Below are 143,473 nucleotides of genomic sequence, written 5' to 3' on the forward strand. Positions count from 1 at the left end.
GTGACAGAGAAGGCCTCTCAGATTTTGGCTATATCCCACACCACTCTCATTTTTCTCTCCCGGAACTTACACTGATCCTCAAGTTTTTAATCATTCATTTTGTGTTCTCTCCTCACACTTCCATTTTCAATGAAGGATTCAAGAATCAAGAGAGCTTATGCAAGAGCTAGGCACATTTCTGCTGATCTGAACCACAGCTCTGGCACGGACAGCTGCAGACATTACAGCATTACGGAGTTCCACGGGGTCCATCAGCTTTTTAGACAGGCTTCAGTGGCAGCTGATTAGGTGTTTTGAAAATGTAAATTTCATGTTTAAGCAGTTTCTAAAAAAAAAAAAAAAAAAAAAAGGCAATTAGACCCTTAAACCAGATCTATCATAGATTAACTAAAAAGCTAGAATTATTAGAAGGCAATGGGAATGTGCAAAACCATGATGCTGCTCTTGCATAGCGAAATATGAAGTTACATGCTTACCAGAAGAGACATAGAGGCTCATACATTTGTATGCTGGAGAGGTTCAAGGCTTAACAGTCCATGCAAGCAACAACAGAAAGAAGAAAAAAAAAAATTCCTCTATTTGATAAACTCATTTCCATTTAGCTAATGTCTTACGTAAACCCGTATTTTTAGTACAGGGATTCTCAAATGTTCATTTCAGACATGTTAAAATTTTCCAGTGGAAGGACACAACCACAGGTAGCAAATATAAACCTACTGATAGTAGATCTACTTTTTAAATTACTTTTTGTGGATTCCTCAGAAGGTACCCATCAACCTCAGGTTGAAAGCCATTAATTTACTGCTTCTGACCTTGCAAAGACCTCTATTCACCTCAAAATTTTATTCCACAAGCTTTATATGGGTCTTCAGAAACCTACTTTATTTTTAAAAACCACAATATATACAGTAAGCTGAAAAATATCTCTGCACATTTACTGGTAAGCAGGTTTTACTTAATTTTCAGCAATGCTAGCAGTTCACTGGATTGTATTACAGTGACTCTTCAAGGACTACATAGCAATTTGCAGGAAAAGCATCAGTCTGACATTTCAACCAAAGCCTCTAATAGAAACCCCAACATTATACTAAGAAAAAGAAATCAGCAGAAGTCCCACCTGCACAAATAACCCAAATCCAGAGAACTACTGAATGGATAAAAGGCCTGTATTCATTTGCCAAGTGATGAAATATAATAAAAATGTGAAATTAAGCACTTAAAACTACTAAATAGTCAGAACTGTTGTAGACTGAGCCTATTTTTCAGTCTAAAAACCATATGGGTGGATGTGTTTTTCTTTCATTTACTGGAAACAAAAGTCATGCTATGTCAGCGTAAAGACTGCTAAATAAATCAAGGTTAGTTAAATAGATGTTAAAAAGTTAGAGAGAAAAAGGACATTCCTTAACATATTTAGTCTTCCTGAAAAGTTGCTGTAAAAAAAAAAAAAAAGGAAACTAGTTTACAAAAAAAAATTTAAAGGAAATGAGAAGATCCGATGAATTTATGAAGTCAAATAGTCAAATTGTAAAAAGACAATATGAAAAATAAAAGCAAACATTGAAATAAGAGGGAGAATTCAGAAAAAGAATGAAGAGAAAAATATGGTAACGATCCATGTAATCCTCCCTCAGTAAAGCATACAAGGACGAATAGAAAGATTATGATGCAAAGAAAAATACCGAAAATATTAATTGGGCAGCTATCTCACCCAATGGTGATTTTTAAGTTAAACATAGATGCCACATTGTCTTATCAAGAACTCAAGAAGTCTTCTATAAGAAACATGTTACTTCTGAAAAATAAGTTTGGGCTACATTGTAAAACTCGAAAACTGCAAACTTGGCAAATGTAAAAGAAAGATAACTCAAAGCAGAACTTACTGGCATTAAAGCTGAGGTTAGGCTGCCCACTTCAACCATGACTTTGAAGGATTCATGTCCTTTCTCGAACAAATGCTTCAGTATTTGTAAACCGTCATGAAAAATGGAACTACAGAAGTATGTGATCTATCAATAATTAACATTCATTCAAGTGTAATGGCATCAAACATGAACCCAATCCTGAGTGAATGCTCATCACAGCCCATTCTTAGTATGGATCCTCCTATCCCATGAGGAATACACACAGCAGATGTGCAGGGTGTCAAACTGCTTCTGAAAGAGTTCAAACTGCCATACTTAGGCCACAAGATTCCCTCCCTCCTTTCCTCCCGCAGCGCAAAATAGAAGAGATAAACAAGATACTACCTCTGCTTACTTCCCCTGTAGATCTTAGAATGGTATTATGGCGGTAATAATTTTTAAAGAACACACACATGAGAAAAGCAAAGCTCAAGTCATTCTCAAAAAAAAAAAAATCAGAATTCAGATCTCTGGCACCTCCTGAGCTGTGTCCTTCATTAAAGGTGAAAGACTTTCCCAAAGCCTGGGCTTTAGAACATTTTTTTTCCACAGACCATGCTCATTCAACTAGCTTGTGAAACACGGTACTTCATTTTAAACTTGATTCTGTACCTTCTTACCTGGCTACAACTCATGAGTGAGAAATAAACAGCAGCTCAGAGACAGAGGATTAACTTCCTTGGAGCAATATTAGATGAAGTGGCAGCATATAATCAGACTCCAGAGGGTAAGTCAAGAACTTCAATACATCCAGTAATAGAGAAATGCCTAAAGCTCACAAAATATGTGCACATTTCACAAACAAATCTGGACAAGCTTGGCTGGCATTGCTCTGTAGCTGTAGTGACTGTGCAGTATACTGAATAACCTGCATATCAGATGGCTCCCTTGTAGCCATACCCTTCTCCTTCTCCCTAGAAAGCCAATTTATGCAAACAGAAAACCAGAAAATTAGAATTGTAGCACTCAGACACTGCATTGGTACAACCGATCTTGCATCACAAAGCCTGTGGGGACATGATGTGTCTCGATGCAAAAAAAGAAAAAAAAAAAAAAAAAATTGAATGTATGATTCCTGCAGAACTCTGACCTTGTTTTCAAGCAGATCAAATTCTACAATGTTTCAGGAAAGCATTACTCATTCAGCTATGTAGCAACTTTTTTGCTAAGATCTGGCAGGGCAAGGAAGGAATAAAACAAGCGACTCCCAAAAGGCAAGTGATTCTACTACAAGACAAAGATAAACTATAGGATTTTCTGTGTATCTGAATTACTTTGGTATCGAACACCATGTGTAGTGTTACGGTTTCCTTCTTTTTGCTTCAGTCCTACGCTATAATTAGATTAAGCCAGTTCTTTAAGGCTTGCCTGGTTTTCAGAAGAAACAAATTTGTACTCTGAAATAGCAGATCAACGAAATCTTAATACATTACCCCAGCAATTGGAAGTGTATCAACATAATAATCCATACAGTGATAACTGAAGTCACAGTTAAGTATTTAATCTTGTAAACTATGAAATGAACATAGCAAGCGATAGAAAAATTGAGGACAACAAGACAAGAAAATGCTTTCCCAGTCCCCCTGCGTAAAATAGAGCAATTTGCTTTCCATTTCACACTTCAGCCATGGAAACAGGAAATACAGCACCTTTCCTTCATAAGTCATATGGAACTACAAACCTTCAGACCACGGTCTGTCTCAGTGTAGGCACCCAAAAGGAAATGGCCAGAGCAAGAAACAGCCCTCTGCTTTACTTTAAAAGCATTCATAGATCTCTCCTTGCCTTCAGGGCAGCAGTTAGTGCTCCTAAAGCTCAGGCCATCACACCATTAATTCTACCTCTCCCTCCCCAACAAGTATTTCTGGAGCCATAGGTGGTAACTAAGAGGTACACACCCCAAAGCCTTCACCACAGGGGGAATTGAGAAATTCAGTTTTACCTTTTAACAGGTAAACGGTAATGGAATAGACAAATACATAGTCAAACACAGCAGAAAAAGTAAATATCTGCTTCATTGCCTGCAAACTAACTTTAGCAGAAGTAGGAAGTAGAAACTTGGGTGAAAATCCTGTGCTGCAGATGAGTCATAATTCACTTAATCAAGTTTTTTTGCTTCCTCTTCTTTATAATCATTCAGGGAAGGACTCTGCTTAATTAGCCAATTTCCCTTTTGTACGGTCTTCTTCCAATAGAAATCACTTCAGATTTCCTTTGTCTGAGGTTCCAGTTTTATGGCCTTGGGTTACTGAAGTGACTTCAGCCATTTCAGATAAGCAACTGTAGCCCTGTCCTGTCACTGAGCTGTAATTATAATTTAAATCATGGTGGAAAGAGCTGTGTACTTTTACAAGGGGCACTGTGTTACGCTGCGGTGAATGGCTGTACAAGACTGCTTACCAGCAACCGGGGTTCTGCAGCACATAGAGTCTCCATGTCTATGCTCTGCCTTGCCACACGAGGCTGAAGTCACCTCTTCTTTGCAGACTCCAGAGCAGTTATGTTTGCCCCTTTCTTCTCCTGCTTTGTCTACATTATCAGGACAAAACCATTCTACTGCACCGTTTCAATTCCTCAGTGTAGAGCTGTAATTTAAGTTCTCCTTCCACCTCCCCTCGCACCAAAACCAAATAGCCTGCATACAGGTGTAAGCATAGACTACACATGCCAGATAACATCTAACTTCTCTTCACGTCAGATACTGTGCTCCAGCAAACACGCTTTCCCAATGCCTAACCCCACGTCACAGGCTTTGTATTTACCTGAAATTGCAGGGTATCAGCACTTCTCTTGGCCTGAGCTAGTTTTAGTTGTGGTAACGACTGCCTAGAGGTCAAGTGACAATTCCCTAGCTTGTTTTACCTGTGTTTTGTGGGTATCATATATGCAAAGTCTGACAAACTTACATAGGTCACCACTTAACAGTCTGTATGTTAACTGGGGCCAGGGGAGGCTAACTGTGAACTTTGACTAATTGTTAATGGATGAAAACAGTAAAACTTTGCCTGGGAACAAAAAGAAAGACCAAGTATGTAGACTGTTACAAAATAGAAGAGTGCTGTAACCATGCCAGAAAAGGAAAATGTCAGGGCAGTGACACCCCACTGCAAACCAGTATCAGCAAAAAGACAGGGAGAACTATCCTCACTTCCAGGGAAAAGCCATGTGGCGATGCCATGTGTTTGAGATCTCAGATGGCATAGAAAAGTAAGACAAGCCCAACTGAAAACCTCCCTTCCCATCACACTATAAATTTGTGGTGGGTTGACCTTGGCTGGACGCCAGGTGCCCACCCAGCCACTCTATCACTCCCCTCCTCAGCTGGGCAGGGGAAGAGAAAGCATAACAAGGCCACTGTGGGTCAAGATAAGGACAGGGAGAGGTCATGCAGAAATTACTGTCACGGGCAAACAGACTTGACTTGGGGAAAAATTAATTTATTACCAATCTAATCAGAGTAGGGTAATAAGAACTAAAACCAAATCTGAAAACACCTTCCCCCCACCTCTCTCTTCTTCCCAGGCTCAACTTCACTCCTGATTTCTCTCCCTCCTTCCCCCAAGCGGCACAGGGGGACGGGGAATGGGGGTTGTGGTCAGTTCATCACACGCTGTCTCTGCTGCTCCTTCCTCCTCAGGGGGAGGCTCCTCACACTCTGCCCTGCTCCAGCCTGGGGTCCCTCCCACGGGAGACAGTCCTCCATGAACTTCTCCAGCGTGGGTCCTTCCCGCGGGCTGCAGTTCTTCACGAGCTGCTCCAGCCTGGGTGCCCCCATGGGTGCCGTCCTTCAGGAACAGACGGCTCCAGCCTGGGTCCCCGCGGGGTCACAGGCCCTGCCAGGAGCCGGCTCCAGCGCGGGCTGCCCACGGGGTCACGGCCTCCTTCGGGCATCCCCCTGCTGCGGCGTGGGGCCCTCCCCGGGTACGGGTGGGGATCTGCTCCCCCATGGAGCTCCATGGCTGCGGGGTACAGCCGGCCTCACCAGGCTCTTCCCCAGGGGCTGCCGGGGAACCTCTGCTCCAGCGCCTGGAGCCCCTCCTGCCCCTCCTGCTGCCCTGGCCGGGGGGGCTGCAGGGCTGCTGCTCCCACACCTTCTCACTCCTCTCTCCGGCTGCAGTTGCTGTTGCCGGGTGTTTCCCCTCCTTAACCCCGTCACCCCAGAGGCGCTGCCACCGTCGCTGATGGGCTCGGCCTTGGCCAGCGGTGGGTCCCTCTTGGAGCCGCTGGCACTGGCTCTGTCGGACACAGGGGAAGCTTCTGGCAGCTCCTCACAGAAGCCACCCCGGCAGCCCCCCGCTACCAAAACCTGCCACCCAAACCCAGTATAAAATGAAATGAGGCCTAATCAGATTTAACCGAGCTAGCCAGACCAACTAGCCCTAGAATCAGGGACAGTCTTCATTCATGACACATTCAAGTAAGCAACTCTCACCCATACCTTATCCACACAGAAGTGGTGAAGCTTCACTGACAAGTAGGTGACTTTTGAAACCCTTCCTAAATCAGAGAGGTTAGGAAAAATCACAGTCATCTGCGAAGTCTTACACCAGTAAGTGTTCAGTAGGAGCACATTTCTGTGATTTGGTCTTCACATAACAAGTTAAATAAGAACACATTAATATACTCAAGGGCTGCACTTGTGTTCATGAATAAGCAACTTGTTATATTTGCTTGTTGTGTCATATTCAACTTTTAAAAGTACACATTCAAGGCTGAGGGGTAAAACATTGGTATCATCATCATACTCAATCTGCATCGGTTTGACATATGCAGCATTATGCCTACTTGGCATACCTAATAAAGACATTTGGGGACCATGGCTCATTTGAGAAGCCACTTGCACACCACTTCCAACACCAATAGCAAATGCTATGAAAGCTCAGAAAGAATGCATACATTAACTTTTCCAATTTGAGCATTTTAACTTATACATATACTCCCCTTAACAGTAGTGAACCGTGTTTTATCCCATTTTCCATATTAAAGTTTTCTGCTTCTATAAAACTCTCTCAGAATTTTTACTAACTACTTTAAGCCATTTAACTACACCTTTCACTAACCTTTGTGTGTTTCAGATAACCAGCGTACTTCAGTTATTTTAGTGAATATGTATCTCTCTATCCTGGGGCTCTATTCACATTAATCTTATCTTTAACAGGTGAATTCAAAGTCAAAAATTTCAGTACAAAACCAAATTAGATGTTTAGGATTCTGTTTCTGGTGCAATTTCCACGCTTTTTGTTTCACAGTCTCTAGAATGTTTCAAATCATAGGCCCACACAGTGTCTATTCCCTCTCCAGTAGTATGATCTGGGATCCAGTAAGGGAAAGGAAAACGACAGGCAATGATTCTGGCATTGCATTCAAGTTCTTCTTCTAGCTTCTTCTCCAATTGTGGCATCTGTTGAGCAACAATAAAAAGATTTCAGAAGCAGTGAAACAGAAGCATTCTCTTTAGAATCTAATTCAAGTGTTCAAGAGAAGTCCAAGGTTTGAGGAATTTTTAGAAAAAAATCTAGGAAAGTATTAGCAATATACATTTTGGCTTTGATGAAATGACAAAGAGTATCTAAAACTAGGAAGTGCCCTGATTGGTGAGATCAAGAAAATCATAATCCTAAATTCTAAAAATTCAATCAAAACCCACAGATAATCCCTTAGATTAAAAAAAAAAAAAACCAAAAAAACCAAAACCACCACCACAAATTAAGAAAAGACTTTGCATGTTCCAATTCATTATCCTCTTCAGCAGGATTCTTTTCTGTAGAGAATGAGAGTTCAGCCCCCTGAATTTATACTACTTATGACAGCCCAAGTCGCATGAACTATTGTGTGATACTCAAAGGCCAATGACTCACAATTTCCAGCCTAACCAAGACAGATCTTGCGACACTCAAAACATCATAGGGCCAATAACCCAAAGCAAACATTCTGCTGTCACTGTATAGTAAAGTACTGGTATGTTAAGTACTACTGAAATTGAGCTTTGCTGGCTCCAGCCTGTTAAAACATGCACATTAAGTCCCCACAGCTGTACTGTATGAAGCGGCATACAACACTATGCAAGACTCCTTGGCTGAAGACCTACAATCTAGCTTTCCTCCATTTGCAAAACTGAGCAGAGATGAAAGCCAAGGGAAGTATCGCTACTCTTCCAGAGCAGAGCAACACCCTGCCCAGTCAGATTCTCTATCTCCAATAGGTACTTTGCAAATTCTGCTACAGATTAAGTCAGAAATGAATTAACACATCTAGACTTCAGAGGAATTTCTTTCCCACCCCAGATAGTGATTATGTTCTGGAAAAAATGAAACTTGATAGATTTAGCTATTTTTGTCCTTTGGAAAGGCTTCATGTTATGCTTAAGTAGATCAGTGCACATCTATTTGGAATTTCTTTTATTCTTACATACTGTGTCTATCTCAGGGAGTAATTATAACAGCAAGCTCCACAGGTTACTTCTATTACATGTAAAAAACTATTTACTTTGATATCATGACATAACACTTAGATATTAAAAGGTTAAAAAGACAGCAATTATTTACAAATACTGTTCAATTTAAGTCACAAAGGATACAAAACAAATAAAAAGTTAAAAAAATACAGATCATTATTAGAAAACAAGACTGACTAAAGAAAATGTGTCTCCAAAGGCTGCAGACAGTTTACACTATCGCATACATGCAGGGTGTACCTTTGATGTAACATCCTAGTATAGCTACATTTAAGCTTAGAAAGGAGTATTTTAGGAAAATCATTGTCATAGATCTAATATATCAGAGTTACCTCTGAATATTTAAGCATTCTATGCTCTGATTTAATCCATACAACAAATGCTTTTAAACATTTTTGCTACTGCATATTAAATAAACTAGAAAAACAAGCCCACTTTGGGATCTTAAATTGAGTTGAGACACCAGAAAAGGAAGGACCAAGTTGTTACAGAAATTACAAATATAGACATAGCCTAATATAGACATAGCCTAATTTTAATGAGTAATTATGAAAATTAGTGACAATTCATGTCTATATTAACTCAAATTAGAAAACTTCATCAATAGTTTCGCCAAAAAGAATTGTATCCTTGAACCAAACAGTCAGTTTTTAAGCTCTCTCTCTCAATAATATTAGGTGTTATAAACTGTATTTTAAATTAAGCTAGGGTTGGGTTTTTTTGGTATGTCTACCTAGATATACAGTTTATTAAATCTTTTGTACAATATATAAATAGTTAAAATACACAGAAGGTGCAAACATGAACACCTGGTAAGAGTTCTGTCATCCCTCCCTGAACAAGTAAAAGCCTCTCTGCAGTGACTCAAACACACCTTCCCCCAGACACCTGCATGAACAGAGAGGTCTTAGTCTTCCCTGAAGATCAGTAAATCCAGGTTCTGTAAGATAATCTTGGATATGAAATAAAAGAATTGTGTGACAGCATCAAATTACACCAGTATTATTAAAAAAGCTACAGAGATCTATTGCCCTCAGCAAAAGAGACAAAATGCATAAAAGTTTCTAGAAAACCAATTTAGTCATTCAGGAGGCTAAGCATTCACAACTTCTGAAGTAAATTTAAAAAGGATCATGAGCAAACTGATGTTCAGGAAACACAGGACTTCATATGTGTGGATCTTCTACATTTATGACAGTACTTTTATTGGGAGAATTTAGACTAGTATTTACGGCAGGTATTCTGAGCCCTACAGCTACTCTTTCTATCATAGCTGTTACTAATTTATCCCACTTTATACTACTAGATTTAAAGTTAAGTCAGTATTTCTGCTAGGTTTACTCACATTTTCCCAGGGCATTTGTTTATTTCTAGTTTACTGAAATAACTTTTTTTCACCTGCACTTTCTCCCCTCAGTGCAATTGGCGAATTTCTAACTGCAAATTCAAATAGTTACACTGCCCTCTCCCGGCACTCAAGCTAGAGAGCACATAACACCCAAACCCAGCAACATCTGTAGCACAAGTACCAGCACAGTTCTCACTAGTAAGTCACTCACAAAAGTAGGGGAAAAAATGCATTTTCACTTCAGTTTCCAACATGAGTTACAACCTGAGTCTGAAATGGGTATTTAATTCCAATGCTGTTAAAAGAAAAAGCAGAGAATAAGGAAGCTTTATTATGCTTCTTATTACTACTACAGAAATATTATCGGTGTATGTTGTAGGGTATAGTATCTCAAAGCTCTTTACTCATTTCATCCCACATCTGCCTTTGCAGAGGAAGAAGCAATACAGAAGCACTTATAGGATATTTCTGCTTCACTCTTCCATATGCATTCAACCTATATAGAACATTCTAATAATAACTCAAAATATCAAGTATATTTAGATCTCTAAGATTTTTTTATCTTTTCTATTAAAAAGAGGAAACTAAATCAAACTGATTTATAAAGTAAATGTAAAGTCTGACTGAGTTTATTGAATATATCGCTAAAGCAATCGCTATGCAACTCAATTTCTACAGCAATTTTGAAGAATGCATTTTCCCCAAGGAACACAATGAACATAGGTTACAAAGTCTTCCCAAAAGGCACAGAATTTCTGCACTTGTACTCTAGCAATTATACTTGAAGAATTTTTCTCCCTTCCTAAACCCTCACAGTCTAACACATGCAAAGGACTATTTTAGTATATCAGCTGCTGGCCTGTTTGAGGTGATCTGGGTTTTGGAGATGAACGGAAGCAAAGTTCAATGCTCTCCTCTAACAAGGTTCCCAAAAATCAGCGTAGCCAATTTCCTACTCTATCCTTTCCCTGCAAACTCCTCATTTTTTCAGTAAGAAAAACCGAAATTTTCAAGAACCAATCACCTTCCCTTCAAGCAACTTGAGCACAGCAGCTTTCATTTTGTTCTGAACTAATGGACAGAATGTCTCAAAAAAACATGTATACTTTTAGAGCTCCAGTCTGCATACTGTCACAAGTTTTACCAGGTTTTATCATGGACATTAACAAGCAACAATGAAATACCAAAATATTAGTACTAACTACCTTTGACATTCTGCAGGTTTGTTCATTTTGCAGATGAATGTACTAACACTGGATGCCTTGATATTAAAATAATTAAACAATGCAAAAATAGTGAACTTACCATTTGAGGTACCCCAAAAACAACAACATTTGTATAACGGGAAAAAGAAACCTGAAAGAAAATTTGAGAACAAGTCTTAATGAAAATGGCATTTATATTTGGAGAAGTCCTCACCATTCTTTTCCCCTAATCCCTCTAGGGGATGCTGCACTCCTTTCAACACAGATTTAGATCAAAAACAAGGAAGGAGATCCCCTATCAACATTGCATCACACAAACTTCCACATAAAGACAATTTTATATTGCTGAACAGTAAAAAACTTCTACTGCCTGGCCAAGAATATGGCACCAATTCTAGCAGCACAAGAAGTATCAGTTTAGAAAATATAGAAAAATAGATTTTACTCAGGGCTAAGTTTTTCCACAACTCCTATATATATTAAAATGAGGTTTGTTTTAAGTCTGCCCCTATTTTTGTTAAATGTTAGCTAGCTAAAAAACTTCCCAGGCATTCTAATGCTCAGGTTCTTCCAGTCAATGCCCTGAAGTTTTCCTATGCTGCTCTCTGAACAAAGCTAAAAACAGTACATTCACATTTTCCCCCAAAATTCCTGGTATCCACTTTACAAAATGCCATACAAGACAAAACACCCCACAACTTTTGACAGGAATGGTAGGGGAGTGGCCCACATAAATATGACCCCCCCCAAAAAAAGCACCTCACTACAGAAGCACTTGTGACTCAAATGATTGAAAAATCACAAAAAAATTCTCAGTCACGTGAATGTAAGTTACCTTAAAGCAACACTCAAAACCAGGTAAAACATTGCACAGCCAGAAAAGAACACACGTCTAATGAAGTGTCAGATGAGATCGTGATCTTGCACATTAGGTGAATAAGTGTCTTGTTACTGACTCCCCAGAATCAGCTCTCAGTGAAGCCTGACATTACAGCACCCCACATCATTCAACAGGCACAAGCATGACACAGTATGCTTGAGGCGCCTATACTGAAAAAAGACAGCACTTCACCCAAGCACAAAACCAGCAGAGCAGTGTACTGTGCTGTAAATCTAGTTTCTATAGCCTCAAGTAATTTTCTCAAAACCCAATACAGCACCCTGTGGCCAGTCAGCATTATGGTTCTTTCAAGAAAGTATCTCCAAATTATGGAAATCTCTCAAACATCCCAGGCTCATTCTTACATACTTCACCACCTACCTTCCATAAGTCTGAAATATAAAATTTGGTGTTGTGGTGTACCCCATCCCTCCAGGCACAGTATCTAGAGTACCAGACTAGCCAGGGATTTAATTCATAACCAACAGCTTTGAATCCCCTTTTTGCAGCTGCTATCACCTACAAGGAAGAAAATACATCTTCACTTAGAAAATGTATTCATCTAAACAGGAGCACACAGTTTTATTTACAATATAAATCAAAGGAATGCACTCTTCAAAGTCACTCAGGTTTTAATCCCCAACAGATTAGTTACAGAGAACAAAAACTCAAACTACATTTTACTATTATGACTAGTCTCATTGAAATGGATAGATATATTCAGGCAAACAAAATGAACCACTTAAACATTCACAGAGGAAAGCTGTAAGCCTGCAGTACATCTATGATTTACATAAAATTTTCATTTCACATAGTCATGACACTACCTTGGAATTAACGAGTACCAAAACTGACCATGGAGAGCATAATGAAATACGCAAGCAGAAATGCTCAAAATTAGGGCATTGCACTTATAAAAAGCAGTGATGGGTAGGCACTTGAGAGACCCCTGAATCAGAGTCAAAATGACATATCAATAGAAAGTAGAAGTAATCTGTTGACCTACATTTTAAAAAAACGTAGGTCAAAAAAATAAATGTAGGTTAAAAAATAAATGTAGGTTAAAAAATTGAAAAAAAAAAACAAAACAGCACACACAAATCTCACAGTATAGCTTTCATCCAATGCTAAGCTTCATACATCATTTTAAAAGGCAAATGGTAATTCAGATAAACAGGTTTTCAAAGCCACTCCTCTAAATTAGGCCCCAAGATTTAGAACTGTTAAACTGTATAGCAAGCGTCTCCAAACAAGATCCGAGCCTACACTTTTTTTAGAAAAAAAAAATTAAGGAAAATACAAAAGGCATCAGTTTCTAGAGTTAAGGTTTAAGTAATAATTTAAAAGGTTACTGCCAAGTTTTTAACCAGGAAGAGCCTGATGAGCTATAAATTACAGAACAGGCAAGGTGAAATCAGGAAGAAGTACATATTTCTTGCTACGACTTCTCAAACAGTGTGAAACACACTATCCAGATAATGCTATTAAAATAATGCATCTTCCATCATGCACACAGCATTACTAAAATAATCTGACATTTTTACCGTGCTTGGAAATAAAAATATGGTCCTATTTATCCACCAATTACACCTGAGTTAATGCTAAATATTTAAAAGCATCTGAACAGAAGCTCAACTTTTTTTCAGAACAGATGCATTAAGGCAACACCAAGCATTTCATCTGGGGCACCTGGCTCTGCAAGTAGTCTTCAGTCTCCATTTGGGCACATACATACAAATACACATATCAAAATTAAGCATGCAGTATCCAGTCAAATTAGGTGCCTCAGATGAGGGTCAACAGCCAGAACGCTGAGCAGAGGAGGCATCACAAACTGCAGCTCTCTTGTACCTAGACGCTTTTCTCTGTTTCCTATTGGGCACAATCCCTTCTAGGTCACCTTCACAGATTTGGATTTCCAAATCAAATTTTTTTAGTGTGGACAAATCGCTGACTCATTCACATGAAATACAGACAAAGGTAGCATTCAAGAACTTAAACTTGCTTCCATCAAAAATCCACTTAGTGTGCCATCCTGTTGCTAAAACTGACTTGACACAGATGGCTAGGAAATGGTACACAAAACATCACAACTACAAAAAAACCCCACACCATTCTCGCCTATACCCTCACCACCACATTTCACAAACAGGGGTTCAGACAATGTCCTGGAAGCACAGTATCACTTTGGCTTCAGTGATCCTCACTGTTTCTTTTGGTAATTATTCCAGTTTTACCACATTCATTTTGAAGCAGGGCAGCCAGCACTGCACAAAGGTGTGAAGGCTACAGTTCTAATACCAGGATTTTTATTTTTGTAATCATTTCTCATTCTCTTTTGTTCTGCTATCACCTTTATGCAATAAGCATAGAGCTGCAGTTCCAAAAGCACAATGCTATTTCATCTCACAGCCTTATGCGTTGTAGCTATAAACCTATGTGGAATCACAGCTCTTTGGGAATAACAATACCAATACTTTGATCACATCTTTTCATGTGAATGCAGTGCAATTCCCTCCAGCCAACAGGATGAGGTTACCATTTTGTACACTACCTTGCCAAGCTGCAGGTAAGACTGGAGGAAAAATATTGATTGCTCACCTGAACTGAATATAAACCTTTCTTAGCTTTGAGCTTTTTCGTAAGACTCAAGCAAAAAACATCAGATGCCAAAGACAAGACATTCATAAATCTGACAAAACAGCGGTCACAGCTAGAGCATTTAGCACTTCTTTGAGAGGCAACATAAAAGCAAGGCGATGTCCATAACTTACAATGCGGCCATCCCCACTACCAATGTCAACTAGGGAGCCACTTCTGTTTTCTAACATTTGCAGCACATTCTGGATCTGAGTGGAAGTTGCAGGAACAAAGGGCAGGCACACCCTCCTCAGGGCCGGGGTCACGAAGGGGGTGACCACAGCATAGAGTGCCACCAAGGTCCCACCGACACCAGCAGTGACCAACAGCCCCCACGTCTTCCTTCTGGAGCTGCCCTTGCAATCAGCCTGCAGGCCTGCTGGGTGGCTCTCGCTCACTAGCGCCTTGGACATCACACCTGGAAACAGACATTAAGAGAGTATTTTCTCCAATAGCTTTATTATGTGCTCTCTTAAGACTAAGCAGTGTATTGTATCAAACAGGTAAGACATCAGAAAAAAACCTATACCCCTTTAGCCGATTCCTAGACCCTAGGGAAATGTTACTATTGCTGCTTTCAAGAAGCTGAAGTGACAGGTTAATTTTTCAAGGGGGAAAAGCAGTTTCCACTGAATCCCGTAGTTCTTACCACCCGGCCGGACAGCAGCGCGCCCCGCAACAGCTCAAGGGCGCCGCACAGAGAGAGAGACCTCCCCACCACGGGCCGCCCGGAGCCCGCCCCTGAGCAGTTACTGTTCTTCCCTTCAGGGGGAACCTGTCTCCAGAGCGCACCACCCGCAGCTCCCAACCCATCCGACCGCCATACCTGCACGCAGCAGCTGTCGGCCGGCAGTATTTATAGGGGAGGGCAATACCACTTCGCTACACGGGGGGGGAGAAACCCTTCTGAAGGCGCTTCGAAGAGGAGTGGCGCGCACCCCTTCGCCGTGTGATTCTCCCTGTTCGTTCACGTCAGCCCATACAGCCCGCTACTGCCGCGCTTGTCGGCCGCATTCTAACTGATATAGTATCTTTCCCTCCCCCGCACCTAGGGGACGGGGCCGCGACCGCCGCGCAACTCCTACCGTGGCGGATGCTTCCAGAAAGGTCCGCTGGAGGCGCCATATAGGTCCCGCCCGCGAAATGTGTCGCGCGACTGCCGGCCGCGCAGGCGCGGAGCTGTACGTGAGCGAGCGTGCTGCGTCACGGCGCGGCGGGCGCGGCGGCATCCGGCTCGTGGTTGCCCGATCGGTGGGAGTAGCGGCAGCCATGTCGGCTATGGGGACTCTGGCGTTTGACGAGTATGGGCGTCCCTTCCTTATCCTCAAGGACCAGGAGCGCAAGACGCGCCTCATGGGTCTTGAGGCGCTGAAGGTGAGCGGGCGGCCGCCGGGGCCGCCGATCCGTCCGCGGGCCCTCGCTGGACGGGCCGCCCCGCGCCATGCTGCCGTTAGGGGTGGGGAGCGGGCGCCGCTAGGCCTCGGCGAGAGGATGGAGCCTGTTGAGACGAGGTGGTCCTGCGCTTGTCTTCTGCCCCATGTCAGGCGCAGGGCGCCTGCAGTCTGGTGTAGGTCCGCAGGTGTGGGAGGGATGGAGGTAGAGAAAAGGCAGCGCCCCCAGGGCTGGGAATACGCCACCCGCGGCGTTGGGTCTGTGAGGTTTCCGTGCCGTGAGTCCGCTTCTGCGTCGTGTGGCTTTCAGGGTCGTCTCCTCTGTGGGTGCGGCCCGTCCCCGGTCGCTGCGGGCGGGGGGCTCCCCGCAGCACCCCCCATTCCTTCCTTAAACCCCCTCCCCGCCTGAAGTTCGGTCCTTGTTCCCAAAAAAGGGCCGTGGCTGAACCAGGGTTACAGACAGCGAGTAGCAGTGGCCTTGTGCGAATGAGTGTGGCTTAAATACTGGTAGAACAGTGGAGGAAAATTATACTTGCTTTTCCTTTTAGCGTTGATTGCTTCTGTTTTAAGCCTTGGGGTTGTCATTTTAGCTGCTCTGCTTTTGCATGCTTTAGCTGTATAAGTGCAAGCTGTGCAAGAAAAGGCACAGGAAATGTTTCTGGCATAAAAACAACAGGTATATATTGATATATATTGCCTTTTTCAGTCATAATTGGCTGTTGCTAATTAACTTACCATATTTGCATTAGCTTTTTCTTCCCCTGTGTTTTTCTTAATTAATATTATGATTTTGGGATGCACGGTAATGATTTAACTTGTTTCTCTTTTATAGTCTCACATAATGGCAGCAAAGGCTGTAGCAAGTACTCTGAGAACATCCCTTGGGCCCAATGGTAATAACAAAATAATTTTAATGGTTCTTTCTCAGTAATAGTTTTTGGAAGTTTTCTAAATTTTCCTTCATGCTTTGAATGTATTTTTTTAGGCTTGGATAAAATGATGGTAGACAAAGATGGCGAGGTGACTGTGACCAATGATGGTGCTACCATCCTGAATATGATGGATGTGGATCACCAGATAGCCAAACTTATGGTGGAGCTGTCTAAATCTCAAGATGATGAGATTGGGGATGGAACTACTGGAGTGGTTGGTAAGAAAAGATCTTATATTTAACTTAGCCTTTCCAGCTTTACGATCAAGTTTCTTCAGCTATTTTACGAAATTTTGTGTGAGTAAAAGTAAGCTTTTCAGCAGCACATTTTTAGAGTATTTACTGTTTCAGTATTCTTGTCAGTTCTTGTGTTCAAAGTCTTTTAACCAGAAAGATGCTTTTCTGTCTTTTCTAAGTATGGCTACATTTGAAGTTAGTGTTGAGAGTCCTCTCTGTACTTTCAAAATTTTTCTGCATAATTTTCTTCTATAATCTTCTACCTGTCCCACCTTGGTGCCCGTGCGTCTTTTTGGTCTAAAGTAATGCAATTTCCTTTCTAAGCATAGCAAGTAGGAGGGGTTTTTTAGGGTTGGGGTTTTTTTTGTCATTTAAGAAACCTTGAACTGTTAATATATTACAGAAAAAAAATCAGGAGGTGTACTCTTTAATCTTTTGATAATGCATTAAAAAATCTGTGGAATAATAAACATTATTTTAAAATTTTGTTTTATAGTTCTGGCTGGAGCACTACTGGAACAGGCTGAGCAATTATTAGATCGTGGTATTCACCCTATCAGAATAGCAGATGGTTACGAGCAGGCAGCCCGCATTGCTATTGAGCATCTAGATAAAATCAGTGACAGCTTTCCAGTTGATCCACAGAACATAGAACCTCTGATCCAGACAGCAAAGACAACTCTAGGCTCTAAAGTGTAAGTCACAAAACCTTCAGAAGAATATTTACATTTCTCTTAAAAACACTTTGAGTTGAAAGGAGAAATCTTGGTGTTTGCTTGGTGTTTTGCTGGATTGTTAAACTGTTTGTGTTACTAGAGTGTCTGCTGAAGGTTCTTGGTTTGATTTTGGTGAATTCCTTGGTGGACTCATATTTCAGGATAAGAAATTGTGAACCCTTTTTCTCCAAGGGGCCAATTCCATGAAGTTAAACAGCTACAAAATCAATTTCATTCTGCCTGTTCTGATAGTTCTGTATTTATTCATCATAGCAAACTCTGAGAGTAGTGAATACCTTTTTAAAAATAACTGCATGTTATATTTCAAAGTACTTTTTTCTAAAAAAACTTTTAGGATAGTTACTGGATCCATAAGTCCATACATGTATTATATAAACTCGGGCATTGTATGGGCCTTCTTTGCAAAGCTGTTTTAACAGTGGTTTCTGTGACTTGAATGTTTCTTAGCAGTTAATTCTCCTCACTTGTTTAAAATCTGCTGCATCTTTGGACTATGACCACAAGACTATATAGACAAACCGTGTTGCATGTTCTGTTTTCTGCGATATTTAGCATTTTTTATTTCTGTGAGCAAATGAGCAGGACCCCCTCTTTTCCTGCAGAATAGGAAAGTCATTGTCTATAGTGATACTTTTTTCTGGTTTGAGATTGATAGAATCACTTTTTCTTCCAAGTTGTGGAATATAATGCAACTTTATTGTTTGTTTTTAAACCTAGAGTTAACCGTTGCCACAGACAAATGGCAGAAATTGCTGTAAATGCTGTACTGACAGTAGCAGATATGGAACGTAAAGATGTTGATTTTGAGCTGATCAAAGTACAAGGCAAAGTGGGAGGTAGACTGGAAGATACACAGTTGGTTAAAGGAGTGATTGTGGATAAAGATTTCAGTCATCCACAGATGCCTAAAGTAAGTGATTTCCCTGTGTATGTGTCTCTCCTCTCTAACGGCTTAAAGAAGAATGACTAGCCCACTCAAATGCTGTCCTAGCATTTCTTAAGTATTTAAACAGCGTTGTGGTTGGGTTTGTTTTTTCATCCATGTATCAACAGAGAAAGGGGAGAGGAGCATTAAATTTTTCATGTTGGAAGAGACCAAGTTAGAATTTACAGCCATCTTGGGAAATTGAGAAATGATGTGGGCGGCTGGGGAGTGGAAATCACTGTCCAACTAAGTGAGGACAAGTGGCGGAGTTCTATGCTGAAGCAGAAATAATCATCCATAGCGTGTAATGTGCTTAAGATGCTTAATGCAACTCGGTATCAAGAAATGCTTTTACCACTCTTAAGCTTTGTGAGTTGCTGTGTTGTCCTGCTTGGAACACCCCAGAAGCTGTCCTTTTATTGGTGTAGGTAAGGTCTCCAAGTCTTTGTGCAGCGTACTTCCAGAAAGGTGGAGGCACTTTAAAATTTTTACTGTTAAAGAATATTTTTCTAGTAGGTGACACTTTTTATCCTATAAAAAGGAAGACTGGTGGAGAATGTCTTATAATACATGAAAGGTGGCTGTGAAGATGAGTATGTAGTATTCTCAATGGTCATGGTGGATAGGAGGGCAAGTAATAGTTTCATTGAAGCTTTTTTCTGTTTTTTTTTTTAAACATCTAAACTATTAAAAAAAGACCAATAAATATTGTTAAGAGCTTAAACAGTGCCTTGAAGCTGTGGAATTTCTTTTATAAGTGGGTTAGAGAGACTTTTGATGGAATTGTTTGGGTATAGTTAGTTTCACTTTAGAAGCAGTCAGATGATGTTCAGGATTCCTCTTATCCCTGTGTCTTTAATGATATGTCTGTATGTTGTGCAAATACAAGAAAAAGGTGAGGTCAAAACTTTTTTTTTTTTTTTTTTAATCGTACAGGAGCTTAAAGATGCTAAAATTGCAATCCTGACTTGTCCATTTGAACCACCTAAGCCTAAAACCAAGCATAAGCTTGATGTCACATCTGTGGAAGATTACAAGGCACTGCAGAAATACGAAAAGGAGAAGTTTGAAGAGATGGTGAAACAGGTAGTCTTTATTTCTCTGTTTTCTATGTTTTTCATAGTCTTTACACAAAACAGCATAGTGCATTGATTTATTTCTGGAAACAAGCTAATAATCCTGATAGGAGGCAACATAGAAGCAGTTGTAAGGCTATGAATAAAGGTGAAGTTTATGTCAGTAAGAGATACACCCTGGTTTGAAATTTACTTTCATGTCTATGTATGCCAGATGATTCTCTTTCAGACTTGTGTTTTGAGAAAATTAGGAGAATTAAAACTGTAAAGAAATTGTTTTCCATTCCTGTGTTAGTTGTGATAAGAAGGTTGATGCTGTATGTTGCTTTCAGATAAAAGACACTGGTGCAAACCTTGCTATTTGCCAGTGGGGTTTTGATGATGAGGCAAATCACTTGCTGCTCCAGAATGAGCTGCCTGCTGTTCGTTGGGTTGGTGGTCCTGAAATAGAAGTAAGTAGAATCTTGTAAAATTGGGCTTTGTACCAGTTCTTAAACATTTGTTAAGGAATAGGCTGTGCCAGTTAAAACTCCAGGCTTTCTGGGTAGAATTGCATAATTGTGTATGGTAGGTATTGGCGAAAAATCCTTGGGGACTTGTGGGAAGAACCTACAGGGAATGGAATTAGGGTTTATAATTGGAGTGTACATATATTACTTGTTAAAAGTTTTATGTGGGTAGGAATGTTTTGGCTTTAGTCTTGCTGTTTGCAGAAACAAGGCATAACCTGAAATACTTTAAAGTGATGGGAAGATAATGTTTTGGAATAGACATTTGACAGATTCTCTTCCACTGGTTTTATGGTATGAAAAACATGATGGAAAAGTCTTTGCAAAATAATTGATGGTTGTTTAACTTCAGTTAATCGCCATTGCAACTGGAGGACGCATTGTTCCTCGCTTCTGTGAGCTCACGGCAGAGAAACTGGGTTTTGCGGGGGTTGTCCGAGAGATCTCCTTTGGAACAACGAAGGACAGAATGCTTGTCATTGAACAGTGTCAGAATTCCAGAGCTGTGACCATTTTCATTAGAGGAGGAAATAAAATGGTGAGATGCTTAGCTTGTTATGAGTGTTTGATACATAAGTTGCAGAATGTAGTTTCTTTCAAAAGCGTATTAAGTCTTACTTTTGTCTAAATTTTACTTGCAGTGGGGACAAATAGAAGGGGAGGAGGGTTGTAGGCAGTTGTGACTATGTGTTAGAAGTCACTTGTTAGATTCGCATCCTATGTTTTTGAATTAAAACTTTGTTTTCTCATTGTTAGACCATATAGTTCATAAATAGAGAAATAATTTTACCTGTGGATGTTTTCTTTTTTTTTTTTTTTTTTTCCTCATGGGAGGGTCACTTTTAGGAGTAAAAACATACTAGCATTTTTTAAAGATTTGGTTTTATTATAGACCTAGGTATGTCACTTCTGATTTAGTACTGTTTATGTAAATGAAAAAAACAAACCAACCACCTCCACTACCCCTGAATGAGACTATTTTAAATGCTGATGTGCTTAACCTGGTTCTTGATTGTACTACTACTGTTACATTATGGTTAGTATAGGTCAAGTTCTATTTTGAGTGAAAAACCTTAGGAAGAAAAGAACATAAACCCTAGTCTGAAGAGTTGTTTAAGAAAGCAAAAATACTTCTCTAAAGGTTAGCGTAACTTGTTAAATCCTTCTGCATCTGTTGAAGCTGGCAGTTCACACAAATTGCAGTCTGAAAACAATGTTGGCATTTGAAGTGTTTTGTGTCTTGGAAATATGCAAGATAGAAAATCTTTTCATGTAAGTTTTTGTCATTTCAATTTATAGATTTAACTAATAATACGGAAAAAGTGTGCGTTTTTTTATTTAGTCTCTGCCACTGGATGTCTAACATTTTATATTTTGAAATAGTATGTAGCATAGCACCAGTAGAGCGGCATTAGAGCCATGAAAAGGTCCTACGGTTTATTTGCAGTTTCCATTTCTGTATTAGGAAATATGTCTTTATAGCCTTCAGTTGTGTATGTTGTAAAATACGTGCTATTTTATAATTCCAGATTATTGAAGAAGCAAAGCGATCTCTTCATGATGCGTTGTGTGTAATCCGGAATCTTGTGCGTGATAATCGTATTGTATATGGTGGTGGTGCAGCTGAGATTTCTTGTGCCTTGGCAGTCAGTGAAGCAGCAGATAAGGTAAGAAAGGAACAGTTACAACTTTCTTTTATTTATGAAGGGAAAATAAGGATTAAGTGTGTCTTAAGAGATTCCAGAAAACTTCAAAGAGCTTCCAGAAAGTGTGTATTCCAGAACTTCCTGACATCCACTGATAACCAGTGCTTGAAAGTTTTATTCCACCTCTTTTTATAAAGTCATTACCATTTGTCCTTTCATGATAAGAGCAGTTTAAAATTGTTTTAATTTGCAAGCAGTTATCATCCAAAGGTATTTGTTCAGTTACTGAGATGCATATTGCCAAGAAAATCTGCATGTTGCATACCTATTTTTGTAGCTAGTGTGAAAATCTGCTTTGCTAACACTGGAGTTAATAGCTGTATGAATTTAAATTTCTTTTGCCGTAGTGCCCATCTTTGGAACAGTATGCTATGAGAGCTTTTGCAGATGCCCTGGAGGTAATTCCCATGGCACTTTCGGAGAACAGTGGTATGAATCCGATACAGACTATGACCGAAGTGCGGGCTAGGCAAGTGAAAGAAAATAATCCTGCCCTCGGCATTGATTGTTTGCAGAAAGGAACAAATGGTAAGAACTGCAGTGTGGAGAAGGAGGAGCATAACGGGGTTTTCTTTCTCAGAAGATCAAAACACTTACTCTTTTGCCTCTCAGCCCATTTGTTTTGTTTGTTGGTTTGTTGTTTTTTATTTAACCTGTGCATCACTTCAGTTATGAACTCTTGCCCCTTGTCATTAATAAATGGGAATGCAGGTGGAGAGAGATACGCATGTCTACCAGGTTGAAAATGCGTAATGGCTTGAAAACCTTTATTTGGTGGCAAGATTAGTTGAAGATGCTGACTGACCTTGTGATACAGGAATACAAGCTACTCACTGTGAGGCAAGAGCAGTCTGTGTTTTAAATACTGGAGTTTTAGTGATAGAGTTTACACTGCAGCCCTACAAACAGCCAGTTTCAGAAACAGCTTGTGAAGAAGGAAACAAAAGGTTAGAGATGTCTTTGTGTAGTGTTGTTCACACCAGCATGTATACATATATAGAATGTAACAAGCATGTGAAGTCGAACAACCCAATGTATGAAAAGTTATTTTTATCTGGACATACTCTTTTCACACTTTTATTGTGTTGCTTTTCTCAGAAAAAAGGTGGTAAATTTTGGATCACAATGTAAGGCATTGTGTTTATGTAAATTCATAACCCTTCTTTGAGGTGTTCTGCTTTACGGCATTTGAACTTACACTTCTTTAGTGGTTGCTCAGCCCTTAGGATACTTCTAGTATTTGTATATGGAAACTGTACTCTTCAAAAGCTAGTGCGGAAGGGTGAAAAAGTACAGTTGGGGAAGACTTAGTTGGGGAAAGAGTTTGGATCTTAATGTTCCAAGATCTTTGGTAAGCACCCAGATGTTAAGACTCTAGTTTGTACAAATTGTTTCTCAACTATGGTGGCCAAGAGTAATAATTTTAAACATTCTTTAAAATTACATGGAAATTACTGCCTCCTGTTAAAAGTTATATCTAGATTTGAGGAGGGTGTCTAATTCTTTTGCTTCTTTTTGGCAGATATGAAGCAGCAGCATGTTATAGAAACCTTGATTGGTAAGAAACAACAGATTTCTCTGGCGACTCAGGTTGTTAGAATGATTCTGAAGATTGATGATATCCGTAGGCCTGGAGAATCTGAAGAGTGAAGGTTGAAAAGCGAGAAACATTAAGGGGGCCACAGCAGTAGCGAAGACGGTAGTATTCTGATGCTTCATCTTCAGCTATTTATTTTGGACACTTTTTGTTTCAGATACTGTAACGGCTAATTGTTGGAAATAAAACACAATTTAGCACTGGTGGTTTCAAGACTTGTTTCAGAAATATCGTGGCATCTTTTCTTAGGTGTGAATATTGATAGAAAATTCCCTTCTTGAATGTATAGGGGGGAAAAAACATTGATAATGCAGTAATAAAATTCCATGCTTACTCCATCAGCTGCTTGAGAGCAAAGCCCATAGATTCTTATTGCAAGAGGTCTGTCACTCTTCAGTGAAGCAGGCAGAAAATTATTGTAGACTCCAGTAATTCTCGTACGTTAAATGTATCAAGTATGAAGTTTCACTCCGAAGATTTAAAGGACCTGTATTTCATGCTTCCTGTTGCTTCCCTTTTTCTCTTGTGGCACCCTCCAAGTGTCTTTCTGCTGTATGTGCAAGGAGGAGTGTTTTGCGGATATACACATTCAGCCAAGTGGAGTTTTTATTCCAAAACTTTTGTCTATGCTACCGCTTTATAAGTCCCAAGTATGATCTTTAGAATGGTAGAGTAAAATTTGAGTAAGATGCCTTGCTTGTGAAATTATTAGCAAAAAACAAGTGGTAGACCAGAACCAATGTCCATTTTTTTTGCAGGTTCAAAAGACAGGGAAGTATTGAATATTACTTGTGTTAACATTTCACCTGCATAGTTTAAGTTTCAGAGTATAGTAGTACAGAGGAAGCTTTCTTTTTCACTGAGCACTGTTAGCTAACACACAGGGGATGGGGGAGAGAATCATAAAGGTAGAAGTGAGAAAAACCGTGGGTCAGGATAAAGGCAGTTTGACAGGGAAAGCAAAAGCCGCACGCGCAAGCACAGCACTTGCCAGGGGCAGGCAGGGGTTCAGCCATGTCCAGCAAAGTAGGGTCTGTCATGTGTGATGGTTACTTGGGAAGACAGACGCCATCAGTCTGAACGTTTCCCTGGCCTTTTATCCCTAAGCACGATGTTTCACAGTGTGGGCTATCACTTTGGCCAGGCCAGGTCAGCTGCCTCGCTCTGCCCTCCCCCAGCCTCTTGTGTATCCCCAGCCACTGCCACTCTGTGGTGGTACAGCGTGAGAAATTGAGGCAGCTTGGGAGCTGTGCAAGCACTGTTCAGCAATAGCTACTTGTTGCTTTGTTTTCAGCACTTTTTCGGTCACAAATCTAAGGCACAGCACCACACTGGCTACTGTGAAGAAAATTAACTTCATCCCAGCCAGACCCAGTACACCTGTCCTGTCCTCAGGTGTGGATCCCATTGCCAAATAGTTTCAAAGCCTCACCTACTAACTCGGGTTTTTTTCAGTTATGTTGTCTTTTCACGTGGCTCAAGACACCTTTAAAATACGAGATGCCAAGAAGAAAAGGGCAGTACTGCGCACCACTTCCACCACTCTGCTTTGGGATGTCCTGACTAGGAGATGTGGAGGAGGCAGGGGAGGGAGGGCTCTACACAGGCAATGCTGCAGCTGGCGGGGGGAACCTGTGACGGTGCTCTGCAGGGTGTATGTGGGGTTGGTCCGCTGCAACTTGGAGCTTACAACTGGGAATTGTGGACAGATCTTCAGCATGACATGCCAGCGGTTTCTAAGGGTTGGAGCCCTCAGCACAGGAAAGACTGACCTGTTGGAGCTGGTCTAGAGGAGGGTCACTCCTGTGAAAAAAGGCTGGGAGAGTTGGTGTTCAGCCCGCAGAAGAGAAGGCTCTGGGAAGACCTTATTGCAGCCTGCCAATACTTAAAGGGGGCGTATAGGGAAGATGGGGACAGACTTTTTAGCAGGGCCTGTTGTGATAGGACAAGGGGTAACGGTTTTAAACTGAAAGAGGGCAGATTTTGCCTAGATATACAGAAGTATTTCCCAATGAGGGTGGTGAAACACTGGCGCAGGTTGCCCACAGAGGTGGTAGATGCCCCATCCCTGGAAACATTCCAGGTCAGGTTGGACGGGGCTCTGCGCAACCTGGTCTGGTTGAAGATGTCCCTGCTCACTGCAAGGGGGTTGGACTAGATGGCCTTTAAAGGTCCTTTCCAACCCAAACTATTCTATGATTCTGAGCATGTGTGAGCTGAAACCTGGTCAGAATTAGGTGATGGTGTGTTGGTTTTGTGGGGTTTTTTTCTTCCAAGGGAAGGTTTTGACTAAACTGCTGCCTAATTCAGAAGCCTCTAGGAACACAGGACAATTTATTTTAAGAATTGTGAAATCATGTGTTTTTGCTGATCTGACTTATGGAAATTAAAGTTTTTGTGCTCTGTATATAAATATTTTTTAATGTTCAACCAGATGTTAGCATGGAAAGTCTGCAGCTTGGTGATGGAACTTTGACAAAATTGTAAGAAAAGGAAGTATTTCTTTTTAGAGGCTTGTACTTCTGGTCTTCAACATAACAAACGTGTAGCATTATCAGCATTGTCAATAATTGTTGCATAGAGGCAACTGGAGGACAAATGACTTTCATCATAGCATGCAACATGCAATTGAACGTATTAAACCAAAATAATGGAACCAGTGCAGCTCAAACTGGTATACTTTCACAGCAGGAGTAATTGGATTTGTGCTTTGACAGAACAGTGGGAACACCAGTACTGTGATTTTCGTGCTGTGGTCTGCCTCTGGTCAAATGAAATGGAGCCAATGTATCTGAATAATGATAAGGTGGTGGGAGACAAGAGACAAACACTGCTATTCAAATTAATCACGGTGTGTTTGTAACCATCAGGAAGTAAAAGCCTTGGCTAGTCGTGTGTTTGGGCCACAGGCCCCACAGTCCCTTCAAGTACTGCTCCGCTGCTCGAGGGGAAATGTGAGGTTCGCCGCTGGATGGCAACACGGACCTGTCACTGCTGCAGCAGGCTGCCTCCCCAGTTCCTAAACGCAAGCCGCAGCAGCCTGGCAGCTCCTTCCCAGCATCACTGATACGGCACACGTATGTCATCAGCAAGACCTGAATCTTTCCGAATTAAGTGAAAAGGGCTCAGTTACCTGAGGTCATTTCATGACTGACCCCATGTGCCCCATTAAATCCCGGTTTTCGTATCTTCCTAGGACCCTTACCCTGGCCCTGCCTCTTTGTCCTGCTAGTTCTAGTTCCCCTGTTACCAGCCAGCTTTTCCCAGCCTTCTTCCTTAGTTAGACTGGATATTAGGAAAATTTTCTTTACAGAGAGAGTGGTCAAGCATTGGAACAGGCTGCCCAGGGAGGTGGTGGAGTCACCATCACTGGAAGTGTTCAAAACATGTGTGGACATGGCACTTGGGGACATGATTTAGTGGGCATGGTGGTGTTGGGTTGATGGTTGGATTTGATGGTCTTAAAGGTCTTCTCCAACCTTAATGATTCTATGATTAGTCTCTCCTGCTGTCTTCCCGGGCCTGGGCACCTTTCCTTCGACCTCTCGTGCCTCTGCGCTGACGCGACACTTGTCTTTGCAGGTGCGCGAGGCGAGGCTGCCGGGACCACAGCACACAGATTCCTCTCGTCCCTCCTGTCACACCCAGCCCGCAGCAGCTGTGGGGTGCCATGCACCCAGGGCTGGGCTTCTGACTTCAGGTGCGCCGCGGTGATTCAGAGGAATGAGGTCTGAGTGGATTTTTTTCAAGAACAGGGTTAAGCAGAGCTGTGAAGCAACATTCTTGTTTCTCTACAAACTGACGCCGCTTCATGCAAACGTATTTTTCCTTTGCTTAGGAAAAAAAATGCAGTTTGATCACTTCTGACTGTGTTCTGCATGGAGAAAGATGCCTCATAACGTGAGCAGTTCCTGTCCGAACGATCCAGTCTGACAAACTTACAGGCAACAACAGATAGGGTCTTAAATGGAGCAAGTCAAGCAGTCTTGCTAACATGGGGGTTTGCTAGCTCCCTCTGTAATATCAAGACACTTGGATATTAGGATACCTAGACCCAGACCCACCCACACTAAGCTAACTGGCTCCAGAACCTGCCCGGGCTGTATGTCTTTACACTGAAAGACATACATAAAAGCTGTACAGAAAAGAGGGCACCGTGGGAGCTGCTCTCCTCTGTGGCAGAATGACATGACCGTCCTTTGCACTGTTAAAAATTACTGTCTTATTGCCCATGAGAACTGTTATTACACCTCACCCCAAACTCCCACCCTCATCCAAGGAGGGATGATTCAGTTGTGAGGTTTGGGTCTGGGAGACTAGCCTGGTTTGTCCTCTCTCTGTAGAAGGACCTCTCCATTTCACATCTTGGAGGGTTTCCCGGGAACTCTCTGCCAGGGAACATTTCTCACCGTGTTAAAGAGCCAATTAAACGGACTGACAGTGTTTGCTTTGTAAACAACTCATCTCTGTGCTACAAGAGAGACGGATTGCTAAACTGAAATGACTGGGGGGTAAAGCTTCAGTATGTTCTCTGTGAGACGTTGACCCTGTGATACCTGCCTGGAGTACATGTGCTAGAATCCGCATCCTCGTGAGGTTCCTCCCTGAGCTATTTGGGGCCAGTCCCCGTGTGGTGGTGAGGTTCCTGCCTCACGGGAGCAGCACAGGCACTGAGAAACAGGTCTCTGCCAGCTCTCTGGTGTCTGGGTGGTCACAGAACATGGGGCACTGCTGCCAGGGCCCTGAGTGTGCTCCCCTTGTTCCCCCCCAGGGGTTTGGCTACCTGTGCTTAAGGCCAGCTCTGGCATGGCACAGCTGTGTTACCTTGAATCAAACTGCTGGGGAAAATGCTGGGGGTGAGAAAGCTCTGGGAGAAGGCCTCCCTCTTTCACTCAGGAGATGTTTTTAAGCTCAGGCCCATGCCCTTGCTCCTTGCCTGAGCTATGTTTCAGCTAGGCCTGTTCCTTGCTGATCCTGATTCCTGGCTTGTCCTTAGCCTTGCCTTGTCCAGATGGACTTTCTTGGTGATCTGGACTCTTGCCTGACCCTGTTCGCCATGACTAGACCTGCCCTGCTTTTCTTGCTTAGGTACAGTGGTGCCAAGGAGCTCTGGAGGCGAACAGTGACCAGACGTCTGGAAGGAACTGCTGGAAGGAGCACCTCAGAAGGCTGTTGAAGGAGTCCTTACTTTTCAGGACAGGCAGGAGGAAGATAGTTCTCCTGCAGTGTATGAACAAGAAGGGCTGTGCAAGCAAAGGTGGAGTGAGCAAAGGAAAGCTGGGGAACCTCAAGGAAATCAGCACAATCTGATCACTTGCTTACAATGAATGGTCTCACACTTGGGACTTTAGCCAGGGAAAGAAGAATAAACTGTTAGAATTAGGAAAACAATTGTCAGTGTGCATAGTGTCATCAAGGATTGATGAAGCCATCAGCTCTGTAGGATGGGGTACTACTATAAGCCCCCTCTCCTCTCAGAAAAGTTGAGTAGCTGAGTAACACAGGATTATAAATGCTCAGTGTGGATTCTATTTTTCTGTTTGCAGTGCTTTCTGCCAACAGGAAAAGATCATGACTGTATCATCTTAATCTTCAAAGTATCCCAATGCAGTGGCTGAGGAGGGAGCTGGAACAAGGAACTTCAAAATAGTAAGAGTGAACTAAGAAGCTGGACTCAGTGTGCCCTCACAGCCCAGAAAGCCAACTGTGCCCTGGGCTGCATCCAAAGCAGCATGGCCACCAGCTCAAGGGAGGTGATTCTGCCCCTCTGCTCTGCTCTGGGGAGACCCCACCTGGAGTCCTCCGTCCAGCTCTGGAGCCCTCAGCACAGGGAAGACATGGACCTGTTGGAGCAGGTCCAGAGGAGGGCCACCAATATGCTCAGAGGGATGGAACACCTCTCCTGTGAGGACAGGCTGAGAGAGTTGGGCTTGTTCAGCCTGGAGAAGAGAAGGCTCCGGGGAGACCTTCTTGCAGCCTTCCAGTACTTAAAGGGGGCTTCTGAGAAAGATGGGGACAGACTTTTTAGCAGGGCCTGTAGCAATAGGACAAGGGGTAACGGTTTTAAACTAAAAGAGGGCAGATTTCGACTAGATATACAGATGAAATTTTTCCCAATGAGGGTGATGAAACACTGGCACAGGTTGCCCAAAGAGGTGGTAGATGCCCCATCCCTGGAAACATTCCAGGTCAGGTGGGACGGGGCTCTGAGCAACCTGATCTAGCTGAAGATGTCCCTGCTCATTGCAGGGGGGTTGGAGTAGATGGCCTTTAAAGGTCCCTTCCAAGTCAAACTGTTCTATGATTATATGACTTCATTACTTACCTGTACTGTGGTCTTATCTCAGTTCCCATTCTATTTGGCTGGAGCTTCACTACTTCTCTGCCTCTACCAAAATCAGAGGAGATTTCTTTCTTCCTTCTCCGCACCAACTGGCTGTGCTGCCAAGGACTATATATTCCCTTCCCTGAACTCTGATATGTAGTCTGATTTTCAAATCTGTGGGGAAAAACACCTGCCAAGGACCACTAAATTTAAAGTTTCCATACCTGGCTACCTGCAGGCTGCTTTTAAGTCAAAATCTCCTGAAAGCTGGAAAATGTCTTTGAGGAATTATGACCATATACCTGCCCTGTTCTTATTTTTATTTTTTTTAAGATACAGGATATTGGATTTTATTAGACCTTTCGTCTGATGTGGTACAGGCATTCTTATTTTCTAAGTACAATTATGTTGACGCAAGCGTTTCAAAACTTGTGTCATAGCTAAAACTAGCTGATTTAAAGAACGAGGAATAACTGGCTAACACTGGTGAACTGGCAGATTGTTTCTGATTCTCGTAAGGCAATTGTGAAAAGTATGTAGCTGCCTAAAACTTTTAAAGAGGCCTTTAAAATGTACCTCTTTCCCTGGAACATTGTCCAGAGTTACAGGAAGAGTACATTCTTCCCATGCCCTAATTTCTGGCAGAAAATAAATAAGGTTCTTTTATATTTGGGTCAATATCGTACCACTTCAACAAGAATAAAGCTTCAACTCATTAAAATTTACAGAGATGCCACTGAAGCAGCATTGCTTTCTCTGTTAAAGTCTTATTATTAGTTGGATATTAAATGAACAGCCTTGAAAACATTTTCTTGAGTTCCCGTTTAATTTGAAATTCTTTCTTCTTAAAAGAAAAATAAATGTAACCCAAAGATTTAAAAGTCTGGTTTGAAATGAAAGATTTTGTGATTTCTGATACAGTATAGTGCCTTTTTACACCATGCGAACAAAACCATCTGTTTCTGCAAAACTCATAAGTAACCAAGTTGATTTCTCAAAAATTATATTTATTCCTTCACTCCAGATCAGGAAGGAGTGGTTTCGCTGCTGGCACAACCAGAGCCCATGTACACAGGGGAATATCTAGTGTCACCTCAGCTGCTCTGATCTCAGGTCATCAGGGCCTCAGACTGTCTCAGTTTCAAGAAGCTGCTTTGATTTATGTGCCTTATGGCACCTAGTTCTCAGAGTATCGTAAAAAAACTGTCCAACGCTAAAATTGCTGAGTTCCCACTCTCTAACTGGACTGTCTCGTGGTGAACTTCTCTGCCAGCTGCTCATATTCATCACTCACTGACCGTTCCCATCACCCAGCTCGCAAGTTGAAAAGCCCTCTGCAATCTCCTGACCTTTCTCCCACGTGTACACCCTCTGCTGCCTCCTGACAGGTATGTGTCCCTGTAGCCCACTGGCAGGAGCTGATGGTCCTCACACTCAGCTGGGTTTTCCAGTGAACGTAGTGCTTCTCCAAGGACCCTTGAACCACCTCTTGATGTGCTCGCCCCAGGTGGTCGTCGAGTCTCCCTGCTCTCTGCTGCTGTTTGAACTTGAGTCTTGGTCTGAGCTGACATCAGCTTGTTTCCTGTTTTTCACATCCAGCTACTGTGCCGGCTGGCATTTTGCAAGTGCCTTGACTAGACGGTTAGATATGAGGTCTGCTCATTAACACGTCTCTTGTAATTGGAAGAAGGCCAATGGCTGGGAAAGGCAAGTTTCCAGCACTGCCTTTCATTTAAGGGCAGCACTAATAGTTAAGGTTAAGTGAGTGCGAGTGCTAGTGACTGGGAATGAGCTCAGAGGGACAGAAGGTAACATGTGGCCAGCACTGAGAAAGCAGGAGAGACTGAAATGACTGAAAACCCTTTTGACTGGAAAGATCCTTTGCTGGGTAACTTCGGCACAGAGTGGCAATGGGACATCATCTTAATACTGGTTGTGCCGCCTCGCTTTCCGGCTATGTTGACTCAGCTCCTAAGAAAAGCTACTGCTACAAATCCCATGGGAGCTCTGTTTCTGACTCCTCAGGATCTGGGTCAGGTTCTCGTTCTTGCTCCTTCATCCTGGGACCATGCCAGTGCCCAGGAGATGGACAGATCAGAACAGCCTTGTCTTCTCTTCCTTGACAATGAAAGTTTGCAGCAATTTCTTCTCTTTTGCTAATACAGAAAGTATGTACCTTCCAGCTCCTGCTTGTTTAGGATGAGCAGAAAGCATAAGCAGAGATTTGCATTTTTCAAAACTGAGCACTGAGTACTGCTTCTGAGTAGAAGTGCAGAAGCTAATGGGGCCAACAAAGTTCAGTGGATGTTTAGCAGTGATTTCATTTCTTGGCTGAAACTAAGCATGGGAGAAGATGTAACTCAGTTCTGGAGGGAGCAGTTTAGAGCTGGTGGAAAACAGGTCGTGTTACTAAGTCCCCGGCAAATCTGGATTCCTGAGGCAGGGGTTAGCGGGTGCGGGTGGTTGAATCCTTGGCGCACTCCCAGCATTGGAAGCTTCAGCCACTGCAACGCCGCAGTGCAAGCATCTGAGGGACTGAGAAGTGGTAGTCAGAACTCCGACAGTGAAACAGTCCCTGTAAGGTATTACGAAAACCAGATCCCACATTGCTTCAAGAAATTCCTCTGTGGATGAGGCAGAATGGGGACAGGACCTTTGCACGCCAGCGGTAGTGCAGTGTGGGGTTATACTCCTCACTGCAAGCCTGAGCTGTAGGCTCTGCTCCAGGTCATTAAAGGAAGACGGGCTAGCTTCAACGAGGGTTTAAGTAGTGCCACAGATAAGATAGCAGAGGTCTTGTCGAGCACACAGAGAAGGTAATTCAGTGGCTCTGGTGTCCTGATTGTCCAAATCAGAGACCTCATCCTGTTGGCTTCTGGTCTATGTGCCAGGATTTCTGTGGAAGACAGGTCCTGAGTGACCAGTAGCAGTGCATGCCCAGGCTGTGCTCCATTGTGGAGCAGGGATACAGAAAGGGTGTGCGGGAAATCATTTACACGTATCCCAGTTTATGTGCTGCCAGAGTTTACCAACCCCTCATCCAGGCATGTTGAATTTATCTTGTGTGCAATTCACTCACTGACAGAAAACATGTGCATTTATCCTCTCTGCGTACTAACGTAACTGAATCTCATGGCGAATCTGCAGGCCTGAAAAAGTGGGTTTGAGAAGGCTATAAAGCCCTTTCTCATAAACTATTCATAGCTATTCCCTAATCAACAGCACTATAAGGAAAGAAAATGTGGGGATGTGAAGACAATCCAATTGATTCCTCAACTCTGAGGCTGTGAAGTCTCTCTCAAGACATGTATTGGCTAATTTTCTGTTCCTTACATGCTTCTTTTCAGCCCCAGGATACAGGCAATAAATTTCCTTCCTTAGTGACTGCCCAGACATGACTGATGTTAGTGCTTGCCTGACAAGTTATACCAAAGGCTGAGTTTTAGTCTTTTAATCTAAGCAATATGTGTCTACATAAGGTCTTCCCTTGTCTGCAGGCTGGCCACATAGTAGCCCTTGGTTCCTAATTGCAACAAAACAATCTAGCAATGAAATGGTGAGCAGGTTTATCACTGAAGTAAATACATGTCCGAATCACAAGGACAATGAAGCTAAGGCTAATGAGGGAGATTTGCAAATCAACAGCTTTGTGAATCAGCATGGAAATTTCTGCCAACATCCCATGAGACCCTGGAATAAAGGGAAGAGCCAGAAAAGGGAGATGAATGCTTTCCATCCTAAAGTGAGCCTGCCTTGCCAATGGTCTGGTTTTGCTCTTGGTAAGGAAAGGTCCTTCGCCTTTAGCAAAGAGGTTTCCCCTCTTTTTTCCTTCTTCTTTACCGTCATCTGACTAGGATTACCTATGGGAAAATAGCGATTTCCCCATGCCATTGTCCTCAGACCTTAAAAACAAGCTGAAAGTTTAGAAGCAGGGATGTGAAATCCAACCTAATTCAACCTGAGCATTGGTCCTGACCTGCTACTCTCCCCTGCACAATTCTAACATGTGGATCCTACTGCAATAGCCCCAGCCATCCTCCACTAGCAAGCAGAAAACAGTCCCAAGAGCCAACGTATATGGATGGTGGTGAGGTATGCGCTTAACATTGCTGATATAAGATCCAAACTGCATGACTACAGACTGGTCTATTTTAATCAAGACAGAAGAAATGAGTAATTAAATGACCTGGAAAGGAGCTACCAGCACTGCTTAGAGAAAATTGTTTTGACTAAACAGAAAGGTATTGGTTTTGGTGCCTGCCTTTCATTGGGAATGCAACTCCAGCAACAGAAATGCCCCACATATTTCACTTCTGTGGTAATACTGTGTTGGGTTGTGTAGATATATATGTTAGACTTCATGAATTACTAGGTAACCAGCCCAGCAAAAATGATTGCAGCTACAGCAACATGCTAATGTCTTTGAATGAGACCAACTGAAACGTTCAAATCATTCTTTCTACAGTGATTTGGTCTGTGGCAAGAGCTATGGAATTTGAGTTGCAAGTATGAAACTCATGGTTGTCCTAAAGTTATAACTGTTCTGTAGTTGGGTGGCAGGGCTCTATCTGTGTCCACACATAGTGCACTTAAGCCATTAATTCCTCTGGTGGTCCAGGAACTCACTGGCTATTCGTCTGCATAGATGAGGCAATGGACTGATCTGAGACAGTGGGCCACCTTGAGACCAAGCAGCTGACCGAACTCCTAGCCACCTTCACAACTTAGTGTTTGGCTAATTGGTGCGGAACTTTCCAGATGGAAATTTCAGACCACCCTGGAGATCCCGCCAGGCAGCTCCTGCTGTGCCCAGACCAATCGATAATGTTTCAGTGTCCAGATTAACGTCCTGGGTGGAGAATATGGCAATCCTAGCAAATCCCAGAGGGATTCAGAAGTAGCATTGATCAAACCGTACATAAGTCCTACTTGGGGACTAAAGGAATTGTCTTCCAGAGCTGTGAGACTCATTATAGCCCTCTATGAGAAGAGACTAATGCCAGTTCTTTTATGAATGAGCTCTGAGGAGGGCTACAGTCTGCTGCTGGAGTGAGGTAGTGAAAGACAGGAAGCCCTACTGAAATTCTTCATATGTTGGCTGAAATCACATAGTAGTGAGAGCAAACAAGAAATATTGGATCTGACCTCTGGAGGCAGTGGGGTGTTGGCACACACAATGGGAAAGCAATGGCGACTGCAATGCAGGCAGAGCGAGGAGTCCAGTGAACTGTAAACTGAAGGCAAGGTGGAAGGAAGTCAAGGCTCTTGTTTCAAAGAATACAGGCCCAACCTGAAGTCCAAGAGGTGGGAGCTAATGGTAAGAAGGGAAGGGGTGGAAAGGAATATGAGAACTCCGGGTCAGGACTCCCAATTCTTTGCCTAACTCTGGGAGAACAATGATACCATCTACTGGTTAAGGAGACCTGAAATCAGGATTTCTGAATACTGTTCCCAGCTCCATCCTGATGGGTGACCTGAGTTACAGTGCAGGACTTTGCTCTGTGTCCAAATTTCCATCAGTGAGATTTCCACCCACTGAACCAAACTGATTCTTGGTGGTGGGTGGCCAGTTACCTTCCCCTCTTGAGGTCCCATCATTCCTTTGGCCAGTGCCACCTGGCAGCTCCCACATACCACGTGCCATAAACTCATCTCTCTCTTGCAGTGACGGAAGGAAAGGAAAGGACAGGGGCATCCTGTTACAGCCAGGTCCCTGCCAGCCCTATCCAATTCCTGACATGCCCTTGTGCAGCCAGGAACCAGTGGGAGGGTGGCAGGCTGCTCAGGGGCAGGGCGGAATTGCTGGCTATCGTGGCTCCCACTTAATCCCCAGATTTCCATTATGGAGCACTCCAGAGGAGGCCAATCAGTTCAGCAGTTCCTGGGGTAGCCCAGCAACAGTAAACTCAAACAGAAATTGGCAATGGCTACCTTCAAAGACATGCAGAGAGTCACCAGGAGGTCCAGCTTCCCTCTGCTCTAATCTCCTCCAACGCTGGGAATAGAAGCCGCCCAACCTGCCTGCTGAAGTCCACTCATACCCTGCTACCAGCAGGACCCAACCAGCAGCTGCTCTTTGTGCAAGTGTTTTCTTGTTTCTAGCTGAGTGACAAACAGTCCTGGTGGGATAAAAGTGCTGCAGTCTTCTCTGAAGTACTGGGAGCAGTATGGGTATGAGGGAGGGGAACCTGAGGACGTAAGTGCACGTCTGTCTTGCTAAAGTTCCCCAAATCAGCGGTGCAAGGATATGAACAGATTCAAATGAGTCATGAGTGAAAGAGAGTCGCAGCACTCCCAGCTAGGTGAAAGCTGTCATTGAGTTGTACACTGAGCACCCTGTATTGCTTCTTGACAATGTAAATCTTCCAGGGATTTGTTTCAAGGGATGATTCTTTTGCAGCAGGATGACCCCCATGAAAGTGGAAGAAGGGGTGGGAAAATGATACAGAAGCAGGGCTGAAGGAGTGAGAACGATGGAGCAAAGAGCAAGAAAGGGAGAGAAAAGAAAGAGTACCACACAAGGAAGATCCCTGAAAGCTCTCCAGGAGCCGAAGGAGGAACTAAGTCTTTGGTAAGAGCCTTTCCTCAGCATGAGGGATGTTAGTTCATTGCATCATGAGCATTGCAATGTTACCTAGGCCCCATATACGTGGAGCAGCGCTCCCCACCCAGCTAGGGTAATCTAGACCCTTGGAGCATAGCACAACTGTGACTGTCATGCCTCTGTGATACATGTGTGGCTGTGTGCAATAAAGCTGTGAGCCCTGGGCTGGGACAGTCTTGTGTCTGTGGTCAGATCTATCACATAAATAGTGGAATTCCTGTGCTCATTCTGTATTGACCAGTCCAAAGGTACGGAGGTTTAACATCTGCTCGTCTTGCTCAGTTTCAGGGGTTTGGGCACGTAAGCACATCCACACCCATGAGCCTCAGGGAATCAACCTGTAGGTGACATGGGGCTTACCATATCATAAAGGTACAACCGATTAAATGTATTTCAGTTCCTACCAGGAGGGCTGAGCAGCCAGAAATTGTCCAGTAGCTTCAGAGAAGGATGCGAGGTAAAGCAGAGAGAAGATCTGCAGAAGGAAGCGTCAGGAGTTAATCCAGCCCAGGATGCTCCTGGGGAAGAAGGTTATGGATTAGCCCTGTTTTTGTCAATCTCTGCAAGATTTACTGTCCTGAAGAGGAAGAAGAAATAATGTCTCAAGGCAGATTGTCAACTGCAACAACTGTTAGTGGCAGAACAAGGGGGTGTGAAAGCTGTTGCTTTTTCCCCGCCTGGCTTTGGAGAGAGCAATTTCACCTGCACATTGCTGCCCTTGCTCTGCTTCCATCTCCCCCTCCGTGGAAGGGAAGGTACCCAGGCGAGCCAGGCGCGGAGCGACGCTGGGACAGGGGCAGGAGACTCCGAGCTGCCTCTCCAAGCAGCCGTTCACAGACATCTCAGCAGCCTCTAATCATGGCAACAGGGCTGCTTTGCCTGAAGCAAGCGCTGTAGAACTAGATGTCAGATACAAAATGAAAACCAGACTGCTTTATCACTTAAGATAAATTCCCTCCGAAGCACCTCACTTAAATAAATCTGTTTGGTCACAGATCATCTTTCTGATTATCCCCTAAGAAATCTGCCAGCGAAGCTCAGGTGGAAGGCACACCCAGTCAGGGTTAGCACAGCGAAGGTGGCCACCAGGGCCCAGCGTGAGAGCAGGAGTCTTGTGTGATTCCACCCTGAGACACAGGAGCCAGCCAGAGACATGGGTCCGTGCTGGGGGGGCAGCTTGTAAACAGCAAAGAAGGGTCAGAAGTGCAATTAGTCTGTGTGACAACTGTGACCACCTTCTGTCACCACCCTGGGCCAGGCCAAATCCCCCTTCTTCCCTCTCTTGCACTAAGCCGGGCCAAGGCACCGGGCTTATAAACATGCCAGGCTGCCTGTAAGCCCAGGGGAAAAACAAGAAGCACACCCACAGCAGCGGGCAGGCCTGTATATGGGCAATCCCGGGCTGCTGGCTGGCTGGCTGGCTGTCAGACCTCAGATGGGTCCCGCGCAGGGAAGCCTGGGGTGCTGGAGAATTGTTAGGGGATATAGTAGCGGTCAGTTCTCTTCTCGTGGTCAGCACTGGCACAGGCAGCCCAACACAGCACAGGGAGAGTTCAAGTTCTAGTATGGGTAGCGAGGTACTGTGCAACCCAGGCTGCAGGATGCGGAAAACACTGAGGCAGTTCCTTTGATCTCTCGGCCTAAGGCGTTTCCCTCTGGTTCGTGCATCTCCACTCAGGGCGCAGGACAGAGGTAAAAAAAGGCTAATGGCTGAAATGGCTGCAATGGCTGCAATGGCTGAAACTCCCCGAGCCATTGCGTGTTTCCTAGTCGGGGATCAAGTGCCTTCTGATCCAGCCAGTTTCAGTCCTGCAGCTCTTTGTCCTCTGGCGTGACAATGTGGTTTTATGACTTCTCATAACTTCTCAGCTCCAGGCAGCTCTAGGAGACATCAGCTGGGTTGCAGTTGTCCCCAACCTGCCCTGTATAAGAACGAAAGGTAACAAATTCTTGCCACCTGTATCCCCCAGCTATTAACCTCTTTCCATGCCTTTGCTCAGAAGGATGCTTGTTCAGAACAGGGTCGTATTTTGTGGTTTTTATCAAAGCTCTGGCCCGCTTTGACTGTGACGTGAAAGTCAAAACCCAAGAACAAGCGGTGTGGGAGGAGGCAGGCACAGGCACCATGCAGTCTTGCATCTGCCCTATCATATTCCCTGGCCTGAGATGCTTTCCCCCACTCATTTTTGGGATCCGATGCTCAGTCCCTCTGCAGTCTCAAGATCTGACATCTGTGCAGAGCGGGAAGGGTCGCACAGGAAGGCCAGCATGCAGTCTTGTTCAGGAGACAAGGCTACGAGGGAACTCTGGGGAATATGGAGGATTAGTCCTTCACTGCCCTTCCTAAGAATCTTCAGTCACGGTCCTAGCAATGATACTTATCAGAGTTTAAGTGGGAGGAGATGGAGGTAACATAGTGTCAGAATCAATAAGGCAGAAGGAAGATTATGTGCTACAAATTTCTAGAAATTATGACAGAGGCCTAACAGGAGAGGTCTTGAAGGCTGGACCTCTGCCCTGCCTTTGGTCACCGCGTCAGCCAGTCACATAGAGTGACTTTCCCTAGTTGTCTTCTAGAAGGAGGAGATCACATTAACCCTGCTATCCAACCTGGTCCTACCCTACCTTTTATGTCCTGAGTCCATCCAGAGTAACAACATGGTCCATACGCTGGGGGCACTGCTGACCTGTCGTTAGTCCAAATGATTTGCTGAAGTGTTCTCTTCAACAATCAACATTTTAATTCTGCAATGATTCATCTGTGGTTTGACCATTATTGCCACTTGGGGCAATCACTTTCATACCTGTCTGCACATTCTCATCTCTGCTCTGGTGTAGCAAACAGCTTCCAATTCCATTTCTTCCTACCAACACTTCCTAACTGGAAGGATTGTTATGACCAAGGGACCTGTCCAGTTAATGGGTTCAGGCTCAACTCATCACCCTGCCCCTGCAATACCAAAATATTGTAAGTAAGTACCCTGGCCTTCCCTACACCTTGCAGGCTCCAGTCTGCGTCGCAGTCCCCAGGCTGCTGCCGAGCATGACTGTGCAGGAGCCGTGTGGAGTATACGATGCAGAAGAGAGAGCAGAATCTGTAGTGCGGTTCACAAGGGGATCCAGAAGCACAGCCCGTGCATCCTACCAAGAGCCATGGGATCTATGCTCCCAGCCTTGTGCAGACAGCGTGCTGCAGGCACCAGGGCACTAGGGCCTGGATTCACACTTGTCGGACTGCAGACGCTGCAGCCAGAACTCACATAGTGCAGCGAGCTCTGTAATTACCCAATTTATCGCTTTGTTCCATCCCAGAGAGAAGTGAAGTACAGCGTCTTCCCTCCCCTTTGCAGCCACCTGATGCCTCTTTGGGGATGACACCAGATCCACCCCATACTTCGTGCCTACTTTAGCTGAAATGTTGCCCTTTACGGTGCCGGGCGCCTGGCCAGCCCTCCGGCCGCCGGCGGCCGCGCGTGCAAAGGGCCAGCGTGTTTGCACGCAGCTCCGTTCCATTCAGCCTCTCCCAGCAGCTGCTGCGGGGGTGATGGGGACAAGCAGATCTTTTTTCAGACCCCCTGAGGATAGGCTTCAACAGGTCTGTTTATTAATTGATTTAAGAAATCCAGCTGCAATTATGATTAAACCACTGAGAAAAGAAGCCCAGGCTGGGCCCTTGGCTCAGGGCAGGGCTTTTGCCACTGTGTGCACTGCTGTGCTTGCTCCATTGTAACCCTGTTCGCACCACCGTCAAGCACATGGTGCAGTCACAGCACTGATTTCCTCACTTAGTTACGTATCGCACAACTTTCTGGCAGCAGAAATCCCTTCTGCCAAAGTCTCAAGGCTCTGTGATAAAGGAGACAGAGAAACAGTCCTGGTCATCGCCACTGCTCACGGACAATAGCCTCTGTCACATCGTCTTTGTCAGGCAGCATTGATCCTCATCAGCATGACTGGCCTCTGCAAAAAACAGCCTTGGTCCTGATGGAATTGAACAGTTTGATCTGTTTCCCCAAAGATGTCAGTGTTCCACCACTTCAGGTTTGCTTTAATTTGGAATAAGCCCTAAAAACTTGCTAATCCTTGCTCACAAAGACAGTTTTGCATCTTGTACCCAGCTCTGCTGAGACCACTGCCTGCCACGCTGAGCAGTTCCAAAGCAGAGGTGCTGGGAGCCCCACACATCTCCAGCTGCAACACAGATTGTCCTCAAAATGAAACACGTTGTGCAATCACAGCATGGTTGATGCTGGATGGGACCTCTGGAGATTGCCTAGTCCAACCTCCTGCTCAAAACAGAGACAGCTAGAGCAGGCTGACCTGAGCCCTGACAAGCAGGGCCTTGTCCAATCAGCTTTTGAATATCTCCAAAGACAGAGATACCACAGACAACATTCCAGTGTTTGGCCACCATCACCATAAAGGCATTTTTCTTATGTTTAAGTGGAATTTCCTGTAGTTCAATTTGTGCACATTGTCCCTTGTCCTGTCAACCAGTACCACTGTGAAGACTCTGGCTGTGTCTTTTTTATACCTTCCCATTGGTTATTGGGAAGGGAAGGGAAGGAAGGGAAGGGAAGGGAAGGGAAGGGAAGGGAAGGGAAGGGAAGGGAAGGGAAGGGAAGGGAAGGGAAGGGAAGGGAAGGGAAGGGAAGGGAAGGGAAGGGAAGGGAAGGGAAGGGAAGGGAAGGGAAGGGAAGGGAAGGGAAGGGAAGGGAAGGGAAGGGAAGGGAAGGGAAGGGAAGGGAAGGGAAATTTCAGTTGGAAGGGACCTACAATGATGATCTAGTCCAACTGCCTGACCATTTCAGGGCTGACCAAAAGTTGTTAAGGGCATTGTCCAAATGCCTCGTAAACACTGACAGGCTTGGGGCATCGACCACCTGTCTAGGAAGCCTGTTCCAGTGTTTGACCACCCTCTTGGTAAATAAATGCTTCCTAACATCCAGCTTAAACCTCTCCTAGTGCAGCTTGGAACCATCCCCACACGTCCTATCACTGGATCCCAGGGAGAAGAGATCAGCACCTCCCTCTCCACGTCCCCTCGTCAGGAAGCTGCAGAGAGCAATGAGGTCGCCCCTCAGCCTCCTTTTCTCCAAACTAGACAAGCCCGAAGTCCTCAGCCACTCCTCATAGGACATTGCCTTCCAGCCCTTTCACCGGCTTTGTTGCCCTCCTCTGAAGGCATTCAAGGACCTTCACATCCTTCTTACATTGTGGGGCCCAGAGCTGCACACAGCACTCAAGGTGAGGCCGCACAGCGCTGAATACAGCAGGATGATCTCCTCTTTTGCCCGGCTGGTTACGCTGTGTTTGATGCACCCCAGGGTGCGGTTTGCCCTCTTGGCTGCCAGGGCGCAGGGCTGGCTCATACTGAGCCTGCCCTTGACCGCCACCCCCAGATCCCTTTCTGCAGGGCTGCTCGCCAGCCACCCCTCTCCCAATTTATACCTGTGCCCAGAATTTTAAAGAAGTGTAAGATCCACCCTGACCCTTCTCTTCTCGAGGCTGAACAGTTCCAGCTCTCTCAGCTTTTCCTCATGACATTTTTTCTCAGTAGGCATGAACCCTCAGCACTGCAATGTTGTGGCTCACTTAAGTGTGTTTGGCTCCAGTCTCTCATGGTTGCTTTTGGACCTTTCTCAAATTAAAACAGGTCATTAGTAGCAAGTATTTTCTTCCCAGGATTCTATATCATAACCAAATCACCCTTCAGTCTTCTTGTTTTACATAGTATATAGCTCATTATTTTCTTCCAGAAGATTTTCTTACAGCCTTAAACCACAGCCCCACCAGGGGGCATCTTCTATGACTTGCAAGGTTTTTTCAGGAGTCCTTCTGTGAGGATGGCTTTTATTCATAGCAGTTCCTACCTGAATACATTTCTCCTGCCTGTAAGAAAATTTCTTTTGTTTGAATACACCTAACTTACCAACTTACACAGATTTCTTTGAGTGGCCTGTTCCTCTTGCTGTTTATCACCGTATTCATGTTTGTGTCATCTGCAGGGTTGTACCTGCATTGGGTTTGTATTTACCTTCAAATCATGGATGGAAATGTTGACCAGTTTTCATTCAACTATTGATCCCTGCAGAAACCAACCAAAATAACCAAGGAGTATTCCCAATTAACAATTATTTCTTCCATCCATTGAAAGCTCTCAATTCATTTAATGCATGCTTTATTGACTTTGCGTAGCACATCCTCTTAATCAATATAGCATACTGTAATTTTCTTAATATCAATAGGTCATGCCTCACAAAAATTGTGTACCGTAAAGCTATGAATTTACTTAATCAAAAACGACTTTATTATCAAATAGAGCACTGAGTGTTGCAGTCCACATAGCTACGTTCCTGTTCTTTAATTCTCTATTAGCAAGCACCTGTATCAGATTTTCCAGTATTTTTCACTGGATAGTTGTCAGCTACCTGGCCTAAAGGTCCCTTGGTCTTAGGGCTTCTCCATTTTAAACACAGGAACTGTATCTTTACATTCCTTTGTTGTTCCTACAGTAATCAGAGAGTAATTAAAAACAAATCTGAGCAGCATTTATTACATTTTTGGGTAATGAAAGATTCTAAGAGATGGACGCAGACAGAAGAAACCTGTATCTTGAATAGATACATCAATGCTTGATGATAAGGTTGGGTGGGGAGTTGGAAGGAAGACACAAAAGATAAGGGATGTAGGGAGCAGGAAAAATCAAAAAAAAATAGTATGAAGGTGATGTCACCAACAGAGGGATGAACGAAAGATGTTTATCAGATGATGGGTAGTAGAAAGGGTATGTTAGTGGGGAAGCTAAATAATGGTAAAATGCCAGTGGGTGAGAAGAAGCTGGAAAAAGAGAGCTAGAGGCTGGGGAACTACAGAAGTGTGTGTGAGTAAAGGATGTGAGGTAAAAGAAAAGCTCAGATACTAGAAAGTATGGTGCTTGGAGCAGTGCACTTTTAGAAGTTACAAAGTCACTGAGAAAGGAAACTGGACTGGGAATGTTTCCAACAACAGGATCATGCTAAGAGCTGGAAGGGATTACCAATAGCATAATCCTGGGAACTGGAAAGAGGTAGCAAAGTAAGAAGAGCTTCTAACCCCTAATTCTTTCCTTGCTATCTCTCCATGACTAAAATGTGCACCTAGAAGGACATTGGGAGATGTTGCCTGTTGCTGGAGAAGGGTTAAAGTGGTGATAGGAAATGGGAGAAGGAAGGTCTTCTAGTGGGTTAAGCAGGCATCTAAAAGAGCATGAAGGACATTCTCTTAGGGCCTGAAGGCAGTGCAAGGGAAGAGGTGTGCTTGGGCTGGTGTTGGATAGTCTTTGAAATGGTTCCTTGGGATTCAGGAGAACAGGAGCAGGGAAGAAATGGTAGCGGAGGCTTGTACAGAGAGGGGCTGGCTCTATGAGGAGGGAGTGGTTGGTCTGGAGGAGGACTAGGAATGAGAGCAAGGCAAAGATGTAGGACTGCTGGGCGGTATCTCTAGGGGAATTTTGCTGGGGTTACTTGTACAGATAAATTTATGTGACCTGTGGTTCCAGGTCCTCTGTTAGACTTTCCTAGTGCTGCTGCCTTCTCAGCTGAAGCATACATGTGGACATTCGTGGCAGTGAGCTCACCTTTCCGCTTGTACCTAAGCCACTCAAGGCAGGAGAAGGGTGAATTGTGCTTTAGCAGGACTGATGGTGTTTGCAGGTCATTTTCCTGAATGAAGAGAACTAGAGAGGGAGACTTGTGTGAACAGACACTGAGGCTCCTGCTGCTAAAAACCCTCTGTGCAGAAGAGCCCACCTGTCACCTGGTCCTGAACACAAGGAAATGGGAAGAAATGCACAGCAGTCAGCAGGTTACAACCTGCAGTTCCCCATAGTGCTCTCCAACACTCCACCTTCATGGTTCCCACCACCTTTTCAGTGCCATCAGTGGTCCCCAGTTACCATCCACAGCCACATGCTGGGAGCTCCCCAGCCCCTCCACCCCACTCACCTGAAGCCACCCTTCAAGGGTCCTGATGGACGCCCAGGCAGCATCCGGGGGTGGCCCCTGCCTCGCACAGGTTTTCCTGAGATGGCCGCAGGCTGTGTCATGCCTCTGCTCTCCCACAGCAAGCAGGCCCCCACAGGCATTTTATTATAAGGGTAAAAGAGCCACATACAGAAACACAAAGGTACACGTTTTGCTCTATTTTGAGGACAAGGCAGGTGCTGCAGCCCATAGAAACCACCCTGGGGTCCCTGTGGCCAGGAAGCGAGTGGGTATTTCACACGCAGACAGTCATTTCCAAGGAAAGGAGATGTTTTCACACCCTGAGAAAGCACAAGGAGGTGGCATTGGAGAGCACTGGGCCAGCACTGAGCCATGGAGTGAGGACCATCAGCTGGGGAAGGAGCCTGGCTCTGTGGTGGCAGGGGTGGTGCTGTGGAGAAGTTGCTCTCTGGGTCACCATGACGCCTTGCACCTGAGCCACCATGATACCCCAGACTCTGAACGCCCGCGCAGGCTGAGATCTGCCTTCCCTCCCTTCATGGCGAGCAGGCTCTAGGGCTTCACTGCAGCCTCCTCGCTGCGCCCATCCTCCAGCCGCCAAGGGCAATCGACGTAGCGCAGCACCCCGCTGACAGGGCCACGTTTGGTGGGATCTAGGGCCAGCAGGCTCCGCAGCATCAGGGCGGCCTCAGATGTCAGGCGTTTCCAGTGGCGTGGCAGGTCCTCCTCCAGGCCCGTCTCCTGCCACAGCATGAAGTCCTCAAAGAAAGGGTCATCTGGCAGGCTTTGCTCCCAGGGGAAGTAACCAGTCAGCAGGCAGAAAAGCAGCACGCCGAAGGCCCAGGCATCCAAGCTGGTGTCGATGGGCACGCCCTGGGCATCGGCGGTGTTGCTCAGCTCGGGTGCGGTGTAGGGGATTACCCCAGCCACCAGCTTCAGCTTGGTACCTTTGGGCCGCGTAAGCCCAAAATCAGTCAGCTTGATGCGTCGACACTCGGGATCGAAAAGCAGCACGTTCTCAGGCTTGACGTCACGGTACACGAGCCCCCGGCTGTGGATGAACTCCAGCGCGCTCACGAGCTGCTTGGCACACTGCTTAGCAGCTGGCTCGGGGATCCCGTCCTGCACAGGGAGAGAGACGCGGTACGGCACGGGCAGGGCACCGTGGCAGCCCTGCCAGCTGGGCTCTCACCTGTGTGCTCTGCAGTGGGGAAGACCTTTGCATTTCTGGTCTTGCAAGCTTGAAGCTGCTTCAACACTGTAGACCCCAGAGATGAGAGACCCACAGCCTTTATCTCCCTCCCTCCAACTTGGTCAGCCTGCACGGGGCCAACCACTGCAGTCCCAGTCCCCACACCCTTGCAGCAGCACTCACGCGGGGTTTGATGATAGAGATGAGGTCTTTGTGCAGCGCTGGTTCATAGAGGAAGCCATAGTACTGGCTGGACTCAATGGCAATTCCAAACATGCTGATGATGGCAGGGTGGGTGGCAAGGGAGAGTGCCACACAGTACTCATACAGGAAGGTGTGCAGCTTGGTACTGGCTTTGGGTAGCAGCTTGAGAGCCATAGGAGTCCCTGGGGATGGGGAAGAGTGGGTTAGACTCCTGTTAAAGTCACTCAAACCAAGGCCAGACAAAGAGGGCACTGAGCAGCCATGGGTCCAGACACTCACAACCATAGGGAGGTCTCTGGCCTGACACTTTGTGTGGATATATCCTGTGGACACCAGATCTGTGAGCAGGCACTGACACTGGTGTGCGTTTTGAGACAGTCAGAGCACGCACAGGAACACTAGGTAGAAGAAGGGAAATTCAGGCTAGGTGGGCCCATCAGTCTGAGCTGGGACTACTGGGGAAGAGTAGTGTCAGGGTCCTGTGGGCACCCATAGGCCTTAATGGCCCTGGCCAACCCCATGTGGAACCTCCACTCACACTCTCTGTCCATGGGTCTGAGGGCACCGTTTAAGCTCAGGCAAGGGGCTTCACTCTCCACCTGAGCTGTGTGGTAGGAGTGCTGGTTTCCAGCTATATCACATCCACGTTGGTGCCTATCCGTGAACCTTATTGACCTTGACTTGTAGATTGACTTCCCAGCTTGACCTTGGACCTGCCTCATCACCATAACCTTGCCTGATATTCTGGGCTGCTCCCTGGCATCACCTGCTCTGTGTCTGGGTGCAGTGGGATGGTACCTGGCTGGGGAAGTCCCTGTATACCTGGGGACCCCCAACCGTGCCTGGCGCCTGGCCCCAAGGAGCCACCAGCCCACCCAATGCCCTGGCGAGTGGAAAGGAGGCAAGGCACAGTAGCTCATAGGGTGCAGTTGGTTCCTTACCTCTCTGCCTGTGGATCACTAGCATCACGTGGCCGTACTTGCCCCTGCCCAGCTCCCGAATAACCTCATAGTGCTCAGCCACCTCGGTGCGCACCAGGCTCTGAGCTGTGATCTCCAGGAGCTCATCTAGCACAGTTGGTGCCGCTGTCCCTGCTGCTGCCGCAGCTGAGCTCTCGGCCATTGCTGAGCACTGCAGAAACACCACAGCCCGAGTCAGGAAAATCACAACATGCACAGAGAAAAACAGATCAGATGTGCCATGCAAACCATGCAGGGCATGTTTCTACCTCTTGGAGCCTGAGCACTCACAGAATCACAGAATCATTAAGATTGGAAAAGACCTTTAAGATCAAGTCCAACTATCAATCCAACACCACCATGCCCACTAAGTCATGTCCCCAAGTGCCACGTCCACACGTTATTTGAACACTTCCAGTGATGGTGAGTCCACCACCTCCCTGGGCAGCCTGTTCCAATGCTTGACCACTCTCTCAGTAAAGAAATTTTTCCTAATATCCAGTCTAAATCTCCCCTGGTGCAATTTGAGGCCATTTCCTCTCATCCTATCACTAGTTACTTGGGAGAAGAGACCAACACCCACCTCAACACAATCCCCTTTCAGGTAGTTGTAGAGAGTGATAAGGTCTCCCCTCAGCCTCCTCTCCTCCAGACTGAACAACCCCTGTTCCCTCGGCCGCTCCTCATAAGACTTGTTCTCCAGACCCCTGACCAGCTTCGTTGCCCTTCTTTAGACATGCTTGAGTACCTCAACGTCCTTCTTGTAGTGAGGGGCCCAAAACTGAACACAGGATTCAAGGTGCGGCCTCACCAGTGCCGAGTACAGGGGCACAATCACTTCCCTACTCCTGCTGGCCACACTATGTCTGATACAGGCCAGGACGCTGTTGGCCTTCTTGGCCACCTGGGCACACTGCTAGTTCATAGTCAGCCGGCTGTCAACCAGCACCCCCAGGTCCTTTTCTGCTGGGCAGCTCTCCAGCCACTCCTCCCCAAGCCTGTAGCATTGCCTGGGGTTGTTGTGGCCAAAGTGCAGGACCCAGCACTTGGCCTTATTAAACCTCATACAGTTGACCTCGGCCCATTGATCCAGCCTGTCCAGATCCCTCTGCAGAGCCTTCCTGCCCTCCAGCAGATCAAAACTCCCACCAGACTTGGTGTTGTCTCCAAACTTACTGAGGGAGCACTCCCGCAGCTGTGCTAGAGTGAGCTTGTGCTTTTATAGAGTACACCTCTGGGCCTCCTCATATAAAAAGCCCCTCCTCATATAAAAGGTCCCTGCATTGAAGGGAACCCTCCTCAGCCCTCTAATCCTTTCTGGCCTCCAGACAGGTGCTTGTTCTCTCTCTAATTATAATCCTTGGAGCCTCTCATTTCAGAGACCTGGACCACCTCTCTGTGTCTGTATTAAAGCTTGGCCTTCCAGACCTCTTCTTATTCTACTCTCCAAGGTTTTAGGCAACAACCAAAACATTAACAGAGTCCCAAATTATCAAGTGTGACCCACTCTTTCTCTCCTTTAGCCTACTGCAGCAAGACTGTGTCTCTCTACACAGAAACCCACCCCTACTACTTACTGAAGAAAATCCTTCAGGTAGCAGCAGAGACAGACGTGCCCCTTTTGCAGAGACACAGCTGGCCCATGACAAAAAAGGGGTCACTAGTCAGAGGCAGTGTGCTCCGAGCAAGCCAAAGGGAGTTTATTACCTCACATGCCTGCTGACATTTCTGACCCAAAGTCACTCATCTGTGCAGCCAAGAAACTTAGGCAGGAAGGAAGCTTGGACATCAATGGCATTTTGAGCTACAGCCAGCTGCTTCAGACCCATTTCAGATAAATGCTTTTTTCAGTCCTCCCAGCCAGCTACAAGGCAGCATTTTAAGGCACTTGTGGCAGCACTCTCCCCCTGACTGTCTCCCCCTGCTCTGAACACAGGCACTCCAGGCCTAGGAGCACCTCCTGGCTTCAGAGCAAGGTCACAGAACCAGAACCACAGAGTCACAGGATGGTCAAGATCAGAAAGCACCTCTGAAGATCACCTAGTGCAACCTCCTGCACAGAGCAAAGTTAAGTAGAGCAGGTTGCTCAGGACTGTGTCCAGTCCGGTTTTGAATATGTCCAAGGATGGAGACTCCACAACTGCTCTGGGCAACTTGTTCCGCTGCTGGATCACCTTCACAGTAAAAAAAATTTTTCTTATGTTTAAATAGAAATTCTGTGTTTTGATCCATGCCCACTGCCTCTTGTCTTGTCACTCAGTATCGCTGAGAAGACTCTGGCTGTGTCTTTTTTTCACCTTCCCATCAGGTATTTATACACATCGATAAGATGATCCCCTCGAGCCTTCTCGTCTCGAGGTTAAACAAGTCCCAGCTCCCTTACTCTCTCCTCATATGAGAGATGCTCCAGTATCTTAATCATCTTCACGGACTTTTCCAGATCCATTCCAGTGTATCCACATTTCTTTTCTGCTGGGGAACCCAGAACTGGATTCACTAGTCCAGGTGTGGCCTCACTAGTGCTGAGTAGGGAGGAAGGATCACCTCTCTCGACCTGCTGGTAACACTTTGCCTAATGCAGCCCAGGATGCACCCCAAGAGCCTGAGGGTTGCAGCATTCTTGGATATGTCTTAAACAGTGTGCAGTGAGACAGAACTGTGGTGTAAAACCAGTGGCTCACCTCTACATCTACAAACTCAGGATCTCTTCCCATGAAACATGCTGACTCACATGATGTCTTTTTGGGGAGGGAATAGGACCTCATGCTGCAAAAAAGGAAGACGGCATCCTGGGAATATGAGTAGGAGCAGAAGGAATTAAGCCTTTTCCCTTAGGTTTTACATTTCTCTATCTGTGACCAGGGTTTATTACAGTTCCTTCAACTTCCAGTCCCGACTGCTGCTAAATTCTGGTCATTCCTAGGAATCCAGTAATTTAACAACAGAATTATTTAACCAGAGGAAAACTACAAAAAGGCTGGATTTGTGCAGGAGTCTGGGACTACTAGTGGGAGAGTTCACCTTCTTTTCCCTTCCCTTCTCTCCTAGACTGCATTGCTAAATCTTATCCAGTTCAGAAGTACCAAGTAATTGGCCCTACTTTTCTGCGAAGGCTTTGCCTTGGTGTGAGAGCCAACAGCAGCCAAAGTTAGTACAGTCCATAGGGACTTCAACACTGAACAAGCACGTGCATGGGAGGTGATGAATGGAAGGCTGAAGAGAAACTCACAGGGAAAGCTGGTCTGGAAAGTATTTTAGAGATATTGCTTTGATGTCCTCCTGTTTGCTGCCCAGCCAGCACAGCTTGTGAAATTCCACACAGCAAGGGCGTTGCAGAACGCACAAACGGACCCACTCTGCCACGGACATTTCCAAACTGGTGTTGCCACATTTAGGTGTTAAAAAGAATAGCTGAAAAAGTCTTTTAAACAGTCCTAGCTAGGAATATAGAGAAAAAACTTAAAATGTAACAGACCTTTGAAAGATGTAGACCTCTCCTTGATATTAGATAGGCTAAAGCCATGCTAAATAGGGAGTGGAACAATGGGAGAGATGTGTGCTTGTCTTGTGCAGAACACATTAGATTTATATTTCTGAAAAAAACATCAAAAGATCTCTTCAGTAAGACAGTGCTTTGCCTATATCAAATTCATGGTCATATACAAGTTCTTGTCAGCAAATGGTTCACAATCTTCTCAGATTTGAGTTAGATAAAATTTCTTCCCTTGTAGGCTGGCCACCTGTTAGTGGTATCTAACGCAAAGGTTAGAATCTTCTCACTGCATCCACTGAATGTTTTATTCAATAATGATATAATTTTAAAATATCTGCTCATTAATCTCCTTTTATTTGTATTGATTTATTGAATGATTCATCTATTCTATTTTTTACATGATTCATTAATTCTCTCACATTTTCTGCGTGAAAACTTGCTTTTGTGAATGAGAGGATATGCTTCTCTGTATATTCTTGGTTCTCGCTCCAGCTTTGGGAGTCAAAACATTTCAGTCCATAAGCTTTTGCAATTAAAAAAAAAAAGTCACAAAAACTCTGGTGCCCTTCCTCTCCACATTTCAAGTGAATTGCAATATAGGTGGCAAAGATCCTTACTTCCATGCATGGCTCCACTGGCATGGGAGGGCAGATTGGCTGGTTACAGACTAGAGCATCAAAATGAAAGAGCCAGCTTGGAAAAATAGATCAGCCTGAAGATATGGGTAGAGTGTCTCGAGGGACAGTGACAATCCTGAGGGTCTGATCTGGGCTCCATGTGAAGGCAGCCCCAGCTTCAGTCACTCCAGAACAGTTTGCAGGCTTTGGCCCTTCCTGCCTTTGAGGAAACTGACTACAGGGCACAGTCCAAACTTCAGGAGATAACCAAAGTTGTTGGGTCTTTCTCTGAGGTACCACAGCCATTAGTGAGGAAGTGAAGTGAGAGCCAAATTTGGGTCACTACTGAGTAGAGTGTGCCTGGGTGTTCTGCAGCTACCTCTGTTACCTTCTAGAGTGCCATTTTCCCTTTGCAGAGTGACAAGCACTAGCGAAGATGTCACCAGGGCCCTGGCCAGGATGCACTCACCATTTGGCTGTGTTGTATTGAAGGCAGCAGGCAGGGTCCTTTTCAAAACTGTTCTTTCCTCCACTATCCCTCCTGTGCTTCATCCCTGCTAGAGGTCCTGGTTCCAGGCTGCCGACGTGTGAGAAACCCTAATTCCCCAAAAGAGTCTCAAATTACAGCAGCAAGAAATTCACATCCTTTCCGCGATCAGGAGATGTTTCCCAACTTCCTGAGGAGCTGAGGAGGAGCTAGCCTATGGAGATACAGTGTTTTAGTCTAGGTAATGTTATTCTGGTTCTTCAACCAAAATGATTAAGAAATTTGGTCCAGAAAAGCACTTCATACATGTCAAGAGCCAAAGACAATGTAATCTCTGTATAACAGAGGCGGTGCTATGATGACAGAATCACAGAGGTATTTAGGCTGGAAGGGATCTCTTGAGATCATCTAATCCAATTTCCCTACTCAAGCCGCAGCAGCCGAAGCAGGTTATCTAGGAAGCTGTCCAGTCAGGTTTTTAATATCTCCACAGGTGGAGACTCCTCAACCTCTCTGGGCAACCTGCCACATTGTTTGACCACTATTACAGTAAGAAAAAAAAAAATAAAGGTGTTTTCTTGTGTTTATATGGAATTGGTTGTGTTTTCATTTGTGCACATTTCCTCTTGTCCTGTCAATGAGCACTACTGAGAAGAGTCTGGCTCCCCTTTCTTCATTCCATCTCATCAGGTATTTATATACACCAAAAGACCCCCTCTGAGCTTTCTCTTTTCCAAGCTGGATTTCAGCTGTCTCAGCCTCTCCTCGTATCAAAGATGATCCATTAAAAATGGCCTTGAGCATATGGCATGTAGGGTCCATTTTCTTGTCTGACCTTCTACAGAGCTTTAACCCAAACTAAATAATCAACAACATTTAGGGCACCCCTTACAAAAAGTCATGCAGGCTTGATCCAAAGACAAACATTGGTCGACTATAAAAGCCAGTGTTAACATTCTTGCTGTGTTGTATTTATCTGATATCTTAATGTGAATTTACCTAACATGCTGTTGAAGTTTCTCAGCTAGAGAAAAGAGTTTTTTAGTGCCTGTTATATTTCTCCTGACTCTTACAGGGTTTATATGCACTGTGGTCAGAGGTACGACCACAGCCTATGAGAACATATTTTGAACTACTTAGATTGAGTAAAACTAGCAGGGTACAGCCTGAAACTCTGGCTATGTATTTAACCAATGCTTTACTTAGGCTTCACAAACCGTCTGGCACACTGTGCTGTAGCACCCACATCAGTCAGTTTTAAAACAGATAGGATGCTTCCAGAAATTGTAGTCACATTTTGAATTTGGATAAACATGATCAAGACACTTCTCAGTCTTCTTATTGGTTAAATGCCTTCAAACAACCTTCTGTCCTATTCTCAAACCAAGGCCTTTTGTCCAGCTCTCAGATCTGTTTTACGGCTCTTTTCTGAAGCCTCACCATTTTTTCTGCCCCCGTCTTAAAACACCAACTGCTCCTGGGTGAATGCCTCCTGTGAGGCATTCAGCTATTATTACCCTTTGCCTCATGCTGTGGCCCCAAGATCTCTTCTTGCAGGAACACCACGCTGAGAAGCTGCACTACCTTATAAACCCATTATGACTCCAGAGCTTTTCCAAATTACTGGGGGTTTTTGAGAAAAACTCCACTTCCTCTTCACCTCCCGTTCTGGGTTTTGCCTGCCTTGCTTCTCCCTGAATACTTTTGCACTGCCTTTAATAAAGCACGTTTTGCTTAAATTGACTGAATGTATTAAGTAATTCAGATCACTTGGTGTCTCTGTTGTTACCAAACCACTGCGTTCATTTCTGTCTAGGGCCTGTGTAAGGACCCTACCTGCAGGGGTTTCCCATCAACCTCTAAATCGGTGGGAGCTCAGAGCAGTTCCCAGCCTGGTGTTGGTTTGTACAGCACCTTCCAGAAATGTCCCATTCACTGGTGATTTCCTGAAAAATATCTGTACAAAATCCTCCTGGCACTGGTCAAAATCAGTAAGCCACACGTTTTTAATGTATTTAAAAATAAGCGCAATATAGTGGAAATTGTCGTATTTTATTGGTGTCCTCACCTTGTACAGTTAATTTTGTTAAATCCTGGCTCTGTTATAATAGTTTTACCTTTGTTAATGATCTAGAAGAAAGCACTGGGATCATTCAGGAAATGTTTTGCAAATGACACAAGATGGGTTTGGGTAGATAATGCAGTGCTTGATAAAACTAGCGCATGTACATACACACATACAAAACTGTTTCAAATGACCAAAGAAGTCAGGAGTTTAGTCTGGCATTGAGTGACAGAAAAAACAATAAAAGAAATGTCATATTAATCAGACGAATCTAAGTCCTTCATGCTGCTTTGTAGACAAAATAGGCACCATGGAAACCCAGAAATGTAGATCTGGAATAGCTTCACTTCCTTTGTAGGCCTTAATATGTAGGATGATGCAGAATTGCACTAGAAATAACCTACAGTGATATAGATACACATCTTAATGATACAGATACATGTCTGAGAGGACAACAGTACAAGGATTACTGATGTTGCAAATACCACTTTTGCATTTACTCTGCTGAAAAGAATGCCCAAAAAGCATCAAACGCAGCAAGCAGCAGCAGTGAGAGGCAAGCTAGCATTTTCCAGATGCTAAATTAAGAAAATAAGTTTTACTGTAAACAAAAAAATAGGTATAGGTATTCAACTTTACATAGACTAAGATAGATTATAACAAAAGAGATCTGTTCTGAGACGATGTGCCTCTTACAGTGAACTCTAGTTTCTGCAGAGGTTCCTACACACAGATGCCCTGAGACAGTCTGAAATTTAATCTCTAAAAATCAGCTGAGTTAGGAAAGCTGTATTTCTGAAGAGCTGGCCACCTGCTGATGACTTTCTGCACTAGAATTGAGAATATCGTGCACCAGTGGATTTTGTATTTTTATTAGAAATGCAGTCCTTCCATTTGCTCTGCTTTGCATTCTTCTTTATCTACTTTTTTTTAGGATGGTTTTTGGAATGTTAAAAATATAATGATGTGAAAGCCTGGTTTCTTTAGGGTAAATTTCCTGAACTCTTTCTGAGGCCAGCTGATGGGTCAACAGAATTAGCTATTGGATGTTTTCTATCTTTTTAATGGTATCAGTGAGACCACAGTTCAGCAAGCTAGCGCTGGTGTCCACAGTTTGACAGGAAAGGGACCAGAGAAGAACCATGAGAATGACACCAGGGCTGACAACTACAGGGGAAACGTCCAGGGGACCAGTCTTTTTAGCTTATCAAACAGATAGTGAAGAGGTGACTCTATCATCTGTATATATCCTTGTGGGTGCTAGAAATTCACTGAAGAGGGCTCTCCCAATTAATTAAAAGCATTATAATAAAGACTGAAGCTGAAATGAGGCGATTTCAGACCTCAGTTGTGGTGCAGGTTTTGTGAAGAAGGGCATTTGCCACTAAAAATCTCATCAGGCTGTATGGAAGAATATCCTTCCACCTCTGGAACTTTTAAGTCAAGAATAGCGGGTTTTTCTCCCCGAAAAGGTCCACTCTAGTGCAAACCACATTTAATACAGGCAAGAGATCAGAAAGATTATCGCAGTGGTTGTTTCTGGCCTTATTGCTGATAGATTTATGAGCTTCTTTCTAAAACCGGTCCGCAGGCTCCTGCTTGATCTCTCTGTGGAGAACGGCAGGAGCGTGCCCTTAGCAGAACTGCGTGTTGCTCTCCTCGGGCAGGGACGGCGAGCAGCCTGCCCTGGGGAGCCCCACAAGCCCCAGCCTCTGCGCAGCAGCCTCCTCGGGCAGACATGGGCAGCACTTTCACTGGGGCCAAGCCACATCGCACCCTCCTCCCAGCCAACCGGCCGGTACCGCGGCACCGTCCCACCGGGCACAACCGGACTCCAAGCCGCCTTTTGGGGCAGAGCCACCCAACGAGCTCACCACCAACCAGGTGTGGGAAACGGGTGCGCTCCACATTGCGCCGGCACGCTACACCGGAGTCTCCAAAACCGGTTTGTGAGGGGTGGGTGCCCTTTTACGTGCCTGTCCAGCCTCTTTCATCCTGCTACGGCTGTAACTTCTCTTCCCACACGCCCTCCCCGTCCGTACCAAGGCTCTCACCTTCCCCAGCAGCGCGGCCGGCCGTGGACTGCCTCGCTTCCCCCGCCGCAGCCTCTGGGCTGGGTTCAGCCTGTGCCGAGCAGCTGGAGGGGGCTGCCAGGCATTACGGGGCGAAGCGTGACGCTCCGCCCCTTCCCCATGTCTCTGGTCCTGGGGGCACGCTGCCTCCGTGCTGAAGGTGACCTCCAGGAGGGAGGAAAAGAGGGGGAACAGGGGGAGGAAGAGGGCTATCCACCTGCCCCATTTATGGAGGGAGAGGTGTTGCAGGGCATGGGGTGTGGTGGTTGTTTCTGCTCTAGCCATACCATCATAAGCCCCAGGGACCCCTCGGCAGACCCACCCTTTCCAGCCCTTCCCTCCAGCTTGGGCTGTCGTTACAGCTGAGGGAGCAAAGCAGCTCCCCGGGCTGGGGCATGGTCCTTGCGCTGGGGCCATGCCGAGGAAGAGTACATTCCTGATGGCAGGGCTCAGAACGACCGTGGGCTGCCTGCATTTGCTCTTGGCCACCAAGGGGGCTGAGGACATGGCAGTCACAATTGCCTGCGCCAGTAAGCTTCGGAGACCAGGCACAAACCATAACTGGTTCAAGGTCCCCTCATGGGGCCCAGTGGGTGAGGCTGCTCACACACACCAGTACTACAGAGCATTACAGCAAAGCTGAAATTATTAACGGTAACTAAAATGACTTGCAGGCACTTCACCTGTTCTCAGAACCTCCACCCAGGCTACATTCCTGTGCCAAAGTCCTCTTTCTTCCACTTGAGCATGGAGACGAAAACAGCTCCTGGGGACATGGACACCATGCAGGTCCTAGATCGTCGCTCTGAAGCACTCATTTTTTCACTCAAGGACACGGATCAGGTTGTGTATCTGAAGCAGTGATGTATGCAGCTGTGACGTAGGAGTGTCACAGCACTGGCCTCCCTCTATTTTAGAGTTGGGGCCATGCAGGGGACCTGTAAGGCTTCAGCTGCCCTGATGAGCTTCTGTGCTCCCTCTGGGGGCACAGTATGGTGAGGAAGGCTGAGAGAGGACAGAGGTGAAAGACAGTCTAACAGAGGAGCGCAGAGCAGCCCCCATAACCGTACGTATTCTGGGTCTCCAGCACGGGACTGAACCCTCTTGCCTGCTCCCTGAAGGGAGGGTAGTTATACCAAGGGCTTGTCACTCAGTGCCCTGCCCCACACAGGGGCAATAAGGTGAGATGCACTGGACTGCCATCACAAACCTGTGAAGAGTCAGTCAGCCACCACTCAGAGATGGTGCAAATCAGAGGGCAAGAGGAGTAGCACAGTCAGGCTCCCAGATATCCCTGTGCTTCTGGGTAAGAGGTGGGGAGTGAGGTTGTGGTGCTGAAGACCTAAAAGGTCTTGTGCCATTCAAGGCTGCCCCTTCACACTCATTTTTGAAGGATGCTCCAGTGATTGGGGAAGGCCTTCGATGTGCAAAGTTCCTACAGGCAGAAACATTACAGCTGGGGGTGGTGCCAGCGTGTAGGAGAAACCTCTTCAATATCCAGGAATTCAGCACTGGGCTAAATGGTGCAGTGTAACCACTGCTCCCCAGGAATGTGGCCCCTGTATTATCTAGTCTTCTGAGGGACAGAATGGGTGAGACTGTTGCCTCTACTTGAGACACAAGTCAGAAGGCAAACTGAGAAGTGTCCCTGGGGACTTGCTTGAAGTCGCAGTTACAAGGCAATGCTGGGAAATGAGCCCAGGTTCCCTGACTCCCCAGTCCCTCTATCCTCCACTCTAATCACTACCTCAAACCTTCTTCTAGATCTAGGAACAAAATACAGTAGTCTTCCCGATTTTCCAGCTAATTTTTTAAGAGACGGAATCCTTATGTTTTCTGTTCCTACTGAGAGTGGGACCTGCTGAGTGGTTTGGCTCATAGAAGAGACCTCTTTCACAGCCTTACCTGCAGTGCACCAAAAAGTAGCAATTTGGCTGAGGGCTTGCCCCCTGCCTGCAATTCATCTGACACTACATCTGCAGGGCTTGTCATGCATTCCCACAACACAGCCAAAAAGTCACATACTGCGTATCACATGTTTGTGAGACTCTCTGCTCCCTGTTCCCAGAGGACTGGGCACAGAGCAGCTGTTGGAGGTTCTAGGGCCTGTTGTCCTACCAAAGAAGTCAGCATTTGTGCATTTCAGGTCCTCCGTAATTTATCTTTGTCACCTATCTACCTCACCCATGCTGCACACCTTTTGTCCTGCTGGCAAGCAAAATATTGGTCAAAGTCAACACTAGCAGAGCTGGAAATATGATGTAACCAAGATCACAGAATCATAGAATCATAGAACAGTTTGGGCTGGAAGGGACCTTTAAAGGCCATCTAGTCCAAACCCCCTGCAGTGAGCAGGGACATCTTCAACTAGATCACGTTGCTCAGAGCCTCGTCCAACCTGACCTGGTATGTTTCCAGGAATGGGGCATCTACCACCTCTCCGGGCAACCTGTGCCAGTGTTTCACCACCTTCATTGTGAAAAACTTCTTCCTTCTATCCTCTTCTAGTTTAAAGCCATTACCTCTTGTCCTGTCGATACAGGCCCTGCTAAAAAGGCTGTCCCCATCTTCCCTATAGGACCCCTTTAAGTACTTTAAGTACTGGAAGGCTGCAATAAGGTCTCCCCAGAGCCTTCTCTTCGCCAGGCTGAACAACCCCAACTCCCTCAGCCTTGCTTTATAGGAGAGGTGTTCCAGCCCTCTGATCATTTTGGTGGCCCTCCTCTGGTCCCTCTCCAACAGGTCCATGTCTTTCCTATGCTGAGGGCTCCAGAGCTGGACGCAGGACTCCAGGTGGGTTCTCCCCAGAGTGGAGCAGAGGGGCAGAATCACCTCCATTGACCTACTGGCCACACTGCTTTGGATGCAGCCCAGGCTACAGTTGGCCTTCCGGGTTGTGAGTGCACATTGCTGGCTCATGTCCAGCTTTTCATCCACCAGTACCCCCAACTCCTTCTCAGCAGGGCTGCTCTGGGTCTCTTCATCTCCCAGCCTGTACTGATACTGGGGGTTGCCCTCACCCAGGTGCAGGACCCTGCACTTGGCCTTTTTGAAGCTCATGAGGTTCGTGCAGGCCCATTCTTTGAGCTTGTCCAGGTCCCTCTGGATGCCATCCTATCCCTCAGGCTTGTCAACCGCACCACTCAGCTTGGTGTCATCTGCAAATTTGCTGACATTGTACTCCACCCCACTGTCTATGTCACTGATGAAGATGTTAAACAGCACTGGTCCCAATACAGACCCTGCCTAACAACTGATGATTTCCACAGGAGGAAAGTTGGGTGGGGAGGTCTGTACTCCTGTTTCAGAACTACCCAATGACACATGGCTCTTTAGTTTCCATTCTGTACTATAAGAGGCACCAATAGCGTCTAGGGTGATGGAAGATTTGATGCCCATTTGAACCCACAAGAGTACTCTTTGGTGGTACGGAGGCTTATCAGCAGGGATATGTGTGAAAGCAAGCTGCTGAAATATGAACATCAAGCTCCTTTACCAGGACCTAAAATGGTACTGCTCTTTTAATATGGTAGTCTATGGCAATACTCAGGTTGTCTATATAGATTCAAACTGATCATAAGCATTCACCCAGCACATCACTGATGGCAGCTTTTCAGAGCAGTCACAGCCACTTCCTTTCCAGCACTCAGTTTTTCTCAGCCCTTTTCAGAACCACCTTTGTGCCTGATGCTGGGGTGGGAATAGCTCTTTGATTTCCCCATTGCCTTCCTATTTTTTTCTTCTGCTAATAAATCTTTGAGCTGCCAACACTTTCCTCCCCTCCAGCCTCAGCGCGCAGGCAAGCAAGCCAATCTGCAGGGTGCCTCAGCGTGGGGGCTGCCTCCTGGACGGAGAGATGGGGCCCTGAGCTCTCCTCGGCACAGGAAGGGTGCTCAGAGGAGTCCACCAGCTGCGCAGACCATTTGTGCTCTGAGGTCATTCAGCGCTACCCCATCGCTGAGGAATCTGCTGGCCGCCTTCCTGACAGCACCGTACAATGTCCCACCTCGCCTGCCAGATAACACATTCATGCTGAGCCCAGGGCTGCTCCGCAGAGGTGCTTCCCAACCATGCTCCCCAGCTTCGGCAGAGCTCCTCACACCCAAAACCTCTGGTCAGCTACTGACTACCATATCTGCTTCAAAACACCCTGCCCATCCCATTTCAACCTACTCCTGTCACGCTGCTATTGGGTGTGTTGGGTGCAGAGTGGTTGCAAGTGGTTGCTACTCCATTGGGATCCATGAGCACTGATCCCAGTGCCTCGGAGCAATGTTGGGGTGGTGCCTTTCCGCCCCAGCACAGGGATGGGGACTCGCAACAGCTGTATTTTCAGCCTTTTCCAGTGTTATCTCTCCCAGACTGTCCTCCAGAGCTTAAAACAATATACAGTACCCAGGATGCACATCAGCCTTCTCCCTGAAGCGCAATGACTTATTTGTCACCACAGGTACAGCTAGGGACTGTCTGGGTGGCAGCTCAGCTTGCAGCAGCCACCCTAGCCTGGTGAGATGGTGCCATCACAGCAGGCTGAGTTGGCTGCTGCTCTGGATGGCTTGGAGATGGATCCTGGCGAGGCAAGGGTTGTGGTGGGGTTTTGCAGGAGAAAAGACTGGACTTGCAGAGGAAGAGTAGGACTTGGCTGGTGGGGCAGGGACATCAGGTTTTGCTGAGAAAGCTGCTTTTTGTCAGGGCAGAGAGAGCTGCCAGCTTCTCCTAAGCGACAGGGAGCCAGGAGACTGTGGAGGCTCCACGTGGAGACCAAGGCTGGCAGGGCAGGAGGTCTCTCAGGGAGACATTCAGGTTCAGCTGAGAGTCCAGATCATGAAATGAGCTTATGGTGACGAAGCAGGTCCAAGGTCCAGATGAGAAGTTGATTTGCAGGTCAGGATCAGTCCCAGACGTGGTAGCCAGTGCCAGACACAGTCCAGTGATTGCCAGGCAGGTCTAAGGTCAAGCCAGGACATCAATCCATGTGCCAGGGTCCAGACAAACAGACAACAGCCAGACACAGCCATGAAAGAGGTGGAGACAGGCCACGATACAGCTCAGACAGGGACTAAAAGCCCAGGACTGAGATGAAATGGGCCTCCTGGTCCCATGGGTGCAGGGTGCACGGTGCAGATGGAGATCCAGATGCGAAGCTGCTCTGGGCCATCAAGGCCTCTCAGTGCTCTCAAGGCAAAATGATGCCTCCTGCCTCGCTCTCAATTTTTCAACAGCTTCATCTCTGCCGTTAGCAATGGCTATAAGGCGAAGGATGCTCCCGTGCTCTGAGAAAGGCTGATCTCTCCTGTGCCACCTCACTCCATTTCTACAGCTTCATCTGCACCAGGCAGCAGGCCAGCACCTTGCACAACCTCTGCCACCAGCCAGTGGTCCACCCAGAGACCACTGTTGCTGGGACATTGTCCCTGGCGTTGGTGTCTCACTGTGCACGGGCTTCTCCTGGGGCCATCCACAAAATTGGGAGGGAGCGAGATGCCCACCGCGGGGTGTCAGCAGCGAGCACCTGCTTTCTGACAGATCTGGATGGCCAAGGGCTGGGAGCACTTTTGTGGGTGCACGTTTAGGGCATGCAGGTTAGCTGGGCTCTGGTGCTGGCCGGCAGCATCACAGCATCACGGTGCGGGGAGGCCCCTCTCGAGGCCAGTTTGTGCTTCCCGCAGGGCTGCTTCAGTCGGCGTCACTCCTGGAAAAAGAATTTTGTCCAATTTTCTCTGAAAGAAACAGTGACATGGACTCCTGGCTGCCTGCAAAACCGCTTTCTTCTCTAAAGAAAAGATGACAGACGAAAGAAGATGCAATAGCTGTAATAAGTAGGTATAATAAAACCTTGAGGGAAATAAGCAAGATGAAAATAAATTACTGCTCGCTGTCTCTTCAAAAGACAAGATACAAGAACTAGAGGTAGGTCCAAAACAAGCACAAGGCTTCCTCACGCAGCACGCCTTCAGCTGTGGACACCCTGCCTCAGGAGAGCGTGGGTAAAAAACATTTATGTGGTTTCATAAAGTAACTGGATGGAGATGCTGCAGAGGAAAAGCACAATTGAATACAGAGATTCAACATCTGTCTCAGGCTGCCAGAGGCTAGGAGAATATTTGGGGTCTTTACTATATAATTCCTTGCTCTCGTATCTTCCACAAGGAATTTGCCACTGGATGGTCTCACAGACAGTGAATAGCATTAAATGGTCTTTTATTCTGATCTGGTTCAGCTGTTCTCGTTCATTCCACTAATGAAATGCTGTGGTGGCATGAGTATGCTGTAGCACCCCTTGGGCAAATCTAGCAAGGCAATAAGCTCCATGGCCCCACTCAGCAACCATTTCTCCCAAAACAGCCCTATACCTGCTACTTAAATAGCTGGCAAGTGATTGTCTGTCTTGGGCTAGCTTGTCACCTTTGCAGTCTCTCCCTGCCAGGGTGACAGCTTTCAGATGGTTCAAGGAGGTAAGATGGGAGGGAGTTTGCCTAGTGGGTGGAACAGAGTCCTCAGAGGACAGAGAGTTTCCAGAGAAGGAGTGGATGCCAGCCCTAGGCAGTAGCATCCTGGATTATTTGTCCCTTTTCTCAAAGGGCCACCTGCAAGTCCTCTGCCTGTGGGATGGTATCAGAGGAGTGGGCAGCAAGCCAGCCTTTTAGAAAACAATTCTTTGGTAACTGAGGGAACCACTCAGTTTCGTCTTGCAGAATTTGGTGAATGACAGATCTGCATTCACCTTATCCAACCACCTTCAAGATTTTATAAACCTCACTCATAACTCTCAGCCTTCCTCTCTCCAAACTGAAGAGCTGCAGTCTTTTCCATAGTTCCTCATAAAGAACCCATTCCATCCCTTTGATTGCTGTAGTTGCCTTTCCCTGTGCCTTCTCTAACTCCATCATATCTTTCTTGAGATATAGAGACCAGAGCAACCCCCACTGCTTATGATCAGGATGCATGGAGGTTTTATATAGTGCTAAAATGGCACTCTGTCAAACTCTAAATACTCTTGCCAATAATGCCCAACATTTATTGCGGTTGCTGTGGCATAAGCCCATTTATAGGCTAAGAAATGACAAGCCCAGGATCTTCTTCCTGATCTGCAACTGCAGATCTGAGCTCTGAGTTCAGTACTATGTAGGAATGTGCTAGCTTATTTTCCCAAAATGTATTACCTTACATGTATCTATGCTGAAGGTCATGTGAGACTTTTCTGCCCAACCACTTAGTTTTGTGGGATTCTTCTGAAGCTCCTTGCCATCAGAACAGTATTTGACCACCTGAGGAAAGTCTGTATCATCCTCAAACTTGGAGATTTCACATTTCAGTCACTTCTCCAGGTCATCCATGAAGATGCTGGACAAAACTACTCCCAGGAGCAATTCCTGGGCTATCCTTTGAGGGGAACCTCATTGCTCTCTACAGCTTCCTGAGGAGAGGAAGGGGAGAGGGAGGTGCTGATCTCTTCTCCCTGGGATCCAGTTATAGGACATGTGGGGATGGTTCAAAGCTGCACCAGGGGAGCTTTAGACTGGACATCAGGAAGCATTTCTTTACCAAGAGGGTGGTCAAACACTGGAACAGGCTTCCTAGAGAGGTGATCGACTCTGCCATACTGTTAGTGTTTACATGGCATTTGGACAATACCTTTAATAACATGCTTAAACTTTTGGTCAGCCCTGAAGTGGTCAAACAGTTGGACTAGATAATCATTGTAGGTCCCTTCCAACTGAAATTATTCTATCCTATCCTATCCTATCCTATCCTATCCTATCCTATCCTATCCTATCCTATCCTATCCTCACTTCTTATTCTTCTCCACCCTGGGAAGTGTCCCATGCACCCTACACTTTGCCTCTTGTCCTTTACTCAGCTTTCATTCCATAAAAGGACCTTTCCTCCAACCATGTAGCAAGTTAGTTCCTTTAATAACTTCTGGTGAGGAACCTGTCAATGGCTTTTTGGAAGTCCAAATGTATTATGTCTCCTGGATCCCCTCCCCTGTGCTTATTGAGACCCTCACAGAAGCCAGCACAGCAACGACGCAGGATTTCCCTTTACAGAAACCACACCAACTCTTTCCCAAAAAGACTGTTATTCACATACTTATCAGTCTTTCTTACTCTTTATTATAGACACCACTCTCTTACCACAGATGGAAGTCAGACTCACCAGTGATTTTTTAGGGGGTGGGGGGGTGTTACACTGGCAATTCACCAGTGCTCTGGCACAGAGACATTAATGACAAGTTATACAGCTTGGCCAGCAGTTCGCAGTTCCACGTTTGAATTCCTTCAGGACTTTAGGGCAAATGTCATGCAGTCCAAGTGACTTATTAACATTCAAAGTATCTGTCTGGTCTTACTTCAAACTAAGCTGTCTCCTCTGACCAACCTACTGCAAATATGGCATCAGGAGTGGAAATCTCCCCAACAAACAAGGCACTCCTCTCCTGGAAGGTGGAAGAAGCAACTGTATCCCAAGGCTTCTCTCCCAGACAGACGTAAAAGAAAGGAGCTTCCTAAACTCCCTGGGAGAAACATCTAAAGTCTGATGTCTTGGCAAATCCACCTCTCAAAAACTGAATTCTCTTGTCTCTGTCCCAGCAGCATGACTGCTGGTGTGCTGTTGCTGCATCTGCAACGTGATACTATTGAGGAGCAGAAGCAAGAAATCAAGACTACTCTGGAAAAATAGAATACAGGGAAACTGGACCCCAGTGATGCTAAGGGGTGACATTAAACTAAGGAAAAGTGCATTATTTGTATAGATTCATTTAGCTGCTTTGAAATTCAGTTCCACAGGAGTGATCTGTTACCTCTAAGCCCTTCAAGCCCTCGTTTTTCTGAACTGGGACTTCCCAGGGTCTGAGCTTCAGCTTTCCTTGTCACTGTGGTCCAAAGATCAATCACTGGTGTGAGATGGCCCTAAGTAAATACCTAGATACATGGATGACTGATGACCTGGGCCAAAAGTGAATAGGGGAGAGACATGCAAAAACATGCAGAATCAAAACAGGCAGAAAAATCTCCTTAGCATGATGAGACATTATTGGATGGACATGCATGGTGGGGTAGGGATTTCAGCTTCAACATCCCTGCTACCACAATTCTTCTGTCCCCACATAAAAAGGAGGCAGAACAGTCTTGGCTGTCTTCAGGCAGCCCCTGATGCCTGCCAGCTTGGGTTTACCTTCATGCTGTCCTGCCCTGTAGGAGCTGTAGGAGCTGTCTACTGCTGTGGTCCCTGGACATTTTTCAGTTTACATAGCCCATCCAGGGAACTGCCCTCTGAGGGATGATCTGCAGATGTAGGAGGCCCAGCCGTGCTCCATCCCTAGGGGAGCTCAGATACAGTTTAAGCCTTCCAGAGAGGAGATGTCATTAGCCTCTGTGACCATGTGAAAACAGAGGCTTCACTCGTGGGAGGTTCAAAGTCCTTCCTCCTCAGAGAGTCAAAGTGAGCTGCTGGTGCTGAGATGTTAGAAGAGATTGTTCCAGAGATGAAAGGAACTGATCCTCCAGATGAGCCTTGATCTACCTCACCTTTATAACCTGTCATAGCTTGTGGCTCCAGCAGTTCTCAACCACCTCACACACATGGTAAAACATTCCCACACTTTGTGGGCTTTTCTCCTCTAATCCTCAGTTTCTAATCACAGAACCAGTCAGAAAGGGTATGTCCAGGATAAACACGTCCACCCTATTGTGTCCTGAAACGCTCAGGTTGTCATGTTGTTCATGTTACCATGCAATGGAAAGCTCTTCTGCAATGTTTTTGCCTTACCAGGAAGCTCAGCTATTAAGATTATCCTTTCAAAGAAGTCTGTAGTTTTGGCTTCTTGAGTTGGACAGCCCAGGCCTAAGCATCAAAGCTGCCAGCAAGTCAGAGTGCACACTAAAAGTGAAGACAGCAAACAGCGCTCAGCACTTCTCAAATTCAGGCTCTGGTTGTTCCTAGCTGGACTCCAAAACTGTGCTCATAATTACAGGTCTGAACACCAGAGGTGTCATGTGAAGCCGTGCAAGCAGAAAGCTGTGAAAGGATGTACCAAACAGTTTTGGAAAACTCCTAAGTAGGCTTGGCCAGTAGGAGTGGACATACCAAGAAGCAAAACCAAACTGTATTATCCAACCCATGCAAAACAGAGAACAGAGGAAAAGTTTTTGGCTGTGGGTTACATCTTGTTCTTTTGTACCTCCATAAATCCATAGTAACTTCACCAACTACAACAGAATTGCTTCCATTTGCAGCACATTTTTGTTCAAATTTCACTTATATTCCAAAGGAGATAAATTTGAAATTATTCTAACAAAATTACATGTAGTATGAATAGAAACTAGACCTAGGATTAAAAAAACCACAATACCACACCCCCCTCCCAAAAAAACAACATACAAACAAAAAAAAAACCCCAAAAAACCCTATACACAAAAAAGCCCACAACCAAAACAAAACAGGAAGAACTGGAATCCACAATTCACTTTTTAAAGAATTTTTTTTCCTAGACACTTCTAAGAACTTTTTTTTTTTTAATGGTTGTTTTTTTATCCACAATCATTCTAGAAACACAAATGCCAGTAATTTCTGGAGGAACCCAGAGTACCCGAAGTGACTGCATATCATCGCCCAAGCATCTAGAGTCCTGGGGTAAGTAAGACTGCTGCCCTTTACCATTGGGCATGTTTAGTTCAGTACCAGATCACTTCTGATGAAAAGCCTTGCAGCATGGCTGAGCTAGCCGAGATCACAGGCTTGCACTACAGAAGGCTTGTCTTCCCACGTGGGCACATCTATATGTCATCATTTGCTCAGACAAAATTTGAAGTTCCTTTCTCCACAGCCGCTGACTCAGACTGGTGAACATGGCCAACTGTCAGTGATAAAACCAGGACATTAAGTACATATTTTCTTCCCTTAGGAAAGACGCAGATCAAAGCCTCTTCCATATTGGCCAAAAATTTAAAAACTACCTGTCTCTTGGGGTCCCTGCGCTACACTCCGCTATCCCTCCAGAGGAGGAAATGGCCAGTGTATTTGTGATGATCCGGCTGGAGCATTAATTAGGTGTAATGTTGCTCAGTGGCTCTCGGCCACAGCTTGGAAAGCTGAAAACTCTCCAGCTAATGCAGTGATCTCATGTTTAAAGCATCATTTCTTTAGTCTCAGGCTCTCCCCCGGGGTCAGTAAATTCCACATTCAAAGAAGATTTTAATTCCTTGGTGAGTGACAAGCTGGAATGGCAATTTGAGCCCTAATCCCTCTCTTGAGTGGTGAATGGAGCATCTCGTCATTAGTACATCAGACAGATGCTATCAAGGATATCATGGGAATAGCAAACACCAGCAATATGAGCCAGCTGGAAAACGACAAGGCTTTGGATGGTCCCCTCTCCACCCCATCAGCCTGTAGAGGTATTTGCTGAGCCCTCCCCACCTTCCTCCTACTGGTATAGCATGGAACAGTGCAGACAACTTTCTTTTCCTTTCTCTTCCAGCTCTTCTCCTTCCTCCAGACCCACCGTTCCCCAATTTGCCTGGGGGAAAAGGAATTAATATTTAAAACGTCTTCCGCTTTATTCATTCCTATTTCATTTCTTTCTCCTTTGAATTGCTTTCCAGCTCCTTACCTTTCTGCTGAAACATCCTTCAATCCCCTTTGCAGGTACCACTTGCTATCAGCCCAGCAGAATAAGTATATTTGGGGAGGCAGTGGAATTAGAAATCAGCAAAGGAAGTGGGTAGGGGAGATCCCAGAAAAATCCCAGATGCCCATTTTTCCCCAGGTTGCTTTTGTCTTACTGAGGATTAACTTCCATCGCCTCAACAACTTCGCTGTCTACTTCCCGCCATTATCCTTGGTTCAGCAGTTCCTGGGAATTTAACTTCGCATTTTGGCATAAGATCTACACATCACCCAGCAACAGCCATGAAGCAACACAAGGCCACCGGTCTCTTACAGTGCCATTGCTCGGAGTGTGATGAAGAAAACCTCAGTGACAGCGAGGAGTGTTTATCTCCCCAAATCTCTTGGGCACCTGGAAATAGAAGTGTCCCCTGCCTTGCCTCTCCAGTGCTGACCCACAGCAGATCTCCCTTTAGTTCTCTCCACAGAAGGGCTCTACCTCTGCTCAGTACCGCGGGCTTTCTGCTTCTCTCCAACCCACATACCTCTGCTGACGTTACCCGGTGTTCAGCCAGAGCTGATTCCGGGCCCATTAAGTCGGGAGCTGGGGGGGAGGCATGGGATACCTGCGACTTCCTGGTAACACCATCACTGCCGGTGTCTTTCCCCACCCGGACACCCCACTTCTGCCTGTCCCGCCTTACCATCTGCCTCCTGCACCTTTCACTTGCCTGTTTGGTTTTTTCACCCCTCTGTCCTCACGGACAGACAGGACTTATTCAACAGATCCTTGGCAAGCAAAACCAATCTGCACAGGTAAGATGTACGTGTGGACTGGTGAAGGTGTCCTTCAGGGGTCAGCCACAGGGTTCTTTTCCTCTTGTTCACAGTGTTTCTTCTCCTTCTCTCTGAGGGCCTTGAATCCTCTAATTTTCCCACAACTCTCTGATTTTCAGCAACCAGCACCACTCTCTGCTCTGCCCAGTGCCCGTTTCTCACACCTTTCCCTTTCAGAGCCAGCCACGTGCTGCCTCTTCCTCCCACCTGGTAACTCTTGGTCTGTTCCAGTTTCATCACTTCTGCCTCTTTCTTCCCTGCCCTGCGGGAAAGCCGCAAAAGCCGTGCCATCTCTCCCTGTCCCGCGGTCCCTGCCGCTCTGCCTGTCGTCACTGTTGTCACAGGTGGCTGCTTGCAGACATTTGCTCTGCAGAAAGAAAGGTGCAAGAGTGAGGTGCTGTGCAGACAGACAGGTCGGGCTGGCCCTCAGCAGCATTTTGCAGAGGCAGAAAAGACAAGATTATGTGCACTCTAGCCGTCTTGCCAGCCACTGTAGTACAAGCCCAGTCCCACTCGGAAGCCCTTTGGCTATGAATAACGATTTCAATCTGATGTAACCTGCTAAGATTGTTTAAGCAAAGCGCCTTGCTGAAAAGGCTACGCAGCTCTAGCCTGGCTCGGGCTGCGAGCGGAACAAGTTCATGGCCGCTTGCAACAGGCTTGACAAAGCCAAACACAACAGTGTTGCTCTCTGCCTTGGTGTTACATAGCAAAGCGACATCAGCAAAGCGTGGGCTGGAAATGAGCGGGAAGAAATGACATTGCTGCAGGTCATTGTTGCTTTTGTTTTTCTGGCCTTGAGTGATTTTAATGACGTGATTTTATAGTTGCATTCGCCAAGAGGGTTCCACCATTTTGTTTATTTTTCTTCCACTGTTTATTCTATTCCACTCTAAAGAGAGGACATTTCTCTGGTTATCACATCTGAAAATACAGCTGTATTGTTATACGTCCTGTGTACCTCAGGAGCACACCTGAGCAGGAGGTGAGCTCTGCTTTACCTTGCCTTGTGGAGCCAGAAGTCGATCTCCCCGTAGCAGGTAACAGAGAGGAATGAGCCTGCCCCTTTAATTTTGACCCAGGTTCTCTCTGTGTCTCTCAGAAAGAAAAAATCTGAGGGAACACTTTTGGCCCAGGTGAGCGCAACAGGGAAAAAACAGGGACGACGGTGGCAAGCACTCGTCCTAGTCAAACCATCTGACCCAAGCACCTTCCCTTGGGCTCCCAGCCCAGCCGAGCTGCCCACTGCGGCGCACAGCGGCAGTGCCGCGGGCAGGCAGATTTCACAGCTCGCTGCTCTCTAAAGCACCACCACAGCGCAGTACAAAGCACAGTGCTTGCAGGTATATAAAACAACATGAAAACTACCCTGTTTCCCTGCACCTCTTTCTCCTTGCAGACACCAGTGCCTAAACATTACCTTCAGCCTTTTGCTCAAGGGAGTCAGAGGAAGCAATAATGTTTTGTTTTTACTGAAGGACATGGGGTTTTTAACTTGTGGTTAGTCACCCATCTGAGGTAGTTTGGCTATTTTCTTAATTTTCTGAGGATTCTGGGAAAACTAAAGAACCTTTAAGGTTTACTGTGTTGAACCTTTACCAATATGTAAGCTCAACACCTGGAAGAAAACCTAAAAAAACAGTTTAATAGTGCAGTTGGAATAAGTCCCAATCCCCTTAACAAATAACATTATCATAGCTTTGCTGAAGTTCATGGCAAACTACCAGTCCAGATGCAAAATTTCCTCCAGCTCTTAATATAGCAGTGGCGGGAAGGGAAGGAAATGTATTGCCACAGGTGCCACCATCTGCTCCACGGTCTGAAAGGGGAACTTTGTTTTGGAGCTTTATTAGTCCATTCCACTCCCCGCTTTCTGAAATTAAGCATTCTGTTATTTGCTGGGCTTTGATATACTTCAGTGCCAAAGATAAGAAACAGGCAAATAAGTAAAATGTGCTGAGGGAGGTTTCTGAAGGCATGAAGAGGAGGCAGGCACCAAACTCCCATCACTCTTCCCATGGGAGCTCTGCAACAAACCTACTCTTTGTGGGTCTACCTTTATTTTTAATTATCTTAAATGAAATGAAGCTAGATTGTTTTGTGTCCCTGTGACAGACCTGCTTCCCTGAAAAATGGTCCTCTGACTATACTTTTCTAGAGGCTAAGCTACCACCCACTGCCTGTGGTGGAACACATTGAAATGTCATTAGCTAAAGAGATGTTTGATTAAAACCTGTGCTAGGTAGGCAAGTACAGAGCTATATAACAAGCTTAGTATGGCTGTGGATGTGGACAAAATGCGTTACAGCAAGGCCCTCAGATGGGCTGGAAGTGAATCTACGGGTGTACTCACTTCTACCACGTCTTCCATCAGTTCCCCGAGTTCCACCAAGTTCATCTTCTGGTCAGTCCTCTAGCCCTGAAGCCTCACTAATCCAGCACAGCAATCATTCGGCTCCCTCCCCATGGCCTCCTCTGAAGAAGACAAGGACAGAAACCCCCCCAAGACCTAGCAGCAGAGCTCTGCAGAGCCAGAGGTGACACATGTCAGTGCAGCTGAGGAAGGAGAACTGCTCCACAGCCGGCGCTGTGCACAAGGACATATTTTTGAAGCAAGAGCAGAGTCTTTTACAATCTACCAGAAAGCATAGATGCCATCCTGCCTGCAGGCCAGAAGATATTAGATATTTTTTATACTGACTGAAGGCACATCATTTTATGGGAATGCTGGCACTGCTATGTACGCGTGCGCGTGCGCGTGCGCGTGGATGGGTGGTGGGGGAGTGCTTTTCTTTGTCCTGGCTGGCTATAGCCTGTACATTGAAAGCCCATGCGTGTCTGGAGTTTAGGAGTTGAAAAAGCTGAGAAAAATTAGTAAGATAAAATAGTTTAGACATCACAGTTAAAAAAACATAACAAGCAATAAATGCTAACTTCATGGGGAGGAATACAGTAAATGGAGCAGAGTCGAAGAGTCATCTTGCTGATAAAAAATTGTTGCCATAAAGATTAAATTGAAAATCCATGAAAGAGCTCCCATTCAGTGTGTAAAAAAAGTAAGCAAATGAAGAAGAACTAGAAGTTAAATCTGTGTAATGTTAAATTGATTAAAGATATCAGATGCTACCAAAATACTTGTGCCAGAGAGTAGAAATCAAAACCTGGGATTCAACTTCCAAGAAGGCAAAGGATCGAGTGGTTCAGATTCGAGCTGTAGTTTAGTATTTTCCTTTATATAAAGGACCTCAATCTTCTTGTGAAAAGGAGATTATCAGCAGTGGACAGGATATGTGCTCTTGTTCTTCAGGACTTTGATCTCCACCACGTTCTGTTGTCCTATCTATCTCCAGTCCCCGAGGTTTTCCTCTGGGAGACCTCTTTCCCCTTAGTCCATACATCTTTCTTCACTCGGGCACCAAGGATGCCTCACATGCAGGGCCATGAGCCTTCCTCAGTATAACCATTTCTCAGTGAGCAAAATCCCACTCAGTCTACAAAAAGTGAGATTAGGGCTCTCCTAGGGTCTTCCTTCCATTTCATCCACGTACTGTATGACTGCCCCCAGTAGGATCTCAGTTCCCCATATCCCATGGGGTACCCGCAGCCCATTCCCTCTGCCCTCCAGCTCCCCTGCATCTCAGCTGCGCCCCACATTTCCTTAGCCCGCTTCCCTCCTGTATCCTCGGACAACCCCTGCGCGAACGGTTCAGGCCTTCTGTGGGCTGACCAGCCAGCCAGCAGCCTAAATAATACAAAGAACCAACAAATCCACACTGCGCTATTTCGCTCAGTGCAGTCAGTCTGTCTCCACTGTGCCATCCAGATTTCCTAGAAATGGAGAACTATATAGCACCAAGGACTTCACTGTTTTGTCAAATTTGTTTGGAATTAATCAAAGTGGCCAAGATCCAGGTTGGATTCCATTTGTTTGGAATTGATCCAGGTGGCCAAGAAGGCCAACAGCATCCTCGCCTGTATCAACAATAGTGTGGCAGGAGTAGGGAAGTGATCGTGCCCCTGTACTCGGCACTGGTGAGGCCGCAGCTCGAATCCCATGTTCAGTTTTTGGCCCCTCACTACAAGAAGGACACTGAGGTGCTGGAGCGTGTCTAGTGAAGGGCAATGAAGCTGGTGAGGGGTCTGGAGAACAAGTCTTATGGGGAGCGACTGAGTTGGGGTTGTTCAGTCTGGAGAAGAGGAGGCTGAGGGGAGACCTTATTGCTCTCTACAACTACCTGAAAGGGGGTTGTGGCGACGAGGGTGTTGGTCTCTTCTCCCAAGTAATTAGTGATAGAACGAGAGGAAATGGCCTCAAGTTATGCCAGGGGAGGTTTAGATTGGATATTAGGAAAAATTTCTTTACTGAGAGAGTGGTCAGGCATTGGAACAGGCTGCCCAGGGAGGTGGTGGAGTCACCATCACTGGAAGTGTTCAAAAAACATGTGGACATGGCACTTCGGGACATGGTTTAGTGGGCATGGTGGTGTTGGGTTGATGGTTGGACTTGATGATCTTGAAGGTCTTTTCCAACCTTAATGATTCTGTGATTCTGCGAAAGGGCTCTGAAGTTACTAAGAAGGAACTGGCAAGACAGCACAACACGCAGGGGAAAAAAAGCATCTGCATGAGGTCCCCTGATCAGGCCTTACACATGTCTGCTATTGTCTACCCCAGTGTTTTTTCTGCAGCTAATTTACCATACATCAAGGTATCTTATATCTACTGCTAGGTTCAGTAGAATTGAACACTAAAAACCTGAGTTTATAATGTTTAACTTATAAGCCTGTATGTCGTTGCTCTCTAGACACAAAGGATATTCTCAAATATGAGTTTTGAGAACATGTGTTTGTGGTTTTTAGTAAAGTAAATGTTAACAGTGGCAAAATTTTGAGTTTTCCATCTTAGATGCCATATTTCTACAAAAAACAAAAACATAATGAAATGCAATACCTGCCCTACAGCAAGCCACAATGAATTCTCCAAGGACAATGAATTTTGAGAAATTTCTCCTCAGTTCCACAGTCTTCCCCTCTATCAGGAGAAATTTGGCAAAGCTTAGCTCAATTCCCCGAGACATCTGTTCGTTCACATAAAAAAATGAGCTATAACATTTTGCCAGCCAAGATATTACCTTCCCAGGAACCAAGACTCTTCTATTTAAAATCCATGCGAGACAATAGTTGTGGGGAGTTCAATTTCATCACCTCCGTCTGTTCTCATAGCAACCCTGATAAATTTGGCACGAATCCACAGCTGGGAATTAATTCACACTTTACAGCCTATCTATCTGAACCACGTACCCACGCTGCTTCCTTCTGGGGAGGTTTGTGCGTTGTTATCCTCCTGTGGCCCCAGAGCTGCGCAGGCACACGCCTCGGACGTGCCTGCGCCAGTGAATGGAGGTGTCTGCAATTCCCCCAGCTGAAATTGTTTCTCCTCGACGTGCTGAGCCCAGAACCACGTCAGGACAGGCAGGAAGCACAGAAGTCACTGTCCACCCCCTTCCCTCCATCTGTATGTGGCCGGGAAGCCGCACAGATCCAGCCCAAGGGCAGGATCAGGGAGGGCATCATGGAACTTCTCACCTCCGATGTGCAGGGACTATTTTTACCGGCATGACTCACGGCAGCGAGTCCTCCAAGGGAGTGCAGCAGAGGCAACAACACCCTGCGGGCCTGAGGAGGCTTTCCCTGCACTGGCTAGACCCAAGAAGAACAGGTTCATCTCTCCTGAAATCAAACCGCAAGCAGATGGGGACATGATGTGCAGTGGCCAAACCAGAGAGCAGCACTAATTGGGACGGAGGGCATAAGCCAAGGAGCAAGGGAAGCTTTTGCACAGTTACCTCAGAGGTCTGCATGAAATCTCTTTGAAAGACAGGAGTTTCTTTAACATCAACTCAGTGTGGTGCAGGGAGAGCTATTTTCTCCCAGGAGATACATGGTGCATTGCAGGAGGAAGGGGAAGGAGTGACTTGAAGAAGGGTTTCGAGATGGAGGGATGGCTGAAGAACTGCTGGGGAGGAGGGACCTGGGGTGGGATCCACCTGGTGGGAGACTGGGAAGCAGAGTGGGGCTGCACCTTGAAGGGCATATTCTGTGAAAGCTGAGGGCTCCCTGGGCTCACACATATGGCACCGAGGGGAAACCGGGCTGCGTTCAGTACAAGATTTTCGCCACATCTATTCCCTCGGCATCACAGACGCAGGCAAGACCTCACCGCACGTTTGCTGTGGATTACGCTGAGAGGGACCAAAGGAGCAGAAATACAGTGATGTTCCCCCGGTCACTAGGGATGGGCTGTGCCTTACCGATCCTGGTACCCAATTAAATCACAGCAGAGGGAAACCTGATGCTACTGGAAGGATCTGTGGATCTGAGGAGGTAATGTTGTCATGCAGGGTGGTTTAGATTTAACTCCAAACAAGGGGCGAGGGGTAGGGCAGCTGCCCGAGACCATGAGAGATGACAGGATTTGCATTGAGCTGATGGTGAAATGATGCAATGCACTTTCCTAAAAAAAAAAAACAAGGACCAGCATCAGAAACTCAGCTGGTGCTGGGGCTTCTGATGAAGATACTGTGAGGGAGAAAGAAGTGGAGGACACCGGTGCTTAGTCAAAGAGACGTTATTAAATTTCTTCTCATTGTCCTGCTCCTCTGCTCTCTTTCTATCCTTATCTCAGGCTCTGTTTTTATGAATTCGGAATGGAATATTTTGTTTCAAAGAAAACATCCCAGACTTCCAAACCAGAACTATGTTTACCACAAAGCTGACAATTTCAGAGCTGAAAATCTCAGAGCTCAACTCTAAACATGACTTTTATGAGAGCATTTCTCCAGCGTGGGCAGATTTTCAATGATTTTTTATCATATTGACATTAATATAAAAAAGCAAAACTTTCACGTTCGAGAAAAAATCCCACACGAATTTCTAATAATTTTAAGATACACAAGCTCAAATTTTAAAATCTTTTTTACACTTATGGCTTTCAGCATTTGAAAAGCCATTTCTAAGCATCTACTTAGAAAATAAGTGCAAATATGTAGCGATATTGCAAAAGTTTTACAAAATATTTTGATAGTTTTAAGACCATTGTAATCAATATAGTCTTTATTATTTTCTGATTTCCTATGACAATTTATTTATTTCATGGGCATTTATTTATGCTAAAGATATTTATTCAGCCAGTTAATCATATCCTTTCTGCCTTCGTCAATATAAGCTTTATCTTGAGGATTGATATCTTCTCTTTTGCGATGTACAAACCCATGCGTCTGTCCAGGGTAAATTTTAACTTCATAATCAACTTTACAGTTTTGTTTAAGCTTCTGCTCCAGCAGGGTGACCTGTAACACAGAATGTTCCATGTTGGCTGAGTACAGAGTCAATAAGTTATGAATTTACAGTCCTCAAATTGTCCTGCTTTTTTACTTTTCTGGGAGACAGACACAGTATGCCCTTGCCATCGTTTTCTTTTCTACTAGTTTAATACCCAAATGCCTTTCTGTTGCTACACTTTCGCTATTTAACTAGGCTTTTTTCTCCAGTAAAATAACAGCATGTGACTGTATAGAACTGCAAAAAAAAGTATATGGGTCACTGTAGTAATACCTGTAAAGGTAAAACACTTATTGCTCGGTGTCATGAGAAGGTTAGCATGTAGTGATCACCGTACAAGTTACTGCTGACAGACCTCACACACAAAAAAATGGGGCAAGACTTTGAATTAATCTGAAATTGAGAGGCACAGATGTAAAATCAGCAGTTCAAAGCTACTGGCATTTTTGGCAGGAAAATTAAAGCAAACAACACTCAATGAAAGCATGCCTTGCTCTTTGATCCCCTTGGTAGATAATCATCTCTCTCCAGTCATTCTCCACCCGGGCTGCCCAGGAAGGCTGGGCAGAAGACAAGAGCACCAGAAAGGAGAAGCTGTGTAGGACAGTGGGGAAAGGAAAAGGATAGTGACAGGATTTTTTAATTCTCCTGCTACTAGTGATCCCACGGGTACAGGTGGGGACTTTCTGCTGATTTTATGCACCACCAATACGTTTAAAGAGGATGTCCTAACTTAAACTTGACAGAAGTCTTCGTTTGACTGCCATTATGGATTCTTGCCCCTTTGTTCCTAGGAACTTCCTTATATAAAACATTTTGTAGCTTTTATAAGGAACTTCCTTATATAAAACATCCATGTTTTGCAAGAGAAAGAGAAAACATTTTTTAGTGTCACTGTGAAACATTTTGGGTTGGGGATAAATAAGATAGATAAATTTGTGTAGAACTACTTCCTGTAAGAGTTAGCGAGAGAGGAAGAAAAGTGCAAATTAATTTTCTACTTTCTCTTAATTAAATACCAAATTACAAAACAAGCATGAAAAGCATAAAAAGACAAATATCTCTGACAGAAAACTCACCTGCTCCAATGGGATGTGATCATCCTTTTCAGCAAAAATGAAAAAGGTGGGGTGAAGCAAACTGGATCTGTCCTCAAAGAACCTGATCACTCCTGGGGAAGAAGGAGAGGCATATAAAATGAGTTATTAAACCACTTAAAGTGGTTGAATCACTACTAAAGCTATACAGTCAAAATAAAAGACATTATGATAAGTTATTGCTGATCAGCTTGAAATGGAATTAGACTTTGATTAAAAGTCCCTTTTGTTATAAGAACTTCCTGTGATTTGGGATGTCATTAAAGGTAGAAAGACCAGCTCTGTCCGAAAGGGAAGAATCGTTACACATTTGCACCATTCTCACGGATTTCTTTGGACATCTGCTTCTGACCACTGCCAGAGACAGGGTCCTGCGGGAGATGGACACTTCAGAACTGTTTGCCTCTAGCCTGTTATGGCCATTTTTAAGATAACAGCTGTAAATATTCCTCCTTCCAGATACATGGCTAGGATTTCAGTGTACATATATTTATACTGACACAAATTTATAACACATTGATATTGTTATTTTGACTAGCCAATATATATTTGAATTTAAGTAACAGTAAAACTAACTAGCTAACACCTTGGCTAGAGAAAAGTAAAAAACTAGCAAGTAGCATTGATGAATTGACTCAACTGATCAGCAGATCAGTGCAGCAAAATACCTTCAACTTCCTTCACCTCGAATGGATATAGCTTGCTCTGGGTGATACAGAAGTACAGAGGTTTATAACAAACACATTAGAGTGCATAAACACATCAAGAATGGAAGAGTAAGAGTGCAAGGGTTAGAACAGAGAGTTTAAAAATGGTTCACATTAGTAGCGAGGGACCAGTGCCAGCAGTAACATGGAGGAGTAAGTTGTTCATGTCATGACCTGAAGGTCTGCAGCCTGTGCACACCCCAGCCCAGACGACTCATCAGCAAGAGACCCTGCACTCTAACAGAAGGACAGCAAAAAGGCTGCCGTGTATCACTACTGCCACGTCTCTTCCTGCTGGCCCAACAGGGGAATAGAGTGTGGACATGTGTTGCAAACAGGTTTTCCCAACAAAGAAAACCAGACAGCGGGCAGCAACCTGCCCTACGCAAACTGAGGTGAGCAGCATACTGAGGCAAAGACCCACCTCACAGTAACTGCTGGCTCCTAAAAGGTATACAAGGTCTGTCCAGAAACCATTTTGTCATTGCCAGCCAAGAGGAACCTGAGCCACAGCGATACCTTGGCGTCTGGTCTCCCTTGTACACTGTGGTGCACAGAAGCAACCCTGGCCATGGCACTTGAATACACAGATCTTGCTGGCTGTGATTATCTCAGTGCAAGAACGTGGGTGCGCAAAATCAAATTCCTTAAAGAGTTTGCGTAATAAAATCACCTTCGTCTTCCATAAGATGTTGCACTGAATTTTGTTACAGGAATATCCCTACAGAATAACTCCTGCTCTGGTCATGTCTGCTCACAACATAAGAAGGCATTTGAGTCGACTTACCGTAGAGGGACACCCCCGTCTCTAAATGAGGGTTTTTCAGCATCAGGTGTTGAACTGCTGCTCCACCCCAGCAAAACCCAATGACACCAATCTTCTTCGCACCACACTGTTCCCTTAGATACTTCAGGACGACATCCACTTCTCTGAGACATGTAAATGAAAGTGCATTAAGGCTCTAGCTCTGTTCCCATGGCCTCCCAGGTGGCTGCTGCTCAGAGACTGGCTGGGCATCGGTCTGCTTGTGGGAGGTGGTGAGTGACTGCCTTTGCACCACTCCTGTTTTTTCTCTTTCCTTCACTTATTAAACTGTCTTTATCTCAACCCCTGTGTTTTCTTTCTTTTGTACCTGCTATTCTCTCCCCTGTCCCTCTTGGGGGGGGTGAGCAAGCAGATGTACGGGTGCTTGGCTGCTGTCAAGATGTCAACCTACAGCACTAGATTACTATTATTCATTTCTAAAATATAGGAGAAACTCCAGGGGAGAAGACAAAGGAGAAAATGTGTGAATTCACTTTTCCTAGATCACTGTTACTAAAACCGAAAGTGCTTTTATGAACAGCAATCCAATTAATTTCACAAGCGGCAATAGTTATCTTATAAGCTAACATAAATAAGTTTGAGACACACAGCCAGTCAAGAGCATCCCATTATCACAGATGTGACTACATCTCTCATGGGGGATACAAATATTTTATAAAATTGTGTAAGCAAATTTGAAATTGTTGCTTCAAAATCAGCAGTAACATTATGCAATCAAGCTACGTCAGATGAAAATGGGAAAAAGCATAGCTAGAAGAATGGCAAAGAAGTGGTGTGCTTTGAACTAGCTGGGATCTTGTAGGGAGCAGGACTAATTTTCCCTAGTTAAATAGTGTTTGGTGACTACGTTTGCACCTGAGCTGAAACCCATGGAAGTTGCACCTGTCTGCAGGAACCGAATCAAACTGAAGTGGAAGAAGCGAGCTGTATCTTCTAGCTTTTGCCAGTTCTTTTCTTTTGAGTCATTAGTCTCACTTCTACTTCTTACTCTACAGGTAAACAGGGGTCACTTTTATTGTTGTTCAAAGTTCTACTTTTCTCCAAAAAGCACTCCTCACATAACCATGAGCTTGACCCACAAACTGCATATGAAGTTTCTGTTTGTGGACATCCAGCTGTATTTGAACCATTCATAATTTAGGGTCTAGTCCTGCATCTTTACTAAGGCAAAAACTCCTACTAAAGAAAGGTGGCAAAAACTCCTACTAAAGAAGGGTGTCCACTTGCTGGACAAGGAGCAACAGTTGTACTTGTCTATTTTGCCGGCATCTCGAGTTTTCAGCCAATTATCAAAAGACGCCCAGTCATTAGTAGGTTTCCAAGCTTCCTGTCCCACAAAAAAATCCGGGCAGATGGCTCTGCAAGAAAAATGAAAACATTTTATGCCTGTGAAATAATACTGAGAAAGGATTGAAGGGAAGACCGTGTGTACTATAAAACAAGTTCATTTTGTTGAATACACATAGAATTTAATCTACATCAAAGCACTATACAAGCAACCCTCATTATTTTTCTATGTGTAGTAAGGAGACTTAGCACAACTTCCAGATACAATTTTCCCTGTTAAAATCTATTAGCTAATTTGACAAATTGTTCACTGCAATTAAAAATCCTTAGCAGTTTCCTACTGAATTAAAAAAAAACCCAAACCTATAGTTTACACGGTATGTACATTTGGACGAGAAGGAATGCTAGCCCAGTAATACAGGAAAGCAGATACCCAAGATGGTTTTCACCTACTTGAGAACTTGTTTCTTTCTTTGGCACAAGCTAATCCACTACCTTCATGGAATGACTTTCAGCTCCTCTGGAATTTTTACCGTAACAGCGCAGCTGCATGGATGCTGCGTCAGGAGGGAGGAAGCAGGCTGCTTCGGGCTCATGGAGGATGAAAGGTGCACAATAAGATTTTTCTCTGTTTCCCCTCTCTTCTTCTGTGCTTGCCTACTATCTCGGTCAGACTACTCACAGTAGGACTACTCAACTATGTTACACTTCTTACGCTGTTTTAACAAACAGGAAACTCCTTATAGAAACATCTGAGTGAAGCCTATGAAATGACATGTTTGTATGGCTTATATGAAAAAAAAAGGCAAGAGCTGATTCAACAAACTCTCTTATTAAAAAGACACTTTGAAAACAGTAGTATTTCTTACATGTATCCATTAGTTGTTAGCATATCAGCCATATATCTGGTGTTTGGGAGTTGCCATCCAAATATATCATGAATCACAATCACAGCTTTGTCTGTGCTGGCAGGTGGTTCGCAAACATACGCCTTGATGTGCTCAACTCGCACTTCCTGCCCACGGCCTCCATAGTCAAACCTGTCTCCAATATCACATGGGCAAGGCCTCGATTCATTAGCCATGTGTGATACTAAAGAACAAAAAATATTCAGTTGTGACTATCCCAGCTTAACGTACTGAAAAAGATCAAAATACAGCGGTATCATAGATTATCAAATTCTTGAATCATTACAGAGGTATTGCGATCACACTGATTACTGTTAGATCTAAAACGCAACATTAGTCAATAACCCCACTGGGTTGTTTTTTATAAATAACAATCTTGTTAGAGTTACTTACGTTACGAACTCTTCAGCACGGACCCGGTACTTAACTAGGACTTCTGTGCCCTACAGTAATACAGCAAAAATAAAGTTAAGACCAACCAGCCAGGCAACCATCACAAATTATTTAAAAAGTGATGAAGCCAGTTCTTTCACTCTTCATCATGTATATGTCCTCGTTAGGAATGCATAACTTACTTTAGTATAGGCTGTAAAGGCTTAATACAAGACACCATTCTGAAGGAAAAAAAACCCAACAGAGTTACTGTGTAGAAAGATACAATTACACTTAGATTAAATGCGGTATTTTCCTCCAGAGACTTAAAATATTCCATAGCTGACCCTTTCAGTGTCAAGAAATCCTTTTTCTAAAGCAGCTTTAGCATCAGATGTTGCACACTTTTGAAGGAGGATACTTAAGGAAGGTGCCAAGAAAAATATATAAGTAAGTGAAATCCAGAGTATAAAATCATATTTATTTAATATTAAAGAATGTATTCAAAGTCCAAGAGAGGAAAGATAAAACTGAACATAAGGAAAAATTCCTCAAGTTGAGCCAAATGTTTTATGAAGAAGGTAACAGTAGGGTATGGTCAAATTTTTATAAATTATTGCTTAAATGAAAATAAACAAGTAATTCACAAAGGTCAAAAAATGCTAGTTGAATCTAACACAGACTTATGTAGCTCCTCAGTCTCAAGTTAATGATTTTATGCCACTGACCTTAGGTTAACCATTGGGTGAATTGACTTCGTATTGCTGCAAAATGACCCAAATAATTTATTTGAATATGAACAGAGCATCTTCAAATTATTAAAGAACGTGGAGAGAATTTAGATAAAGCTTTACCTAAATTCTCCACGATAAATTGTGTGTACTGTCTGAGAAAACTTTGCTAGTACAGAAACAAGGATGTTCAAACTTGACTATGCCAAATATACTCACAGAGAGAAATGGGAAAAAGCAAGTTTTACTGAACATTCCCTGAACTAGTGTGACTTCCATAGCTGTGGCACTAAAGGAACAGCTTTAAGAAAACAAACAAGCAAACAACCCTACAGCCAGGAGATTTGCACAGATGTCCAGGAACCAAGATGTTCTGAATTTGTGGACTTTAAGATTCAGAATATTCCAAGCAGTATTAACAGGGCTAGGGTTGCAGATCCTGTGAGATTTCATTTTCACAGATCAATTCAAGACAAGCTGTATCTTATTTGAAAGCTGTATTAACTCTGGGCACACATCTATACTAATCCTCTACTTTTTTAAAAAAATAAGCCACACCCACCCACGGGTGTGTTTTTCAACATGTTGTTGCCTGACATATAGCACTTCTAATTTCAAGTACGTCTACCAGGAAAAAATGAATTGACAGAGATGCATATAAGGCAAAATACAGTTTAAATCTGTAATAGGAAAGAGCTGATAACCAATTTTCCATCCACAAACTATTTCCTTTTGATTAGACTAAAATCAGAAAATGTAACAAAAGCAGCAATTGAATATTAAAGAAATATATATTTCAGAAATCCAGAAACACAAAAGCAATGCCCTGAACCAGTTAGTATATCCTCAAAGGCTTTAATTGCAAACATTTCACATTATCTGATGAAATGTAAAGCAAAATATTAAATATTCCATACTTAAAGGTGCAGGGAAAGCAGCTGAGGAAAAGAGCTCCAGACACAAGCCTGTGAAGGGTTGTGTTGGTTTGTACGGTTTATAAGCCACATAGACTTGTAAGCTTTGTAGCATAATGAAAACATTTTGGTGTTTCTACATTTGCCGTAGTATGCATTACATGCAAATAGTAAGTTTTTCCATTTCTGAGATGCTACTGAAACAGTCCTGAGAAATAATCCCCCTCCTTATTTCCAACAAAGCTATTCTTTTAGGAGGATCTGTAAACCCACAGCCTTGGTGTTCCACCATCCCCACCTGCAAGCACTTGAGCATCTGAAGACCAAACAATAACTTCAGTTTTCAGAAACGTGGACCTACAACCAGAAAAATCTAAAGATACTGCTGCGCAGTGCTCTCACTTTCAACAGACTCTCTTGAGTCCTCCTCCTGAGAGGTCTTCCTCACCGCAGGAGGGAAATGAAAAGGTTTCTGAACCATCATCTCAAAGAGCTAGGGAAGAAAGTAGCCCCCTGACGGCATTTAAATGAGCAGGCACTCTTTAAAAAAGCATGTAGATAAACTGAAAGTCCCCAAACATGCCGAGTCAGACCTCAGCACGCACTCGTTTTACATTTCTCAGGAGGAAAATCCCCAGAAGTTTAAGAAAACCAAACAAACCCCACACATACCTGTAGCACAGCAAGTGTGTGAGAGAGCAGAGGTAAGTCGCGAGAGCTCAGTATGGATGGCTACCGCCAAACGTGATCCCAAAGGAAAGTGCTAACTCATAGAATGAAAGGGGTGAGTGCAAGATCGGGTTTCTTCAAATAAGAGTTACGTAAGTTACTGCCTTTATCTTTGCATATTGCAGAGTCACAAAGTTAAAAGTTCACTCTTTTTAAAGCCGTTAATCTTATTGCCGGGGTGGGCGGGGTGGGCGACTGTGAGGAGTACTGCTATAGCTGGGTACCAAACCTTCTTCTGGACTTACACCAAACGGTATTAAGAATCTTTTCAGCTTAGGAACCATGGTGACTTAACCGAGCAATTAATTTAGGCAATTTTTTTTTTTTTTTCAAAAAGGGCGTTCCTTTGTTTTTAAAGGTTGGGGTAGTATCACTTTTAAACATTACGTTGGCATTATTATTTCCTTAGACTATTCATCCATTGGTAAAAGATATATCTAAAGTCATCACCAGGGGCCTCATTTCAAAGCTCTATACCAGACAGAGCTTATATAGCATAGGAAAAATATTTTCTCTTTCAGAATGAGAATAAATAATGTGTAAAGAGGTAACAGTTTTGTAGATTGCTGTACATTATCATTACAATAAATGTTTCAAATGCTGATACATTTTTATCCTCTCACAGGATGTTTTATACATTTTTTTCCTTTTGAATTAAAGTGACTTCCTGATCCTTGTATCCCTCCCATTCTCCTGATTGTCTTTTTATTGGACTATTAGGATAATTCTTTAAAGAGCTTTATCTAAGAATATTAGCAATCAAAATTCACTGTTTCCTCAGAGGTGCATCTAAAAAGTAGCACTAAATGCATGTTTTAGTCTACCACGCTTTTGCCTTGGGAAAGCAACCAGCCTTACAGTTTAGTCCTCATGTACAAGCTTTTTTCTCATATTCTAAGTAACTTTGTCAATGCTATTTATTTACAATTCCCAAACAGAAGTCAAACAAATGAAAAAAGCCCACCAAAGAATTCAAGAGTGAAATCATAAGGTTCAAAACTCGACCTTTTTGGTTGTTTTTTTTTTTTTTTTTACTTTTCGCACTTGTATACTACAAGCAACAAGTTATACCACACAGCTTAGATACTCCATAGCAACTTCAAAGAACAGTAGTAAAATAAATGCAAGAAAAATTGGCACTTCAAATCATTCCTAGAAAAGAGAAATTACAGCAATGCTTTACAGAATCTCCTCTGCACTGGAGTTGCTTAACTACATTCCCACTCCCTTAGTCACAGTACTGCGGCTCTGGAAATTCTTCCTTATACATCAGACTATTCCCCATTACCTTAATAGTAACGTTACACTTTAGGAACTAAATGGGGTTTAATTTGTTTTCGTGTTGATTCCCTGTTCCTTGCTGAACAATCCTTTTGGCTTTTTTACTTCGAGGTCAAAACTTAGTTCATGATTGCCGTGCGTGCAGTTGGTTGCACTTTGTACTGCAAACACATACCTCTCCTGGATCTCACGTTTCCAGCTCTTACTCGGTGACTTACAGTTTTATTGTGAAGATTTGGCTGTACTTGTAGTAACTCGTAGCTACCCTTTCACTTCAACCAAATGCTGCACCTCACCCTCTTTTTTTCTTTTTGCTCAGTCACAGCACGGTTCGTGTTACAGCACACATGCCGTATTTATGAATGACTGCTCGTCCCTAAATATATGACCTGATTGTCCTCTGGTGCGTTAGCTAACCCTCTAATGCTAATGGAACGCCATTAATGCGGAGTTATCCCGGTTTTACGCTGGGATAATTAAGGTGCAATAAACTTCCAGACCTCTACATTCTTTTCCTGGAAAAATGTGTTGTGAGAGCCATATCACCCAGGTAACAGCTGGATTAATGTATGACATATAGGTGGTATCGTATGAAAAGCAACAGTTAATCAGCAGTTGCAGGCCAGAATTCTCTGAAGTCGTCCCCATGGGAAAGGCAGGGTCCATTAGCAGCATGTAAAGGAGGAAAACATGGATGGGAAAAAGGAAAAGATACTAAAAACGCATTCAGAAAGACAGACAGAATTAATTTGTACTGTTGACAGTATAAATATTGTAAGTATGTAAGTATGTCTGTATGACATATTCTACATGTTGCAGAAATACTACATGAGACACACCGCAATGTATATTTCTATGACAGTATGTTTAATTTGAGAGACTGTCATTATTAAAATTAGAGACTTTCCTAAATTACATTTTCTCCCCATCAAATCACAGAGCAGACTTTATCAGTAGCACTGAGAAGGTGAAACAGGACATACATTCTTTTTCTTTTTTTCTTACACCTTTAGCTGTACCAGCACGCAGTGAAGATACAAGGCAGCTGGTTTCAAACTAATGAGCCCACGCCTTTCTCCCCACGAGGCATAATTAAACCATGGAAGTCACTGTCATAAGATGCATTTCCAGCAGGCTGAGAAAGGGACTGGCAAATCCATAGGGGCGAGGTCCATCGACGGCCCTTTGACGCGCTGCTCCAGCGGCAAGACCCCACGCAGGAATCCCCCGAGCGGCTGGCTGCTGGGACGCAGAGCGAGAGCGGAAAACCCTTACGCACCCATTGCTGACCACTGAGGGAGGCTGGGTGCTGAGGTAGACACAATCTTGAGCTGATGCAACATGGAGAATTTTGTTTTATCAGTGATGGAAAAATTACCTAACAAGATACATTATGCAAAAACATGTAACATTTCTTCTTTAAGCAGCGACGATGGTTGTAGACCACACATTAAAATGCCTTGTCTGCCGACAGCTTTGTACTTTTGAATTCCTAAACCGACAGGGAAATCATCTGTAGAGTTCCACAGAACCAAAGGCAATCTCAGAATACCCCATCTGAATAACATTAGCCACAAATTTTGAAACAAGTTATGCCCACTTATGTCACCTGTTAAATAGATATCTGCCACCAGGGTACAAGTCAAAAAAGCCTAGTCTCTCAAAATGAGCTTCATGAAACAATGTATTTGTGTCCCTAAACTTTGGACTTGTGATTTATGTAGAAATTGGATGAACGGTCACCATAATACACAAATAGATTAATTTACCATTAGTCTAACTTATTTCAAGCATTAAGATAAATCTTAAGGAACTGGAGAATATTTGACAGCACATTAAAACATGACACTGATAGGTGAAGTCTGAGATTTCTTCAGAAGAACATAATATGAAAGTATCAATTAAAATCTACTTATAAAAACATCTAAAATACTCTGTTTGATTATTTCTTTAATTTCTATTTCAACAAACTCTCCCCCAACATTCTAAAATGTGTTTCTGAAAATCTCCACAGTGTATTACATAATTGCACTACAAATTAAGTTGCTTGCTCTTCTATTAAATGTATTTATTCAGCCAGTTGATCATATCCTTTCTTCTTTCCTCAGTATAAGGCTTATCTTGAAGATTGATATCTTCTCTTCTGTGATGTACAAACCCATGAGTTTGTCCAGGATAAATTTTAACTTCATAACCTACTTTACAATTTTTCTTTAGCTTCTGTTCCAGCAGGGTGACCTGTAATACAGAGCATAGCAGTAGCTATATTCATCTAGCCATATTCCATGCTACCACTCTTCATCTTATTTGTAATTCAACTCCCTAATTTATCATTCAGGCTAGACACTAATAACCATGCTCCATATGGGCAAAACAAAAAGTAAAATTATATAATGGAAAACCACCTTTTCAGTATGGGTGTTGAAAATTTGTTAGAATATAAAGGCAGGTCCAACAATCTGCAAAGATATGGATATAACAAAAGTATTTCCTATACATGAAGTATATGACAATGCTAAATATGCTACAACTGAACAAAAAGCTTCTAACAGACAACAGTGGATGCAATTTGACGTATCCTACATGGTTTATGGGTTCCTAGCACCAATAGAAAACAGTGTCATACAGGAAAGGATAGCTCCCTGAGTAGAGTACTCTAAAACAGCAATGGGATTTTGATAGAGCTTTGTTACCTGGGTTATGAGTCATACCTTTACAAAAAAGACACTTAAGCAAAAAAAAAAATATATATAGTTTTCATTCTTTGCTTAGCTTACATTAGCCCTTCTGTTTCTAGCTCCATTTTTCTGCTTATTTTTTGACCCTCAAGCACTATTACGAGGCTGAGTTTTGACTCCAAATTCAGGATGGAAAATTATACATGCAGAAATGAAAGATGACAGAGGTTATTAGCATACTTGATGAAGGGGAATGAAGTCATCTTTTTCAGCAAAAATGAAAAATGTAGAGTTCAGGAGATTGGATATATCATCAGAATCCTTGATTAGTCCTAGAAAACATTAAAGAAAAAAAAACCCTCTTCAACTGACTTTTAAGATGAAATCCAGATTCAAATACAGCACTCTGCTTCTGCAGTGAAAAGTTTTCATATCTCATGCAATATGTAGCCATACATACTAGCTTTACTTTCAAGCTGCTGTAACCATAGCTCCTAGAAGAATACCTTCCTAGATTAAAAATCTATTTAAGCCAGTTTCTTAAGATACAGGCTGAATATCTGAATTAATAAGACTTGAAAGATGCCTTCTGTGCATACAAGCTTGAGTTCTTTTGAACTGACTGAAAAAGTCAATGCTTTAGTAAGCAGTCCAAAATTCACATTCTGAGAACTTTAGCAAAGGGCAGCTTAGCTATCCCAGCTTCTTGAGCAGAGCAGAAAAGGAAAGCTGGTGTTAACCACAATCTAACTTTACAGGGTAGCTAGAGCAAAAAATAACACTCTGCTCTTGGGTGAAGTTCTAGCTCTGCAGCATGCACAGCAGTAGTAAACAGGAAAAGGGAGCTAAATTGGGAAGGTGACCCAAGGACAACATGTATGTCTGTCCAGACCTGAAATAAAGACATGGCTGCTATTACCCATTCTGAAACTAGGAACAAATATCCTCACCACCATCTTCTTTGCATAACATCCTTCCTACTCTCCTGAAATATCTCTCTTCATCAGCTGACAGTCTGATTTGAAGAAATAGTGCTAGATCAAGTACTAAAGCTACACAATATACATATGCATGTGTACCTGCTTGGTACATTTACCTACCATAGAGATATTACCTACCATAGAGGTAAATACCTATCATGGTATTTACCTATCATAGAGAGACACAGCAGCCTTTAATTCCAGGTATGTCATCATCAGGTGACGTGTAGCAATACCACCCCAGCAAAAACCAACGACCCTTAATTTCTTTGCACCACACTGTTCCTTTAGATATTTCAGGACAGCATCAGCTTCTCTAGAACATATAAGCAAATGCAATTAAGCACCCATAGTAAAACCAGTATTTGAAAATATGAAAATATAGACATATAAGTGTCTGCTACTATATTTTCTTTCACATACTTTGAATAAATCATTATTTCAGACAAAACCCCTTATTAGGGGTTGCTAATCTGAAATCATCAGAAAGAGAAAAAAAAGAACTGAATGGTATTAAACAAAAACACAACATGAATAACATACATCAAAGGAAAACTAAAGGAAGGGAAAGTTGATGATTGATTAAACACCTACCTAAGAGTTAAAAAAGCTTAAATTTCTCTGAGAAGCTGGATGAATTTTTGCTTGGTAAATGTCGACATAAAAAGTAATAAAAGCCTCTCTAGAGGCTATAGAATACTATTTATTAGACAGTCAAAATGCTGACAATAACTGAGATATTTGCTGCAGGAAAGTCAATGTAACAAACATGGTAGATGTTTTCAGAATTTACAGTGTAGCTTGAAATACACCTTGCCTAGATGCTGTATTCTGAAAACACCTATTTACCCCTGAAGCAGGTGTCAGCATGCAGAGGCAGTAAAGACAAAGTATTGGTGGGAGAGAGGTAGCAGTTAAGTCTTTTCTATCACCTCAAGACTGTATTTTCAGCTGCAGTTCCTCGCCCCCTGGGGCACGCAAACTATATATGCCATCAATACATCAGCCTCGCAAATACCACGTTATCCGCCAACACACAAACACACACAGAAGCAAATTAAGCGCCAAAAAATTCTTTTTTCACTGGAGCTGATGTTTGAAATATGTGAATCGCCTGTAAGAAATGCCAGGCAGAGCCCAACCCTTCCTTCCCACTGCAGCAGAGAGGAGACAGATTCCAAACTAAAAAGTTTCCACAACAACTGACCCCTCTGAGACAGGAGCTCTCTGGAAATGATTCTGTTTGTCTCCCATAACCTTCTCACCAAATACCTAAGCCCAGCAACCTTCAATGTAGCTACTCCCAACAATCCAAGAAAGATATTTGCTCTCACAGGAAATTAATTAGTTTGATCTCTAATTAGTCTGACCCCTTCTCAGTATTGTCCTGCCAACAGCCTCCTCCTGTGTTATTAAGGCAGCACAGCACCTCTGCTAGTGACAAGCCTTTGCTGATAAATGCTCAGGCTTTTGCTGATAAACGCAGGGTTGCACATGGCAAGGGAAGACATGGTACTCCTCCTGGCTCCCAGCACCCTGTCCCCCGGGAGCCACCGGCCCGCACTGCACCCTGACAACCGATGATCCAGCCATCGGCTACCAGTTACACTATGCTGGGCAAGTACTACGGCACAATCAAAAACTTTTCTTCTTTCCATGCAACATCTCAAAGTATCATTATGTTACACGCAGTGAGACTCAAGATGAGAATTATGCTTTCCCACTGCTTGTGTCACTGGTCATTTTTAAACCATGCTTTTTGAGGCAGAGGAAGCAATTAGTAGTCTATGATATCAACATCAGATGACAAAACTCTTCACGAAGCCACTACTGAGAGAGTTGTCCTTGAACTCTGTACAAGGCAAAATAAAAAATCTCTGATTTCATCCACTTCTAAGGAGTCATTAGAAAGGCCACCTTCACTGGTAGATTAGCTGCATCCAATCTCTAACAAAACAAAACAAAACGAGAGGGGAAAAAAAAGGCAGTATCTGACAGCAGCAGGCAACGTGATACCCAGCTCCCTGGCATCTTACTTGTTTATTTTCCGGGCATCTCAAGTTTTCAGCCAATCTTCACACCTGGACCAGTCATCAGGCTTCCAAGCTTCTCTTCCTGTAAAAAAGTCTGGGCAGATGGCTCTACACACACAACACACACAAAAAAATGAAAATTGAATGAATTAATCAAACACTGAGGTTTTTTTGGCCCTTCATAGCATGGAAAGTTTCTATCCAGGAATAATTCTGTTTTGATTTCTTTTTCCTGAGAAAGTAATGTTTTTACACATCATTGTTAACTATTCTACAGAAACACCTATGAGCTTTAGAAAACATTTATAGGTATCTATATAGGCTTTTTTCAATGACTAAACCACGTAATACAATTTGTGATACAAAACTGGAAAAAAATAATATTTTTACCCCTAGTATTTTACCTGTTTTGAGTACATAATTTGAAACTATACACAGTAAAACACAGATTATATTGTAAAAGATGATCAAACTAGGTCCTGATTACAACAATTTTAGATTTCACATACAATAACATAAATAACATAAATCCATTATTGATGTGTTCCATTTAAACAAAGACAATTACATAAAATAGTTATTTACTACAGAGCACATCATGAGGCTTACTTACAAGCTAGAAAAAAAAACCCAAACACCTGATGGATTCAGGTCAGCAAAGACCAAGCGGATGGAAAACATGTGGAAAGAAAGGGAGGAGTGTTTTACTGCAAACACCATTTGGTGACTGGAAAAAGGGAAGTACAGTAAGAGTCCACGCAGTGCTAGAGAGCTCCTGATTCACCGGGGTGCCCAAACCCTGGCTCTGGATGACCTCGGCTGAAACATGTTGCATGACCAGCAGCAGAGCTGTCACAGTGCAGTCACTAGTGACTAGTCACCCCTAATTCCTTCCTCATGCAGAAGGAAACAAGCAGGGACTCTGGAGGCTGCCATCGCTAGGTCACCCCCTGATGCTGCTGTGTGTTCTCCCAAGCCCAGCCCACAGGGAAGCAATGGGATCCCTGGGAAAGTGCGATCATCTTTCACTTATTAAATGCTTTTGGCTCTCTCCTGCCTCAGACACACAGTATGTATCTCAATGACCCTGGTGAAATGGCTGGATCAGTTTGGCCTAAAACAGACCAAAGTGTGTTGCAAGTTTTTTTTTTCTTTTTTTACACTGTGTTCGATTATTTCTGTGAAAAAGAGTGACATCCACAGCATACTTGTGTTTGGAAAGTTATAGGCAAAATTGCACAGCCTTTGTACCCGTCAAAAAGGCTACATATTGCTTTGAAAGTGAACCTTCCCAAGCCCACATAGAACAGGTTCTTCCCCACTCAAACTAGCTTGATAAAACACTACAAGCCATCAGTTTTAATGCGGTCTCTGAAATACAGCTTTCATAGCTCCTCATCCCATACTGCACTAGGGAAAAAATCCATCTATTTTCCTCTCAATTAACATTGGTACACCAGTTCAGCAGCATCTTGAAGTGATCAGGGAAGACATACACAACCTCTCTTCATTCAGACACTGCTGCCTGAAAACTCTCAGCTCTCCTCCTGCTGAGAGGAATGGAAACCCCAGCCTTCTTCCCTTGACCACTGCAGTATTAGCAGTACAGGTGGAGGGAAAGAAGGTATTACAAAAAGAAGTATGACATGGCAGGAATCACAGGGTAAAATTAAAGGAAGTAAGGTAGTGTGGAGAAATGCCAATTCATCAGACACTGGGTACTTTTAGCTGAGTGGACTCTTACTATAATAAAGAAGCACACTGCCGTACTAGCGATTTGCCAGTATCCTGCACAGCATGAAAGGTGTACGTCCAGTCTCATGTTGAGAAGGATTGCATTCAGTCAGAAGACAAACATACTTCCAATCATGCAGCAGAATAGGGGATGTAAAGTCCTCAGGAAAGACAGTGGCAAGGAACAGACTATAGACCAATTCGTTGTTCCAGTGTATCAGAAAACCCTAATCCTCACAAAGGTAGCATCTTTACCTTGCAGAGACACAGAGTTCCTTTCAGATCCACAGATAGATCTCAGCCACCTGGCAACCGTCTGCTGACACCTGATTTCCCTCATACTCCACAAACTGAGAGCATTAAAGGCACTAGCTCTCAAAACTAGACCAAAACTACCACTAGAATTAGGTGGAGGTTTGCTTTTTGGAATTGCAGGCTAGTCCAAACCCCATATGAATGTTTGTAATGTGTATTGAAAATGGAGCACCTTCCAGCATTATCCAGTTATTGCAAGATGTTGCTGCATTTTGGAATTTAATTGCTGGAGGGAACCCAAAGTGAGTGTGAAAAATTTGCAGGAGGGAAGGGTATTGTATTTAATACCCCATGTGTGCATATGAATCATTCACATGCACATATTAGATGTGCATATTCAATACCATATTCAAAATATATGACATTCATTCATATTTCTCCCGATGACAATTTTTTAAAATCCCTTCATCTAATTTAGCTTGAATGACTACTTTAAAAAAACTTCTGAAAATAGAGGACACACTTCTGTTTCAGAACACACTGTTGTTTAAAGCCACCTCACATTGCTGGGAAATTTATCAGAATCACTTTTTCAATATTCTACGCGTTCTATGTGTGCAGTCATTTCTTCCATAAACAGCAAAGTATGAGGGAAGCATGCTGTACTCTGCAACATTTCACAGCCATGTTCCTTTGTGGGTTTGTATTATGGAGATAGATCACTCAAACTGCCCTGGCAATAGTTTCCTCTCACGTATGGGAATAACAGTTCTAACATAAGGCTAGAAATCATAACGAGTGGGATTTCTTGGAGATGAAAAAGATTTCTTACATGTATCCATTAGTTGTTAGCATATCAGCCATATATCTGGTGTTTGGGAGTTACCATCCAAATATATCATGAATCACAATCACAGCTTTGTCTGTGTTGGCAGGTGGTTCGCAAACATACGCCTTGATGTGCTCAACTCGCACTTCCTGCCCACGGCCTCCATAGTCAAACCTGTCTCCAATATCACATGGGCAAGGCCTTGATTCATTAGCCATGTAGGAATCTGCAGGAAAGCAAAAAGGACAAACAGTAATATAATTTATTTGCAGCAACAACTGTGATTATAGGTCATAATCTCCATGCAGTCCCCAGAGTCCCCTCCAGACACCTAGTAATACCCACTTGACACTGCAAGGTTAGAAGTGAAAGCTCCAGGTGTTTATTGGAAACAAGTCCTCTCTGATGACATAAATATTCATGAATTTCAGGTCAGTCAGCATTACCCAGGAGTGCGGTAAGGCCAGAAGAAGGGCTTATGTCAGCCCACCATTCCTAGCTTTGTGCCTGGAGCATTCCAGCGTGTGATAACTACGTTTCCATGTGATGTCCCCACACACTATGCTTCATAACCATTCCTCTCACGTGGTCTTACAGCTCCTCATCACAGGCTGGCGCCTGGTAACCTCTTGCTGTTACTCCTCTGAGACCCTGCTGTCAGTGTGCTGCTTTTCTGACTTTTTCCCTTCAAGTTTTCACTGTGCCTTTTCCCGTTCCCTTTCACTTCCTCTGTGGAGAATCCAACGCAGCTGCTGCTGCTGCTTACATGTACTTTGCTGGTGCCCTTGTATCCCCTGCTGCCTACAGCCCTTTCCGAAAGGATCCCATCTTTAACTGGCATCTCTAAAAGTTCTAAAACATCAACTCAAAGAAGGTAAAGCAGCAGAGGGTTTTCTTTGAGAGTTACACACTACGTAATCTGAATTAAGAACGGTCAGAGGAATAGAGACATACACCAGTGTTGTGTATAAAACATATCCTCATACATCACAGATGTGTACCTTCTCTAGAGATATACGTTTCAAAGGACAAAGTAGAAGCTTCTTCATTACTCCTCACGTGAAGAGAGGTTTCCAAAGAGTTTATGACCTACAAGGTTCACAGAAGAATCCCTCAAGCTCCATTTCCGTTCCTTTGAATTGGAAATAGGCCACTGTAGGACCTTTTTAAACCCAACTAATTTTTGGTGCTCCTTACTCTTCCCCCTCCACCAAGCAGTAGGTGGTCACACACAGAGCCTTTTTCTACCCCAGTTTGAGAAGCTGTTTAAGCTAGCTCTGCTGCCACTCTTAACTGATCAAAATGGCACTGTTTGCTTACTAACAAGAAATTGTTTCTCTTGTCATGTAAATACATGTACTGGAACAATATTCCTCGGTCTGGCCCGTCCCCTTGCTAAAGTCAAATGCAGCAGGCTGGCAATAAAAATCAAGTGCACTCTTCAGAGCTTAGCTGTTTTTTGTTAGGAGTATATCTTAACCACTTATCCCCTTCTAGATTTTCTAATTCAAACAGACCTTTAATACACTCCTTCCCCTCTTCAATTTCACTGCTACAAATATGTGTAACATGGTAAATGGTATTGAAAGCAAAACAAGAAAACGCAGTGAACAACAAAACAAATTACTCCAAAGCCTGCCTCTTTGCATCAGTTATGCTCTTTTTACAGGACAACGTGCTTTGGGGTGATACATGGAGAGGTTCCCAGCACCGAGAACTGGCCCCCTTAAAGGATATCTCTCAGCAGTTCCTTTTTTGAACAAAGCTCGTCTCCTGATCTCCTGAAATCAACCACCATATAACCTCCAAAAGATGCAGCTGGAGTTTAACCTGCAAGTTAGACCGACTGCAGCTTTGCCGGCATGACAGTGAGGCAGAAGTACCTTTTCCAAATCTCAGGCAGAGCAAAAGCATGAGATTTCAAACGCACTCTGTATAACCGACCCAACAACTCTCCTACCATCGTGCTTGCCGACTGTTTCCCTTCACAATCAGTTCACCTGAGCAGTAAAACGACAACAATTGTTTTCTATTCAGTAAAAGACTTGTTTCTTTTAAAACAAATCTGTTTAAAATACATGTTAAAACACAAGCTGTGTTTAAACAAAAATAGCAGTATTGCCAAGTTTTAATAAACAAAAACAACATGCTGCATCAGTAACATTTTTTTAAAAACATAATGATGTAAAGAATGTTTACAAATTATTCACAGAAAGCGGTAAATCATCTTCTACTACTGAGGCTGTCCCTACAAGCATGCCAAAATTCACAGTATAACCTTCCTTCGAACAGAGTGAATGCTTAGTAAAAAATACTCATTAAACCAACATGGATGCGGATTTTCAAAAGTATGTAAGAATAGTTCACAGAAGGGATTAATAAAGATGTTGAGCAGACCATGAGCAAAACACTTTTTTCTCCCTGCACCCCATAGAATTTATCCGGTACAGCTAAAATACATTTAAATAAAAATTGCAGGAACCTAGGATTTTAAAAGTTGCTTATTAATTGAATTCTAATTTTCACCTCTATGCCAGCCACCACAAATTTAATGAGCAGAAGAAGGTTTTAGTTTAGGAATCTGATTGTATTTGTAGTTTAGACAAGCTCTCTGCACTTGTAGGTGAGATCAGCTCTTTGCATTTGTGAAACTTCAAATGAAATACAGTTGAAACTTGTCACGGCTCAGACACATGAAGACTTTTAACATATCACCTACTCAGGTTTGATCTCCACCTAAGAAATCAGCTGCACTGCCATCTCTTTTGACTTTTGTTTCAAAGCTTTATGAAGTGTGAATTTCATCATGACTTTAAAATGCTGCATGTCTTGTCTTTTCTTCAAAAAATTACAGGCTATACTTTACAGTCTGACAGTTTTAGACACTTTGTCATATTTTATCAAGCCCACACATGACATATTTACAGCCCAGATCTAGCATTTCCATTGCCTTGATTTACCTTTCCCAGTTTCAAGATTTGGGTTATCACATAAGCCTCCTCTATATAAATAAAACTAAACAGCCAAACAATTTTGGTAAGACCCAGTTCAGGCAGAGAGTCCAATCTGTGAATTTGTAATATTGCAGCCATAGCACAACAGTATCTGCGCTGTTCTCCCGCCCACAGTGGTGAGCCTTGGGCTAAAGCATCAACACAGAAATAGGTATCAAGACTCAAAACAGCTCTAGTTTGAAACACTTCTGTGCCTTCTCTTTCATCCCTCTATTTGTTCTTCCCATTGCTCAGAAACACCTCATCAGCCCTTTTACTGCTTCCTCTGTGGCATGTCATCAAGGTGGCAACTCCCTGTTTTCTCATCCTCAAGTGACAGGAGTGCTAGAAACGAAACTGGAAAAAAATGGTCTCCACAATAGTACATACAATAAGCAGAGGCTTCTCCTACCTTTAACGAGTGCTGGCAATGCTTGGATGGCCAAAGTTCAGATTTACTAGTTGCTATTCTTTGAATGCTACTTCTTCAGTGATATATATTTGGGTTGCCTAAGATGCATCCCCTCTCAATTGAGTTTTAGTTTGCTGAGACATTTTAATGTGATTTTGCACTATTTGGCCAATCAAGTTTAAATAACAGAGAATTGCAAGGAGATCAACTCGGCATTTTGGAACTAACACTGTTTGTCAGGGTTAAAATTTCCTTAAGCAGCTCAGTATACTTCTATTTATCTTTACTTATATGAGAAAAAAGATCTTGCCCATGATGAGCAAGCATAAACAGAATACTCTCAGGGTACAATTCAAATGACACTTCTTCCAACTCATTGGCTTATCACGGTTTAATGATATCCCAAGGCAATCTGATTTTGCCACGTACAGGAGATAAATTGATAAATGTTCAGTAGAGCGAATAAAATGCAGGGTGTGACAATGTTGTATCACAACCAGGGCTTCCTCTGAATAACTACAGAGTCCTAAGGAGGAGGTGACATTCCATCTTTTATCATAACCCAGCAGGCTGCAGTGCCCTGCTGCACAACATTCAGCAGCTTTCCTTGCTACAGCTCCCCACGTACTAGGAAGCCGGGTTTCTCTGACAGCGGTGTACCATTACCGAAGGATTGGACAGTGACCATTCAGTGTTGATTATTGTCATTAGAGCCAAATCCCCTCCAAAAGTCGTCGTCGTCGTGACAATCAAGGAGAGGGGCCCCATCTTGTGGACATTTCCTGGAGCGAGTATGGCTGTGAAGCTGTTAAACGCAGGGCTTTTAATGCAGTGCTGAAAAGCTAGCTATGATAGCGATCTGCATCAGATTTCGCCTAAACTAGAGTTACGTTTGGGCTCAGCAGCTAGGCGTTATGCGCAGAAAACACGTCCTTCCTTTCTCTGGGGGCAAACCATCCTCCCCTTTCCACCAGTGTGAGCAACCTAATCTAGCTGAAGATGTCCCTGCTCATTGCAGGGGGGTTGCACTAGATGACCTTTAAAGGTCCCTTCCAACCCAAACTATGAGGGAGGAAAGTTTACACACTGCCTGCAAACCTTACCTGTGCACTAGGGAGGGGGGGTGAGGGCAGAGGGGAATGAACTGGGACAAGGTCAGAGTATCCACCACCACCAAGGTCAACTAAGCCTGGGAACAATCTACCAGGACCCCCAGAAGCCATGGCATCTGTGTCCGTATGCTGTGAATGGCAGGAGAGCCTGGATCCCCAGCGTGGCTGTCCCAGCCATGACAACCCAGGCTAAGTGCATTTGGAGAAGAGTATAGGCAGGCTTTCACACCTCTTCTACAGAAGCTGTTTACACAACCTGCAGCTGCATCCCACGTGTACTATCCCACAGCTACAACACCCGGCTCATTAGCTTCATCTAAGGAGGCTCCCCACTGAATTGCTTATTTTTATGAAGCTGTGTAGTATCCAGGAATAACAGGAGAAAGCAGTTGTGCATGCAATGCGTGTTTCTAGCCCATTTCAAACAGGTTTTTAACACCAACAACGCAACTGTCATTTTTCAGTTTGGGACAAGCTACAGCAGATGCTGCTTTCCCAGCTCCCTCGAATTTATGTTTTCCTGATTAGCAAAAGCTTCATCATGCTCGCCCCTCATCTCCTGCAGAAATGGCATTATGTATGGCACTGCCTTCACAAACCCACAATATTTGGAGGCCTTTTCTGACGTCATGAAGGCACACAGGGACAGGAGTGGTGCCAAGGGCCTGGAGCTCTCCTTGGAGTATGCGGGAATGCTGCAGGATCGGGCCCTGGACGTTTGGCTACTCAAGATACAGCTAGTGGCCTGGTATGGCTCTCCAGAGACACGGGGTAACACCGCCTCGGGTTACCGTGCGGAAAGCACCAGGTACGCACAGGGATTTTGGGACTCTGAGTAGGTTTGGGGTTGAAGGTGCCCCTGGAAGTCACCTTGTCCACATCTCCTGACGCGGGCCAGGATAGCTTCTAAGCCAGACCACACCACTCAGGGCTTCACCCCGAGCGGTTCTGAAACTCTCCAAAGAGGGAGAGTCCATCACTTCTCCGGGCAGGTTGCTCCAGAGCTTGGTTGTGAAACACTCTCCCCTCCTCAGAGCTCAGGGCTTCCCCCAACGCTGGCTGCCTCCTCCCCTTCCCCTGTGCCCCCCCAACAGGGCCCCCTCCACCGCCCCCGTGCCAGGCGATGGCAGTGGCAGCCCGGGGTCCCCTCAGCGTCCCCGGCCCGGCCATCCCGCCTCCCCAGCCCAGCCCGGCCTCGCTTGCTGGCCTGCAGCCGCAGGCCCCGGGCCTCCGCCTGTGCCGCTCCTGACTTCCAGCCTGTTTTCCAGCAAGAGAGGGCCGTTACCCGTCGCACCGGCCTCCAGGCGGTGAGGGCTCCAGGCAGCAGCTGGTGCCCGCCCGCAGGCTCCTCTGCCCCGCTGGGCGCACAGCGGCCGGACACTCCCGGGATGCGGCAGGCCCACCCGAGCCGAGCCTGCTGGAGCGGCCCTGGCAGGAGGGTGAGCGGTGGCTCTGGGAGGCCTCTCTGAGCTGTGGGCGGGCGGCTGCCCCGGCCTCCTGGGGGAGAGGTGAGGCCTGAGGGTGACAAAGGTGCATGGGGGGATCGGTAGCGCTTCTCCAGGTCCCTCCCATACCACCTGAAACCTGGTCTCGAGTTGCAAAGAACATCCAGGGAGGTACTTAAAATCCTGCACACATATTTTTCTTTTATCCTTCTGTCTCAGTGTCAGAGGAAATTGATTTCCGCAGGGCAGTGCACAGAGCAGGGTGCCCAGTTGCAGAACAACCACCATTGCAGGAGCACGGCACCCCAGCCAGAAGGTCAGCCGCTGGAGACACCCATGTGCACACAACAGGGCGTCTCTCGTGGCTACAACACAACGTTTACACGTTCCATCGCAAGTTTCATTCTCTCTAACTATTGAACATCCTCCATCACCATGTCTACAGCCATACCTCCATTGATAGGGCTGCCCGAAAGGTGAAGACGGATGTGCCGACTGGCAACGCAGATACTGACTGGCAGACCGGAGAACTGAGCAATATTCAGTTTGTACAGTGCCTCTAACTTCATGACTTCTCTCCTCACAGCCCGATTGTTTAACATACTCAGCCTGTTGAGGTATGCAGACAACCCGCATACCATGACCTTACGATTACACTGATAGAGTAGCAATGCATGAAACTGTGGAACATTCCTGATACCAAAGGGGAAGTAATACCCATGCAGAGAGCTAGCCTTGTTTTATGGCTACATTAACAAGGCAACAGCAGGAGAAACTGACAGATGTTGTAGAAAATAAAAAGGAATATGGGTCTCTTAGAAGATCTCTGAGTAAACACAATTTTGCCAAGTCATTGTCAAAGCCATGAAATAAAAAAAAATAACAAAAAATTTTAAAAAAAGTAAAAAGGGATATTTGTTGTTGTTTATACGTTGTGTACATGGGAGGAGAGAAGGGTGACAAAGGGGAAGAACTTGAGAGAGGAACAAGGGATATAATGTAAAGCAAGCAATAAAATCAGGACTGAGTAGGGGTACCTGTTTGTCAGCCCTGTGCCTGATCACCACAGTTTGCACCAGTTCAATAAACCCAGTGTTTCCACAATGCTCATGCCTGGGTTACTTCCACATCTGGGGGGACTGGTTAGGTTTTCCCTTGATGTTGATGAAGTCATACTAGAAGTGCGCTTTCTAACATTGCCAAGGGAATACCTGGAGGATGCCACCTAACAATATCATTCCTTCCTAACTGCTTAACATAGCCAAATGTTTGTTTCATGCATGGGAAATTCTGCTCAGTACAGCAGTATATCTGAGACAAATGGTTTGTAGTTAATAAAAAAAAAAGTCTGTATGCAAAACCAGGGTATTTCCATGTTAACACCTATGGCAACCAATTATCATATCAAAATAAAGCCTGAAATTACTCATGTAAACTCAGAATTAAGTCATACTCAGTAGCATAAACAAATGGATAAACTATCATTACTATTGATGTCATAATGCAGATTAAGCAAATATAAAGCAAGATAAATTGAAGCAACCTTTTAATGTCTAATCATCCTTTAGCCCAACTTTGATTTCACAATCTTGTGTAAATGTTGTAAAAAAATAATTAAGAACTATAAATTAAAATGTTTCTATTTTTGTTTGTAACAATTTTCAAAACCAGGTAGTTTTCCCTTGACTGTTGTCTTCTTTCAAATTAAATCAAACATTTGTCTTGAAGCCTAGTGTTATTTTATGCTTTTGTCAAATAAACATTTTGATCCAATCAATCATATCCTTTCTAGCTTCTTCAATATAAGGCTTATCATCAGGTTTCATATCTTCTGGTTTCAGTTGTGCAAACCCATGAACTTGTCCAGGATAAACTTTAATTTTATATGCAACTTCACAGTATTGTTTCAACTTCTCCTCCAATAAGGTGATCTGTAAAAGAAAGCATTTTTCCATTAAGTTGTGGGTTGGGGTTTTTTTAAGTTTGACAAACCTGCCAGTTCTCATATGGCTACATCTTTGTCTTTTCTCAACTGTTGCACTTGAAGCAGGTTCTGTTGCTCAACAGATGAGAAAACCCCTCTTTGGAATATAAGACTGAAACATTTTTTACATGTATGAGTAAGTCTAAGAACCTCAACAGCTATTGCAAAGTTTACTGTATTACAAAAAGACACTTCCTACACAATCTTCTGATGGTAAGCGTACACATGCTCACATACAGAGTACTAATCATATGATTATGTACCTGTATATATGTGTAGACACATTTTTGAGCTCGCTTCCATTAAGAATTCAGAAAACAGGAGAATGAACACTTATTTTGCCCCTCCATGCTTAATTCTACCCATTGTGCAGATTAGAGACAGTATTGTAATTTGCTTCATGTTCACTTTTTTTTTCCCCACAGAGCCCTTTATTGCTCAATGCAGAAAACAATGTATGTGAGGATTTTTTTTTTTTAAATGCAGGAATTTTTCTTACACAATCTGCACAGGTAGCTCAGAGAGAAAGCTTCAAGAGAAAAAGTTATGGTTTCAATGTGTAACGCATGATGGAAAAAATGTGTTTATGAAAATTGTGCCCCTGGGAAAAAGACACTTTCAGCATAAAAAGGGGACACAGGGTGAAGGATTTGTTTTCCTGTGCAGAGGAGACACATATTCGAGGTACAGATATTAGAAATAAATACTGATTGGCTTCTGCATTCCCCGAGCACACTGCCAGTGCCCCAGTTGGACCCTAATCCTACGCAACAAACTATGCTAGAGGTGGGATGTTATCCTTGTCACTGAAGAGAAAGAATTCATGCACAGAAGAGGGCACCAGTTTCCTACCCATATATTTATCGAGCTTCTCAGATATGCATACAGTAGGGGTTATATCAGAATACAGATGTCAGCCAGGAGTCAAAACAGAGCCCACAAGTTGTCATCATCTTAGTTAAAATTCACACCCACTCTTCTGATACATTTTGTCTTCTTGTACCAAAATCAGTTAGTCATTGGCCCACATCACCAGAAAGTTGCGTTACTAAGTTGAAATTAATTTTTTCCATTCGAAGTCCAGCTTCAGTGATTTAACTACCTGTTTTCTCATCCATAGCAGTAGTATCCAAGTTTTTGAGATGTTAGGCTCATATCACTTGGATCGCCCTGCCCAGTTTCACACTCGGCTTGTCCAGCCACTCAGAGACTGATGACTGGTCTTTACTGCATTTCTCACCTCAGAAAAGAAGCTTTGAATAACCTAAGCAAGATATGAGGGAAGTTGAAATATAAGCAAAACAATCCAGCCTGTCTGATTTTTTCATATCTGAAAATGGTTTCTAACAAGCTAGGATTTCTGTATGGGATAAAAGAATTATGGGAAAAGAAAAAGCATTTCCAGTACAACAGCTTACCTGATCATAAGAAATAGTGTGGTCTTTCTCACCAAAAATGAAAAATGTGGGATTTAGTAAATTATATCTTTCTTCAGAGTCCCTAATTATTCCTGTAATGTTTTTGAGAGACAATCTGTTAGTGAGGTTAACGTTCCTGCAAGATAAATGGCAAATTCAAAGACAAAATTTCGATTTAGGTTTACTCATTATGTACATTTTTTAGATCAGGACAGTTTCTATTTGGATGAAGAATAAAGATTTTGGAAAACATATTTCCCCACTCTCCAAGCAGTAAAAAAGAGATTAGAAAATTGCTGTGCAAAAAGAAGCCATTTTTTTCTGGTTTACAGCATTCTTAAGTTTTTATACCAATATAGCATATTGCTGAAATAACCATAATTAAAATTTGCAACTCACCTTTGAGTTGAGTATTTACAGAAATTGTTACAATGCAATAACTAGACTTACAAACTATGCATAGTCATGTGAGACCATGGAAGTTTTCATGTGTTCTACACTACCATAGAGGGACACCCCAGCGGTTAACTGAGGATTTTTCAGCATCAAGTGATGTACTGCCATTCCACCCCAGGAAAACCCAACGATACCAATCTTCTTTGCACCGCATTGTTCCTCTAGATACTTCAAGACAACATCAGCTTCCCTAAGACATATAAACAAAAGTAAACTAAGGAATCTATTGCAGAATCAATACTTGACACTTTAAGAAGTAAAATTAAAAGAGATATATGATTTTCTCCTGCATCTGCCCCCCAAGTCATTTTAAACAGAGAATACTTAAAAACCACATTTCAGACCAGAGCAGTGGCTTCTAGTCTTAAATGGAAGTTAACATCTCTGGTCCCAGTTTAGGGAAGTACAGGTGTAGGTACTTAAATACTTACCTGAATTGTGACCTGCTCCTTTGTTTTCAAAAGAAGCAAATTTTTAATTGAATCACTTTGTCTAGGACAGGACAACTAAAGACAAGACATATCTGCAAGTAGAACAACACCTTGCATTATGGATTGTAGGAATAGATAAGCTTCACTGTGCTATCTCTACAGAGTCCACCTATTTAGATAAAGATTTATCCTGGGTATGTCATTCCTGTTGCATGAGTTAATATTAAAATATCCTACCAAGCCCACATGCAATAATACTATACTAAAGTAGCAATTACTCAAAATTAAACTGTCAGTAACTAGAATGTGTAAAAAAACAAGTATTGCATGAGGTATAATGCAAAAAATATGCAAATAGTTTTTAATGTAGGCCAGAGCAGGTAATTTTATTTTATTTTAAATTGCTAACTTCCTAGGTCTCGATAGTTATATCTTTTTTATTATCTACAGAGTTTTAAATGAATTTTAAATGCAGACTGCATATACTAATAACTATATTTTCGAATATTACACACATTAGTATGGTCATCACAGGTTTAATTAGGCTGACAAAGAAGCAGTATGAGAGTGACACGATCAGGAGATGGTGTCCTAGGCTTGTAGCATGTGTGCTGCGAGCTCCCTCAGATTTGATTTGTTTGGAAGGGCACTAAGTCAGGGGTGTGCTGCATTCTTTGTGCTCTGAAAGAGCAACGGATCTGACCTTGAGGGCAGCTACAAGTGAACCCTCAAAAGACAGCACAGGCACGTCCTTGAGGTCTTAATTGTTTAAGACAGTGCCCATGTATTTGCTCACTCTTTGGAGTAGGATTTTTTACAGGTGTTAGTCATTTGTCTTTTCAAAAAATTCAGTCACAGCTTCTGCAACTATATGGTCAAAAGCTTTGCTGAGAGATGTTCAAGTTAGGCTGTGACTGCCGGGACCTCTTGAAAGAGTCGGAATACTTGTGGCTTACAAGATGATAGGTGAGTAATAGGGTGTCACTGCCTCGCTATCATCCTCTGAAGTTTTAGGTTGCGGTGATAGGTGCTGAAGAAACAGGAATGCCTCCCATAATTCCGGGAAGCCTTGTTACAGACACTGTTAGGCTCTACAGATAGTGGGCCCTCTATTTCACATTGAGAAAAATGGTATAGTTGATCAAATGTATCTTCGATTTTGGGCTTGATCTAGTGCTGCTCAGGAGAATATCTGCACCTATCATTATCTACACGGCAGAAAGCAAGATGGGCAAGTGACAACTGGCAGATAACATGAGCACTTGTGGAAGAATTTTCCTCATTATCTTGAGGAACTGGAGGCAGACTCAGCACTTGTGGGTGTAAATGCTTGGTATTTCATACTCTGTGGAACACTGGCTTTGAGCCTGTGCAGCCAGTATGACATAGTTAGAAAAGGGCCCAGGAAAACAAGATGGGGACAATAATCAGTGATGGATGGAGCAGACGATCATTTCCAATTCCTAGCCAAGACAGTGCCCAGAACCACAGAAGAACCACCCAGAATAAGCAATTGTGTGCGTGCAGCCAGCTTGTCCTGCTGTCAGGTACCACTTTTAACATTTCATACAAATACCCCTCATTTGCTGGATGCTCTTGAAAGTTCAAGTACAAATATGTATCTTACTTGTCTACTTTCGTAGGATCATGATTTTTCATCCAGTCAGCGAAGTCAGCCCAGTGATCAGTAGTTTTCCAGGGGTCTGTCCCCTTGAAGAAGTCTGGGCAGATGGTTCTGTGTGAGACATGGAATCAAGTCAACTTTCACGTCCAGGTGGGGAGAATCTGTGGATGTCTAAATGTCTCCTAATGTCTTTTCTACTCCAGAGTACATATTTACATGGTTACTATCTGAATCATATTCTACTCATCCTGTTCTGGCAATCAGCAGAGCTAAAAGTATATGTCTTTCTAAGGGGGGGGTGGGGTGGTGGAAAAAGCTCTCATTATTTCTTTTAGACATACTTAATACAAAAGGGATTAAGCAACGCTCCTGATTCTATATAAACACATATATATCTCTTTGCTAGTAAAAGCTAAAGCAACTGTCCAAAAGTTTTGATTCCATAAAGCTTATACAACTTAAAGATAGATACCAACATTTATCTTTTAATCACCCACACTGCCACACAAGCACAAACACTGGCACTTCATGAGTCTCCTTGTGACTTTGTGCTCAGGTAGCTATTTTTGATGGGTCAATTTTAGTAGCTTTGGTGGCCTCATGGGAATATTTTGTCCCTTTGCATTTTTATTCGCTCATACTGAAAGGGTATGGTTGCCCTGTTTTCATGGGAAACATCATAAGCCATGCTTAGCTTTGGGCCTGCTGATCTATCAGGGCACTTAAGAGGAATGTAGGAAAGACAGTTGCTTACATGTATCCATGACCTGCAATCAAATCAACTATGTATCTAATGTCTGGGAACAGCCATCCAAATATATCATGAATCACGATAACAGCTTTGTCTGTGAAAAAAGATGGTCTACAAACATATGCCTTGATGTGCTCAATTTGTACTTCATGTCCAAGGCACCCGTATTTTGATCTTTCTCCAGTATCGTATAGGAAAGGATCAGCCATTTGGAAACCTAAAAAAAAGAAAAAAAAAAAAAAGAGAGCAAGAAAGTCAAAATCATTTGTTAACACAAATTATTAAGGGCAAATAAAGGCAAATACAATCTGCAGAAAGTAGTTCAATGACTTCTGCAAATAACATTGATGTCCTTTGTCTGAACGGAGAAAGCAGAAAAAAGAAAGAGCAGTGTTCCAGTGCAGAACGGCTCTTAGTCCATTACGTGTTATTAATCTGAGACTGAAGGCAAATACCAAAAGCAAAGTTATAAAATTACAAACAACCTGCACGTGTAGGTCCTGACTCTCATGTGACATTTGTTTTGCCCCCATGCCACTCTGTCAGCACTGGTGTGAAGGTGTACGGCTTCAGATGTCGCTCAGATAGGGCCATCACGCGTGTCTTCGTGGGGAGTCCCATGCTAGTTTCTCTGAATTACGTGATGGGTAAGGACCACAGCACCCAACTGCTACAGAAAAGTACAGTGTCCAGTGCTTCTCTCAGTGCTGGTGCCTGCTACCTCATCTGTGCTTTCGGTAGCAGCATCACAGCTGTTCCGGGAGCCGCTCTGTCGGGTGCCGTTGGTGAAGGACTGCAGCATGGATTTGTAAATTACATTCTGATGCCTGAGGCCCATGTGCCCTTGAAAGGGATTGCAAGAAAACAAGCAGATATGCAAATCTCATTCAAAATATGTGAGAGTATTTGGTTTTGTCCCTTCTCCAAAAATAGCAATTACAGACAATGAGCCAGTAGCTGAGCTAGAGAAATTAAAGTCAAAAGTTGTTCTGACTCTCTGTGTCAGGAGCTTGGAATGGACTCCGTGCAAAAAGTAGAAGGTGATCTTGTCATTAAAAGTAGTGTTACAATGCATCTATACAAGGAATCCAGTTAAGTCTGAAGGGGCAGTGTTAAAAGTAGCATTTCCTAGCCACGTACTGCCTTTGAAACTGTCCTTGGGGATGCAGCACACACACCCGCAGAGACACGATGACTGTCTCAGCTTCCTCATTTCTGCATCGGCCTATTATTTCTGTTTGCATTGTACTTCAGAAAACTATCTCGTCTTCATGGAAGCGTGTCAAATTCTGGTAAAAATGTATACCTTCCTCAGCTCTCCATTAACCACAGCAGCGGAGAGCTAGGTGTCACTGAGTCATGGGAAGTTTTGCCCAGGCAGTACGGACGTGTTTGGAACCATGGTGCGGGCAGACTGAAGAGCAGAGAGTCAATGCCGCAGAGACTCACCGCTTGCTTATGCCTTACACAACACTTCTGAGGTTGCATGATTAACACAGGCTCAATAACAGCATCCAGACTTTATATGCATTATATGCACCTTACACCCGGGATAATCAGCCTTCCCAATGTATAGCGCAGAGACACTGTTCTTCCTCATCCTCTCCCAACCCTGGGGCTGCTGTCACCAGGACTGGCAGGGCCAACACTGAGTTTCAGCAAGTACACCTCATTACAACCGTAACCATACGGTTGTATGATAGAGTGTGGTGTAGAGACACAGGGACTGGGAGAATGCGGCTTTACTGCTAGAATCAAGCTGCTTCAGAAATAGCCATGAGATGGGTGATCTCACATTGTGAGTAATCCCCTGTGCTGGTAACTGAGAGCTGATTACATTTGTTAATTGTTCTCCTACCTTTCTCAACATCTGAATGTCAGGGTTGGTGCTAAGAACCATAAAGTAGCCTGATCATCAGGACTAAAACCTCCATTGTTTTGGCATCGTATGAAAGTGGAAGTTGTAACATGTATGGGAGAGTATCTCCTAGTTTAAGCCCCCCATAATAGCCTAGAAAATGCTTGAGAGATATCTGTACAAAAGTGCTTCCTACCTCTTTTTTTTTTTAACCTAATGAGCTCATTGAAGTGCCAGAGACTGGCTGGAAAATTCATAGGCATTCCCCAAGATAGCTAACACCACTGGCTTCTGAGATGGCAGCCACAGTCTTACTCCACTGAGGTCTTTTGTTCAGAAGGGCAAAACCTATGGTGTCTCCTTCAAGGAAGTAATGTTTAGGAGGCATTAAGCTTTGCAATAGTTGTGAAACAGCCTACTGCCTATCTGTTGGTTGCTTCCCAGAAATCATTTCTTTGGCCTATCTTGATCGATGCCTAGCCAGGTGGCTCTCCTCCAGGCACCAGGCTGCGGAGAACGTTAGTAAATAGTCAGCCACACCTGAACAGCTTAGAAGTCTTTGATGGAATCCTGTTCAGTCAGAAGATTTATTTGTTCCTGCCCACCTTGTCCCACACAACATGGTGTTGTGAAGCAACAAGCCAGGATATTTCCTACCTGCCTGTTTCCTACCTCATTCCCTCTTCCCACCAATTTCAGCCATTACACTTTTGCTTTTCCTGCTTTCCCCGTGGCATGGTTCCAAGCAGGCAGCATCTCACCTTTATGCGGTGCTCCTCATCACTGAGCTCCAGGACAGGGGAGACGCGGGGCCTGGTGGGAAGCTAGGAACAGGGGAAAAACTGACTGCTGCCAACAGGGAAAAAAGACGGATATCCATGAGTCTGCTGTCATCCTTGGGCGCATAAAGAGAAGGCCTTCTTATAGCCCCTCCTTCTCACCAGTGGTCCTACTCTTGCTTGGGTGTCTCGATACCATTCAAGTAACATAAAAACCAAAGAGAGTTATTTACTATTATCACAAGGCAAAGATGGGCTCCCTTGGGTGGTAGGACAGACCCAAACTACTACATTTTCAGGGAGAAACAAATCACATGGTTAAATCCTGCTGAGTCTTAGTTTTCGATAGGAAAAACCAAACCCCTACTTGGAAGGTGAGGCTAAAAATCTTTAAAAAACAATCAGATGAAACAGGAGCAAAGATAGCCCTGAGGGTAATCCCTACTTCTCCAAAAGAGAGTATGAGCACGTGATCTCAAAGTGCTGTGCTGTTTGGTAGGACCTTGGATTAGTGATGCCAAGGTGTGACATCTCTGTCCTTTTCCTGGGTCCAGTGATAACATTTTAAACTCCAACAGTAATTTATTTCAATGATAAGTGCTCCTATGGACCAAACAAGGAAAAGAACGGGAATAAGGGCAAATTAAATTATTATGGTCCTTTAATGTGATCTTCCTACTGATGTACATAACACAGTTACCACTGTCCTCAGAACTACTGCTGTGCCACAGCTTGCAGCAAGGACTCAAAATGAAATCCAGTCTTTCCCAAAGTTGACACCCTTTATCTTCACCTTATCTACTCCCTACTACTTGTCTTTGTGCATTTTTTTACTGAAACCAAAATAAAAGTCTCTTTCCTGAATGTTTTGTGCCTTTTCAAAGAGCTGTATCTAATTGCTTAGCAATTTCAGATTTCTCCCTGTCAGCACAGTTAAAAGTAGTTAGCCTTTCTCTGCTGCCAACTCAGTCTTTGTGGACCAGTTTGCCATCACATACCTGGAGTACAGGATCCTGTCTTAGCCCAGCTCGCTGCTTCTCCTCCGTGAGATACCAGCTAGATTTCTCTAAACACAAAAAGAAGAAAACCAGTTCTGCTGACAGTTTTGCTCCTCCTGCTGCCCATCCAGTTTCCAGGTGCTCTTCAACTCTTCTGCAGCAGACTTTGGGATCGGGAGTTGAGGAGGAGAGGCTTAGCACAGAAGTCATCCTTACCGGAAGGGGTGGGGACAGATCATGCAGAGAGGCAATGTGCAGCAGGCTCCACATCAATTGCCTTTTATTGCCCTTTTATTAATTTATTATTTAAGGAGTTTAGAAAGCAAGATGCACGCAAATGTTATACTGCACTTTTTTTTTTCATCTCTCTAAATATGTGTGATTCCTAACAAAATAGTGTGGAGACGTTGAAGTAAGGCTGCTGAGTGCTACTGTCAGCACACTTCAATTTTCTGGGAAAATTTCCCTTCCAGACCTGTACGCTACAAAGCAAATGATGTGCGTGATACTGCCATTTGAGACACTGCAGAACCTTCGGACCTCAGCGTTTATAGCTGAGACGTTTAGCATCAGAGATACATTTGCTGATGCATTGTTAAATTCAAAGGTGCATTATTCTTATAGTATATTCTTACACTTTTATTGTCCATAATAAATGTCTTTAATGGAATTTGTGCCAAATGAAATAAATCTGTCCTGGCAAACTTGCAGCATAAAAAAATTGTGGAAGTCTCCCTAGCACACAGATTAAACATATTACAGCCACACCCACAGGTATTCCCAACAAGTCCAAAAATGTTCCAGGTTATTTTTGATTAGACTTGCTTTCAACAAGTTAGAAGTGTTTGAATCTGAGCTGGCTGTTATTGATGGTGACTCATCGAAATTCTCCATTCCTATTTCCATAATGGCCTTGCATGCAAGGAACTTTAGCTTAGCCCTCAGGCTGATGTCTGCTATAGCTTTAATTTTCTCACTGTGTGTGCATGTGGTTTGTGGGTGTGTGCATGTTGTGGGGGAAGAATGAGAGAGACAAAAGAGCTCAAAGAAAATGACACTGTCATTTCAAGTCAAAGATCAATAAAGAAATTTTGATCCTGAGCATATATGACAAACAAGTCCCACAGTCACTCTTCAGATCCTCAGCAGTACTCCATGTGGTAGTTACCACTGTGTAATCGGAGGACTACGTAAAACAGGTGGTGGTTGGATTCAGCTCACAAAACTTCAGACATTTACAATGAGGACCTCTGCATGTCAGCAAGGTGTCTACACTCCCACAGTTGTCATCAAGATTTAGGGTATGATTCACACTCTCTGGGTGTCGTCTTTAGAATGAAATGGATAGTCCCCTAGATGCCACCACCACCATGCAGATCATGGACTTTAATGGCAGCCTACCCACCTAGTGCAGGTGTAGATTGCTGTGCCGAGCGCATCATCAGTCAGGCGACATGAGTCCCACCTCTGTGTGCTGTGGGAGCTACATGCACCTCAAAATTAAGGTTTGTCATGACCAGACATAGGGTGTTTGTCCTGTCATACCTGTCAGTAGCTTTGCACATCAGGTTTTTATAAGAAACCATTACAAAGATTGCTTGTGTTGCAAGGGAGGGAGTGGGGAGACTTCACTGAAAAGATCCAGTTTATACTTTGATATTAATGGCATCTTGCTTGAGCTTGTCTAACCCTACCTGCGTGGGCATTCTGTACTTAGATCCACAAGACTGAAGTACTGTCTTCCTACCTTGCCCCGCAAGGACTTGGGTCCATCTGAGCTGCGGTCCCCTGTGGAACAGATTGGGCCAGCCAACACTTCTAACTTGTTGATTGGAACCAGACATGCGATGACACATGCATCTCACAACTGTAAATTCTGTCTTCATGCCCAGCATCTCTAATTGGGGGTGGTTAGGGTGAAAGGAGAGCAAAGGACTTGCTCTGCTGTAATGCAAGCCTTTGCCTGCACACTGTGATTATGTTTGGCCTGCAAACTCTAAATAATTTAGGTTTCACATAACTGAAGAGACCATCTCTTTTCCCATAAGATATAATCACCTCTGTAATACACTTAGGATTGTGGAGTTCATTGCACACATGCATTTCCTACAGTCTCAAGCAACTTACACATTTATTGTTTTAAGCCTGCTGTGAACAACCGTATTTTTAGGGTTCAAAAAAAACCCCCACAAGACAGCTGAGGGTTGCAATGAGCACAACAGATTCACTTGTTCAAATACACAGTGGTCAAATTTCTCCTTCACCTGAAACACACAGCTGATTGTCTCTTTTTTTTTTTTTTTCTTCCCCCACCTGAAGGTTTGCACCAATGCTTCTCCAATTGCTCCTCCTGGTTTTATAGAAATGGGCATGGAATAAAACCCAAAAGTAAATGCTCACAGCTATTGGCCGCATTTTTAGGTGTATGTTAACATAGGAAACAAGATCCTAGGACATGCAAGCCTGCTGTCCTGAGGCAAAATACAAAGATATTCTCTCCCTAGACAACTACTAATACATAAAAACCCAGAAAGGCAAGTACTCTGCTGGCATCTAGTGCAGAAGTGAAAGAGTCCAATGGAGAGACCAATGGACAGGCTTAAACATGCCACATTTGCCATCACTTGGTACAGTATTTGGAGCGCTGCAGGTAGCAACAGACTTGTCAGAAAGTTGAAATCATTACAAATGTTATATTTATGTTGTGAAAAACCCGTTCAAAGCACCTACAATGAGCGATGCTCTGCTTGCAGCCCAGAAGCTGCAGATGAGGCAAGAGGGGTGGTGAGGCTCCCTATCCTGTCGCACGGCTCCCGCCAGCAATAGCAGCCTTGTTAAGGGGTTACCACCACTGGGGGTACCTGGTGAGGAACCGGCGGAGAGACTCTCAGGAAGGGTTAGTGGAGAGGCGTGGCACAGCTCTGCAGGGCCAGCCACAATGGCAGTGAGGGATTTGTTCCCAGCACCTGCCCTGAGAGCAAGAGGCATCCCTTGGGACTTGGATGGCTACAAGAAGGGAGCATAGCTAGTCCCTCTCACACCACTTCACTGAAAAGAGAGGGCCTAATTAGCGGGCTTGCAATTTGGAGCTGGGTTTGCGGCTTTTGTTTCTTCTGTACGTCATTCTGGTTCCTTTCCCTTCATCCAGTCAAAGGCTGTGTACCTAAACTTACCTACTGAGTCATCACTTGGGAGTGAAGAAATATAGTTTCACAAATCTTGTTTCGTTTTGCAGGTTTCTGGCTTCGGTCTCTAGTCAGTGTTTGAATAAGACCCTTGGAAATCAAGCCAGCTCTTGTAACTGCCTATCAAAGCCTGGCAGGGGGTTTACACCTACAGGTACTTTCACTGTCGTCAGTGGAAAACTAGTCTCACACTCAAAATTTTGTTCTTTACCATTTACCTAGTGTTGTACTCTGGAGTTCGTGGCTGCCTTTGCCTCGAGCATTAAAAAAAATCTCCAGGAATTCTCTGATTCGGTTAGTAGCGAGCCATATCCCCACTCTTTCCCATGCTTTCCCACACGTCTAAGAAGAAAGGCTGTGAAGTCTCTCCTGTGTCGGAGTGACCTTATCTGCTTCATCTGGTGCGGCACTGGCAGGCACTGCTGTATTCCTTGCACCGAGCAGAGCACCTGCCTTTCCTCACAGGGCACCAGGACCCAGGCTAGAGCAACTGCTGCTTTGCTATCAATCTTTGCTTCTCTTGCCATGCTCCCACTTCCCTGCGCATTTTTTTGCTGCTACAAAATAATAGACCGAATCTGTCATCCTCCATCCCCTTTGGCATCTCCCCCTTGCATCTGCCCCCTTTCCTGGCTTTCCACTCCCTCTCTGCTCTCCTATCTTTCTGTCCTTTTCATTCCATCTCAGTAAGTTATTTGAAGCTGCCGGTGTCAACTGGTTTCTGCTTGTACCTTTTAATGTCCTCCTGTCTCCCTGTTTTTTTGGGTAGATGAGGATCGGCTCTTGGACCATACAACTCCTTTTCTCTGTAAAATCAAAAGTATGGCTCTGACCACAGGGACAGAAGGATGATCTGCAACAAAAAATGTTTTCAATAGGTATGCTTCTAATTTACTTGTTGGCATGTGGAACTGGTTGACTCAACAGCTTCTGGGTTTCTCATGTTTGGTTTGCACTAATTTTTACCTAAAATAAATTGTGAATGTTTAGTCTCAAATCTCCTATTTTTGCTGAAGGAGCTTGTGGGATTTCAGAGGGTGTGTTTTGTGAACTTTATAGAAAAAGGGTGGAGTATAACTTTAATTACACCAAAGCAATAACAGGAAAACTATTTTAATATTGCCGGATGACATGCAAAGAAGCGTATTAAAATTACCTAACACCCTCCAGGTGTTTCTAGGTTATTCAGTAGCTCAGCACTTTATTAAAAAACACTTTTATTGGAATTTCAGTACAAGGCACATGGCTACAAATATTACAAATAATAATGACTATTAATAGTAAGATATAGGGAAAATAGTAAATTTTGGTGCAATGTCTTAAAAATAGGTGCCCAAGATCAGAGGCAGCATCATTGTTGCACTGAACACTGTAAATAGAGACACGAGCAATACGATAGAATTAAGATTACATGGATAATTGCATGGATTAAGGGCTTATTTCCTTAACTAAAAACCCAAACATCTATTTTTTGCATGACTTAAGAATATGTCTATAATTTTTTCTTACCAAATACTTTGTCATCTTCTCTAAAACTAAAAAAATCTGGAATACAGAAATGACTAAAAAGTACTTCTCCTTTCAGTTATCTACCATTCAGATTATTACCTTCTAGGATTAATTCATTCCACATATTTAGTCACTTAAAGATGAAATTTTTATGCAGAATTTTCCCTATAAAATGTCGATTTAAAAATACATATATTTGGTCTGTTTTGCACCAGGGCACGAGTCCTTTTTTTTTTTTTTCCTTTTCTTGGTATGAGTTGTCTCCTTAAACAAAACTCATCTAATGCTCATTTTTTTATTTCAGGAACTTTCTGGGATTAATCAGCTTGAAGGGGGTCGTTTTGTTGGCTTGGAATTGAGGCTGTGTTTGCACTGAGATATAAACACAATTTCATTCTTCAGTACAAATCAGTTGCCTTGGACAAAAATCTGCACCTTGTGCCAGTAGGATTTACCCCACTTTTCAGAAGAGGCAACTTTCATGAGTAGAAATCTGGCTTCTCCTCTGTAAACTCCCATTGTGCACTTGAACAGTTTGATTTGGCTGAGATTTTCCAAGAGATCCTTTTTAAAGCCAAGAGGACCCCAAAATTTCCACTTACATATGATACCCCACAGGCTACACATCTTCTAGGTGAACATTTAGACCTTTTTTCCTAACTGGAAAAAGAGGAAATGTTTGCTACTCTCACTGATCAATTGACGATTCTGGCAAAAATTACTATATTAAGTCAGTGTTTTAAACTCCAAAATTTTAAGCAGAGTGCCAGGAAAAAAAACCTCCTTCCCGTGTTTGCTCGACTTTAAAAGTCCTGCTTTGCAAACATGTCTACACATTAGTAATCTTGGACTGGATCCAGGCAGCTTTGGACTGTATCCCACAAAGCAATACAGACACCCCAGTGCAACATCAAAGCAGCAAGTTTAAGGAAAGTAAATATAAGAGCCTCTAATGATATTACAAGGTAATTACCATACATAAATCAACTCAGAGCAATCAAGGTACTTTATTAAATGCATTTGCAGAGAGCACCTGTTCTTACCCTTTTTCTAAAGCAAAATAATGAACTTCGGCCTAGCAGAAAGAAATTGCATTTCAGCGCAATCCTGCAAATTGTCAAGTCTGTGCTGGGTGCCGGCAAACTTACCTACGGCCTGTGCCAGTTCAGCAAAATCAGTTTCTCGGAGTCCCTGAGCATACACTGGAGGAACCACGTAATGGAGGGTCGCAGGAGACAGGGCCCAGGGAGGGCCGGGGCCGGCCCAGCGCTCGCCTCCTGCGCCCGCGCTGCCCAGGGCTGCCACAGGCAGGCAGGCAGCCCGCGCTACGTGTGCAAGGGGATGCCTGGGCCCCGGGGAGGCCCACCAGACTGCCGACCCTGCCTGCTTCAGAGAGGACGTCTCCTGTGTGTGCCATCAAACGTCGTGGGGTGGAGGAGGTTTTCCCTTTCTTTCCCAGGAAGCTGCAGAGACGATGGCCGGCCTGTACTTGACACAGCTGCTACCATGAGGCAGGCCCCTTCCACAGCCCTGTCAGGAGCTGCAGCCCAGGCCTCAGGCTAGGCTCACCTCTTCATTACAGCCCATTCTCCTAGTTCAGGAGGAAAAAACAACTCAAACCTGAAACCCTTCCCCAGCAGGCCGGAATCAAGTCCCCAGTCACCTGCCTCTCTGCCAAGAGGCCAACAGTCTGCACCACAACTCAGCAGCTTCCCCAGATCTCCTGGCTTGCTTGTAGGTTTGCTTGGGGAGCCAAGACCCATTTTTCGGAGTGAAATCACCACTTGCTTCTACCAAGCTTGACCCCAGTGGGTTTCATTTCTTCCTTGTGCAAACCTTCCTCCTTGTGTAAGCCCAGATACAAACAATGAACAAGTTCTCCAGGGTGTGGATGATCTTCTGGCTTGTTACCTGGATAAAGAGGGAGGGGGAAAAAAGGGAAAATGGCCATCTTCTCCACAGAAGGAAGTCACCGTGTGTCTGTACCATCACATAATCTTTCTCATGAGACAGTGATAGGTTGACATTAATGGGAAAGCATTTGTCTGAATGTCCATACAAAAAATAAAACTTTAATATAAAGGAGATAGATAGGAATAACGCTGTGGGAGGAAGTCTTGGATAGGCTGGTCCTGAAAGAAGGATCCAGGACTTTCTATCCAAGACATATGCCCTCAGTGTGGCCTTGAAGGTTTAAGGTAAGTATGCTAGGTCAGAGATCCATGTTCAAGCGACTGCTCCACCATGCTTATTCGTGCACAGACTGTCATATCCGCGAAGTTACTTCTTACTCTCTGTCTTCTCTGGGACAACCTGCCTTTGTACAGCCCCTTATGTTTTCATGTGAGCAGGAACCAGCAGCCTGATTCCTCTCATTCCAGTCAGATACCAGTATGCTATTAGCTACTCCAACACACACTTGCTGGTTTTAAGTAGAAATTGGTGCCTGCTGCTGATCTCTTCCCCTGAAATTTCTCCAAAAGTGGCACCAAAACTGAATTTTGATCACGTGTATTTTTCTGATGATATGTATTTATCCTAAAAAAATCACAGCCAGCTCATTTCAGTTCCTCAGAGTTAAAACCCATGGTTTAACTGAGCACAACCATTTCTGTGTATTATGCAACAATCCGGATAATTTCTTTCCTGTGAGAAAAGACATAAATGCCAATATTTTCAAACTTAAAGCTCCAAGAGCTAAATGAATTCCCAGGGACAACTACATATTATGTGAGTTGAGAGCAAACAGTAAGCATGGCATGACTCAGAAGAACAGCAATGAAACTGCACATTCTTCAGTGAACTTGTGAATTATGCAAATAGAAAGTCAGAAATTAAACAACAGACTCCTTCCTTGGCATCTGTAATTAAAGCTCTTCATTACCACGCATTTTTATAATGTAAGTTTGTTAAAAGGCCTGTTCTATGTTTTCTGCTTTGATGGGATAAAAAGGTTTTGTGAAGTTTGGGAAACAACTGGTTCCCCTAAATGCAAACTAGATTCTGCACTTTCCACCTGGGTACAGGTCAGCGTAATTTTTGATGTGTTTATGTTCATCTTTCAGGGAGATGAACTACTGGCAGTCATGTTGCTTATTCCTGGAAACCTCCCAGAGAATCTGCAGACTTCAAAGGCTGTTAGGAATTCTTCTTATTCTTCAGATATGGTATCTTTTTGAGGAACTCTTCTTTCTGTGATCTCCCAACAGCAGCTGAAAGCCAACAATTATAACCTCCTTGTCACACTTGTATCTTTCTTTTCTCTTGTACTAAATGGCATTTATCTTAAAAGTAAATTTTACAAAGAAGAAATCCTTTTTTTTTCTGATTTTATTTTTCTGAAAACAAGAAATTCATGTTTTTTTCCAGCTTTTTGTCTCCAGATTAAAAAAAAAAAAAGAACATCACTAGGATGCTGAAGCCAAGCTCAGAAGAGCCAAGCCAGTACAGGTCCCAGTCCTACAATGCACAGCACTTTCCCAAGGCTTCACTCACTTCATCTCCTGGGCTCCAGGAGGCACTTTGTCCATGGACCACAACACTAAATATATGTGGCAATTTTGTGAGTACAATGGTTTTAGGGTGGACATCCAGGTGAGTGAAAATTTGTGTCTTTCAGCTTCCAACCTTCATTAAAATATGGTTATAGTAACTAACTGAAAATGAGTAAGCAAAGAATCTTACTGAGTGTCTGATTATGTCATACTAAAGTGCACGACATTAGTAAATACCTTTGAGAAATTGAGAGTGATCAATATAGCAACTGGAATATTGCAGGTAGGGAAAGTATGATGGAAAAATAGATGGAAAAGTCACTGAACTATAATTACATTTTAGTAAATGGTTTGTTGCTCTGCATATTATAAATATGGGTTTTCAAAAACAGAAAGAGGTCTTTAATGTCTTTCTTCCCATGTGCCTTTCAGTGACAATCTAAATTCAACCCTTTTTTTGTCATGATAGCTGATCTGGAATTGATCCTCCAGCAAAAATCTACAAGCAATCCAAAGTACACTGCAGGTCCAAGAACATTTCCGATATAACCAGGAAAGATATATTAACATAAATACATCAACATATTTAACATAAGCATACATTTTCAAAACCCAGTTTTGGACTGTAGTGAGGAAATCTAAAGAAGAAAACCAGGCACAAGCTCTCTTTGCTGTACAGATTTCCAATTCACCTACTTTCACAGATCCCCATTGCTTAGACAAACTAGACAGCTCGGGGTCCCCTCTCTCTTGACCTACTCGAACTTCCCCCTGTCATTGCCAGATAAAGGCTGCTGGTGAGAACACCTCAATTCACACACACATGCTGCTCGGTAGGGCCGTGCAGACATGCTGCCAGACTAGATCCAATCCTTTACGGCCAGGCTCACACAACAGGCTCCCTGCACGAGACCATCTGGTGCATCAGTGCTGGAGCGCTCCCACACCCCGGTCCCTGCCCCCTGCCTCCTCCCCGGTGGGGAGCTAAAGCCCCTCTCTTTCCTCCTGACTTTGGACTGCTTGATACCGCTGACAGGACATTTTACCAGGCATCATTTTTCTTGGAGTTTCCTAGATTTGATCCAAAAGTTCACTGAATGGCATCAGTGTGACAGTGACCCCCACCTGGGCCCTCGTCAATAAGGCGAGGTGAGAAACTCCCTGCACGTTCATCCCACATCATCCTGAACAGAGGGACAAGGGTCAGAACCTGGGGCAGGGGCTGGGACTGCTCCCCGCTGGGGCTCAAGATGTGTAGCTCTTTCTGCAGCTGGCTGGAGGCAGACCATCGGCACATCACCCGGGCGCTCCTGGGGGAAGCACTAAGTCCTCAGATCTTTCTCCCCAACCACCTCCAGCCCCAGCCGAGAGCAGGCAATGACTGACCCAGCTGAAGGGGTTTTGGCAGTCGTGGGGTGCAAGCGGGGGGGTATTCTAGTGAAGATATGGCAAGATACAGCAGCCTGAGGCAGGACAGTAGATCAGCAGCCCTTGGTGACTCACTCGTTCAGCTGCCACCAGTGCTGGCAAGGTGCAGGGCAGCTGTGCAGGATGCTGCTTCGCGTGGTGAAGGCTTCAGACACTTGGAAATGCCCGCAGGCCCTTCAGGCAATAGGCTTAATCAGGTGGCAGCATTCAAGGCAACAGGTTTCCCAACATCTGCAGCTGCTCATTTCATGGCCCATCAAATTGCCACATGGCCCCAGCCGAGTACATATCTACCATGGTCCCTGCCCGGCTGGCCCACTGCAGGGCCAGAGATGTCTTCTCTGCCACCTCTTCTCAAAGTCGCTAAACCACCTCCTGGGGCTGGAGCAGAGGTGCCCTCTTGTGGCACCCATGGAGCTCCATCACCCCTCTGGATCTGCCCATGCCTCCGGTCTCCAGGTCTCAGCTATCATGAGGCTCTTTCACTGCACATAATCTTTCTGTGGACTGAGATTAGGCTGACTGACCTGCCGTTCCCTGGATTCTCCTTCTTCACCGTGGGGGTGGCTGTGGCACTTGCCTTTTTCTTGTTTTCAAGGACCTCCCTCTATTACTGGTTCTCAATTTCTAGTCTCTCTCCTAGCCCCTCTCCTCCCAGTCACCTGCACACACACATCCCTCCCCACGCGCCACACTCATCTTGGCCGTGCTAGTCACCACAATCCTTTCCACCACGCTTTGCATCTGTACAGCTCCTGGCTGTTCTTCCTGCACGTAGTACAGAGGAGAAACTATTTGCCCAGCTTCAGTTTATCCCCATCGTGAGTGAGATTGAGCGGGGAGGAGAGATTTGTCCATGAGTCTTTGCTTTCCTTGAAGCAACTGTGAGGTTCAGGCCTCCCGGAGAACTCCCTGCCCTTTACTGTATAAATTCTTCCCTGTCCTTCCATACAAGCAGGATCATGAACTGGCTCAGGGAGACCAGGATTGTGTAAGAAAAGCAGAGCTAGTGCATCCCTTCATGAAGTGTAGATCATTTGAAGATCCCTGCTTTCCTTCCTGGTAGAAGATCAGTGAGAGAAGAGGAGAAAGGAGGAAGGGAACCAAACTTGAGGATCCAGGGTAAAACAAAAGAGAAGGACAACCCCATTTGCCACCCTGAATATAAAAGTCCCGACTGGAAAATTTGGTACAGGTTTCTGAGAGCAATTTGTGTTCTCAGGGCTCAGATGATAATGACTCAGAAAATACAGGTTCTCAGAAGACTCTTCCTTCTAAAGTAGGGTTAAACTAGACACTCCTAAAGTAGAGACTTTCCCAGATGTTTTCCTCCTTGAAAAGGACAGATGCCAGACAGGCTTGTTCTCAGGACCTGAACGAGGATGCTGAGCTGAGCTGCTCACTCTTCAGACCTCTTAGGACAAACAAGGCTCTGAGAAAGGAATACCATGCGCTGCCACTTCTGTGTGTATCAGTATCCTTGTGAGATGGCTCTTCAGCACCTTTAACCAGACCGAGGCCCTGGCAGAGGCCATTTGACATCATGACTGCATTAAAAAATGAGTATATCAAAATGTTTAACTGTTCCATAAAGAAGAGTCAAGAAAATGTAGATTTTTGAGTAGCAAGTGTGTTTGACTTTCCATGTCAGTCACCCAAATGAAAATCTACTTCACTGAACCAAGCATTTTACTCTCCTCTTTAGACACCAAAAGCACTATGTGGTTTCTTCACTGTATTTGCTGACCCTACATTGAAGGCAGTACACACAGAAAATACATTATTGCCATAGGGAAACAAGCAAAAGCTGGATTTTATGCCCAAATTCTCAGTGTGCAAGCTACAGTGAAGTGAAAGTTACTACAGAAATCAGACAACCTCATAAAACAGAGGCCATCGACTCTGATCAACCTGTAATAACTCTGACCTTCAGACCACAACTTACTTTTCCCTGGACAAAACAACTCACATCCTTTTTCCTGTTGCTGCACATGTTTGAGAAAAATTAATGACAAGTCATTAGAAATCTAAGCCATTCTGTATTTCCCTCCTAGTCAGCGCAGGAGAAGCAGAGGCAGTAACATAGCTGTTGTTATAGAAAGTACCTGGAGCAACTATGTGGATCATTCTCCACAACAGACATGTTTTCTTTTGGCAACACTCACAGTTTTAAACACAGTAGACTTGAACCCTGCCCTGAGGAGTTCAGTTTAATTTGGTTGTCAGTCATTACCTACAATAACATTTGGATGGTCAAGAAAAAGGTCTCTAGCAAAATAAGATTGCTCCTGGTAAGCACTGAGGATAATCCCTATCTGTAACAACATTTTCACAGGTTTTTAAAGACATGAAAACCAACATGACCTTAGAAGGACTTATAAGTAGTCACTTGACAATGGTAATGTGCTTCACACCACAACCTCTATTACCAAGGAGAACAAGAAGTATGCAAAAAAAAAAAAAATCATTCTAATCTAATGACACAAATATCTAACTATCTAAAAGTCTCACTTAAAGTGTTTTACGTAAAGAACCATATGCCTTAAACGATACTACAGTTATTAGGGATGGGATATTCCGGAAGGCAAATACAGCCCCTTTTTTTTTGTTGCAAACCCAGGAGTCCTTCACCAAGCAACAGCAGCTGCAGAGCTCTGAATCCCAAGTAGATTAATAACAGCCATCGGCTCCACTCTCAGCGTGACAGCGGTATCCCAACCAAGTTGGTAGGGCCTATGTTTTAAACAGAAAATCCACTGTAACTTACACTTGAGAAAAGATCTCTGCTGCATTTAAGCAGTGTAATTTGGCAATGCATGTGCTGCAGATCTTGAGAAGAGTCGTGAAGTCCTGCAAATACTTCTTTAATGCGTGGAAACAGGTATGTGTCAATCATCCAAGTATTACCTAGCTCCTTGAAATCTAGACATATATAAACAACCTTGATTTTCTTCTCAGTCAAACCTATTAAACAGTGTTTCTCCTGTAATATCATTTTAGACTAGGTTTTTTACACTCTAGCAAAATGTCACCTCTCATTGAAAATGTTAGCAGGCATAGTTTCTTTCCTGGATGAAATGTTAATAATCCGTAGAACAAACCACAGTGCATAGCCAAGCATCTCCTCAGAAATGTTTTCTAAAATAAGCAGATCTGGAGCCTGTATCATGGCTGCGTCTGATGGCGCTGAGCCATTATGTCCATCCCTAAGTTTCTGTTCAGTGCAGTACTGCTACGCATTTTATGGTGTACGTCACATTTCCATTCAGGAAGTTTGATTCCTCAGGTAGCCACTAACCATAGCCTAGGTTCAGCAAGAAGCAAACACTGACTGAAAGGAAACACATCGGTCAATGCTGAGGCTTCCGAGTCAGTATCCAGCATTGGTCCAACAGCCTGGGCCATCCTCCTGGTGCAGCAGTAAACGCTATTGCATACCCAGTGCATCTGAGGCTACTTCTCTCCGTCTCCGTGCCAGGAATCCGCTGGCACAGCGGCTACCTGCTGGTTAGGGGCAGCTTTATGGGACGTCGTGGCAAAATGGCCAGTCACTGGGAAGCGCATCCTCTAAAGGCCCCGCAGCACACGGGGAAGGTCCAGGATGGCAGTGGCTTTCACCGTCTGTTTTTGTAGCCCTCAGACCTTTGTGCTTCCCGATCGTGCCGGGCTAATTTTCTGTAGGCCACACTTTGTGCTATGTACCAGAGTGCCTGCGCTAAGGGTTTCTCTCCTCCCATGGAAACCCTAGACCTCCCTAGTGGTGGTGCATCAGTTGTTTAGGAACCAGATACATGTTCCCCCCAAATACTGCCTGATTTTTTAAGATAAATCAGCATCCGTTTGGTTTTCCTTAAGATAATCCATTATGTTTTCCACATTCCTGTAACTTTCTGTTGATAACCAGCTGAACCATTTTTGTGATGAGAGTCAGGCGGACGGCTGAGGAAAGAACTAGGACAGCACTGAAAAAAAACAAAAAACTGGTGAAGAAAATAAATGCGTTTTGAAATGTTCAGCTAAAGAAAAACTGAAAAGCAGTAGTTTTTGCTGTTTGGCTTTTTTAATACTCTGAACTTTCAAAATAAATAAAAACATAAGGGAATAATTTTAAAGTCATTTTAAGATGGGAGAAAAGATGGAAATGTCATAGTACAAATTCTGGATAGTTTCAATTTTGCAATATTTATTTTATATTCTCTTAATAGAACTTTTGAAAAGAAGACAATATATTTTCTAAGCATTAAAATGTTACAAAATCAAAATGTTTTACCAAAACGAAACCACGTTCAAAAGAATCTTGTCTTCTTTCCACTCCTCCTGCCCACTCTAAATATGCCCTTCCTTTTGCCATAACCTTCTGTGATTTGGGTTTACATGTATTACTGTCTTTGGTTTCTACCTGTAAAATTTACATATTTCTTCTGTTATCCAGATAATAACTTACTTGGAGCAAAGGGTTTTTTTCCAGTATGTTTGCTCAGTGCCTGTTGGCACTAATTCTTGACCTTGATGACAGTCAGAAGCTAATAACTATCTCCTAACATTTTCCTCTGTACCAAAAATTAAAAACTACTTAAACCATGGGTATTTCTCAGGCAAAGAACACCTGACACATTACCAAATATATGAGGATTAATAGTATGTTCACCAAAAACACCAAGAAGGCTAAAAAAGAGAGATTTAATGTAATTTACAATGAAATAGTCAATCTTTTTCTTTTCTGTTTAAATTATAATGGCCTGCCTTCAACTCATGTTTATCAGTAACCTTTTGTGTAGCCCGTACTGAAACACTGAGTTAGAACAAAATTTTGGGATTAATTCTCTCTAAATGCTGAAAGATGGTGTACATGTGATATTTTTTAGGTAGTTTAAATGGCTGAATAGATAGATAGAGACAGGAATGAAGTTATTCACTGGCAACATACAGTGTCTCATTTCAAAAGCTTTCACCTAATTTAAAAAAGCCTGCCATGAAAGGCTGAAATTGCAGAACTATATACATTAATCCTGCCATGGCCTTTTGAATGTGAATGATAATTTAGAGACTTTTCTATGACATTTAATTTATATTTATCACAGCAAAGTAACAACAATGGTTACATGTTTGGGAAATAAAGAGTGGGAATTATGAATGTACTTGGAAATTGAAGTGCCAAATTTCTTGTTTTTTTCATTTGTTTTTTTAAATCGATTTTTCCTTGTTGAGACAAAGTGAATATACTGGCATTTCTCATATCCTCGGTACGACGCTGGCCCTTTTTTAATACTCCAAGATCACTTGTCAAGATGAAGATGAGCTTACTTTTAAAATAAACTGGTTTTTTTTAAGTTATGAGGTTTTTCACCTTGTGTTTCTGAGAGGGCGGACTCAGAAGAGCTGAATACAACGTAACCCACATGTGTTTTATTGCAGCACTTTACTGTAATTATACTGCTACTGGAGAGCCACCTCACGCCTTCATATTTTCCTGAATTTTTTTGCATACACAGGCCAGTATCATATATCCCACCATCATAATCTTGAAGGTACTAATGTGGTTAGTTGAGGAAAGAGAGTTATAAAATTGTAATTTGGGCATGTGCCACCTCTGCACTTTAAGTCCAGTCTTGAACTAACATCCACTCTTCTGCTGACATGATGGCCAGAGGCTTAATGCAAAGGATTTAATGACTGGTTGGACACAAAGGGTCATATGGTAAAAGAGAGCTGAAAGTTGCTATGGCTTGTTGATCAACTAGGTGGGTTAAGATAGATGAGACAATGGAAAAATAACATAATACACACATGCATACCATCAATATAGAATTTCTCTTTACCCTTAATACAATGAGCTTCTGTTTTCTTCCTTAATAAGATTCTTGCCAACTCACCTGAGAACACCTGATAACTTCCGTACACCCAGCAGACTACAAACATTTAATGTACATGGTCTCAGCTGCTTATGCCCGCAAGACCCGAACACAGAAATTATTAAGCTAAAAGAGATTTTTGTGGTTTACTGAGGAGTTTATTAGTTCTGCTGGAAATTTCAGGCTACGGAAGGAGAGATGGGATTTGAAGGAGAGGACAGGTAACAACTTCCCACCGAGGAGGAGGAGAGCTGTTTCCAAGTCCACCAGAAAATCCATGGCCTGCGCATTCCCGATCCCCGAAACACTGACCCTCCCAAAAGCTTCGCCGACTTCAAGTATGAACACGGCTTTTCTCTTCGGTTCGGGGTAGAATTTGGAATCGGTTTTAGTTGCGTTTTGTCCGACTTCCGTGCTCTTTCCCCGTACAGCCGCCTGCCCAGACGACGGACGCCTCCCTCCGCCGCGGCCGCCAGCCGTCCCGTCCCGCTCGCCCTTTGCCGCCCGGACTCCCCGTCCTGCTCGCTCCCGCCCGCTGAGGCAGGGCCAGGCGCCGCTGGAGGGGGCAGTCGCGCAGCAGCGACCATCGCGCTGCCAACCTGAGCGCCAGGATGCCCACCCCGTACCCCGCCAGGCGGGATGTACCCCGCCCCGGCCCGGTGTAACCCGACCCGGCCCGCCTCTCCGCATGGTCCCCCGCTCCCGGGCCTCCCGGCCCCGCCACGCCCGCCAGGCGGCGCCCGCGGGGCGAGGGGCGCTCTAGCCCTGCCGGCTCGGTTGTGCGGTCTCTACGGTGCCCGCACCGCTTACCCGCGCGGCCCCGCCCCCCGCAGTCACACCACTCGCTCGGCCGGCGCTGCGTCAGCCAGACAAGATGGAGACCGCCGAGGAAGGTACTGCGCTCGCCGCTAGCTCTCGCCCTCCCTGCCGAGTTGGGGCTCTGCCCGTGCTGCCTTGAAGGGTGGAGGCCCGGGGGAAGGGGGGGCGTCACCGGGCCCGGTAGCCGCGGGGCGGGGCTGTTTACGCCCGGAGGGGCTTCGCTTACTGGGGTTGCAGGTGCCTGGGCCGCCCCCCCGCGCCTCCCCACCCTCTACCGGGCCCGTCAGCCTGCGGGGGGGGTGGGGGTGGGGGCGGGGGCGGGGCGGCGGATGCACGGCCTGCTGCGCACGCGGATGCCCCTTACATAACTGCGGCCGCTGGGAGCCGGGCGCTGCGGGGGGGGCGCGGGGGCGGTGCTGTGGTAACGCCCCGGCGCGGGGCACCGGCGGCGGCGAGGGCCCGGTGGAGGCTTCCACCGGCTGCGCTCCTTTCCGGCGAGGGCTTTGACGGGGACGGAGCGGGGGGGGCCCGGAGGCGAGTGAGAGGGCTTGTGAGAGGAAATCCCGGCGCGGATGGCTGAGGCCGGGGTGCTCGTACTGGGGCAGCGTAAGAGTCTGTGAGGAAGGGGCGGCCCCGAGTCATGCAAAATCCTCGCTGGGTCCAGCGCTCTCTTGTCCGGCAGACGCTGTCATACCCGGTTCTGTAACTTAGCGCGTTTTAAATTCCCCCTTTCGGCTGAATACTAGTAGCAGCTTAACCTGCTGCTGCTTCTTTGACAGGGTTAGCTTTGCTATGTATGCCGGAAAATCTGTTTGAAAATTTGAAATAGTAAAATTATGCAGGAGCTGACAGGTTTCTCGGTCTCTCCTACAAGAGATTAATACATAGTAACTTACTTCATTTTTTAAAAAGTTGTCAAAAAGATTATGGTCATGTGGGGTTTTTTTAATGTATAGTTTCCATTTTTAAGGGTATTACTTCACTGGAGATCAAATGTAGGTAGGTTTCGTCAACACTTTTTATCAGCTCAGATAATGTTGAGGAATTATGTAGCTGAAGCTAATAATGCAGAGATTTCATAAACCAGGACTTCATATTGTAGCGTAAACCAAAATAAATAAAGGATGTGTGCTGTGCTATGTTTCTTGCAGTATTTGAGCTTTGTTTGTCATCTTAAGCAAAAACTAAAAACATATATTGCAGTAGCAAGACAGTTCCAAGGAAAGTGTTTTGGCTTTTGTTACTTTGGCATCACTTTGAATGTAACTTTTTATCTAGTGGCACCTGATTTTCCAGCTTAAGAGGATTAAAAAGAAAAAAAGCAGGAAAAACACAAAGCACCAGATGAAATAACACAGCACCATTGTAGAAATGCCCATTGGGTTGTACTGTAGACATCTTTAGTACTTGTGAAAACACACGGTTTATCAAAATACTAGTGTTTTTAAAATATTAACAAGTTTTAAAACTGCTTGCTGCAACTCTGTAGTGCCTCTGTAGACCAAGAGTTACTTATACTCTTGAAGTTAACAAATTGAAACTTTGATTGCTTGGTGTCTGGTTACCCAGAAGACCTGGATTATAGCAAACTGTGAAATGGGTACTCAGAAATGACCAGCTGAGTTCCTGCTGCTCCAGTAACTGGTAAATCCATCTCGGTGGATTTAATTCAAACAGCATAGTTGATAATTTGTTAGAGGCTGTTAACGGCGGTAGACTTTGATCATAGATGCTTTTACAGGGCTTGATTTGGTGAACAGAGAGACCAGGAAGAGAAAGAGGCAGTTGTTAGTTACATCTTAAGGCATTCTCTCCCTTAACTAAACTTCCATGCTCTGCTCTACACTTGGAATTTGGACTTTTCTGTTTGAGATAGATCTATATATATCAACAAACCCATATACGTGTAGTCTTAGATATTACATTGTAGTCTTATCAATGTTACCCTCAAAAGCTCTGAGTAGTAGGATGAAAGTAACTAGTCTGTATACTCACTTTCCATAAATACCACTAGAATGTTACAACTTCTACAGTTTCAAACTTTGGTTCCCACTATTAGAATTTCACAGCACTTGCCAGAACACGGAAGAGACTTCCCAAGGTTAGAAAGCTTTAAACACTGGCAGCAAAAAAGGCTGTGTTAGTGCCTTAAGGAAGAGGAAATCTGTGTTCTAATATTATTGTGTGCCTGAACTTTTGCTACACTGTGTCAGATGGACTTTCCTAACTATTGATAGCCCATTAACAATGTTATGGCCATTGTGTTTCTGATGGGTCTCATGCCTGACTGAATTGTGTGGTGCAGCTAGAAAACTTAACTGGGTGGTGAGAGCTCAGATAAGAGAGGCAGTTTAGGGTAATAAACGTAAGGCCAAGTGGCAGCTGCTTTGCCTCAGAATGAATGTGAAGGTAGCTTCTCTGTAGCCCCTGAAAGCAGCAGAAACCAGCTTTTGCTGAGAAGAGGAAAGCACATCTGACCAACACATGGCTCAGGGGCTGGTGCAGTCGTCAGAATTTTGGGGTTTTTGACCATGGGGCGGTTTACATGGCACCGGGCCTCCTGGCAGCAGATGGAGTGCAACTGACTCTGAGGGGCAAAAGGATTCTTCTTATGAGCTGGCAGGCCTCATCGAGAGGGCTTTAAACTAGATTTGAAGGGGAGAGGGGATAAAACCAGGCTCACTAGAGATGAGCCTAGGGGTGACGTGCCAGAGTTGAAATTGATAGCCCAACTCAAGTGCATCTACAGCAATGCACGCAGCATGGGCACCAAACAGGAGGAGCTGGAAGCCATTGTGCAGCAGGAGAGCTATGATGTAGTTGCCATCACAGAAACATGGTGGGATGCTTCTCATGACTGGAGTGCTGCAATGGATGGCTGTAAGCTCTTCTGAAGGGATAGGCAAGGAAGGAGAGGTGGTGGGGTGACTCTGTATGTTAGGGAGTGTTTTGATTGTATAGAAATCAATGATTGTAAAGACCAGGTCGAGTGCTTATGGGTAAGGATGAGGGGGAAGGCCAATGAGGCAGATATCTTGCTGGGAGTCTGTTATAGACCACCCAACCAGGACAAAGAGACAAATGAAACATTCTATGAGTGACTGGCAGAAGTCTCGCATTTGCTGGTCCTTGTTCTTGTAGGGGACTTCAGTCTACCAGACATCTGCTGGAAGTATAACATGGCAGAGAGGAAACAATCTGAGAGGTTTCTGGAGTGTGTGGAGGATAACTTCCTGACACAGCTGGTGAGTGAGTCCACCAGGGGAGGTACCTTGCTGGACCTGCTGTTTACAAACAGAGAAGGACTGGTGAGAGATGTGGTGGTCGGAGGCCGTCTTGGGCTTAGCGACCATGACATGATAGAATTCTCAGTTGTGAGCAAAGTAAGGAGAGGGGTCAGCAAAACTGCTACCATGGACGTCCGGAGGGCAGACTTTGGCCTGTTCAGGTCACTGGTTGAGGAAGTCCCTTGGGGGACAGTCCTGAAGGACAAAGGGGTCCAGGAAGACTGGACAGTCTTCAAGAAGGAAATCTTAAAGGCACAGGAGCAGAAGGTCCCCATGTGCTATAAGAAGAGCTGGTGGGGAAGGCGACCGGTCTGGCTGAACAGGGAGATTTTGCTGGGACTCAGGAGAAAAGAGGAGAGTTTATCATCTCTGGAAGAAGGGGCAGGCAACTCACGAAGAGTACAAGGATCTCGTTAGGTCAAGCAGGGACAAAATTAGAAAGGCAAAAGCCCAGCTAGAGCTCAGTTTGGCCACAGTCGTAAAGGATAATAAAAAATGCTTCTACAAATATATTAACAACAAAAAGAGAGGCAAGGAGAATCCCTTACTGGATATGGCGGGGAACATTGTCGACAAGGACAAGGTTGAGGTACTTAATGCCTTCTTTGCCTCAGTCTTTAATAGCCAGTCCAGGTATCCACGGGGTATTAAGCCCCCTGAACTGGAAGATGGGGATGGAGAGCACAATAACCCGCCCATAATCCAAGAGGAAGCATTTAAGGACCTGTTAAGCCACCTGGACACCCACAAGTCTATGGGGCCTGATGGGATCCACCCGAGGGTACTGAGGGAGCTGGCGGAGGAGCTTGCCAACCCACTCTCCATCATCGATCAGCAGTCCTGGTTAACAGGGGAGGTCCCAGAAGACTGGAGGCTTGCCAACGTGACACCCATCTACAGGAAAGGCTGGAAGGAGGATCCTGGGAACTACAGGCCTGTTAGCCTGACCTTCGTACCGGGGAAGATTATGGAGCGGTTCATCTTGAGAGTGCTCACAGGGCATGTGCAGGACAACCAAGGGATCAGGCCCAGCCAGCATGGGTTCATGAAAGGCAGGTCCTGCTTGACCAACCTGATCTCCTTGTATGACCAGGTGACCCGGCTAATGGATGAGGGAAAGGCTGTGGATGTTGTCTACCTGGACTTGAGTAAAGCCTTTGACAGTGTCTCCCACAGCCTTCTCCTGGAGAAGCTGCTGCTCATGGATTAAACAGGTGTACTCTTCACTGGGTAAAGAACTGGCTGGAAGGCCGAGCTCAGAGAGTTGTGGTGAATGGCGTTAAATCCGGCTGGCGGCCGGTCACAAGCGGTGTTCCCCAGGGCTCGGTTCTGGGGCCAGTCTTATTCAATATCTTTATTGATGATCTGATGAGTGGATCAAGTGCTCCCTCAGTAAGTTTGCAGATGACACCAAGCTGACTGGGAGTGCTGATCTGCTGGAGGGTAGGAAGGCTCTGCAGAGGGATCTGGACAGGCTGGATCGATGGGCCGAGGCCAACTGCATGAGGTTTAATAAGGCCAAGTGCAGGGTCCTGCACTTTGGCCACAACAACCCCATGCAATGCTACAGGCTTGGGGAGGAGTGGCTGGAGAGCAGCCCGGCGGAAAGGGACCTGGGGGTGCTGGTTGACAGCCGGCTGAACATGAGCCAGCAGTGTGCCCAGTTGGCCAAGACGGCCAACAGCGTCCTGGCCTGTATCAGGAATAGTGTGGCCAGCAGGAGTAGGGAAGTGATCGTGCCCCTGTACTCGGCACTGATGAGGCCGCACCTTGAATCCTGTGTTCAGTTTTGGGCCCCTCACTACAAGAAGGATGCTGAGGTGCTTGAGCATGTCCAAAGAAGGGCAATGAAGCTGGTGAGGGGTATGGAGCACAAGTCTTATGGGGAGCGGCTGAGGGAACTGGGCTTGTTTAGTCTGGAGGAGTGGAGGCTGAGGGGAGACCTTATCGCTCTCTACAACTACCTGAAAGGGGGTTGTGGCGATGAGGGTATTGTCCTCCCAAGTAACTAGTGATAGGACGAGAGGAAATGGCCTCAAGTTGCGCCAGGGGAGGTTTAGATTGGATATTAGGAAAAATGTCTTCACCGAGAGGGTGGTCAAGCATTGGAACAGGCTGCCCAGGGCGGTGGTGGAGTCACCGTCTCTGGAAGTGTTCAAAAAACGTGTGGATGTGGCACTTCAGGACATGGTTTAGGAGATGTGGTGGCGCTGGATTAATGGTTGGACTTAATGATCTTGAAGGTTCTTTCCAACCTTAGTGATTCTGTGATTCTGTTTCTTTCTAGTTAAATAAGTTTATTGCTAAATAACATAATCTTTGCCTTTGGATATTACAGTGATGAACATTCAATTCGAGAGGTGATAGGCAGAGAAACATTCTCTGGGGGAACAAAAAAAGGACTGTAGTACCCAAGGTCATTCTTTCCAAAACACATGCATGAAGAACAGGATGCAAAGTGTGGGTACAAGTAGAAAAATAGCTTCTATTACACAATGGAATTCCCTCTGAATATGACAGTAGGTCACTAGGTGCATAGCTTTACATATTGACCCAAGATGGGATGTATTGATTTGAAACTATCAGCTGTATAACAGTCCAGATTGCCACACTCATAAAACAAGTGGGAATATCTAGAAATTCTCATAGCTTTTGGGGGGAAAAAAAAAAAGTTTAACTTATTTTAGTAAGCTAGCAGAGGAAATTCTTTTCCAAGTAAAGACTTCATTTGCTTTCAGTCAAGCAAATTATGTTTTGGGGTTTTTTTTCCCCATCAGTCTTGACAATAAGAGAACAGTCTGAGTGAAAGCCAATGGACCATTAATGAGTAGGTTCAGAGGGCTGTAGGGGTCTTTTGGAGAACAGTATGCTTTTAACTTGCTTGCTTTGGTGCCAGAGAGTGTTCTTAAAGCAGTGGTTCCACGTCCTGTCTCTTGCGCTGTCACTAGTGCTAGTCTAACCCTTTCTGAGTGTCCTGGTTTCGGCTGGGATAGAGTCAGTCTTCTTCCTAGTAGCTGGTGTAGTGCTGTGCTTTGGATTTAGTATGAGAATAACGTTGATGACAGGATGATGTTTTAGTTGTTGCTAAGTAGTGCTTATACTCAGTCAAGGACTTTACAGCTTCCCATGCTCTGCCAGTGAGGAGGTGCAGAGGAAGCTGGAAGAGGGCACAGCCAGGACAGCTGACCCAGACTGGGAGGGGGCACAGCCGGGACAGCTGACCCAGACTGGCCAAAGCGATATTCCATACCATATAATGTTATGCTCAGTATATAAACAGGGGGTAGTTGGTTGGCAGGTGACAGTCGCTGCTTGGGGACTGGCTGGGCATGAGTCAGCGGGTGAGCAATTGCATTGAGCATCACTTTTTTTGTATAGTCTGTTATTACATTTATTATTTTATGATTTTATTTTTCCCTTTTCTGCCCTATTAAACTGTCTTCATCTCAATCTGCAAGTTACCTTTTTTCCAATTGTCTCCCCCATTCCACTTGGGGGCAGTGAGCAAATAGCTGTGTGATGTTTTGCTACCTGCTGGCTTAGACCACGAGAGCCCTTTTTGGTGCCAGCATGGGGCTTAAAGGGTTGAAATAAAACAGATCTGACCAGAGCATGATAAAACATATTTGCTATAGGCATTCATTGAATTACTTCAGTAGTCGCTGGTCACAGCGTTGACTTACCCGCTCTCAGAGTTGTGGTGCTTGTTCTCAGGGTTGTGTTATGTAAAACCCTACTTGCTATATAAGTTCCCAGTTGTTTGGTTTATCACCTCTGGGGTCTGGATTAAGGTTATCATTTTTCTGTACTGTGCAACACTGGCTTATGGTATGATAAAATTACTGGTCGTGAGACTAATCTGGTATTTGCACTCAGCACTGCCGTCATCTCTGTACTTCAGGAACCATGTCTCGGAAACTATTAATAGTTACACTCTTTACCTTTTCTCCTCAGAGACCCAATCTGTGGAGGAGGCAAGGGGGGACACTTCCCCCTGCTTCTTCATCTTCCCCTTTTCCTGCAGGCTAGTTACAATAGCTCTTGAAAATTTTGCATATCCTCGGGATGTTCAAACCAGCATGTTCCTATTGCTGTGTCTCCTGAATGTGTTTCAGGTCTTATTTAAGGGTAAACAACTACTTAAGGATACCACCCAGAGATCAGCCCTGAGGCTGGATAGTTATGGGTGGCAGGGTGTGTGGGATAGTGTGTGCACATACCTAGAGCAGTGGGCACCTCCAGTGTTTTGGAACTTGACCCCTGAACAAGTGCAGAATCCTGAAAAAATAGTAAAATATTTGGAGAAGTATGCGGTCACAGTGGCAATTCCAGAGAGATGCAAATCACTGCAATGTTCTGGGGCCTGGCTCATGCCTACTGAACCCTGTTCAACACCGTTCAGTACCCTTAAGGGGAAGAGAAGGTCCCTGGATCTGACGACAAAATGACAGGCACTGTGGCTACTCCGACCCCAGTGGTGGACACTGCAGCTGAACCAAAGAACCAACCCGTGCCGGTTATCTGTCACTCTTATGCACGAGAAGAAATATTGGATGCAAAAGTCAACTCGTTTAGTGAGAGAAGTCTTTGAAGCAGGACCATCATGAGAACAGGAGGAGGAAGGTGCAGAACTCATTTATGAGACAGTAACCACCTGATCCCTATCCCTGAGTGAGCTGTGAGATATGTGAAAAGAGTTCAGCTGTCATCCAGGCAAGCACATCATCAGCTGGCTGCCCCGATGCTGGGATAACGGGGTCAGTAGCCTGAACTTAGAAGGTAGGGAAGCCAAGCAGCTGGGATCCCTGTCTATAGAAGGGGACATTGACAAAGCGATTGGAAAAGGGGCACAAGTCCTCAGCCTGTGGATGCAACTCCTGTCAGGTGTGAAGGAAAGGTATCCCTTCAAGGAAGATATTATGCATCACCCAGGCAAGTGGATCACCATGGAGAAAGGATTCCAGTACCTGCAGGAATTAGCTGTGCTGGAGGTGATTTATAATGACCTGGACAGTGAGCAGTTATCCAAAGATCCAGATGAAGTCCATGTGGTGGAAGTTTCTACAGAGTGCACAATCATCGTATGCCAACTCATTGTTAATAATGACCTCGAAAGATGGAGAGGGAAAAATGGTGGATGAACTGGCTGCCCAGTTGTGGCAATATGAAGAAAGTCTCTTTTCCTCCCTACAGGCCTGAGTCTCAGCTATGCAGAAACTGTCCTGGGAGTTCCAGCAACTCAAAGAGGAATGTCTTACTCCCCACCTGTATGGACCAGTATCTCAGCTATCAGGAGTAAGTGTTCCTCTGCTAAAGAGAGAGGATATAGGGACTACACACCTCAGACCACCTGTGGTTTTATCTGTGTGACCACAGAGAAGAGGTGAGGAAGTGGGATGGAAAATCTACCTTGACCCTAGAGGCACAGGTATGTGACTTGCAAGGAAAAACAATCACAAAAGGGGGTTCTTCCAGGAAAATGGCCACTCCAGTTTCCAGTGGGCAGTTCCCCAGACAGAGTAGAAGAGCTGGTCTTACTCCTGGTCTTAATAAAGGGACTTCTGATTTGTATTTACAAGAAGTGAGTAACGGATACTATGACCAGGACTAGAGGGGCCCTGCCTCCAGCTAGGTGGAGCAGAGGAATAACTGTGTTTATTTTTTATTATTAATATTTTTATTGGACTGTGTGGATTCACTGGCCTGGCACATCAGACCCACAGGAGTATAAGGCTCTAGCAGACACCGGTGCACAGTGTACCCTAATCAAGCTATAAAGGGGCAGAGCCCATCTGTATTTCTGGAGTGGTAGGGGGATCCCAACAGCTGACTGTACTGGAGGCTGAAGTGAGCCTAACTGGGAATGAGTGGCAGAAGCACCCCATTGTGACTGGCCCAGAGGCTTCATGCATCCTGGGCATAGACTGCTTCAGAGAGGGTATTTCAAGGCCCCAAAAGGGTACCGGTGGGCTTTTGGTATAGCTGCCTTGGAGATGGAGGAAATTAAACAGCTATCCACCTTGCTTGGTCTCTCAGAGGACCCTTCTGTTGTGGGGCTGCTGAAGGTTGAAGAGCAACAGGTACCAATTGCTACTACAACAGTGCACCGGTGGCAATATTGCACCAACTGAGACTCCCTGTTCCCCATCCATAAGCTGATTTGTCAGCTGGAGAGCCAAGGAGCGATCAGCGAGACTTGCTCACCCTTTAACAGCCGCATATGGCTAGTGCGAAAGTCTAATGGCAAGTGGAGACTGGCAGCAGACTGTCATGGCCTGAATGCAGTCACGCTGCTGCTGAGCACTGCTGTGCCGGACATGCTAGAACTTCAGTACGAACTGGAGTCAACGGTAGCCAAGTGGTACGCCACAATTGATATCACCAACGCATTTTTCTCGATCCCTTTGGCAGCAGAGTGCAGTTTGCTTTCTCTTGGAGGGGCACCTGGAACCAACTGCCCCGGGCGTGGAAACACAGCCCTACCATTTGCCATGGGCTGATCCAAAGTGCACTGGAACATGGGGAAGTTCTGCAACACCTGCAATACATCAATGACATCATCATGTGGGGCAACACAGCAGAAGAAGTTTTTGAGAAAGGGAAGAAATAATCACTTTGAAAGCTGGTTTTGCCGTGAAACAAAGTAAGGTCAAAGGACCTGCACAGGAGATTTGGTTTTTAGGAATAAAATGTCAAGGTCGATGTCATCAGATCCCAGTGGATGTGATCAACAAAATAACAGCTATGTCTCCACCAACTAGCAAAAAGGAAACACAAGCTTTCTTAGGTATTGTGGGTTTTTGGAGAATGCATATTCCAAGGTACAGTCTGATTGTAAGCCCTTTCTATCAAGTGACCTGTGAGAAGAATGATTTCAAATGGGGCCCTGAGCAACGACAAGCCTTTGAACAAATTAAACAGGAGATTGTTCATGCCGTAGCCCTTGGGCCGGTTCAGGCAGGACAAGATGTTAAAAATGTGGTCTACACCACAGCCAGGGAGGATGGCCCTACCTGGAGTGTCTGTCAGAGAGCACAAGGGGAGACTCGAGGTCAACTCTTAGGGTTTTGGAGTCAGTGATATAGATGATCCGAGGCCCTCTGTACTCCAACTGAAAAAGAAATACTGGCAGCATATGAAGGGGTTCGAGCTGCTTTAGAAGTGGTTGGTACTGAAGCACAGCTCCTCCTGGCACCCTGACTGCCGGTGCTGGGCTGGATGTTAAAAGGGAGGGTCCCCTCCACACGTCATGCAACTGATGCTACTTGGAGTAAGTGGGTCGCACTCATCACGCAACGGGCTCAAACAGGAAACCCCAGTTACCCAGGAATCTTCAAAGTGATCATGGACTGGCCAGAAGGCAAAGATTTCAGAATGTTGCCAGGTGACGTGTGCTGAAGCAGCCCCATCTTATAATAAACTGCCAGAAAATGAGAAGCAATATGCCCTGTTCACTGATGTGTCCTGTCGTATGTTAGGAAAGCATCGGAGGTGGAAGGCTGCTGTATGGAGTCCAATACGACAAGTTGCAGAAACTGCTGAAGGAGAGAGTGAATTGAGGCAATTTGCAGAGGTGAAAGCCATCCAGCTGGCTTTAGACATTGCTGACCAAGAAGAATGACCAGTACTTTATGCTGACTCATAGATGGTGGCAAATCTGCTGTGGGGGTGGCTACAGCAATGGAAGCTAAGCCACTGGCAGGGCGGGGGTAAACCCATCTGGGCTACTGAATCATAGCAAAATATCACTGCCCAGGTGGAGAATCTGGTTGTAAAAGTACACCACGTAGATGACCACGTACCCAAGAGTCGGGCCACTGAAGAACATCAAAACAACCAGCAGGTGGATCATGCTGCTAAAATCAAACTGGCTCAGCTGGATCTGGACTGGCAACATAAGGGTGAACTATTTGTAGCTCGGTGGGCCCATGACACCTCAGGCCATCAAGGAAGAGATGCAAATTATATATGGGCTTGTGATCACGGGGTGGACTTCACCATGGACACTATTGCACAGGGTATCCATGATTGTGAAACGTGGGCTGCAATCAAGCAAGCCAGGTGGTTAAAGGCTCTCTGGTATGGAGGACAATGGCTGAAATACAAATACGGGGAGGCCTGGCAGATTGACTGTATCACATGCCCACAAACCCGCCAAGGCAAGCACCACATGCTTGCAATGGTGGAAACAACCACCAGATGGCTGGAAACATATTCCGTGCCTCATGCCACCACCTGGAACACTATCCTGGGCCTTGAAAAGCAAGTTTATGGTGACGTGGCACCCCCGAAAGAATTGAGTCAGACAACAGGACTCATTTCTGAAACCATCTCGTAGATACCTGGGTCAAAGAGCATGGCATTGAGTGGGTATATCACATATATACCCTATCAGGCACCAGCCTCTGGGAAAATTGAATAATACAGCGGACTGTTAAAGACTACACTGAGAGCAATGGGTGCTGGGACATTCAAACATTGGGGTTCACATTTAGCAAAAGCCGACTGGTTAGTCAACACTAGGGAATCTGTCAGTCGAGCAGGCCCTGCCCAATCAAAACTTTTACGTGCTGTAGAAGGCGATAACGTTCTTGTGGTGCATGTAAAAAAAATGTGCTGGGGAAGGCAATCTGGGTTACTCCTGCCTCAAGCAAATGCAAACCCATTCGTGGGATTGCTTTTGCTCAAGGGCCTGGGTGCACTTGATGAGTAATGCAGAAGAATGGGGAAGTCCGATGTGTCACTCAAGGTGATTTGATTTTGGGTGAGAATAGCCATTGATTTGAATTGTATTGTGCTAATTTCTACACAATACTGTATGTCATCACTACTATGGTTGCTATGTGTCATATCAATGGTATTACAGTAAGAATCACCCAGATTAACAAAGAATGAATTTTGATGAAACTGAGCAGCAATGGTAGAACCACCAAGTGCAGTGGTGATGGAACCAGTACTGGCTTCAGCATGCAACAATCCAACACCACACACCATCTCTCCTGCCCTGAGAGACTGTTATGACAGATGAAGCTCAAAGTCATGGACTAAAATGAACTCAACAGACATTTTAGAGGGATTGCCCATAGACTGTGTGTATGTTAAAGACAGGAAAGATGGTGGTGATTAACTGGGATGTATTGGAAAGCATGGGCATGAGGTAGATGGTGTAGAATAAGGCGTGGATATTGTCCTGGGATCAGCTGGGATAGAGTTCATTTTCTTCCTAGTAGCTGGTATATAGTGATGTGTTTTGGATTTGAGATGGGAGTGATGTTGATAAGACACTAATGTTTTAGTTGTTGCTGAGCAAAGCTTACACTAAGTCAAGGACCTTCCAGCTTCTCATACAGCCCTGCCAGCAAGGAGCCTGGCAGGGCACAAGAAGCTGAGAGGGGACACAGCCAGGACAGCTGACGCAGATTGGCTGAAGACTGCTATGCCACCTGGACACCTAAAGTCTATGGGGCCTGATGAGATCCACCCAAGAGTACTGAGGGAGCTGGCAGAGGAGCTTGCAAAGCCACTTTCCATCATTTGTCAGCAGTCCAGGTTAATGGGAGGTCCCAGGTGACTGGAGGCTTGCCAATGTGACGCTCATCTACAAGAAGGTCCGGAAGGATGATCTGGGGAACTACAGGCCTGTCTGCTTGACCTTGGTATCGGGGAAGATTGTGGAGACGTTCATTTTGAGGGCACTCACAGGGCATGTGCAGGACAACCAAGGGATCAGGCCCAGCCAGCATGGGTTCATGAAAGGCAGGTCTTGTTTGACCAACCTGATCTCCTTCTATGACCACGTGACCCACCTAGTGGATGAGGGAAAGGCTGTGGATGTTGTCTGCAGCGTTTCCCACAGCATTCTCCTGGAGAAACTGGCGGCTCATGGCTTAGACAGGTGTACTCTTCACTGGATGAAGAACTGGCTGGATGGCCAAGCCCAGAGAGTTGTGGTGAATGGAGTTAAATCCAGTTGGCGGCCAGTTACAAGCAGTGTTCCCCTGGGCTCAGTTTTGGGCCTGGTCTTGTTTAATATCTTTATTGATGATCTGGATGAGGGGATCGAGTGCTTCCTCAGTAAGTTTGCAGATGACACCAAGCTGGGTGGGAGTGTTGATCTGCTGGAGGGTAGGAAGGCTCTGCAGAAGGATCTGGACAGGCTGGATCCATGGTCTGAGGTCAACTGAATGAGGTTTAATAAGGCCAAGTGTTGGGTCCTGCACTTGGGTCACAATAACGCTACAGGCTTGGGGAGGAGTGGCTGGAAATCCTGGCCAGTATCAGAAATAGTGTGACCAGCAGGAGTAGGGAAGCGATTGTGCCCCTGTACTCAGCACTGGTGAGGCTGCACCTCGAATCCTAGTTTTGGGCCCCTCACTACAAGAAGGACATTGAGGTACTCAAGCATGTCCAGAGAAGGGCAACGAAGCTGGTGAGGGGTCTAGGGCACAAGTCTTATGAGGAGCAGCTGAGGGAACTGGGGTTGTTTAGTCTGGAGAAGAGGAGGCTGAGGAGAGACCTCATTGCTCTCTATAACTACATATAACTACTAACATTGCTCTCTATAAATGGGGTTGTGTTGAGGTGGGTGTTGGTCTCTTCTCCCAAGTAACTAGTGATAGGATGAGAGGAAGTGGCCTCAAGTTGCGCCAGGGGAGGTTTAGAATGGATATTAGGAAAAATTTCTTTACTGAGAGATTGGTCAAGCATTGCCCAGGGAGGTGGTGGAGTCACCATAACTGGATGTGTTCAAAAAACATGTGGACATGGCACTTGGGGGCACGATTCAGTGGGCATGGTGGTGTTGGGTTGATGGTTGGACTTGCTGATCTTAAAGGTCTTTTCCAACCTTAATGATTCTGTGATAGTCCATACCATGATGTCATGCTGAACATATAACCTGGAGAGAGTTGGCCAGGGGGTGGTGGTCACTGCTGAGGGATTGACTGGGCATCAGTCAGCAGGTGGTGAGCAATTGCACTGAGCGTCACTTGTTTTGTGTATGTATATTTTTTTCCTCTTCCTTTTTTGTCCTATTGAACTGTCTTCATCTCGACGCACGAGTTTTAATTTTTCTTCCGATTCTTTCACCTGTCCTACTATGAGGGGAGTGAGCAAATGGCTCTGTGGTTGGTTTAGCTGCCTGCCAAGTTAAACCACAACAATGAGGCTGATCCAGTGTAGAAAGTTGTCAGCTTACTGTAGTGAAATAGCACTCTGAAAGAATGCTGGAGGAAGGTGAACACGCCACAACTAGTGGGTGGGTCCTGCCTGTCAGTTGAAGAGACCTGTCATTGCAGCCATCTGGAAATACTCTCTGTGATAAAAGAATCATTTGTTACGTGAAGTAGCAGTTCTGGTCGTTCTTGTTGGCAGAGAAACCCGGGGCTCTTGATGTTTGCAGCAATATGTCGTTGCTCAATATGGCTGTGATGGAAATGATCTTTATGTCTTTTTGTAGCGTCATTGATGTGGTATTGGGTACATGTTGCTGTTAGTTCTAGGTTTTTGGCCTGCATGAATGAATGAAAATCTCGCTTTTATAGATAGATTTTTTTTTTTTTTTTAAACAAAAGACAAAAGCCTAAACTTAAATCTTCTATAAAAATGGACATTTCATGTTCATTTCCTTAATAGAAGTAAAAAGTGCAGTGGTATTAAAGGAGTAAAGGGAATATACCACACATCTGTCAATAAATAAAATACTTGATTTTTATTTATATTTGGTTGTGTTTAAATGCTCGTGTGTTTAAATGCTCTGGGTAACCAAATGGTATTAAAATAGACATCTTTTCTTTAGAAGGAGAGGTTTACACTCCCTTCCCTTTCCACAAAGCCTCTTGCAATCGTCAGTTGTAAGAAAATGTCAAAAATAGAAAATAAAGAAGGTGTGGGACCAATTGAAATATTACTGAAATTGAAATAATGAAGTAAGAAATAGGAAATGTCTTTCCTCTTGTGACTGGACTGTAGATTGCTAAGTGGATGGCCTAATTCAGCTCAGGTAGCAAACTCACAAAATACCTATTTCTGTTTATTACGATGAGGTTTTTTTCCCTTTCATCAAGAGCACCAAGGAACATCCATGTTAGGTACAAGAGTAGCAAATGGCATCTTTAAGTCATTGTTAGACATTACTGGTGTCTACCTCTTCTGCTCAGCCTCCGTTTAACTTGTTCGAAACTCAGACGGAATTTTTCTATTTCAAAGTCTCAATTTTTCAAAAGATTATCCTTAGATTGTTAAGGAAACAACAGTCTATATGTTGGTTTAGTGATAACTTTTTTAGGCAAAAGGCACCTCTGAATGTAGTTCTACTGTGTCTATTTCCCAGAAATGGTAAAAATATAAGAAGACATTTTGGGGGTATTTTGTAACATGATGAGGCAGATAACATTCTTATTGCTTTTTTTTCTGGTGATGTCGTAGTCTTCATGTCTTACATCAGATGAAAACTGTCTTTCATCCTCTTTCAATTTATTTTGGCTTCGTTTTGCTACATGGCAAAGTTTCTAGAATGTAATTGTATAATTTTTCTTCTAAATGTGAGTTCTTTAAGCAGTAGTGTAATAAGCTTTATGTCCTTGTCAGCAGATATATGCAGAGTCTGTCGATCTGAAGGAACTCCTGAGAAACCTCTCTATCATCCGTGTGTCTGTACTGGCAGTATTAAATTTATTCATCAGGAATGGTAAGTCCTGTGTTTGTGGGGTTTTTAATATTTTCTTTTAAAAAACAGATTAACATGTTTCTAAAAACAATACTTCCTAAGTCTTCAGGTTAACTAGTAAGAAAATCCAATTTTCAGAGGAAATGTGTTAGGGGTTTTGATATTTTTTACATGAGGGTTCATCACAGTTCACAAGAATTTAGTAATTACAGACGAAAAGAAAGTACTGATAACTGTTTGTGTTTAGGACTACAGTTCTGCTCATATGTCAACTTTAAGAAAACTAAGCAGAAAAATCAGTATGTCAGGGGTTTTTCTGCCCACTTATAGCTGTGAATAAAAACATCATCTAACCTCATGGCAAGAAATAAAAATACCCTAGTACTTTTTTTGTCATTTTGAGGAGTATGTTTGTTCAGGGAAATGCTAAAATGAAAACTGTAATTCTTGTCAATAGCACAGATTCCTTTTGATGGTATTTTAATAGCCATTTTTTCACAAATACAACAGTTCTAAATCTTAGCTGTGTGCACGTATATGTCATACCTTGAAATATTTATAAGGGTTGGTGTCACTAGTGAGTGTCCATGATAGGGTATATGCTTTGAGTTATTAGCCTTTTCAGTAATGTATTCCAAGAATGTACTTTATCAGTAATCTAAGTGATGTAATTGAAGAGTTGCTATTACTCATAGTCAGCATGCCTTTTTCACTTTTTGAAACTTGGTGGCCTAAATGGACTAATAAACATGCTAATTTAAGTCCTGCTTCATAGTACCAATATCCTGATTTATGTTTGAAAACAGAGAATTGGTTTTCCTTAGTGGAGAGATAAGGCAGAGAGATGTAATGATGTGTATTAATGTGATCACTTTTTATTGCAGCTTAGTTCAGTGGCTTAAACACAGCAGAAAAGAATACTGTGAATTATGTAAGCACCGATTTGCTTTCACACCAAGTAAGTATGTTCTACTGCTCCGATTTTTTCCAGAATTTCTTTTATTTTTTTCTCTTAGTATGTATGAAGTGATTACTTTTTCATTCAGCATGATAGATCCAAACTTGTGTTTTAACTTCTATATTCAAGTTTGAATTACAGTTCTTGTGCATATTATTGCAGACTCTGTGAATTGTTTAAATAATGGATAATCTGGTTCTTTCATAATCTTAATGTGAGCCATAAAAGAAGTATTACTCTGTACCTTTTCTGACTGCTTGAGCCCCATTCTTTTGTTGGCAACATTACAGTGTATGGCATGTTTTCAGACAAACTTCAAGTGTTTGAAAGTCTGAATGTTAAGGTGAAACCACAGCAAAATTTGAATTTGAAAAAAAGTTTTCAGTTACCTTTGACCTATCCATCTGCAAGACTACCACATGATTTCTGACAGTTTCAATTGAAATGATTTTGACAGACAATGCAAATTATCATTATTCCACTTGCATTTTGGTCAAGATACAGTAACTACCCAGTATTACATCGCATTTTAGGTTAGTTTCAACTAAAGAAGTTAGGCAACTTATGATGAAGAATGACTGTGTCTTTTTATAGTTCCTAGAGGATTCTTAATTACATTTTAACCAATTGTAGTAGAAATAAGTGAGGTCCTTTGGCTTGGTGGCAAGCTAGGCTCATTATTTAGTATTGCCGGCTTATTGACTGTTGAACGTGTAAAGTGGTTCTTGTGCTACATATTTTTCTCATTATGTTTATTTGTGCTGATTTATTCTTTACAACTGCTGAACTCTGTTCTTCATGATGCAGATATGTAATTTAAATTTTTTTTAAACTAATGAGTATCTGCACTGTAGAAGCTGTCAAATTGGGAAAGATGACTATTTTAGGGGTGTGTTACAATAAAAATCAAAGCTCCTTTTCAGGGTAGCTGGTCCCAGTTAGGATAGAGTGCTCATCCTGTCTTCTGCTCCCCTCTTACCTTTTTTGGTTTTCTTTACTAGTTTTGTACATTGGTAAAGAAAACTGAGGCTAAGGAGCCAGATGTTTTAGTTCATATATTGAACCTCAGAATTTTCCATTTCTACCGATAATTAATTAAACACATTAAACCATTTTTTATAAATGATCAGCAGTGAAATGGACTATATTAACTCCATCTTACCACTGTGAGGAGAGCAGCATATTTTATGTTGATCACAGCAAAGCTTTCAAGTTATTCTTTTTAAATACTGCAGGGACCTATATAAGAAATGTAAGAGAGATGTCATCTGCTTGCAGGTTTTATTTGTTAAGCATTTTTATAAAGGCATTATATCGCT

At 44.2% G+C, this 143,473-nt stretch overlaps 5 protein-coding genes across 6 annotated transcripts; 1 reads left to right on the plus strand and 4 right to left on the minus strand.

Moving 5' to 3' along the window:
* Nucleotides 1–7,013: 7,013 nt before the first annotated feature.
* Nucleotides 7,014–14,844, minus strand: ATPSCKMT (ATP synthase c subunit lysine N-methyltransferase; the record flags this gene model as incomplete). Its single annotated transcript, XM_082015003.1, has 4 exons — nt 7,014–7,305; nt 11,012–11,062; nt 12,173–12,310; nt 14,566–14,844. 4 exons carry the CDS (start codon nt 14,842–14,844, stop codon nt 7,108–7,110), a joined length of 666 nt encoding a protein of 221 aa, XP_081871129.1. The 3' UTR covers nt 7,014–7,107.
* An 856-nt stretch (nt 14,845–15,700) lies between these two features.
* On the plus strand, nt 15,701–23,732 carry CCT5 (chaperonin containing TCP1 subunit 5; the record flags this gene model as incomplete). Of its 2 annotated transcripts, XM_082015118.1 has the most annotated exons (11): nt 15,701–15,805; nt 16,655–16,715; nt 16,808–16,972; nt 17,487–17,685; nt 18,445–18,637; nt 19,589–19,738; nt 20,061–20,180; nt 20,590–20,775; nt 21,767–21,904; nt 22,291–22,471; nt 23,466–23,732. In XM_082015118.1, 11 exons carry the CDS (start codon nt 15,701–15,703, stop codon nt 23,591–23,593), a joined length of 1,626 nt encoding a protein of 541 aa, XP_081871244.1. In that variant the 3' UTR covers nt 23,594–23,732. The 2 variants fall into 2 exon arrangements, with proteins under 2 accessions (XP_081871244.1, XP_081871245.1); XM_082015119.1 differs by lacking the exon at nt 16,808–16,972.
* A 21,274-nt stretch (nt 23,733–45,006) lies between these two features.
* Nucleotides 45,007–55,665, minus strand: LOC309402589 (serine/threonine-protein kinase SBK2-like; the record flags this gene model as incomplete). The annotated part of the gene is given in 5 exon segments (XM_081996451.1): nt 45,007–45,576; nt 45,830–46,032; nt 46,792–47,004; nt 55,526–55,616; nt 55,618–55,665. Coding segments are annotated over 5 exon segments (1,125 nt in total).
* Nucleotides 55,666–75,161: 19,496 nt separating this feature from the next.
* On the minus strand, nt 75,162–80,334 carry CMBL (carboxymethylenebutenolidase homolog; the record flags this gene model as incomplete). The annotated part of the gene is made up of 5 exons (XM_082015506.1): nt 75,162–75,341; nt 76,413–76,504; nt 77,925–78,067; nt 79,214–79,321; nt 80,120–80,334. The coding sequence occupies 5 exons, from the start codon at nt 80,332–80,334 to the stop codon at nt 75,162–75,164; spliced, it is 738 nt and encodes a 245-aa protein (XP_081871632.1).
* A 5,909-nt stretch (nt 80,335–86,243) lies between these two features.
* On the minus strand, nt 86,244–106,173 carry LOC309402590 (uncharacterized protein; the record flags this gene model as incomplete). The annotated part of the gene is given in 14 exon segments (XM_081996452.1): nt 86,244–86,423; nt 87,104–87,195; nt 88,017–88,159; nt 89,880–89,899; nt 89,903–89,984; nt 92,698–92,747; nt 92,751–92,972; nt 98,497–98,726; nt 99,108–99,265; nt 100,418–100,587; nt 102,059–102,150; nt 102,562–102,704; nt 104,573–104,680; nt 105,324–106,173. Coding segments are annotated over 14 exon segments (1,896 nt in total). The 5' UTR covers nt 105,530–106,173.
* Between the last annotated feature and the right edge of the window lie 37,300 nt (nt 106,174–143,473).

This window comes from Phaethon aethereus, assembly GCF_964289735.1.
Source record: "Phaethon aethereus genome assembly, chromosome: 2".
Lineage (NCBI taxonomy): Eukaryota > Metazoa > Chordata > Aves > Phaethontiformes > Phaethontidae > Phaethon > Phaethon aethereus.